The sequence below is a fragment of the Dermacentor variabilis genome, chromosome 3, assembly GCF_050947875.1.
Source record: "Dermacentor variabilis isolate Ectoservices chromosome 3, ASM5094787v1, whole genome shotgun sequence".
Lineage (NCBI taxonomy): Eukaryota > Metazoa > Arthropoda > Arachnida > Ixodida > Ixodidae > Dermacentor > Dermacentor variabilis.
This window is the reverse complement of record NC_134570.1, coordinates 50032745-50167693: the sequence shown is the minus strand read 5'-3', so window position 1 is coordinate 50167693 and position 134949 is coordinate 50032745. Positions and strand designations below refer to the sequence as shown.

The 134949-nt window shown below is 49.4% G+C and overlaps 54 non-coding genes across 54 annotated transcripts; all 54 read left to right on the top strand.

The window, feature by feature from the left end:
- Positions 1-26228: 26228 nt before the first annotated feature.
- TRNAK-CUU (transfer RNA lysine (anticodon CUU)) lies at positions 26229-26301 on the top strand. Its single transcript has one exon. It is a non-coding gene; the product is annotated as a tRNA-Lys (tRNA).
- Positions 26302-35580: 9279 nt separating this feature from the next.
- TRNAK-CUU (transfer RNA lysine (anticodon CUU)) lies at positions 35581-35653 on the top strand. The gene has a single exon. It is a non-coding gene; the product is annotated as a tRNA-Lys (tRNA).
- A 143-nt stretch (positions 35654-35796) lies between these two features.
- Positions 35797-35869, top strand: TRNAK-CUU (transfer RNA lysine (anticodon CUU)). The gene has a single exon. It is a non-coding gene; the product is annotated as a tRNA-Lys (tRNA).
- Positions 35870-36011: 142 nt separating this feature from the next.
- On the top strand, positions 36012-36084 carry TRNAK-CUU (transfer RNA lysine (anticodon CUU)). The gene has a single exon. It is a non-coding gene; the product is annotated as a tRNA-Lys (tRNA).
- A 143-nt stretch (positions 36085-36227) lies between these two features.
- Positions 36228-36300, top strand: TRNAK-CUU (transfer RNA lysine (anticodon CUU)). Its single transcript has one exon. It is a non-coding gene; the product is annotated as a tRNA-Lys (tRNA).
- A 142-nt stretch (positions 36301-36442) lies between these two features.
- Positions 36443-36515, top strand: TRNAK-CUU (transfer RNA lysine (anticodon CUU)). The gene has a single exon. It is a non-coding gene; the product is annotated as a tRNA-Lys (tRNA).
- Positions 36516-36657: 142 nt separating this feature from the next.
- TRNAK-CUU (transfer RNA lysine (anticodon CUU)) lies at positions 36658-36730 on the top strand. Its single transcript has one exon. It is a non-coding gene; the product is annotated as a tRNA-Lys (tRNA).
- Positions 36731-36872: 142 nt separating this feature from the next.
- TRNAK-CUU (transfer RNA lysine (anticodon CUU)) lies at positions 36873-36945 on the top strand. The gene has a single exon. It is a non-coding gene; the product is annotated as a tRNA-Lys (tRNA).
- A 142-nt stretch (positions 36946-37087) lies between these two features.
- Positions 37088-37160, top strand: TRNAK-CUU (transfer RNA lysine (anticodon CUU)). Its single transcript has one exon. It is a non-coding gene; the product is annotated as a tRNA-Lys (tRNA).
- A 139-nt stretch (positions 37161-37299) lies between these two features.
- Positions 37300-37372, top strand: TRNAK-CUU (transfer RNA lysine (anticodon CUU)). Its single transcript has one exon. It is a non-coding gene; the product is annotated as a tRNA-Lys (tRNA).
- Positions 37373-37511: 139 nt separating this feature from the next.
- On the top strand, positions 37512-37584 carry TRNAK-CUU (transfer RNA lysine (anticodon CUU)). The gene has a single exon. It is a non-coding gene; the product is annotated as a tRNA-Lys (tRNA).
- A 139-nt stretch (positions 37585-37723) lies between these two features.
- Positions 37724-37796, top strand: TRNAK-CUU (transfer RNA lysine (anticodon CUU)). The gene has a single exon. It is a non-coding gene; the product is annotated as a tRNA-Lys (tRNA).
- A 139-nt stretch (positions 37797-37935) lies between these two features.
- On the top strand, positions 37936-38008 carry TRNAK-CUU (transfer RNA lysine (anticodon CUU)). The gene has a single exon. It is a non-coding gene; the product is annotated as a tRNA-Lys (tRNA).
- Positions 38009-38147: 139 nt separating this feature from the next.
- On the top strand, positions 38148-38220 carry TRNAK-CUU (transfer RNA lysine (anticodon CUU)). The gene has a single exon. It is a non-coding gene; the product is annotated as a tRNA-Lys (tRNA).
- A 139-nt stretch (positions 38221-38359) lies between these two features.
- TRNAK-CUU (transfer RNA lysine (anticodon CUU)) lies at positions 38360-38432 on the top strand. Its single transcript has one exon. It is a non-coding gene; the product is annotated as a tRNA-Lys (tRNA).
- Positions 38433-38571: 139 nt separating this feature from the next.
- TRNAK-CUU (transfer RNA lysine (anticodon CUU)) lies at positions 38572-38644 on the top strand. Its single transcript has one exon. It is a non-coding gene; the product is annotated as a tRNA-Lys (tRNA).
- A 139-nt stretch (positions 38645-38783) lies between these two features.
- Positions 38784-38856, top strand: TRNAK-CUU (transfer RNA lysine (anticodon CUU)). Its single transcript has one exon. It is a non-coding gene; the product is annotated as a tRNA-Lys (tRNA).
- Positions 38857-38995: 139 nt separating this feature from the next.
- On the top strand, positions 38996-39068 carry TRNAK-CUU (transfer RNA lysine (anticodon CUU)). The gene has a single exon. It is a non-coding gene; the product is annotated as a tRNA-Lys (tRNA).
- Positions 39069-39207: 139 nt separating this feature from the next.
- Positions 39208-39280, top strand: TRNAK-CUU (transfer RNA lysine (anticodon CUU)). Its single transcript has one exon. It is a non-coding gene; the product is annotated as a tRNA-Lys (tRNA).
- A 139-nt stretch (positions 39281-39419) lies between these two features.
- TRNAK-CUU (transfer RNA lysine (anticodon CUU)) lies at positions 39420-39492 on the top strand. The gene has a single exon. It is a non-coding gene; the product is annotated as a tRNA-Lys (tRNA).
- A 139-nt stretch (positions 39493-39631) lies between these two features.
- Positions 39632-39704, top strand: TRNAK-CUU (transfer RNA lysine (anticodon CUU)). The gene has a single exon. It is a non-coding gene; the product is annotated as a tRNA-Lys (tRNA).
- A 139-nt stretch (positions 39705-39843) lies between these two features.
- On the top strand, positions 39844-39916 carry TRNAK-CUU (transfer RNA lysine (anticodon CUU)). Its single transcript has one exon. It is a non-coding gene; the product is annotated as a tRNA-Lys (tRNA).
- Positions 39917-40059: 143 nt separating this feature from the next.
- Positions 40060-40132, top strand: TRNAK-CUU (transfer RNA lysine (anticodon CUU)). The gene has a single exon. It is a non-coding gene; the product is annotated as a tRNA-Lys (tRNA).
- Positions 40133-40271: 139 nt separating this feature from the next.
- Positions 40272-40344, top strand: TRNAK-CUU (transfer RNA lysine (anticodon CUU)). Its single transcript has one exon. It is a non-coding gene; the product is annotated as a tRNA-Lys (tRNA).
- Positions 40345-40483: 139 nt separating this feature from the next.
- Positions 40484-40556, top strand: TRNAK-CUU (transfer RNA lysine (anticodon CUU)). Its single transcript has one exon. It is a non-coding gene; the product is annotated as a tRNA-Lys (tRNA).
- Positions 40557-40695: 139 nt separating this feature from the next.
- On the top strand, positions 40696-40768 carry TRNAK-CUU (transfer RNA lysine (anticodon CUU)). Its single transcript has one exon. It is a non-coding gene; the product is annotated as a tRNA-Lys (tRNA).
- Positions 40769-40911: 143 nt separating this feature from the next.
- Positions 40912-40984, top strand: TRNAK-CUU (transfer RNA lysine (anticodon CUU)). The gene has a single exon. It is a non-coding gene; the product is annotated as a tRNA-Lys (tRNA).
- Positions 40985-41123: 139 nt separating this feature from the next.
- On the top strand, positions 41124-41196 carry TRNAK-CUU (transfer RNA lysine (anticodon CUU)). The gene has a single exon. It is a non-coding gene; the product is annotated as a tRNA-Lys (tRNA).
- Positions 41197-41338: 142 nt separating this feature from the next.
- Positions 41339-41411, top strand: TRNAK-CUU (transfer RNA lysine (anticodon CUU)). Its single transcript has one exon. It is a non-coding gene; the product is annotated as a tRNA-Lys (tRNA).
- Positions 41412-41550: 139 nt separating this feature from the next.
- On the top strand, positions 41551-41623 carry TRNAK-CUU (transfer RNA lysine (anticodon CUU)). Its single transcript has one exon. It is a non-coding gene; the product is annotated as a tRNA-Lys (tRNA).
- Positions 41624-48531: 6908 nt separating this feature from the next.
- On the top strand, positions 48532-48604 carry TRNAK-CUU (transfer RNA lysine (anticodon CUU)). The gene has a single exon. It is a non-coding gene; the product is annotated as a tRNA-Lys (tRNA).
- A 5116-nt stretch (positions 48605-53720) lies between these two features.
- On the top strand, positions 53721-53793 carry TRNAK-CUU (transfer RNA lysine (anticodon CUU)). Its single transcript has one exon. It is a non-coding gene; the product is annotated as a tRNA-Lys (tRNA).
- Positions 53794-53936: 143 nt separating this feature from the next.
- TRNAK-CUU (transfer RNA lysine (anticodon CUU)) lies at positions 53937-54009 on the top strand. Its single transcript has one exon. It is a non-coding gene; the product is annotated as a tRNA-Lys (tRNA).
- A 142-nt stretch (positions 54010-54151) lies between these two features.
- On the top strand, positions 54152-54224 carry TRNAK-CUU (transfer RNA lysine (anticodon CUU)). The gene has a single exon. It is a non-coding gene; the product is annotated as a tRNA-Lys (tRNA).
- A 143-nt stretch (positions 54225-54367) lies between these two features.
- On the top strand, positions 54368-54440 carry TRNAK-CUU (transfer RNA lysine (anticodon CUU)). Its single transcript has one exon. It is a non-coding gene; the product is annotated as a tRNA-Lys (tRNA).
- Positions 54441-54583: 143 nt separating this feature from the next.
- On the top strand, positions 54584-54656 carry TRNAK-CUU (transfer RNA lysine (anticodon CUU)). The gene has a single exon. It is a non-coding gene; the product is annotated as a tRNA-Lys (tRNA).
- Positions 54657-60940: 6284 nt separating this feature from the next.
- Positions 60941-61013, top strand: TRNAK-CUU (transfer RNA lysine (anticodon CUU)). The gene has a single exon. It is a non-coding gene; the product is annotated as a tRNA-Lys (tRNA).
- A 143-nt stretch (positions 61014-61156) lies between these two features.
- Positions 61157-61229, top strand: TRNAK-CUU (transfer RNA lysine (anticodon CUU)). The gene has a single exon. It is a non-coding gene; the product is annotated as a tRNA-Lys (tRNA).
- Positions 61230-69702: 8473 nt separating this feature from the next.
- On the top strand, positions 69703-69775 carry TRNAK-CUU (transfer RNA lysine (anticodon CUU)). The gene has a single exon. It is a non-coding gene; the product is annotated as a tRNA-Lys (tRNA).
- A 147-nt stretch (positions 69776-69922) lies between these two features.
- On the top strand, positions 69923-69995 carry TRNAK-CUU (transfer RNA lysine (anticodon CUU)). Its single transcript has one exon. It is a non-coding gene; the product is annotated as a tRNA-Lys (tRNA).
- Positions 69996-70142: 147 nt separating this feature from the next.
- Positions 70143-70215, top strand: TRNAK-CUU (transfer RNA lysine (anticodon CUU)). Its single transcript has one exon. It is a non-coding gene; the product is annotated as a tRNA-Lys (tRNA).
- A 143-nt stretch (positions 70216-70358) lies between these two features.
- TRNAK-CUU (transfer RNA lysine (anticodon CUU)) lies at positions 70359-70431 on the top strand. Its single transcript has one exon. It is a non-coding gene; the product is annotated as a tRNA-Lys (tRNA).
- A 140-nt stretch (positions 70432-70571) lies between these two features.
- TRNAK-CUU (transfer RNA lysine (anticodon CUU)) lies at positions 70572-70644 on the top strand. Its single transcript has one exon. It is a non-coding gene; the product is annotated as a tRNA-Lys (tRNA).
- A 147-nt stretch (positions 70645-70791) lies between these two features.
- On the top strand, positions 70792-70864 carry TRNAK-CUU (transfer RNA lysine (anticodon CUU)). The gene has a single exon. It is a non-coding gene; the product is annotated as a tRNA-Lys (tRNA).
- A 147-nt stretch (positions 70865-71011) lies between these two features.
- On the top strand, positions 71012-71084 carry TRNAK-CUU (transfer RNA lysine (anticodon CUU)). The gene has a single exon. It is a non-coding gene; the product is annotated as a tRNA-Lys (tRNA).
- Positions 71085-76199: 5115 nt separating this feature from the next.
- Positions 76200-76272, top strand: TRNAK-CUU (transfer RNA lysine (anticodon CUU)). Its single transcript has one exon. It is a non-coding gene; the product is annotated as a tRNA-Lys (tRNA).
- Positions 76273-76419: 147 nt separating this feature from the next.
- Positions 76420-76492, top strand: TRNAK-CUU (transfer RNA lysine (anticodon CUU)). Its single transcript has one exon. It is a non-coding gene; the product is annotated as a tRNA-Lys (tRNA).
- A 147-nt stretch (positions 76493-76639) lies between these two features.
- On the top strand, positions 76640-76712 carry TRNAK-CUU (transfer RNA lysine (anticodon CUU)). Its single transcript has one exon. It is a non-coding gene; the product is annotated as a tRNA-Lys (tRNA).
- Positions 76713-76859: 147 nt separating this feature from the next.
- TRNAK-CUU (transfer RNA lysine (anticodon CUU)) lies at positions 76860-76932 on the top strand. Its single transcript has one exon. It is a non-coding gene; the product is annotated as a tRNA-Lys (tRNA).
- A 6207-nt stretch (positions 76933-83139) lies between these two features.
- TRNAK-CUU (transfer RNA lysine (anticodon CUU)) lies at positions 83140-83212 on the top strand. The gene has a single exon. It is a non-coding gene; the product is annotated as a tRNA-Lys (tRNA).
- A 144-nt stretch (positions 83213-83356) lies between these two features.
- On the top strand, positions 83357-83429 carry TRNAK-CUU (transfer RNA lysine (anticodon CUU)). Its single transcript has one exon. It is a non-coding gene; the product is annotated as a tRNA-Lys (tRNA).
- A 144-nt stretch (positions 83430-83573) lies between these two features.
- Positions 83574-83646, top strand: TRNAK-CUU (transfer RNA lysine (anticodon CUU)). The gene has a single exon. It is a non-coding gene; the product is annotated as a tRNA-Lys (tRNA).
- Positions 83647-87562: 3916 nt separating this feature from the next.
- On the top strand, positions 87563-87635 carry TRNAK-CUU (transfer RNA lysine (anticodon CUU)). The gene has a single exon. It is a non-coding gene; the product is annotated as a tRNA-Lys (tRNA).
- A 145-nt stretch (positions 87636-87780) lies between these two features.
- TRNAK-CUU (transfer RNA lysine (anticodon CUU)) lies at positions 87781-87854 on the top strand. The gene has a single exon. It is a non-coding gene; the product is annotated as a tRNA-Lys (tRNA).
- Positions 87855-134949: the final 47095 nt, after the last annotated feature.

The following is a 134949-nucleotide window of genomic DNA, read 5'->3' as shown; positions in this document are numbered from 1 at the left end:
GTTATAAGATAACCGAAGGTGACCGTAGGGAGCTGGCTGAGCGAGGTGAAGAGGTCTTTAGCGCCCGCGCTGCGATCGGTCAAGTCCCCACAAAGATGGCGGCGAGCGCCCATCTCCTCTTAGTCGTCAGCTAGCCAGAGAACTTCCAGAGAGCAGCCAGACCAAAATCGTCCTGGCAGGTTCTGGCAGCCCGCGGGTAGCGAGAACCGTCCAGCCCGAGCAAAACGAACGCCCGGCGGAAGTGCGTCGCGCGGTGGGCGGAGCAATCAGAGACGCTCCGGCAGCCCGCGGGTAGCCAGAAGTGCAAAATCGAAGAGGCCCAGTGTGAGAGTACACATACGCAGCGATGACGCAAGGACGAAGGCGATGCATGATCAATGTTGAAGGAAGAATGGTGACGACTGGTGTGTGCACCGAAAACTACGACAGGTATCAAGCAACATTTGGGGGATTTTGCAACTGTTACGCCACAGTGGGATGCCCATTCTGGAGGAACGCCCAGGACGGGCGCACCCGGAGTGGCTCATACCGAATGGCTAAAGAAAAATAATAGAGCAAATCAAAGAATTTGTGAAATGTAATTCACCATTGTTTCGCCGTGCTTTAGAGATATATGTGAGCCGACATTAAATGTTCGGGTTTTATGTAGGAATCGTAGAGGGACGGTGCCATTTCTGAAGGACTGGCCATGAACGGGTATACATCCAGAGAATACTGAAAGAAAATGAAGTTTGACGTGCGTTTTTCTGAACGTTGCAGTCGGTGGAAGGTGGAAAAAGAGGCCTGAAGCTGGTAAAAGACGGCAGGAATGGAGGGGCTGTTAGTGGGGTCTGGTTGCTGGAGAAGATCACTTGCTCGGTGGTCCGCGAAAAAACGCGCGGTTTTCTTTCGCAGAATCGATTTCTCCGCTGGGTCTGCAGTTCTTACGGCGACTTATTGCCTACAACGCCACTGTCGGCTTCGTGGTGTCTGCGAACCCGTAGTATAGCTGGCTATTGGATATGTGTTACGGATTTCGGGCTTGCCCGAGCCAGATGTGGCGTATAATCTGACACACTCCGCTTGCCGTCCGAGAAACGGAACACATTAATGTCGTCTCTCCTGGAGTGTGCGTCGTTCGAGGGCTGCACCTATTGTTTCTTGCTCGATGTGACTAACGATTTTTCTCTTTTCCATGACGACGCAGATGTCGCGCTGCGCGAAAAACAAAAAACAAAACACACCTTTCGCACCGTTTATCGGGCGACGTTGTCTTCGTGAGAATGAAAGGAAGACGGAGGGAAAGAAATAATGAAAAAGACTGACAGAAGGAAGGTAAAAACAAATAAGAAAAATATTAAGCAAATAAATAAATAAGGAAAGAAAGAAAAAAGAAAGAGTGAGCGAAAGAAAAAGGAAATAAATAGATATTGATAACAGATGAAATAAGAAAAGCGAATTATTGAGACAAGGAATGAAATTAAGAATTAGTAAATGAAATCAAAAACTAAATTATGAATGAATGAACGAAAGAAGGAAAATATAGAAGATATAGGGAAAGAAAGAAACAATGAAAGAAACTAGGAAAGAAACAAAGATGAACCACCAGACTAATCAGGGCACATTTACGGCGATAGTTGAGCCCTTAGTGACGCGAAAATTTGTATGTTCGCGACATTTGTTTGTTGTGCGTTCTCTTAATCACATGTGCTTGCCTTATGCACGAACACAACGACGACACGGAGACGACGACAGCGCCGAAAACGGCATGAGGGTGAGGTGACACTCACACGTGAGCGACTCGGAATCGAATGCTGGGACTGTGGTATAATCTGCATCTGGTGGACTTCCCGTTCTTCGGCTCTACTGATATGCTGATCCTACTACTGATTTAATGATGCTAATGCTTGATACAGGCGCCGAACACCGTTTTGAGTCGGGAGGAAGTCCATGAAGCTATTCCTGAAAAAAAAAAAAAAAAATCCGGGGACACCCGAGCACTTCGTATGAGTTGTGAATGCGAAAGCATTAACGTCCAACTGAACGCCGCTGAGCGGTACCTCGAGTTTTGCACTCTGAGTAATGTACCATATCCAGGTAGAGCCCGCAACAGCGAGCGATTTCGCCTTCGCGCTGCCTCTCGCTTCAACGCGAGCTACACGGCGAGAACACAGAGCACAGGAAGCTGTCAGCACTCGCCGCACTGAGCCGCCATCGCAGCGGCAGTACGGACGACGACAATTCTGATAAGCAGGAGGAGGCTTGGAGTCGACATCGGAACGAGAGGAAACGAATGGCCCGGAAAACAGACGAACAGCGCGCCGAACGACTGGCTAAACGCCGCAACATAGCTAGACAACCAGACTAGCCTGGACTAGCAATCAAGATTAACCAAGGCTAACCATGCTATGCCTTAGCTTTCGCTACGTATATCCGGGCATAGCCGAGCCACTGCCAATTTTTTTTTAACACGTAGCACATGAGGCTGTCAGCAATCGGCGCTCTCTGTCGCCATCGCAGATCGCTTTCAAGATACGACCCTCGCGGCCGCGCCCGACGCAGCCGCCGTCAGAGTGCGGTTGATGACGGTTCACAATGGTTCGACGCTTATGAATAAGTTGCTAAAGAGCAGTAACGGCTGGTGATGATCGGAAATACAAAACGTCATCAGCGCACCTGGCGCCGCCACCTGCAGTAGTTTGCTTGCGTCATCAATTCGCCTCGTGCCACCGTTGTTGTGGTCGCACCGATGGCGCGAGTTGTTGGGAACTCGGCGCTGACGCCCGTTGTTGCACCTGGGTCGCAAGCCCCAAGGGTAGCGTTGGCCTGGCGGCCTGGGGTACAACTGGAAGCATCCGAAGGTCCCGGCAAAGCATGAGTCGACTGGTAACAACACAACAACTTGTTTATTCTAACATCGCAAAGAGTTGGCGGTCAGGTTGACCGAAGTAGAGAGACGGGAGTGCACTTTACTCAACAGAAGAAATCGGAGCCCTCTCTTTGGCGTCCGGCGGCAGCTGTTTTTATACTCTCGCAGTTGAGGGCAAGAAGGAACCCCTCTATAGACGAGCACGTGACTGTACAATGGGATAAGGTGACGCATACTGTCGTGTCGCCGCCGGTCGGGCACAATGGGGAGGAGAAGGTGACTCACACTGTCGTATCGCCGCCGGTCGGGCACAATGGGGAGGAGAAGGTGACTCCTACTGTCGTATCGCCGCCGGTCGGGCACAATGGGGAGGAGAAGATGACTCCTACTGTCGTGTCGCCGCCGGTCGGGCACCATATGCACATACACTCACACACGCACATGAAGACACGTGGCATCGGAACATGCCTGGACGCGCTTGGCGGGGAGGCGTAGCGGCGACGCCGAACGGGCCAAAATGTCTGCCGCTTTGTTGCAGTCGCGCCGGCTAAACCGCGCGTCGTAGGCGAAACGTAACAGACCGCCCCGCCGGGGGAAGGAGATCCCGATGGACAGGGGACTGCATCCGCTGTCCGGAGGGATGTCGCTCGATGATGCTCATAACCGAAGTCGGGCGTCCCTCGACGTTTCTTGAGCGCAGCGCACAGAGAAGGCCTCGTTCTCTCGTTCAGGTTCGCACGGGACACTGCAAAGTGACTTCGGGAGAGTTCACATTTTTGTTCTCGTTCCCGGCAAGCGTTAGAACTACGCTGAAACTCAACCGCTCAGTCAGCAAGCACGGCACAACCCTCACTAAGCCCTGCCAGGCTCTTTCCCCTTTTATACCACTGCCTAGTTCCTTACAGTAGTCTAGCACCACTCAGAACGCGTCCACAAATTGGAAAATTGCACTAGAAAGCATATCATCACTTTGAAACACTAAACAAAAGCAATATGTTAAAAAAATCCTGCCTCAGGAAGAAAAACATCAGTAACAAACAATTTTGAGGCTGATTCCTACGTTAGGGGCTTCGACTTAAGCCATCGGCGTTACCGTTGAGACTCCCCTTTTTGTAACGCACCTCAAAGGAATATTGTTGCAAAGCGAGGCTCCAGCGCAGGAGGCGGCCATTTTTGGGAGAGATGGTCTGCAGCCATTGGAGAGGGCAGTGATCCGTCTCAATGATAAACCTCGAGCCGGCTAGATAGCATGACAATTTCTGAACAGCCCACACGAGACATGCACGCTCTTTCTCGGTGGCGCTATACGCCTGCTCACGACTGGTCAGCTTACGACTAGCATACAGGACGGGGTGTTCTACTTCTCCATTTTCCCGTTGGCACAGTACAACGCCCATGCCTCGCTCACTAGCATCGCACTGAACAACGAACCCTTTTGTATAGTCTGGCGATCGTAGCACAGGCTGGCTTGTTAGGGCACTCTTTAGGGCGCTAAAAGCTCTTTCCTTTGTCTCGTCCCAGACGACTGTTTGAGGCTCTGTTTTTCTTAGAGCATCCGTCAGGGGAGCCGCGATATCAGAGTACCTGGGGATGTACCTCTGATAGTAGCCGGCGACACCTAAGAACGACCGAATATCGGTCTTCGTGCGCGGTTGCGGGAAGTCTCGCACAGCGGCCACCTTTATTTCAGAGGGGCGGCGACGACCCTGACCAATCACGTGACCGAGGTAGACAACCTCGGCCTGTGCTAACTGGCACTTAGGAGCCTTGACTGTCAAGCCCGCTTCGCGCAGGCGGGTTAGCACTGCCCGCAAGTGTGCCATATGCTCAGACCAGGATGCGGAGAATATCGCTACGTCGTCTAGATACGGTAAAGCGAATTCTTGCTGTCCCCGCAACACTTTATCCATGAGGCTTGAAAAACAGTATGGCGCGTTCTTCAAACCAAAACTCAACACTTTAGGACGGAATGTTCCCATTGGTGAAATGAACGCCGCATACCTACTAGCCTCTTCTGTAAGTGGAACCTGCCAATAACCCCTGACAAGATCTAGGGTGGAAATAAACTGAGCGCTACTAACTTTCCCAAGGCGCTCCTCGATGTTAGGGATCGGATAAATTTGATCCTTAGTGATGGAATTAAGCCTGCGGTAGTCGACGCAAGGACGAGGTTCCTTGCCCGGTACCTCAACTAAAATCAAAGGGGAGGTATAATCACTCTCACCTGCCTCAATAACACCGAGCTGTAGCATTTTCTTTACCTCAGCCTCCATAATATCGTTCTGGCGGGGTGACACCCGATACGCCTTGGATCGTACTGGCTCTGGGGAGGTAAGTTCTATATCATGAGTAAGTACAGAAGTCCTACCAGGCCTCTCAGAGAACAGACCTTGAAACTCTTGTAAGAGCTGGTGTAGTTCGGTTTTCTGCTCAGGCGACAGCGGTGCTTTACTGATAAGGTCACTAATGACTTGACCGGTGTCTTCCCTGTTCGTCACTGAGCCTAGTCCCGGAAGCTCGACCGGAAGCTCTTCAGGAACGTTTACCATCATGCACACCACTGCTTCCCGTTGTTTATAGGGTTTGAGCAGATTACAGTGGTAAACTTGCTGTGCTTTCCGCTTTCCTGGCAGACTCACCACGTAGTTAACGTCCGACAGTTTCTGAACAATTCGTGCTGGGCCCTCCCACTGCACGTCTAGTTTGTTGTTTAGCGATGTGCGCAATATCATGACCTCATCGCCCACCTCAAAACGACGGGCCCTGGCTGTCCGATCATAATAAACCTTGGCCCTCTGCTGGGCCTTTGCCATTGCTTCACCTGACAACTCCTGTGCCCTTCTTAAGCGTTCGAGGAGCTTAAGCACGTACTCCACCACGACTGGGTCGTCGCCCCTACCTTCCCACGATTCTCGAAGCATGCGAAGCGGAGACCGAAGCGAGCGACCGTACACCAGCTCAGCTGGCGAAAACCCCGTAGCCGCATGCGGCGGGGTCCTTAATGCAAACATCACCCCAGGCAGACACAGCTCCCAGTCAGTTTGATGTTCAAAACACAATGCTCTCAACACGCGCTTCATGACGGAGTGGAGCTTCTCAACGGAATTCGACTGTGGGTGGTACACTGAGCTGTGTAACAGCTTTACCCCACACCTTTCGAGAAAAGTTGTCGTCAAAGCGCTAGTAAACACTGTGCCCTGATCTGATTGGATTTCCGCAGGGAAACCAACTCGCGCAAATATGGACAGCAGTGCATTGGCTATCTCAACTGAGCTGAGTTCTTTAAGCGGCACTGCTTCAGGGAACTTTGTCGCTGGGCAGATCACAGTCAAAATGTGTCTGTACCCCGTGGCTGTTACCGGCAGAGGTCCCACTGTATCAATAACGAGCCGTCTAAAAGGCTCCGTAATGATAGGTACCAACTTCAACGGCGCCCTCGATTTGTCCCCTGGTTTGCCCACCCGCTGACAGGTGTCACATGTCCTCACGAAATGGTCTGCGTCCCGAAAACACCCTGGCCAATAGTACTCTTGCAAGAGACGGTCCTTAGTTTTCTTAACTCCAAGGTGTCCGGACCACGAACCCCCATGCGTCAAGCGCAACAGATCCTGACGATAGCATTTAGGAACGATCAGCTGATCGAACTCCACTCCTCTGCGGTCTAGATACTTCCGGTACAGGACTCCACCTCTTTCCACAAAACGCGCATTTTTCCTGGCGATACCTTCCTTGACATTGCAGCGTATGTTTTCTAGGCTACCATCCTTCTTTTGCTCGGCTATCAAAGCCGACCGGCTGACTTGTAGCAACCTATCAAGTCCGTCTGACGTAGGCGCGATGAGCAAATCTGCAGATAGCTCTTCTAACTTTCCCGCATCGGGATTTTCCTCTCCAGTATCTGGCGCCTTCAACGCTACAGACTCAATTTTATTCAGTTCGGGCGTGCTCTGAATATCAGCTTGCTGCGCCTCTGACCCCTTTTCATTGTTGGACAACGTCGGCCCCGCAACTATCGCCTTTGCAGCGAGCTCCCGAACCTTCGATCTGGTTAAGGCCTGAACGCTAGCCTCACCAAACAAAAGCCCCTTCTCGCGCAGGAGGTGATCGGACCTGTTCGAAAATAGGTACGGGTACTGGGGGGGCAGCATAGATGACACTGCCGCCTCCGTCTCAAGCGCTCCGAAAGGTCCTTCAATAAGCACTTTTGCTACCGGCAGACACACGCTATGAGCTTCCACGGCTTGCTTGATCCATGCGCACTCGCCCGTGAACATATGGGGTTCTACGTAAGACAGGTGAACTACATCCATTGTAGCTGCGGAATCGCGAAGCACTCGGCACTCTTTCCCGTTCACGAGGAGGTCTCGCATGTAAGGCTCGAGAAGCTTCATGTTCTCGTCAGTGCTGCATAATGAAAAAAACACAACTTTTGGTGTTGTTTCCGGACACTGCGCCGAAAAGTGACCCGGCTTCTGGCACGTATAACACACGCGCGCTTGCCTCATCTCGAACCGCTTTCTGCGTTCGGCTTCGGCTGCCGCCGTCTCTTTACGTTTGGTCGGACTGCTTTCACTCGCATCCTCACTACGCGTGTTCCCCTTTGCTCTCATGGGTGTGAACTTCGGCCTCTCAAACTTCGAGCCAAATTCACCCTTTTGACCGTCCTTAGCTCCGCGAGCCCGACGCGTCACAAACTCCTCGGCTAGCTCAGCGGCTTTAGCCACCGTACAAACGTCTGGCGTATCCAAGACCCAGTACCTCACGTTCTCAGGTAACCGACTATAAAACTGTTCCAGCCCGAAGCACTGCAGAACTTTATCGTGGTCACCAAACGCTTTCTCTTCTTTGAGCCACTCCTGCATGTTTGACATTAGCCTGTACGCAAACTCTGTGTATGACTCACTTTTGCCTTTCTCATTTTCCCGAAACTTCCGACGGAACGCCTCCGCTGACAGCCTGTACTTTTTTAGCAGACTCGATTTCACTTTGTCGAAATCCTCTGCCTCCTCTCTATCCAAGCGAGCGACTACGTCGGCCGCCTCGCCGGGTAACAAAGTGAGCAAGCGCTGTGGCCACGTTTCCCGAGAGAACCCCTGCTTCTCGCACGTTCGCTCAAAGTTAACCAGGAACAAACCAATGTCCTCTCCAAGCTTAAACGGCCGCATCAGGTCAGTCATTTTGAACAATACGCGTTCTCCTGCACCGTGTGCCTGACTTCCATTACGAGCGCGTTCCATCTCTACCTCAAGACGCTTCATTTCCAAAGCGTGTTCACGGTCGCGCTCTTGTTGCTCTCGCTCTTTCTGTTCTTTGCGTTCACGCTCTTCTTTTTCTTTCTGTTCTTTAAGTACGCGCTCTTCTTTTTCTTTCTGTTCTTTAAGTTCGCGCTCCTGTCTTTTTGCAGTCTCCCTCTCCTCAATGGTCTCAAGGCATTCCGACAGCTCGTCATCCTCAGCCTCTAACTCAAGAATAGCCTTTAGCAGTTCAGGTTTTCTGAGTTTGTCTGAGACATCCAGACCCAACTCTCTTGCAAGCTCCAGCAATTTCGGTTTGCGCAACGACTTCAAATCCATGGCTGCTCTGAATGCTGCTTTCTCTACTGCTTACTATTGTCTTGCCGCAAACTAACCCGGCAGCAACGACAACCACAATTACCAGCTCTGTTTCTGACACTAACAAAAGCCTGGCAAAGCTCAGAAGAAGAAAGTCCCGCACTCACCAAACCTCGCAGCCAAGAGTTCAGCGCAGTCGTTCCGCTGCAGGCAACCAGTCATCACACAGGGCTCGTTGCACTGCTCCCGGATCGTCGTTGAGCTGCTCAGCATACAGTCAACTGCATATCTTCGCTGCTGGCCTCCGTTGTCGCGATCTCACCGCTGGCACCAGTTGTTGTGGTCGCACCGATGGCGCGAGTTGTTGGGAACTCGGCGCTGACGCCCGTTGTTGCACCTGGGTCGCAAGCCCCAAGGGTAGCGTTGGCCTGGCGGCCTGGGGTACAACTGGAAGCATCCGAAGGTCCCGGCAAAGCATGAGTCGACTGGTAACAACACAACAACTTGTTTATTCTAACATCGCAAAGAGTTGGCGGTCAGGTTGACCGAAGTAGAGAGACGGGAGTGCACTTTACTCAACAGAAGAAATCGGAGCCCTCTCTTTGGCGTCCGGGGGCAGCTGTTTTTATACTCTCGCAGTTGAGGGCAAGAAGGAACCCCTCTATAGACGAGCACGTGACTGTACAATGGGATAAGGTGACGCATACTGTCGTGTCGCCGCCGGTCGGGCACAATGGGGAGGAGAAGGTGACTCACACTGTCGTATCGCCGCCGGTCGGGCAAATGGGGAGGAGAAGGTGACTCCTACTGTCGTATCGCCGCCGGTCGGGCACAATGGGGAGGAGAAGGTGACTCCTACTGTCGTGTCGCCGCCGGTCGGGCACCATATGCACATACACTCACACACGCACATGAAGACACGTGGCATCGGAACATGCCTGGACGCGCTTGGCGGGGAGGCGTAGCGGCGACGCCGAACGGGCCAAAATGTCTGCCGCTTTGTTGCAGTCGCGCCGGCTAAACCGCGCGTCGTAGGCGAAACGTAACACCGTCCGCACCAGTTCGTGACGCTGTAGCGCTGTCTTCTGTACTGGTCGGATCAAGTTTCATAACATTGATAATGAAACCAGGCTGTGTGGAGATGAACAAGTGGCACAATACTTACACATACGTAGACAGCTCCCAGAGGAATATCTGCGTAAAAGTTTTCATGTACTTTCCTATAAATATAAACCAAGACTACCAAATGTGAAGAATGCAAGCAAGACAAAAGTGGATTTCCATTTGAGTGTCGTTGCGAGAGAGAGAGAGAGAAAGAGAGAGAAGAGAAAACAACGATAGGAAAGGCAGGGAGGTCAACCAGAAGAGCATCCGGTTTGCTACACAAAGGGGAATAAAAAAGGGAAGAACGGAGAGTGTAAGCACTGAGTTTTTGGAAGACTAGCGTAGGGCGAGTGGGAAGGCATTTCTGGAACAAGATAAAGTGTGGGTGAAAACGTTTCATGAACTGGTTTTATGAATATGTGGTGTGCGGAGAGAGTGACGTAATGCCAGTCGTGTTGGTTGGGTTTTTTTGCATTGCCTACATCTGGAGGTGGTCGCGTGCATGACCCGATAGAACGGAGCTGACCTTGTATTTACAGATCGTGCCACGCTGGAGCAGTGCTCGAGCCGTATGAGGAAGCAACGCGAAGTTCGCAGATTCTCGTTTCCACTTACGTAAAACCATTGCTCCATGACGCTTTATCGCAAAGCACGCGCAGACATGATTTCAAAGACGCGTGGAGCGATCAAAGCATTTAACGCAACTCGTTCTTGGGCTAGTTGGTCGATACGTAAATGAATAAGCCTCCATAGCGTTAACGCGACGTGCGTATATAGCTGTCGCCTTTGTCGTGTCAGTGGTGTCAACGCTACGGTTTGCGATGCAAACATGAATGTACCCAAACACACAATAGTGCAGTCACGTCAGCGTATTTCACTGGTACGTTAATAAACTGCGCACAACAAACTGAAGCGTGCGATACTTTGTGGCAGCCCGTGGGAGCGCGCAAGAAGACAGCTTCTACTTTCCTGTTTGCACATATTTCGAGGAAACGCTTCTGCGGACCTGTCGAGGGATACGGTGATCGATGGCTTGCCATTCGCACGCGAGAATCTTGAATAAATGATGCTGGCTTCTCTCCCTCCCTCTGGCAACACTGGGGTCGCAACACGACCGCTGGGCCGCCCTGCGGTTATCGTGCTTCTTTCGTTACACTGCGCGCCGAAAGAGGGTTCTGTGCACGTGATCTCGCGTGCTATCTCATTTTTGCATCTGGTATTACAGCTAGTGGCGCTTACGTTATGCCCGTTCCAAAATAATTGTCGAGGGCTTCGTTCAGCTGTATACTTGGTTCGTAATAAGTAAACCACAGTTTCGAGTTGCTGTTATTTCGCACTTTTGGGCAAACAAACAATAAAGAGGCGAAACCGTTCGTGTAAATTACGGCCAAGAGGGAATTTCCACGCAATCGTCGCTCTTGTTATTACCGATGCCGCTGAGTTCCGGACACGCTCCTCACTCGAACACGCTTGGGAAATCACCGCAAGCGGCGAACCGCCCGTGGGTCCGTGTATAAATTATGGAAGGATCGCGTTTCGGGCCCGAAAGCTGACTATGATGTATACGTGTTGTTGGCATTAGAGAAGTGGAACTTCTTATATATTATGGGTAGAAATAGGAGCAACCGCAACAGTGCACGATATCATAAAGAATAGACGGACGGACGGACGGACGCAGACAGACAGACAGACAGACAGACAGACAGACAGACAGACAGACAGACAGACAGACAGACAGACAGGCAGGCAGGCAGGCAGGCAGGCAGGCAGGCAGGCATGTGTAGCAGGTTCACGCTCTAAAAGCGAAGCTGTTCTTTGCGAACGTCGTCGGGTTTCGTGATCGTGGGCGCTGAGGCCTCCTGGCTGTTCCCTTGTCGAACGGACCAAACAATCCCAGCGGAGCACGCGTGCCGCGCGCGCCGCTCGATTTCGTGCAGCGCCACCAGATGGCGCTCCCGCGCATCTGTGGCAGCGGCGGCGCCGGACCGGGGAGTAAAAGAAAAACAACCAGAAAGCTCGCTTTCGCGCATCGGCGGCTGCACTGTAATGAGGAAGCAAACGCTTCTCGCGGACAGAATGGATTCGAATTCCGCTACGCACGTATGCTGTTACGGTTGGCGTCTAGCACCCCGTGAAAAAAAAGAAGGATTCTCGCCCACCATACCTCATCGAAACGAAGTGTGACTTCCTAATTCGCCATGGTTGTCTCGGGTGTATGCCGGTTTGGCGAAAGCCCCGCAGTGTTTACAGGTCCCTTTTGTGTGTGTGTGACTTTAGAGGAACCCTTTGCTCAAACTGTCAAGCTCTACGGAGGAACTTCAGCGAACCAGCAGCGCGCGTAAGAGGAGGTTTCAGCTGTCTACTATTCCCAGGACCGCTGACTGCCGCCTGCAGAGGCGCGCTCGCGAATACGTCAACTGGGAGAATCGATCAGTCGCCCTTCCGCAACTAGACGCCCTTTCCGCGAACCAACGTCGCCTAGAAGAAAGGAAGAGCATCTACATTTCCGGACCTGCGGCTTGGTATATCCGGAGGCGGGACGCTCTTTCCTTGTGCAGGCTTGGTATCATCTACGGAGGCGGGTCGCCCTTCCGCAACTAGACGCCCTTTCCGCGAACCAACGTCGCCTAGAAGAAAGGAAGAGCATCTACATTTCCGGACCTGCGGCTTGGTATATCCGGAGGCGGGACGCTCTTTTCTTGTGCAGGCTTGGTATCATCTACGGAGGCGGGTCGCCCTTCCGCAACTAGACGCCCTTTCCGCGAACCAACGTCGCCTAGAAGAAAGGAAGAGCATCTACATTTCCGGACCTGCGGCTTGGTATATTCGGAGGCGGGACGCTCTTTCCTTGTGCAGGCTTGGTATCATCTACGGAGGCGGGTCACCCTTCCGCAACTAGACGTTCTATCCGCGAACCAACGTCGCTTAAAAGAAAGGAAAAACGTCTACTTTCCTTGCTGCAGGCTTGGTATCTACGGAGGCGGGACGCCCATCCACAAACCAGACTCTGTGCTTGTCACGTGACGTCGACGGGAGCAAGATCCCTCTCACGATTTTAGAGAGCCTATTTAAGGGGCTCCAAAATGTACTTTTTTGAACACTTCATTCGCTTCTTATCAACTTTCCCCAACTTTTGAATAAACCGTGCAAGTGTCGCACTAGAAATCGTCTCGTCCTTGCCTGGTCGCCATGCTCTACCGGATGCGTGCAGCCCGCCGACAACGCCACGCTGCCCAATAGTAACGTCGGTCGAGCTTCGATAAACAGGCGTCGCTACAACTCGGCAGCAGTACGATACGCTACCCTGGAGTACGCAACAATGCGCATGCTGCCCCTGAAACCACGATGCCTTCAAAGCGTCCGTCGTACTCGCTAGTAGTCGGCAACTAAGAGGAAGCTTTAGCTCAGGCCCAACTCCGATGCGGCCTATTCAAATACATGGAAAATGCAAAAACGTTTTTCTGAGATAACCCCTGGACCGATTTCAATGAAATTTGTTGTACTTGAGAGAGAATGTTAAATTCTAGTGACTGTTGGAAGCGGAATTTCGATTTAGGGCTTGAATTTCGTTAAAAAAATTCTCAAATATTTGACCGCTTGAAAAAAATAGAAGCACGAAGTTTACAAATTCATAGCTTTGCATCAAGAACAGATATCGCGGTTCTGTAAACGGCATCCATTAGATCACTGAAAGTGGACGAATTCGATATGTCAACTTATATCTTACGTGAATTTGTTGCGTGATGGACTAGGCTTCTGCAAAAGCTGCATTTCCATATTACTGAATATTTTTTTAGATGCATGTGCAACATCAATTTTGTCCGCTTTAGATGTACTATCATATGCAATATACAGAATTGTGATATCATTTTTTTCTTGCGGAGTTGGAGAGCTGTAAACTTGATAGTTTCGTTTTCCGAAAATTTTCGATTTCTCACAATTTTAATAAATAAGTTGACCATCTAAATAAGAAATTCGAAACCAACAGCCACTAGATTTTAAGTTTTTCTTTTAAATGCAACAAACCTCGCCAAATTTGGTGCTGTGGCTGCCGAGAAAAACGAATTCTCCTTTTACATGTATTTAGATAGGAGCACCCGAGCTCAGAGGAAGCTTTAGCTCGTTGTTGCGTTTTACATGTATTTGAACAGGCCGCGTTGGAGTTGGGCCCGAGCTAAAGCTTCCTCTTAACAAAAAGCTCCACATAATTTGAGTACATCCGCACTTATGTGTTTGTGCGTGTGTGTGTGTGTGTTCTTGTTTCGACTCCTTATGTACTGGCTCAAAGGTTCGCTGCACATAGATTACAACTCGTTGGATCGCTCTGCTGCATTTTAGAAAAGGTGTTAGGCGCAAAATATCAGACGCGGACGACAGAATAAAAGACACGGATTACTTTCCTGGTTGATATGACATGATTAGGTTTGGTATGTATCTCATGTAATCTCACCCGTGTATGTTCCTGTTCGCATGCCTGAGGGTATATGAGTGAAGCATCGGGAAAATACAAATAATTTGCGAGTGTGCGCCTGTCCGTGTCTTTGATTCTGTTGTCCGTGTCTTAGTTTCTGCGTCTAAAACATTTTCGAAAATCCCTGTACCAACTATCCCGGCAGCAGACGTTACTAAACTGTTTGCTGCATCCTTTAATTGTTTTTCACAATGTTTTGCATCTAGCATATGTTTCAAGTGGCTAGATTGGTGCTTTCCACGTATATATTTGACATAAAATAGTTAAATGTTCTTACATCTGACTTTCCTTTAGAGAGTTCTCGCATGGAGTTCACATTCTGTAAACCTGAGCAAAATCACGGAAGAATCGAAAATTCTTATTCCATTTTACGCCTGTACGCTTTGCATGATTCTGAGCACTAAAGAAATGTGGTGAAACAAAACTTTCAATTGACGGAATTAATTGGCGCCTGATCGGTGTACAAGTCGAGGTGTCTGGCGTGCGCGTGTTTTAGTGCGTTCGCTCCTCGAGTTTGTAAGGTGATACTAGAACGTTAAATACGACCCGATAAGAGCGGTGTATTCGAGGCATGCTTCAGGCATCCGTCTGGCTGAAGGCTTGACTCCTAAAACCTAGCGCGTGATTTAATGAGCTATGCAGCGACAGAGCGGGTGCTCTCATTCAAACAAAACAGTTACCATGGCCTGTCGTACTTCCTGTTCTTTATCGCGCGTTAAAGAAGGAGCCAGATTGACGGCGCCTAATTTTTAATTGCTCCGTTTGTATTACGCGTCTGTCTAGCAGACGACGACGCCGCGTCGCGGATTGTCTTCTGTTCTCGTGACAGCGAACAGACGCTCGCCCCGGAAAAACTATACACTGGCGTTTATGTATGCGTGTTGTGATTATGCCTTTTCTAAGCCACGTCGGTGATGTGCCGCATTCAGTGCACAAGGCTTGGCTCTGTGTGTACCATATCTCTTTAACGCCCCACTGGCGCCGCGTCTAGGAAATTTTCCTATGCGCGCCTGCGTCGAAGGACGGGAATATTAAACGTCATGAGTGCCTGCCTCTCGTCAGCGCGCGGAAAGAGACAGGCATGCATGGAATGGCACGCGTACGCGGGAGTATTCTACTGGGGCGACAGCACCGCAACCAAATGCAGATGGACAGAGATTAACAGGGAGCCGCCTGTTTACTGGGTCACCTAGAAGAAGAGTGTTGGGCTCTATTCGCAAATTACGCTCCCGCAATAGCGAAACGGCCACTCTCGCCGTAAAAGGAGGCTTTGGAAACCAGAAAAGGCACAAGCGAATGCTTGGCAACAGCTTGCCGTGACGTGATAGATTTTTACGGGGTCTACTCGGATCGAAGCTGTTCATCTAAAATGAAGGACTACATTGCATTTCGAAAGAAGTAAGGACCCGACAGGACAAGTTTCCAGAACATTCACTGCGACGGAGTGGTCCAAGCATTAGAAAAGGTTATGAAATACGTGACCTCACACAAGTTTACCTGCGCTGAGATTTTGGCACGAATAAAAAAGAAATACGTGAATAACGAAGGGCAATGTAGCAATAATGAACATCCTCTTACCAAATGAATGGAAATAGTGTTTTGAATAAAAATTCTATGCACGACTAAGCTGATGCAGTGTTGATCTTTAGACTACCTATAACATGCCATTGATAAACATCGTCGTTATCAATTAGAGTCGCTAGAAGTTTTCCTGTGAGTCCAGGGGAGATATTTCGCTTTCTGCTTCTGGCCGGAGTCACTGTTTAGTCGTGACGTTTAACAATATCTGGCCAACGATCGTCGTGTTTACAGCCGCATAATAATAATATACACGAGAAGTAACGGGGATTTGACTCTATGTCTCTCTTTTAAAGGAAGAAGTAGTAGTATTTTAAACGAGCCGTGGCATGCAGAGGAATAAGATTTGCCTCAGGTGTTTATCACATTCTTGTATAGCCACAAAACAGGCGTGTTAGCTACCTAAAGAAAATGTTGCAGAAAGAAAGAAAGAAGAAATGTCGAACAAGCCACCTTCCCCGACCTCGCCATCCTTGTTCAACGCCTTAGTTTCTCCCTCTGTTTCTAGATTTTTCTATCGACACAATGTTGTCTCTTCGTTGCTCGCCTACGTGTACGTGTAACACACGGCCTCTGTGCGTGTCCAAAGTAAAGAAAATGAAGCTCAAAACCATCACAGTCGTTAATCACGCCTGAACTCGTTCACGCATTCCTCCACGATCGACGACACCACATACCCGTGTTGGCCCGCGTTGCAGACACGCTGACAACGTATATACGACGCCTCTGGGTCAGTGTTTACACGAAGCTAATGAGAAAACGGCAAAAGCACGAGCGGAACAACCGTGTCGGGCAAATCACTTATCTGCCGGAAGACAGGAAACGGCGTCTTAGGATTTCTCGGTGGAAAGTTAATTTGGCGCCAGTTGTGCCCTTTCGCCGCGTACCCGCCGCATGACGCATGCGGGCGCGACAACTCGGGGGCCGCCGCGTGCAGTGTCCCCGGCGAGATTTACTGCTCCGAAAGTAGTTATTTCCGCTGTAGCTGTTATAATGGGCAGCCACGTGAAAGCATTGCGTTAGCCTATGGTGCCGCCTGAGAACTACGTGCTTCTGTGTTCTGCGTGTCTCGAAAAGGACGAATTAACAGACAGACAGACAGACAGACAGACAGACAGACAGACAGACAGACAGACAGACAGACAGACAGACAGACAGACAGACAGACAGACAGACAGACAGACAGACAGACAGACAGACAGACAGACAGACAGACAGACAGACAGACAGACAGACAGACAGACAGACAGACAGACAGACAGACAGACAGACAGACAGACAGACAGACAGACAGACAGACAGACAGACAGACAGACAGACAGACAGACAGACAGACAGACAGACAGACAGACAGACAGACAGACAGAGACAGACAGACACAGACAAACGGACGGACGGACAGACATACTTTGTGTCGACATTTCTGCCTCCAGCAGGCAAAACTCACCGCGGGCCGCCAGCAAACGCGTCGCGTCGGTATTTGTACGCCGAGATAATACACGGGACACACGTAAATCGAGGTGGTTTGCGTTCGTGTCGTCAGTTCGGCACAGGAAGTCATTTAGAGCAAGCGCGAGCAGGAAGCCGCGATTCGAAAAGAAGAAAGAAGAAAAACAAACAAAACGGGGCCAGGTCTCAGTCCACGGGCTGTGAAGGCATAGAAGGTGACAGCCGCAGCCATCTGTAAATCGCTTTTTGATCGGGAACAACTTTTCCTCGCGGCACTTTGGCTACGCGTGGCGGTGGAGTTCCTGTCTCCACGCGGCTTTCTGCTCAAACCGAGAGTCGCCCGCGCGATCGCTCTGAATTAGTTATCGCGACGTCGTCGATATCGAAGGCGACGCGCGCGCTGGGCCCTCAGCTGCGCATGGCTGGCGCGCGCAGAGCGAATTGCTTCTGCGTAGTACGTACGCACTGAAAGCCCGCGATGAAGCCATTACGCTCTGGCCGGGCGAACCGTCGGTCGGTCCACTCTAGTACGCTCTCATTGATGGAGGTCGCAGATAAGAAGGAGAAGACAGGAAAAACACGAAAGAAAGAAATGTTCCGTGGTGAGATACACTGGCGATAAAGCCTTCATATACGTGCGACCTTCGTTGAAAGGCGCGCGTGCTCGTCGACATGCAAGCACGTATGCTCGTTTAACCGGTAATCGCGTTTATTAACGCCGCCCGAGTTCTATGTGCGTTCGATCGCGCGCGTTGCACGATTATGAAGGCGCTCCGCTGCCAATGTAGAAATGCGTACAGCCACGCTGCCGACGCTTTCTGCCACGAGATTGTATTTAGACGAGAAATCGAAGGTGCACAAATGTAGCCACGATAAGGAAATGGCTAAGGATACCGTGGAATAAACAGCAGCAATTAAAATTCCCGGAACGACGAAAAAGAGTAGGCGATACGGAAAAAAAAAAAAGGATATACCTGACGTAGTGAAGCAGCAGTTAGGTAAAGTCCCATCTTTCTTTCGTTTTGGTTCCATCACTCTGTTTACTCGAATACAGCTGACTGACGTTGTAGGCCCGTACCTCGAAACCGGAAAGTGGAAAAACATACACATGCGACACACACGAAAATATTTCTCGAATGCTATAGCCAATCCAGAAAAGGGCAGGGAATAACAAAAAATTGGCAGTGGCTTAGCTCGGCTATGTCAGGATATACGTAGCGAAAGTTAAGGCATAGCATGGTTAGCCTTGGTTAATCTTGATTGAAAGTCCAGGTTAGTCTGGTTGTCTGGCTATGCTGCGGCGTTTAGCTAGTCGTTCGGTGCGCTGTGTTCGTCTGTTTCCTGGGCGATTCGTTTCCTCTTCATCTCGTTCCGATGTCGATTCCAGGCCTCCTCCTGCTTATCAGAATTGTCGCCGTCCATACTGCCGCCTCAAGTGTGGTTGCGGCGCACGCGAGCTCTCCTTTTCAATCCTCCGACATGTTATCAGGCATGCGACGCAGCTGGCGAAGCGAGCGGAGGCGAACGCAACGACGAGGAACGCGGTGTGACGTCATGTGCCTCGTTGGAGCACGGGCACGGCGAAATCGCAAGTTCGCGGCCAGTGAAGCTTTCGCTTTAACAACAATAAAATTTGAGCATAGGATTTCATTTTATTTCCCTATGCTGTAGTCCGTAATAAGTTACGCATTCAGTACAAGCTCCGCACAAAAAAAAAAAAAAAACGCAGCTGCCCCTGCCCTTGTGGGCGCACTCTGCGTCTCCCCGCACGGCGTCGCCAAGTGGCCCTTGAGAAGTGGAGCTTCACGACGCACCACGACGGCGTACGGCGATGAACCCACCGCAGTTTCGAGCACCGAGCCGAAAAGCCTGGCCGGCTCTGGCCGTACGTTGTTAAGAACGGCCCGCTGACGTGCAACTTTTGGCAGCCAGTTGCGACAGCGGGGGTCAACTTTTCCTGGAACGCCACCGCAAACTCTAGCCACGGCGTCACTAAGAGAACAATACGCGCGTCCTCGACTCTCCGTCGCTGGAGCCAAGATGAGTTCGACGAAGCAGGCTTTGTGCCTCAACCCGCCACCACCGACCTGGTCTGCTGTGAATAAGGGAGACCCCGAGGGAACGTAGTTCGAGGCCCCTTCCCACGCGCCGTTCAAGACGCAAGACAAGGAGCAACCGGCGGGCGCGCTGCGCGGGTCAGCTCCGAGTTCTGCGAAGGCCCTCTTCCCTCGTGTGGGGACCGTGAACCTGTGCGTGTGTGTGTGTAATCCCTCTCGCAAAAAATCGGCTCGTCTCCTGGTCGAAACGTTATATATATATATATATATATATATATATATATATATATATATATATATATATATAAGCGCTGAGTTAGTAAAACTAACTCCAGCGAAAATGTTGGGCGAAGAAGTGACAACCGCAAAGGCCCCGCCATGTCAAATCTTCTCATTTTGATTATTTGATTAGCAAACACGAGTTGAAACACTAGTCGCCCGCTACAGCATGCGCTATAATAAGTTCGTGGTTTTGGCACGTAAAACGCTTGAGTTTCATATTTTAAGTGCAGCCGTTTATTTGGCAGCGATAAATAAAGATTGAGGAATTGGAACTCTTCTGTGTTAGTGCAGACAGAAATTCTGCCAACCTGTTTGTACTTAACTCTAAGCGTTCACTGATTGAACTAAGCTCATTGAGCGCGAATGCGCACTCCTTTGCGTTCTACATCGCGGCCGATATCACAGCTACGGCAACGCTGACCTTCTAAAATTTGGCTGCGCATTAACGCAGAAAAACACGGGGTGGTATGCATGTTGATAATTCGAGCAATACCTCCGAAGAGCTCGTGTGCTTTCCTTAGCACTCGCCGGTATCTTAGCGCTGGCTTACCTTTCTGCATGCGATCAAAGGGCGGCCATGCCAGAAATGGAACCAGCCTGATCTTGAGATCATCAGCGGCAAGTAGGGCGCTTTCAGACGGCCGAATGTGAACAGCATATACAAATTTGATGTAAACTCGGGCCGACTCGTACAAGCGCGTTCTAAACGAGGACGTGTTTTACATAGCTCTCGAAGCGCGTTTTGTTCTTACCACTCCTTGGGCGCCGAGAGCTAAATGAATGCGCAGTATCGGGTTCCCAATCTTGCCCTTTCAAGGATGCACCCGTTAACACCCGCCGCCCCGTAGTCGCGAAACAGAGGTGCATCCTTCAACCTAAAACGCCGTTGCTATGGGGAACGTGGAAGAAATGTGATACGCGTGTGCGGCTTAAGTGGCGTCCGTATGCATTCCGGCATCTATGGCTCGTGGTCTGGTACGCGCAGGCTATACACGGATGCCAGTGCACTGCAGAATATGGACGGCGCGCACGTGAAGAACGATTATCCGTTGAGACCACTTCTTTCACCGCGGTATCCGTAATGCACGCCCATTTAGCGGAACTGAACGCGGCATTGTTGCTATCACGTCGGTAACGACTGCAGGCAAAGCGCGAGCGAGCGCCCCCTCGCAGGGCGGTAGTTCGTGCGCGTATATGCAGTGCAAGAGAGAGAGAGAGAGAGAGAGAGAGAAGCGTGATTGCATCTAGCCGAACAATTGAGTCATCCGCTTGAGCGATATTTTCAGAGATGACGTCTGAAGAAGAGGGAGGCAACGCGTCGGGAGAAGAGGGCGTGGGAATTCAACATGTAAGGGTGATGCGAGTTTGGAACGATCCCTCTTGCGAAGGCGGTTATTAGAGCGCCGAGGCGGAGCGGGATGGTTCGTCGTATACTTCGCTGTCTTTAACCTTCGGCGTGAACGGACTCATTTGTGTATTTTTATTCAGGGAGTCGAGTAGCCGAGGTATGTTCTGCAGTCTCTCCTCGGCAAGAAATTTATAGCACACCCACTGACTTAAATCTCAGCTGAAACTGAATCCATATCGGGACCGCGTAAATCCATGTTCGTTCCTTAGAACGACCGAAAGTTGCGCAAGTTGGTAAATATTCATGTTACTGAAGAGCAGGCTTGCAGACGTGGTCAGGGTGGTTTTGTTTGATAGATTGGGACGGGGGGGGGGGGGGGGGGTGTTGGACTCCCGAAGCATCATTGAGGGTAGGAAAGACGCAGGAGTGAAAAACGGCTCAGAAATAATTTTGACCACTCGGGTTTCCATTTAACGCGCAGTCAATATAAGTAAACGAGGTGTTTTTGTAATCCAGTCCTATATTAGAATGCGGGAGCCACGATAACGGAACCCAGGATCATGCGCTTAGCAACAGAACGCCATGGCCACTGGGCCACCGGGGCTGGTGCAGTTCGGTTTTCCGAAGTCAGGCACTTGGAGTGACGTCACAAGTCGGTACTGCCACATCTGTTGTTCATTACGCGACATTAGCGGGAACACCCGTCACTGTCCATTTCCCACTGCTCCTTCAGCTACCGTGTGGCCACATTCACGGATAATTTCATTTGAGTCATTTGAATACTTTTGTGTTGCGATGAGTGATCATGCGTTTCTTCTAACACCTAACGCAGTCAAAATATTGTCGCTTGTACCCAAGGTAGACAAATTTAACCAGCGGACGGACGAACGGACAGACGAATGGATTGATCACAAGCGCCAGACAAGACACGCCGCATACGTGTGTAGTTATCCAGCAAGTTGGATCGTGGTTTTAGAGAAGGGACCTGTCAATCGTAGAGAACGCCGCGATGAAAGGTGGACTGGATCTCATCATGACGTCTGAGAATTCGTGTATTATACACCTAGGTAATAAAGTTAACTTCCAGATCGCGCTTTCTGCAGTCGAAGAGGTCGAGTTAGTTATGACAGATTAGTTACACTGCTAAATACTAAAATGTTCCCACGGTTTCATTTCATCAAAAAAAGCTAGGGGTGATATATCTTTCAATTAAGAGGCAGGTGTTTATGAGGGGACACGTAAGCATCTACTCCTCGCACGAGACGAACGTTTCTTTGTCAGAGTTTTAGTAGCAATATGAATTAGCGAGGAAATTGTTTTTCTTGTCGCATCGTCCGTATCGAGTACGTTCTTAATGTAGCGATTTGTTCTCTTCTGCACTGTCTGCCATAAAGCAGTCGCAGTCAATCAAACAACCAAACAAAGAAGCAAGAAATACAGTTTAGAAGAGTTATCCTATTACGTTTTTATTCGTTCTCTTGAGGTGGAGGGGGGAGGGTGTGATACGTGGTCGTACTGTACTTAAACTACTACTACATTCAACTACAAAAGTTGTTGCTCTTGCGTCGAATGTATCACCTACCTCGTCTTTGCTTTGAATGAAACATATTTCTTAGTGATAAACAATTTTTTTTCTCTCTTTTTTTGAGGAGGACCTGCTTTACCACAGAGGTGGCACAACATTGAAAAAAATACAAATATGAAGACAACCATGCATCGTGCATCGTTCACTAAGGCTCTGTAATTACAGCCATCTTTAATCCACTTGCTGAAGTCAGCACACCAGTCAAGGCGGATCAGTTCGCTCTACCAAGACTCGTTTAAAAGTCTATTTGGGAAGCATAGTATATATAACTAAAGCCATTTGTAATATATTGCGCCTAGACTTAGAACATGCTACGGCATTCAAGCACTTGCTTGCATATGTGACAGCAGCATTTCCTAATAGATTTCTTATTTTCGTATACTTCATCGCTAGATACAAAACCAAGTACATTTCTTTAAAAGACATTCAAGTCACACTTACTAGCATGCGTGTTAGCACTCACACCGACTCAGTTTGATTGTCCTTCACTCTCACGCTCAGTCGCATTTTCTCCCCACTCTGTTCCCGTCTTCTAACGAATATTTTTGATCTTGTACACACCAGTCACTCTTCCCACGGGCTGTGGTTGTCCGCGCGGTTAGCTCATCGGAATTAGTCCCAACATTACGCGACGTGTACGATGACATTTTGAAACGAGGATTGCTGCCGCCATCTATGCGACGAGGTGTTACTGTCTTACTGCAAAGAAGCAATCAAGTGCCGACAGTGAGTGATTTTCGCCCCATTAGTCTTTTAACGGCCGATTACAAAATTCTTGCTAAAGTTAAAGCTAGACGGCTGGACTTTGCCATCGGAACACTTAACAAGGAACCATCAATCTTATGGCATCAAAGGACGTCGCATCAGTGATAACTTGCATGCCATGCGGATACTGTGCGAAGCCACCTCCGTTGATGGATCCAGGGCATCGGTTTTGCAAGTGGATCTGAGCAAGGCTTTTGACAGAGTAACACATGACTTTCTCTTCAACTTGCTTAAGGACTGCAACATTGGGGACCGGCTTCTAAAATATACAAGTGTCTGCTTCAGAGAAGTGACGACGCGACTGGTAATCATCGGGCAAACAACTCCGACAATAGAGCTCAACAGGTCCGTTAGGCAAGGATGCCCAATGTCAACAGTTCTTTTTGCTCTGTACTTGGAACCACTGTGCCGAACAATTCCGAATTACGCCAATATAACAGGCTTCAGCTTCGCAGATACTTCTTCGAGAGTCCTCGCCTATGCCGAGGACCTTACGCTTGTTCGTGCCTCTAAAGAAGTCCGCCAAGGTTTGTATTGACTGTAGCTGAAGAGAAATATGTAGTCACCACGTGGGAAGATTTTAAAAATGAATTGAAGATGAGTGCTATAGAAAGAGCAACTAAACTGAGACTAGAAGAAAAACGGAAAGAAAAAGCCCTGAGGAGTAAACTTGACTTTCTACTTAATGTAGAAAGCACAGAACCTGTCCACGTCATTAAGGAAATTAAGAAAGTTAAAAGCCAGTTAGAAATCATCGACACAGGGAAGTATCGCGGTGCCATGATAAGATCCCGTGCAGGAAGATTGTGGCAAGGGGAAACACCGAATAAACGCGCGCTTATTGACGGGAAAGCTTACGTTCTCCGCAGTGATATAAAGCAGATAAGCTACAGCGACGAAGTGACGACTGACTGCAGGATCATTGAACACACTTTTGTTGAACACTGTGGAGACCTGTTCAGCAAGAGGAAAACTGATCTGGGTGGTTTCATAAGACACTTCCTACACTTAATGCCACGATTGGAAGAAAACGTTAAAAAAGGCCTCGAAGCGTCTATAACTGTGCGTGAAGTTGAAGCTGCTATAGAAGAACTAGGCTCAGGAAAGGCACCTGGGCCGGATGGTTTAAGCGCAGCTTTCTACAAAACTTTTAAAGCAGAAATAGCAATAATTATGAGGAAATTTTTGCTGCAGTCCTACAAAAACAATCGAATACTCGCGTCTTTCCGTACAGCTCAGATGGTCCTGATACCGAAATCTGACGATACAGTAAAGCGCTTGTCTGTTGCATCGTACCGCCCCATTATCCTTGCGAACACTGACTATAAAGTTCTTATGAAAATACTGGCAAAGAGGCTACAAAGCGTAATTAAACTTTTAGTTGGAGCCCACCAAACGTGTGGGATTAAAGGGCGCACGATAACCGTCAATGTACACAGGAGCGTTCTAGAATACGTAGATGCTTTCGAGGGTAAAGTTGCAATGTTGGAGCTAGACCTGGAGAAGGCATTTGACCGTGTGTCTCATGATATTCTCTTCGATATTTAAGAATACACGAACACAGGATCAGTGATTATAGATGGTTTAAAAATGGTCTACGCAGACTGCAGCACACGGTTGATTATCAACAAGAGTCTCACGAGAAGTGTCAATGTTTGATCATCTTTGAAACAAGGGTGCCCCAATTTCGTCATTGCTTTTCCCATTATACCTGGAGCCCTTTTGCCTAGCCATTAGGGAGAACGAGAAAGTAAGAGGTTTCAAATCACAGCAGAGTGAGGTGAAAGTGCTTTCCTACGCAGACGATCTAGCGGTGTTTTGCGATGACTATGACAGTGTCAGCGAAGGAGTAACTGTGGCGAAAAGCTATTGTGAAAAAACAGGTAGTGCCATAAACTGGGACAAGTGCATCGGGTTTTGGCATGGCGCGTGGCAAAGCACACCCCGCACTTTCGCAAACATACAGTGGGTAACCATGTCTGTGAAATATCTTGGCGTGCCGCTTGAGCATTACAAAGACAGTACTCAGTTCTGGGAACAGGAAACACAGACGGCGAAGGAAAAAGCGCTGGCATGGCAAGGGCGCAATCTGTCAATGTTCGCGCGCTCTACTGTGTGCAACATTTTTCTGGTTGCTAAAATATGGTACATACTACAAGCGCTATTCATGTCGAGAGTGAATGTACACAAGCTGCATCGAGTGTTCGCTGTGTCCATTTGGAACTCAACTTGGGAACGCTGCAGCCGCTCTAATCTGTTCAGATCAGTTCCCAGCGGTGGTCTTGGACTGTCACACCTATTTGTACGCCAGATTGTATCGCGGTTTATGTTCTTGCGGAACCAGAGTGATCCATTTTTGCACACCATGACACAAGTGCGATTAAGTAATATTTTACCTGACTTCCTTGTTTCGTGTTCGAATGTTGAATCCCCTCCAGTGAAAGGTTTCCTTCGGGAAGTAGTGTCATCTTTCCGTATGCTTAGTGTTCGTTTCTCGCTAGAATATTTAAGTTCCGTCAAAAGAAAGAAATTGTATCATGATATGATAGACTCATTAATGCCAGTTCCAATGTATAGGATAGCATACTATGGAGGTTCAGGCGATGATGTGCTCAAAAGGGTCAAAAGAATGCCCGTGAAACCATCGGCAAAATCATTCTTCTTTAAACTCCACACAAATACCCTGCCCGTAAAGACTAGGCTGGCCGACAAGGGAATATTTGTGCCGTGGACCACCAATTGTAAAATGTGTAAAAAAACAGAGACTGTTGATCACGTCTTCATCGATGGTTGCGATTCCTTTTTCATTGGGACATCTTACAACGAACATTAAAGAAAGCATTACCGATAACCCCACGAGGTATCAGATACTTAGATACCGGCAATAAAGATGTTCCATATGACCTTATTATGCTGCTGAGCCTCCAAAGTATATGGTCCACAAGAATGTCGGTATGTCATGCTGATTTGAATGTCTGTTCTGTCCGAGAACACTTTATTGAAAGTATCGTCTACATGCATGAAGTGTACAAAGCGCAGAAAGAACCGCCCGAGTGGTGGCCGCTGTTCGTTGAGTTGGCGAAATTCAAGCGATTTTAATGTCAGAGAGTCAGCATAAGCTGAGCTGATTCTCTTTTTAGCAATGTATTCGCATGGCATTTCAGTTACGAGGAAATAAAGAAAAAAAAAGCCCGGCTAGCTCAGTCGGTAGAGCATGAGACTCTTAATCTCAGGGTCGTGGGTTCGAGCCCCACGTTGGGCGCTGCTTCTTTTTTTTCTTTCCTTGCCATGGATCACTCTTTGCGCACCCACGCTTACTCTCCTTTATTCCCCTTTCTCCTCCTATCTTCTAACGAATATTTCTCACCTTGTACACACCAGTAGTGCTTCGCAAGGGCCATGTTTGTCCGCCCGGCTAGCTCAAGGCACGTTCACACCGAAGGCGGAGCGGGCAAGCGGCCAAGCGGATGCGGCCAAGCGGCCGCGGATTTTCCGCTTTGCGGAAAATACGCGGCCGCTTGGCCGGATCGCGCCTGGACCGATTTTTTCCGCGCGGACAAGTTGGCCGCTTTGGCCGCAGCCAATCAGAGCCCGGCACTGAGGAAGCGCTGGTGAACGAATGTAAACGAATGTCTTTCTCTGGGCTTTTCGCTTATGTTCTTGAAAGGCGTAAACACGGCAAGTTGGGCCAGTTGGTTGGGATTCATAGTAAGGTTTGTGACAGCGCAACACAAGACAAGGACAAAAGAAGGTATAAAACGACGACACGGCGCCGTGTCGTCGCTTTATACTTCTTTTTTTTTTGGCCCTTGTCTTGTGTTGTCGCTTTTCAATATTTGTAACAGCGCTACACAAGGGGCGAGTAAAATGCCAACGATCTCGCCTTCGTCTGAGCTCATCATTTTGCAGAAGTAGATAGCGGACGGGAGCGCGCCAACCCACGACGAAAAAAATATCGAAAGTGCGCGTACAAACCCAAAGTGCCGCGAGATGGCGGCACGTCCCTGACATTGCTAAAGAAATTGCGAGATGCCCCGCCTTCCGTAGGACGCGGGACGCCAGGCAAGCTTGTCCGGTCTGAACAGGCGTACGCGCTCACCGCCTCACCGCGTTGAAAATCCGCTTGGCCGCTTAGACGCGCCGCTTTCGGTGTGAACGTGCCTTCAGTCGGGATTCCACTTCCGGCCACTGAGCGTGACGGACGCGTAAATCATGGGCTCCGTAGGAGCGGCTTCAGCGACTCAGACGGGCCGCGGTAACAGGCTTTCTGCCTCGGAGGACGAGTATCAAGTTGTTTTGCCTAGTCTGCCGACAGGGTGTTTTGTTTTGAATACGGTTTTTCTACACTGTGATATCAGGGCCCGCCCATACCGGGGGGAAATTTTCGGGATGCGCTCGCTCAGTTATCGCTCCTGCCGGAAGTGGCTGCTCTCGGGGCCTACCGTATGAGCCATGTGTGGGCCGTGACCTTCAAGGACAGCGACGCGGTGAAAAAGATCGTCAGCGTTGGAGAGCTGCAGGTCAAAAAGGGCCGGTGTCTCGTCATCGACCCCGCCAACCAGGACGTACGCCTGAAAGTGCATTGGCTGCTGCCCAGCGTACCTGACGAAGACGTACATCTTGCCTTCGCGCCGTTTGGAAATGTCACCGACGTCGTCCGCGAGCGCTGGCGGGTTCACGGCGTGGCTGATAAGAACTCAACAACAAGGCTGGTTACGCTGAAGTTGAAGCCGGGCGTAAAGCTCGACGGCCTTCCGCATCAGGTGAGCGTGGCCGGGGAACTGGCTCTCGTGGTTGTGCCGGGCAGGGCTCCTCTCTGCCTACGCTGCCGCAGCACGGGCCACATTCGTCGCGAGTGCCGTATTCCACGGTGTGGTGCCTGCCGACGCTTCGGTCATGAAGACAGTCAGTGCGAGCGCACGTACCTAGCGTGACCGGACCTGTGGGCAACGAGGACCCCTCTGCCCTATTCATGGACGAGGCGGACATGGAAGACACGTCGTCCGCGGCGGGTGAAGCAGCTGACGTCGTGGCAAAGCCGGCGGTACGGCTTGAACAGGAGGAGAAACAAGTCGCTCAGGCTGTTGCCACAGGACAGCAACAAGCGACTGCAGAGGACACCGCGGCCATGCCGAATGCTGAAGAGAAAACCCCACCTGAGACGGAGGTTACCTCCTGCCTCGTTGAACCTGAAGGCATGGACACCCTCACCGGCCCAACTACCCAACCGACGGGGAAACTGCCCCACAACCAGACCGTTAGCCGGACGGCGAAACAGGACGGCAGCGGCGGAGGCGAGCCACCGCCCAAAGCTCCAGGTATAAGGAGGTCGACCTTGAAGCTTCGGCCGAACATTACGGTCGATCCACGGCAGGCGGGTAAACCGCCTCCGTAATTCCGTGCTGTCTAGTTCGAGTGGGGTTGGGGGGTTGGTGAGTGCAATGGCCGTCATCCTGAGCGCTAGTTTTTCAGAACCTTGCCAGGAAGGGGGCCAAAGTTGCACTTGAGTGCCCTTTCCGGAAGGTCGAGCTGCGTCTCCTTTAGAGGCATTCGACGTGGTTATCGGCGCACCTTTATGAGCGCTCATACCTGTGTAACTGTGATGGGCACCACTCTGGTTGGCGGTTAATGTCGAAGGAAGGCTACGTGTAGCTAGTTAAATGTACGAGGGCTCAGTGCAAGAAGACGGCAATGTCAGCTAAGTCGTCTCCTCTTGGATAATGACTTACATACAGTAGGAATCCAAGATACGAAAATTGAGAGCCAAGAGCTAACCGACAGAATGGTGTCCAATTTTAGAGCTCACTTTGACGTGTGCGTTTGTCACGCGGTTGGTGGATCAGGCGGCTGCGCTATATTCCTAAGAAATAATTTTGGCATTTATGTGCAGTCAGTGTTTTCGTGTGAAACTGGGCGCCTTTTAGTGGCTGAATTTTTGTTTTGTGGATGTGGATTACCGTGCTATTTGTATCTATGCGCCGAGTATTGAAACGGGCCGTCGATCCTTCTTTGAGCGTCTTGAAGCGTACGTAAACTGTTCCAAGGTCGTAATACTGCTGGGTGATTTTAACTGTGTTTGCTATGCTGAAGACCGAGCAAAATGTTCACGCGTTCGTGATAAGAGTGCCGAATTTCTAAACGCAGTGGTGCATGATTATGACCTGGAAGATGTGGGTACTGTTTTTTTGCCAGCGGTACTCGCCCGCGATTTACCCACTTCCAGCGTGATAGCCACGCTCGATTAGATAGATTATACGTGTCAGCCGAACTAGTGCCCTTATGTTGTGAATATGATGTGCAAGCTGTAGCATGCAGTGATCACTGCTTGGTGACTGCCACGTTCGGGAAAGGACAGAGCAAACGGCCCTTTAACTGGGATCTCTGGAAAATGAATGCGCAGTTGTTGAATGACGATCCTTTTGTCGATGCTGTAGCGAAGGAACAAGAAAACCTGACTTCAACCAAGCCATTAAGCTTTGCCATTCAATGGGAAGAATTTAAACAGAAAGTAAAAACAATGGCTATTGAAAGAAGCAGTGTCATTCGACACAACCTGAAACAAGCAGAAACAAAGCTTCGCCAGCAACTGCAATTTTTTATTAGCATGGAAAGTGTCGAGCCTGGTGTGTATGTTAACGAATTAAAGGAAGTGAGAACTGAACTAGAAAGGATAGATACAAAAAAATACAAAGCAGCACTTATGAGATCAAGGTCTGAGAAGTTGTGGGCGGGAGAAATTCCAACGAAACGAGCCTTATCAGACGAGAAGAGGTACGCATGTCGGAAGGAAATCCGCCAGCTAGCTAAAAGCAATCACGTAACGTGCGACAAAAATGACATCAAGCAAGGGATCGCCGATCACTTTCAAGCCATTTTAGGTCATCCGCGGGACCTTAAAGATAGCTACAAAAAAGAATTTCTCTCACTGATGCCAAAGCTCGATGAAGAAGTCAGGACACGCCTGGAACTGCCAATTAGCCTGAGTGAGATAGAGTGCGCAATAGATGAGTTGTCCATTGGTAAAGCACCTGGGCCAGATGGCTTGGGGGCCACTTTCTATAAAACCTTCAAGTCTGCATTGGCCCGTGTTCTTCACGAAGTTATCAGCGAAGCGTATGAGCGAAAAAGATTGCCCTTGTCATTCACAACCTCGCATATCATGCTGATTCCGAAGAGTGATGACGGGGAAAAACTTTTGTTGCCAGGGTCATATCGTCCGATAACTCTAGCCAATGTCGACTATAAAATATTCACGAAAGGTTTGGCCAAACGACTGCAAAGTGTAATTAAAACATTGGTAGGGCCGCACCAGACTTGTGGCATTAAAGGCCGCAGCATTGCAACGAATGTACACACGGCTCGAAGTGTGCTTGAGTGCTGCGATGTGATTGGCGATCACGTCGCGATGATGCAGATCGATTCGGCAAAGGCTTTCGATCTCGTCTCGCACAAGGCTTTGTTCTCCATACTGGAACATGCGAACGTTGGCAAAGTCATAACGGAAGGCGTCATGATGGCGTACAGAGAATGCTTAACGCGCATCATTGTCAATGGGGAGCTCACCAATAGCTTTCCCGTGCTCTCGTCGGTGCGGCAAGGATGCCCGCTGTCGCCCCTTCTATTTGCTGCTTACCTCGAACCACTCTGTTTGGCGATCAGAAATAACGAGCGCATAGCAGGCTATCGGCTGCAGGCAGCACACGTTAAAATTTTGGCATATGCCGACGATATCGCGATTTTCTGCACAACCAAAGCGAGCATTAAGGAGGCAACGACTGTCGTTGAAAATTTTTGTGATTCAACTGCAGCCCAGATAAACTGGGATAAGAGTTACGGTGCAGCGGTGGCGTAGAGGTAGAACACCCGCCTCGCGTGCAAGAGGTCCGTGGTTCGAATCCCGGTGCCGGCAATTTTCCACCGGATTAAAAAAAAAAAAATCCGCGTGTTGATAAAATTGCACAAACAGGCCTGGAGTGTGGCCTGATCCCGGTGACCAGAACCGGTAACGCACTCCCTCACCAGAGCAGGATTGGCCACCCTGGTGCAGTACTTGGCCACAACCTCCTATGAACACAACAATCAAACCCCGGCCCTCAGTCCCCAGCAGCTGCGAAGCAACTGACCACGGCGGCGGTCAGACCTGCGACGCAGCAGAGGGTGCTAAGAATCACTGGCTCCGGACAGGCCGCCATTGGAAGATGAACCTGGCAACGTTTAACGCTAGAACGTTATCTAGTGAGGCGAGTCTAGCAGTGCTATTGGAGGAATTAGAGGGCAGTAAATGGGATATAATAGGGCTCAGTGAAGTTAGGAGGCCGAAAGAAGCATATACAGTGCTAAATAGTGGACACGTCCTGTGCTACCGGGGCTTAGCGGATAGAAGAGAACTAGGCGTCGGATTCCTGATTAATAAGAATATAGCTGGTAACATACAGGAATTCTATAGCATTAACGAGAGGGTGGCAGGTCTTGTTGTGAAACTTAATAAGAGGTACAAAATGAAGATTGTACAGGTCTACGCCCCTACATCCAGTCATGATGACCAGGAAGTCGAAAGCTTCTATGAAGACGTGGAATCGGCGGTGGGTAGAGTGAAAACTAAATACACTATACTAATGGGCGACTTTAATGCCAAGGTAGGCAAGAAGCAGGCTGGAGACAAGGCAGTGGGGGAATATGGCATAGGCACTAGGAATAGCAGGGGAGAGTTATTAGTAGAGTTTGCGGAACAGAATAATATGAGGATAATGAATACCTTCTTCCGCAAGCGGGATAGCCGAAAGTGGACGTGGAGGAGCTCGAACGGCGAGACTAGAAATGAAATAGACTTCATACTCTGCGCTAACCCTGGCATCATACAAGATGTGGACGTGCTCGGCAAGGTGCGCTGCAGTGACCACAGGATGGTAAGAACTCGAATTAGCCTAGACCTGAGGAGGGAACGGAAGAAACTGGTACATAAGAAGCCGATTAATGAGTTAGCGGTAAGAGGGAAAATAGAGGAATTCCAGATCAAGCTACAGAACAGGTATTCAGCTTTAACTCAGGAAGAGGACCTTAGTGTTGAAGCAATGAACGACAATCTTGTGGGCATCATTAAGGAGTGTGCAATGGAAGTCGGTGGTAACTCCGTTAGGCAGGATACCAGCAAACTATCGCAGGAGACGAAAGATCTTATCAAGAAACGCCAATGTATGAAAGATCTAACCCTACAGCTAGAATAGAACTGGCAGAACTTTCGAAGTTAATCAACAAGCGTAAGACAGCTGACATAAGGAAGTATAATATGGATAGAATTGAACATGCTCTCAGGAGCGGAGGAAGCCTAAAAACAGTGAAGAAGAAACTAGGAATTGGCAAGAATCAGATGTATGCGCTAAGAGACAAAGCCGGCAATATCATTACTAATATGGATGAGATAGTTCAAGTGGCTGAGGAGTTCTATAGAGATTTATACAGTACCAGTGACACCCACGACGATAATGGAAGAGAAAATAGTCTAGAGGAATTCGAAATCCCGAAGGTAACGCCGGAAGAAGTAAAGAAAGCCTTAGGAGATATGCAATGGGGGAAGGCAGCAGGGGAGGATCAGGTAACAGCAGATTTGTTGAAGGATGGTGGACAGATTGTTCTAGAGAAACTGGCCACCCTGTATACGCAATGCCTCATGACCTCGAGCGTACCGGAATCTTGGAAGAACGCTAACATAATCCTAATCCATAAGAAAGGGGACGCCAAAGACTTGAAAAATTATAGACCGATCAGCTTACTGTCCGTTGCCTACAAAGTATTTACTAAGGTAATTGCAAATAGAATCAGGAACACCTTAGACTTCTGTCAGCCAAAGGACCAGGCAGGATTCCGTAAAGGCTACTCAACAATAGACCATATTCACACTATCAATCAAGTGATAGAGAAATGTGCAGAATATAACCAACCCTTATATATAGCTTTCATTGATTACGAGAAAGCGTTTGATTCAGTCGAAACCTCAGCAGTCATGGATGCATTACGGAATCAGGGTGTAGATGAGCCATATGTAAAAATACTGGAAGATATCTATAGCGGCTCCACAGCCACCGTAGTCCTCCATAAAGCAAGCAACAAAATCTCAATAAAGAAAGGCGTCAGGCAGGGAGATACGATATCTCCAATGCTATTCACAGCGTGTTTACAGGAGGTATTCAGAGACCTGGATTGGGAAGAATTGGGGATAAAAGTTAATGGAGAATACCTTAGTAACTTGCGATTCGCTGATGATATTGCCTTGCTTAGTAACTCAGGGGACCAATTGCAATGCATGCTCACTGACCTGGAGAGGCAAAGCAGAAGAGTGGGTCTAAAAATTAATATGCAGAAAACTAAAGTAATGCTTAACAGTCTCGGCAGAGAACAGCAATTTACAATAGGCAGCGAGGCACTGGAAGTCGTGGGGGAATACATCTACTTAGGGCAGGTAATGACGGCGGATCCGGATCATGAGACGGAAATAATCAGAAGAATAAGAATGGGCTGGAGTGCGTTTGGCAGGCATTCCGAAATCATGAACAGCAGGTTGCCGTTATCCCTCAAGAGAAAAGTATATAATAGCTGTGTCTTACCAGTACTCACCTACGGGGCAGAAACCTGGAGGCTTACGAAAAGGGTTCTACTCAAATTGAGGACGACACAACGAGCTATGGAAAGGAGAATGATAGGTGTAACGTTAAGGGATAAGAAAAGAGCAGATTGGGTGAGGGAACAAACGCGAGTTAAAGACATCTTAGTTGAAATCAAGAAAAAGAAATGGGCATGGGCAGGACATGTAATGAGGAGGGAAGATAACCGATGGTCGTTAAGGGTTACGGACTGGATCCCAAGGGAAGGGAAGCGTAGCAGGGGGCGGCAGAATGTTAGGTGGGCGGATGAGATTAAGAAGTTTGCAGGAACGGCATGGCCACAATTAGTACATGACCGGGGTTGTTGGAGAAGTATGGGAGAGGCCTTTGCCCTGCAGTGGGCGTAACCAGGCTGATGATGATGATGAAGAGTTACGGCTTCTGGCATGGTAGTTGGAAAGACACGCCGGAGACCTTTTATCGACTGAAGTGGTCGACGTTACCAACGCAATACTTGGGTGTGCCTGTCGGAAATTACCGTGAACCTGAATCGTACTGGCTAGATCAAGTGTCGAAAGCAAAGAAAAAGGCTGACGGGTGGAGAGAAAAACAATTGTCAATGTTTTTTAGAGCCACTGTTTGCAACCTTTTTTTAGTTTCCAAGATATGGTACCTTATGAATGTGTTGTGTGCTGCGAGGGTAAGCGTACAAAAAGTTCACCGTGTTTTCGCTATCTTCATTTGGGCCTCCACCTGGGAGAGGATGAGTCGAACGAACTTGTTCCTCCCGGTCAAGAAAGGTGGGCTTGGTTTAGCTCATTTGTTTCTGCGACAAGTCGTCTCACGCTTTGTGTTTTTACGGGATCAAAACGATCTTTTTCTCCGGACAGTGATACAGGTACGGCTGGGTAGACAACTTCCAGAATGCATTGTTTCGACTGTTCACAATATGCCAGGAGCAGTGACTGGTTACCTACGCGAAGTGGTATGTTCATATAAGATGTTGAACGTACGTTTTTCACAGCAATACCTGTCCACCGTTACCAAGAAAAAATTATACAGAGATCTCGTGGACACGATGTTCCCTCCACCTTTGTACCGTTTTCCGCAACGTGGAGGCCCAGGACAAGACGTTCTAAAGAGAGTGAAAAAAATGCCAATACGCCCGTCAGCTAAATCTTTTTTCTTCAACATGCACACAAACACACTTCCCGTTAAGACCTGGCTTCATGAGAAGGGTATTTTCATACCCTGGAGCGCCGACTGCTTATTATGTAAAAAACCGGAAACAATAGAACATGCATTCTTAGATTGCTGGGACGCCATCTTTCACTGGGATGTTCTGCAGAGAACATTGAAAAAACAGTTACCCCTGGACCCATATGAAATACGCTTCTTACCGATTGATAACGCCGAGGATGTCCCGTATGACCTTACGATCCTGAGCCTCCACGCTATGTGGAAAACTAGATTGCAATTTCAAAACGGAGACATTGTTGTTCGACCGGCTCGGGAAAACTTCATTGAGAGTGTTGTGTGTGTAAGAGATGCTTTCAAAGCGCTGCCTGATCCACCACAATGGATCTCCTTATTTGATGAATTAGCGTTGCTAAAAAGATTTTAGTACCGTGTTGGCCAAAGTGTGGTCCACACGTTTTATCTTTGTAAACCTTGATTGAGTACGTCGAAGTCGGCAATGAAGAAGAAAAAAAAAAAAAACCGGCTGGCTCAGTCGGTAGAGCATGAGACTATTAATCTCAGGGTCGCGGGTTCGAGCCCCCCCCCCCCCCCCCGTTGGGCGCTGTTTTTTTCATTCCTTGCCATGGATCACTCGTTGCGCACCCACGCTTACTCTCATTTATTCCCCTTTCTCCTCCTATCCTCTAACGAATATTTCTCGCCTTGTACACACCAGTAGTGCTTGCCAAGGGCCATGTTTGTCCGCCCGGCTAGCTCAGTCGGTAGAGCATGAGACTCTTAATCTCAGGGTCGTGGGTTCGAGCCCCACGTTGGGCGCTGTTTTTTTTCTTTCCTTGCCATGGATCACTCGTTGCGCACCCACGCTTACTCTCATTTATTCCCCTTTCTCCTCCTATCCTCTAACGAATATTTCTCGCCTTGTACACACCAGTAGTGCTTGCCAAGGGCCTTGTTTGTCCGCCCGGCTAGCTCAGTCGGTAGAGCATGAGACTCTTAATCTCAGGGTCGTGGGTTCGAGCCCCACGTTGGGCGCTGTTTTTTTCCTTCCTTGCCATGGATCACTCGTTGCGCACCCACGCTTACTCTCATTTATTCCCCTTTCTCCTCCTATCCTCTAACGAATATTTCTCGCCTTGTACACACCAGTAGTGCTGGCCAAGGGCCATGTTTGTCCGCCCGGCTAGCTCAGTCGGTAGAGCATGAGACTCTTAATCTCAGGGTCGTGGGTTCGAGCCCCACGTTGGGCGCTGTTTTTTTTCCTTCCTTGCCATGGATCACTCGTTGCGCACCCACGCTTACTCTCATTTATTCCCCTTTCTCCTCCTATCCTCTAACGAATATTTCTCGCCTTGTACACACCAGTAGTGCTTGCCAAGGGCCTTGTTTGTCCGCCCGGCTAGCTCAGTCGGTAGAGCATGAGACTCTTAATCTCAGGGTCGTGGGTTCGAGCCCCACGTTGGGCGCTGTTTTTTTCCTTCCTTGCCATGGATCACTCGTTGCGCACCCACGCTTACTCTCATTTATTCCCCTTTCTCCTCCTATCCTCTAACGAATATTTCTCGCCTTGTACACACCAGTAGTGCTTGCCAAGGGCCTTGTTTGTCCGCCCGGCTAGCTCAGTCGGTAGAGCATGAGACTCTTAATCTCAGGGTCGTGGGTTCGAGCCCCACGTTGGGCGCTGTTTTTTTCCTTCCTTGCCATGGATCACTCGTTGCGCACCCACGCTTACTCTCATTTATTCCCCTTTCTCCTCCTATCCTCTAACGAATATTTCTCGCCTTGTACACACCAGTAGTGCTTGCCAAGGGCCATATTTGTCCGCCCGGCTAGCTCAGTCGGTAGAGCATGAGACTCTTAATCTCAGGGTCGTGGGTTCGAGCCCCACGTTGGGCGCTGTTTTTTTCCTTCCTTGCCATGGATCACTCGTTGCGCACCCACGCTTACTCTCATTTATTCCCCTTTCTCCTCCTATCCTCTAACGAATATTTCTCGCCTTGTACACACCAGTAGTGCTTGCCAAGGGCCTTGTTTGTCCGCCCGGCTAGCTCAGTCGGTAGAGCATGAGACTCTTAATCTCAGGGTCGTGGGTTCGAGCCCCACGTTGGGCGCTGTTTTTTTCCTTCCTTGCCATGGATCACTCGTTGCGCACCCACGCTTACTCTCATTTATTCCCCTTTCTCCTCCTATCCTCTAACGAATATTTCTCGCCTTGTACACACCAGTAGTGCTTGCCAAGGGCCATGTTTGTCCGCCCGGCTAGCTCAGTCGGTAGAGCATGAGACTCTTAATCTCAGGGTCGTGGGTTCGAGCCCCACGTTGGGCGCTGGTTTTTTTCCTTGCCATGGATCACTCGTTGCGCACCCACGCTTACTCTCATTTATTCCCCTTTCTCCTCCTATCCTCTAACGAATATTTCTCGCCTTGTACACACCAGTAGTGCTTGCCAAGGGCCATGTTTGTCCGCCCGGCTTGCTCAGTCGGTAGAGCATGAGACTCTTAATCTCAGGGTCGTGTGTTCGAGCCCCACGTTGGGCGCTGGTTTTTTTCCTTGCCATGGATCACTCGTTGCGCACCCACGCTTACTCTCATTTATTCCCCTTTCTCCTCCTATCCTCTAACGAATATTTCTCGCCTTGTACACACCAGTAGTGCTTGCCAAGGGCCATGTTTGTCCGCCCGGCTTGCTCAGTCGGTAGAGCATGAGACTCTTAATCTCAGGGTCGTGTGTTCGAGCCCCACGTTGGGCGCTGTTTTTTTTCCTTGCCGTGGATCACTCGTTGCGCACCAACGCTTACTCTCATTTATTCCCCTTTCTCCTCCTATCTTCTAACGAATATTTCTCACCTAGTACACACCAGTAGTGCTTGCCAAGGGCCATGTTTGTCCGCCCGGCTAGCTCAGTCGGTAGAGCATGAGACTCTTAATCTCAGGGTCGTGTGTTCGAGCCCCACGTTGGGCGCTGGTTTTTTTCCTTGCCATGGATCACTCGTTGCGCACCCACGCTTACTCTCATTTATTCCCCTTTCTCCTCCTATCCTCTAACGAATATTTCTCGCCTTGTACACACCAGTAGTGCTTGCCAAGGGCCATGTTTGTCCGCCCGGCTTGCTCAGTCGGTAGAGCATGAGACTCTTAATCTCAGGGTCGTGTGTTCGAGCCCCACGTTGGGCGCTGTTTTTTTTCCTTGCCGTGGATCACTCGTTGCGCACCAACGCTTACTCTCATTTATTCCCCTTTCTCCTCCTATCTTCTAACGAATATTTCTCACCTAGTACACACCAGTAGTGCTTGCCAAGGGCCATGTTTGTCCGCCCGGCTAGCTCAGTCGGTAGAGCATGAGACTCTTAATCTCAGGGTCGTGTGTTCGAGCCCCACGTTGGGCGCTGGTTTTTTTCCTTGCCATGGATCACTCGTTGCGCACCCACGCTTACTCTCATTTATTCCCCTTTCTCCTCCTATCCTCTAACGAATATTTCTCGCCTTGTACACACCAGTAGTGCTTGCCAAGGGCCATGTTTGTCCGCCCGGCTAGCTCAGTCGGTAGAGCATGAGACTCTTAATCTCAGGGTCGTGGGTTCGAGCCCCACGTTGGGCGCTGGTTTTTTTCCTTGCCATGGATCACTCGTTGCGCACCCACGCTTACTCTCATTTATTCCCCTTTCTCCTCCTATCCTCTAACGAATATTTCTCGCCTTGTACACACCAGTAGTGCTTGCCAAGGGCCATGTTTGTCCGCCCGGCTAGCTCAGTCGGTAGAGCATGAGACTCTTAATCTCAGGGTCGTGTGTTCGAGCCCCACGTTGGGCGCTGGTTTTTTTCCTTGCCATGGATCACTCGTTGCGCACCCACGCTTACTCTCATTTATTCCCCTTTCTCCTCCTATCCTCTAACGAATATTTCTCGCCTTGTACACACCAGTAGTGCTTGCCAAGGGCCATGTTTGTCCGCCCGGCTTGCTCAGTCGGTAGAGCATGAGACTCTTAATCTCAGGGTCGTGTGTTCGAGCCCCACGTTGGGCGCTGTTTTTTTTCCTTGCCGTGGATCACTCGTTGCGCACCAACGCTTACTCTCATTTATTCCCCTTTCTCCTCCTATCTTCTAACGAATATTTCTCACCTAGTACACACCAGTAGTGCTTGCCAAGGGCCATGTTTGTCCGCCCGGCTAGCTCAGTCGGTAGAGCATGAGACTCTTAATCTCAGGGTCGTGTGTTCGAGCCCCACGTTGGGCGCTGGTTTTTTTCCTTGCCATGGATCACTCGTTGCGCACCCACGCTTACTCTCATTTATTCCCCTTTCTCCTCCTATCCTCTAACGAATATTTCTCGCCTTGTACACACCAGTAGTGCTTGCCAAGGGCCATGTTTGTCCGCCCGGCTAGCTCAGTCGGTAGAGCATGAGACTCTTAATCTCAGGGTCGTGGGTTCGAGCCCCACGTTGGGCGCTGGTTTTTTTCCTTGCCATGGATCACTCGTTGCGCACCAACGCTTACTCTCATTTATTCCCCTTTCTCCTCCTATCCTCTAACGAATATTTCTCGCCTTGTACACACCAGTAGTGCTTGCCAATGGCCATGTTTGTCCGCCCGGCTAGCTCAGTCGGTAGAGCATGAGACTCTTAATCTCAGGGTCGTGGGTTCGAGCCCCACGTTGGGCGCTGTTTTTTTTCCTTGCCATGGATCACTCGTTGCGCACCAACGCTTACTCTCATTTATTCCCCTTTCTCCTCCTATCTTCTAACGAATATTTCTCACCTAGTACACACCAGTAGTGCTTGCCAAGGGCCATGTTTGTCCGCCCGGCTAGCTCAGTCGGTAGAGCATGAGACTCTTAATCTCAGGGTCGTGTGTTCGAGCCCCACGTTGGGCGCTGGTTTTTTTCCTTGCCATGGATCACTCGTTGCGCACCCACGCTTACTCTCATTTATTCCCCTTTCTCCTCCTATCCTCTAACGAATATTTCTCGCCTTGTACACACCAGTAGTGCTTGCCAAGGGCCATGTTTGTCCGCCCGGCTAGCTCAGTCGGTAGAGCATGAGACTCTTAATCTCAGGGTCGTGGGTTCGAGCCCCACGTTGGGCGCTGTTTTTTTTCTTTCCTTGCCAAGGATAACTCGTTGCACACCCACGCTTACTCTCATTTATTCCCCTTTCTCCTCCTATCTTCTAACGAATATTTCTCGCCTTGTACACACCAGTAGTGCTTGCCAATGGCCATGTTTGTCCGCCCGGCTAGCTCAGTCGGTAGAGCATGAGACTCTTAATCTCAGGGTCGTGGGTTCGAGCCCCACGTTGGGCGCTGTTTTTTTTCCTTGCCATGGATCACTCGTTGCGCACCAACGCTTACTCTCATTTATTCCCCTTTCTCCTCCTATCTTCTAACGAATATTTCTCACCTAGTACACACCAGTAGTGCTTGCCAAGGGCCATGTTTGTCCGCCCGGCTAGCTCAGTCGGTAGAGCATGAGACTCTTAATCTCAGGGTCGTGTGTTCGAGCCCCACGTTGGGCGCTGTTTTTTTTCCTTGCCGTGGATCACTCGTTGCGCACCAACGCTTACTCTCATTTATTCCCCTTTCTCCTCCTATCTTCTAACGAATATTTCTCGCCTTGTACACACCAGTAGTGCTTGCCAAGGGCCATGTTTGTCCGCCCGGCTAGCTCAGTCGGTAGAGCATGAGACTCTTAATCTCAGGGTCGTGTGTTCGAGCCCCACGTTGGGCGCTGTTTTTTTTCCTTGCCATGGATCACTCGTTGCGCACCAACGCTTACTCTCATTTATTCCCCTTACTCCTCCTGTCTTCTAACGAATATTTCTCACCTAGTACACACCAGTAGTGCTTGCCAAGGGCCATGTTTGTCCGCCCGGCTAGCTCAGTCGGTAGAGCATGAGACTCTTAATCTCAGGGTCGTGGGTTCGAGCCCCACGTTGGGCGCTGTTTTTTTTCTTTCCTTGCCAAGGATAACTCGTTGCGCACCCACGCTTACTCTCATTTATTCCCCTTTCTCCTCCTATCTTCTAACGAATATTTCTCGCCTTGTACACACCAGTAGTGCTTGCCAATGGCCATGTTTGTCCGCCCGGCTATCTCAGTCAGTAGAGCATGAGACTCTTAATCTCAGGGTCGTGGGTTCGAGCCCCACGTTGGGCGCTGTTTTTTTTCCTTGCCATGGATCACTCGTTGCGCACCAACGCTTACTCTCATTTATTCCCCTTTCTCCTGCTATCTTCTAACGAATATTTCTCACCTAGTACACACCAGCAGTGCTTGCCAAGGGCCATGTTTGTCCGCCCGGCTAGCTCAGTCGGTAGAGCATGAGACTCTTAATCTCAGGGTCGTGGGTTCGAGCCCCACGTTGGGCGCTGTTGTTTTCTTTCCTTGCCAAGGATCACTCGTTGCGCATCCACGCTTACTCTCATTTATTCCCCTTTCTCCTCCTATCCTCTAACGAATATTTCTCGCCTTGTACACACCAGTAGTGCTTGCCAACGCCCATGTTTGTCCGCCCGTCTAGCTCAGTCGGTAGAGCATGAGACTCTTAATCTCAGGGTCGTGGGTTCGAGCCCCACGATGGGCGCTGTTTTTTTTCCTTGCCATGGATCACTCGTTGCGCACCAACGCTTACTCTCATTTATTCCCCTTTCTCCTGCTATCTTCTAACGAATATTTCTCACCTAGTACACACCAGTAGTGCTTGCCAAGGGCCATGTTTGTCCGCCCGGCTAGCTCAGTCGGTAGAGCATGAGACTCTTAATCTCAGGGTCGTGGGTTCGAGCCCCACGTTGGGCGCTGTTTTTTTTCTTTCCTTGCTATTTGAATCCCACCGATGGCAACGGTTGTTTGGATCGCACCGCTGGCGCGAGTTGTTGTGGTCGCACCGCTGGTGCGATCGGTTGGGAACTCGGCGCTGACGCCCGTGGTTGTACCTGGGTCGCAAGCCCCAAGGGTAGCTTTGGCCTGGCGGCCTGGGGTACAACTGGAAGCATCCGAAGGTCCCGGCAAAGCATGAGTCGACTGGTAACAACAAAACAACTTGTTTATTTTAACATCGCAAAGAGTTGGCGGTCAGGTTGACCGAAGTAGAGAGACGGGAGAGCACTTTACTCAACAGAAGAAATCGGAGCCCTCCTTTGGCGTCCGGGGGCAGCTGTTTTTATACTCTCGCAGTTGAGGGCAAGAAGGAATCCCTCAATAGACGAGCACGTGATTGTACAATGGGCTAAGGTGACGCACACTGTCGTAGCGCCGCCGGTCGGGCACAAAGACTGGGAGGAGAAGGTAACTTCGGCTCTCGTTGCGCCTCTGGTCGGGCACAATGACTGGAAGGAGAAGGTAACCTCGTGCTGTCGCATCGCCGCCGGTCGGGCACAATGGCACATACACTCACACACGCACATGAAGACACGTGGCATCGGAACATGCCTGGAAACGCCTGGAAACGCCTGGAAACGCCTGGCGGGGAGCGTAGCGGCGACGCCGAACGGGCCAAAATGTCTGCCGCTTTGTTGCAATCGCGCCGGCTAAACCGCGCGTCGTAGGCGAAACGTAACAGACCGCCCCGCCGGGGGAAGGAGATCCCGATGGACAGGGGACTGCATCCGCTGTCCGGAGGGATGTCGCTCGATGATGCTCATAACAGAAGTCGGGCGTCCCTCGACGATTCTTGAGCGCAGCGCACAGAGAAGGCCTCGTTCTCTCGTTCAGGTTCGCACAGGACACTGCAAAGTGACTTCGGGAGAGTTCACATTCTTGTTCTCGTTCCCGGCAAGCGTTAGAACTACGCTGAAACTCAACCGCTCAGTCAGCAAGCACGGCACAACCCTCACTAAGCCCTGCCAGGCTCTTTCCCCTTTTTATACCACTGCCTAGTTCCTTACAGTAGTCTAGCATCACTCAGAACGCGTCCACAAATTGGAAAATTGCACTAGAAAGCATATCATCACTTTGAAACACTAAACAAAAGCAATATGTTAAACAATCCTGCCTCAGGAAGAAAAACATCAGTAACAAACAATTTTGAGGCTGATTCCTACGTTAAGGGCTTCGACTTAAGCCATCGGCGTTACCGTTGAGACTCCCCTTTTTGTAACGCACCTCAAAGGAATATTGTTGCAAAGCGAGGCTCCAGCGCAGGAGGCGGCCATTTTTGGGAGAGATGGTCTGCAGCCATTGGAGAGGGCAGTGATCCGTCTCAATGATAAACCTCGAGCCGGCTAGACAGCATGACAATTTCTGAACGGCCCACACGAGACATGCACACTCTTTCTCGGTGGCGCTATACGCCTGCTCACGACTGGTCAGCTTACGACTAGCATACAGGACGGGGTGTTCTACTTCTCCATTTTCCCGTTGGCACAGTACAACGCCCATGCCTCGCTCACTAGCATCGCATTGAACAACGAACCCTTTTGTATAGTCTGGCGATCGTAGCACCGGCTGGCTTGTTAGGGCACTCTTTAGGGCGCTAAACGCTCTTTCCTTTGTCTCGTCCCAGACGACTGTTTGGGGCTCTGTTTTTCTTAGAGCATCCGTCAGGGGAGCCGCGATATCAGAGTACCTGGCGATGTACCTCTGATAGTAGCCGGCGACACCTAAGAACGACCGAATATCGGTCTTCGTGCGCGGTTGCGGGAAGTCTCGCACAGCGGCCACCTTTATTTCAGAGGGGCGGCGACGACCCTGACCAATCACGTGACCGAGGTAGACAACCGCGGCCTGTGCTAACTGGCACTTAGGAGCCTTGACTGTCAAGCCCGCTTCGCGCAGGCGGGTTAGCACTGCCCGCAAGTGTGCCATATGCTCAGACCAGGATGCGGAGAATATCGCTACGTCGTCTAGATACGGTAAAGCGAATTCTTGCTGTCCCCGCAACACTTTATCCATGAGGCTTGAAAAACAGTATGGCGCGTTCTTCAAACCAAAACTCAATACTTTAGGACGGAATGTTCCCATTGTTGAAATGAACGCCGCATACCTACTAGCCTCTTCTGTAAGTGGAACCTGCCAATAACCCCTGACAAGATCTAGGGTGGAAATAAACTGAGTGCTACTAACTTTTTCAAGGCGCTCCTCGATGTTAGGGATCGGATAAATTTGATCCTTAGTGATGGAATTAAGCCTGCGGTAGTCGACGCAAGGACGAGGTTCCTTGCCCGGTACCTCAACTAAAATCAAAGGGGAGGTATAATCACTCTCACCTGCCTCAATAACACCGAGCTGTAGCATTTTCGTTACCTCAGCCTCCATAATATCGCTCTGGCGGTGTGACACCCGATACGCCTTGGATCGTACTGGCTCTGGGGAGGTAAGTTCTATATCATGAGTAAGTACAGAAGTCCTACCAGGCCTCTCAGAGAACAGACCTTGAAACTCTTGTAAAAGCTGGTGTAGTTCGGTTTTCTGCTCAGGCGACAGCGGTGCTTTACTGATAAGGTCACTAATGACTTGACCGGTGTCTTCCCTGTTCGTCACTGAGCCTAGTCCCGGAAGCTCGACCGGAAACTCTTCAGGAACGTTTACCATCATGCACACCACTGCTTCCCTTTGTCTATAAGGTTTGAGTAGATTACAGTGGTAAACTTGCTGTGCTTTCCGCTTTCCTGGCAGACTCACCACGTAGTTAACGTCCGACAGTTTCTGAAAAATTCGTGCTGGGCCCTCCCACTGCACGTCTAGTTTGTTGTTTAGCGATGTGCGCAATATCATGACCTCATCGCCCACCTCAAAACGACGGGCCCTGGCTGTCCGATCATAATAAACCTTGGCCCTCTGCTGGGCCTTTGCCATTGCTTCACCTGACAACTCCTGTGCCCTTCTTAAGCGTTCGAGGAGCTTAAGCACGTACTCCACCACGACTGGGTCGTCGCCCCTGCCTTCCCACGATTCTCGAAGCATGCGAAGCGGAGACCGAAGCGAGCGACCGTACACCAGTTCAGCTGGCGAAAACCCCGTAGCCGCATGCGGCGCGGTCCTTAATGCAAACATCACCCCAGGCAGACACAGCTCCCAGTCAGTTCGATGTTCAAAACACAATGCTCTCAACACGCGCTTCATGACGGAGTGGAGCTTCTCAACGGAATTCGACTGTGGGTGGTACACTGAGCTGTGTAGCAGCTTTACCCCACACCTTTCGAGAAAAGTTGTCGTCAAAGCGCTAGTAAACACTGTGCCCTGATCTGATTGGATTTCCGCAGGAAAACCAACTCGCGCAAATATGGACAGTAGTGCATTGACTATCTCAACTGAGCTGAGTTCTTTAAGCGGCACTGCTTCAGGGAACTTTGTCGCTGGGCAGATCACAGTCAAAATGTGTCTGTACCCCGTGGCTGTTACCGGCAGAGGTCCCACTCTATCAATAACGAGCCGTTTAAAAGGCTCCGTAATGATAGGTACCAATTTCAACGGCGCCCTTGATTTGTCCCCTGGTTTGCCCACCCGCTGACAGGTGTCACATGTCCTCACGAAATGGTCTGCGTCCCGAAAACACCCTGGCCAATAGTACTCTTGCAAGAGACGGTCCTTAGTTTTCTTAACTCCTAGGTGTCCGGACCACGAACCCCCGTGCGTCAAGCGCAACAGATCCTGACGATAGCATTGAGGCACGATCAGCTGATCGAACTCCACTCCTCTGTGGTCTAGATACTTCCGGTACAGGACTCCACCTCTTTCCACAAAACGCGCAGTTTTCCTGGCGATACCTTCCTTGACATTGCAGCGTATGTTTTCTAGGCTACCATCCTTCTTTTGCTCGGCTATCAAAGCCGACCGGCTGACTTTTAGCAACCTATCAAGTCCGTCTGACGTAGGCGCGATGAGCAAATCTGCAGATAGCTGTTCTAACTTTCCCTTATCGGGCATTTCCTCTCCAGTATCTGGCGCCTTCAACGCTACAGGCTCAATTTTATTCAGTTCGTCAGCTTGCTGCACCTCTGACCCTTTTTCATTGTTCGATAACGTCGGCCCCGCAACTACCGCCTTTGCAGCGAGCTCCCGAACCTTCGATCTGGTTAAGGCCTGAACACTAGCTTCACCAAACAAAAGCCCCTTCTCGCGCAGGAGGTGATCGGACCTGTTCGAAAATAGGTACGGGTACTGGGGGGGCAGCATAGATGACACGGCCGCCTCCGTCTCAAGCGCTCCGAAAGGTCCTTCAATAAGCACCTTTGCTACTGGCACACACACGCTATGAGCTTCCACGGCTTGCTTGATCCATGCGCACTCGCCCGTGAACATATCGGGTTCTACGTAGGAGGGGTGAACTACATCCATCGTAGCTGCGGAATCGCGAAGCACTCGGCACTCTTTCCCGTTCACGAGGAGGTCTCGCATGTAAGGCTCGAGAAGCTTCATGTTCTCGTCAGTGCTGCCTAATGAAAAAAACACAACTTTTGGTGTTGTTTCCGGACACTGCGCCGAAAAGTGACCCGGCTTCTGGCACGTATAACAAACGCGCGCTCGCCTCATCTCGAACCGCTTTCCGCGTTTGGCTGCCGCCGTCTCCTTACGTTTTGTCGGACTGCTTTCACTCGCATCCGCACTACGCGTGTCCCCGTTTAATCGCATGGGCGTGAACTTCGGCCTCTCAAACTTGGGGCCAAATTCACCCTTTTGACCGTCCTTAGCTCCGCGAGCCCGACGCGTCACAAACTCCTCGGCTAGCTCAGCGGCTTTAGCCACCTTACAAACGTCTGGCCTATCCAAGACCCAGTACCGCACGTTCTCAGGTAACCGACTATAAAACTGTTCTAGCCCAAAACACTGCAGAACTTTATCGTGGTCAGCAAACGCTTTCTCTTCTTTGAGCCACTCCTGCATGTTTGACATAAGCCTGTACGCAAACTCTGTATATGCCTCACTTTTGCCTTTCTCATTTTCCCGAAACTTCCGACGGAACGCCTCCGCAGACAGCCGGTACTTTTTTAGAAGACTCGATTTCACTGTGTCGAAATCCTCTGCCTCCTCTCTATCCAAGCGAGCGACTACGTCGGCCGCCTCGCCGGGTAACAAAGTGAGCAAGCGCTGTGGCCACATTTCCCGAGAGAACCCCTGCTTCTCGCACGTTCGCTCAAAGTTAACCAGGCACAAACCAATGTCCTCTCCAAGCTTAAACGGCCGCATCAGGTCAGTCATTTTGAACAATACGCGTTCTCCTGCACCGTGTGCCTGACTTTCATTACGAGCGCGTTCCATCTCAACCTCAAGACGCTTCATTTCCAAAGCGTGTTGAAGGTCACGCTCTTGTTGCTCTCGCTCTTTCTGTTCTTTACGTTCACGCTCTTCTTTTTCTTTCTGTTCTTTACGTTCACGCTCTTCTTTTTCTTTTTGCTCTTTAAGTTCGCGCTCCTGTCTTTTTGCAGTCTCCCTCTCTTCAATGGTCTCAAGGCATTCCGACAGCTCGTCATCCTCAGCCTCTAACTCAAGAATAGCCTTTAGCAGTTCAGGTTTTCTTAGTTTGTCTGAGACATCCAGACCCAACTCTCTTGCAAGCTCCAACAATTTCGGTTTGCGCAACGACTTCAAATCCATGGCTGCTCTGAATGCTGCTTTCTCTACTGCTTACTATTGTCTTGCCGCAAACTAACCCGGCAGCAACGACAACCACAATTACCAGCTCCGTTTCTGACACTAACAAAAGCCTGGCAAAGCTCAGAAGAAGAAAGTCCCGCACTCACCAAACCTTGCAGCCAAGAGTTCAGCGCAGTCGTTCAGCTGCAGGCAACCAGTCATCACACAGGGCTCGTTGCACTGCTCCCGGATCGTTGTTGAGCTGCTCAGCATACAGTCAACTGCATCTCTTCGCTGCTGGCCTCCGTTGTCGCGATCTCACCGCTGGCAGACAGTTATTTGAATCCCACCGATGGCAACGGTTGTTTGGATCGCACCGCTGGCGCGAGTTGTTGTGGTCGCACCGCTGGTGCGATCGGTTGGGAACTCGGCGCTGACGCCCGTGGTTGTACCTGGGTCGCAAGCCCCAAGGGTAGCGTTGGCCTGGCGGCCTGGGGTACAACTGGAAGCATCCGAAGGTCCCGGCAAAGCATGAGTCGACTGGTAACAACAAAACAACTTGTTTATTTTAACATCGCAAAGAGTTGGCGGTCAGGTTGACCGAAGTAGAGAGACGGGAGAGCACTTTACTCAACAGAAGAAATCGGAGCCCTCCTTTGGCGTCCGGGGGCAGCTGTTTTTATACTCTCGCAGTTGAGGGCAAGAAGGAACCCCTCAATAGACGAGCACGTGATTGTACAATGGGCTAAGGTGACGCACACTGTCGTAGCGCCGCCGGTCGGGCACAAAGACTGGGAGGAGAAGGTAACTTCGGCTCTCGTAGCGCCTCTGGTCGGGCACAATGACTGGAAGGAGAAGGTAACCTCGTGCTGTCGCATCGCCGCCGGTCGGGCACAATGGCACATACACTCACACACGCACATGAAGACACGTGGCATCGGAACATGCCTGGAAACGCCTGGAAACGCCTGGCGGGGAGCGTAGCGGCGACGCCGAACGGGCCAAAATGTCTGCCGCTTTGTTGCAATCGCGCCGGCTAAACCGCGCGTCGTAGGCGAAACGTAACATTGCCAAGGATAACTCGTTGCGCACCCACGCTTACTCTCATTTATTCCCCTTTCTCCTCCTATCTTCTAACGAATATTTCTCGCCTTGTACACACCAGTAGTGCTTGCCAATGGCCATGTTTGTCCGCCCGGCTATCTCAGTCGGTAGAGCATGAGACTCTTAATCTCAGGGTCGTGGGTTCGAGCCCCACGTTGGGCGCTGTTTTTTTTCCTTGCCATGGATCACTCGTTGCGCACCCACGCTTACTCTCATTTATTCCCCTTTCTCCTCCTATCCTCTAACGAATATTTCTCGCCTTGTACACACCAGTAGTGCTTGCCAAGGGCCATGTTTGTCCGCCCGGCTAGCTCAGTGGATTCGGCTTTCTGCCGCGCTAGCGAGCGGACGTGCCGATCATGAGCTCCGTAGGAGCGGCTTCAGCGGCCCAGCAGGGCCGCGGTACCAGGAGTTTTGCCTCAGAAGACCCGGAATACCAAGTTTTGCTGCCTCAATTGCCGACAGGTCGGATAGTTTTAAATACAGTTTTTCTGCATGCGGATGTGCGTGCCAGGCCGTATCGTGTGGAACATTTCCGAGATGCGTTGGCTAGCTTAGGCCTACTTGCCGATGTCATCGCCCTAGGGGCGTATCAGATGAGCCACGTTTGGGCGGTTACTTTCAAGAGCGACGAAGGCGTGAAAAAGCTTTCAAGCGCCAAGAACCTCAAGGTGAATGAACATCGGTGCATTGTCGTTGATCCTGCCAATCAGGCCGTGCGGCTGAAGTTGCATTGGATGCTTCATAACGTGTCGGACGAGGATATACGGACAGCCCTGTTACCGTTCGGAAAGGTCACGGACGTTTTCCATGAAAAGTGGCGTGTTCAAGGAGTTCAAGATAAAGCATCGTCGACACGGGCGGTGTCCCTGGTTCTGAAGACGGGTATGACCGTAGAAGACCTGCCCCATCAACTTCGTGTAGCTGGTGAGCAGACCCTAGTTGTGGTACCGGGCAGAGCACCCCTTTGCCTGAAGTGCCGAAACACCGGACATGTCCGACGTGACTGCCGCGTCCCGAAATGTGCAGTATGCCGTCGCTACGGCCACCAGGATACGGAATGTGTTAAGACTTACGCATCCGTCGCAGGACCTGCGCTTCGAGAGGACGTGGCTGACCTGTTAATGGATGAGGCTGACGTTGATGAGGCTTCCCGCGTGCTAGTACCACCGGCGGACATAGTTGCAACACCTTATGTGCCGGCTGCTAAAGCCACGAAGGTGGTAAATGTGCTGCCTACGAGCCCGAAAGATGCAGTGCAAAGGCCATGCGACGAAGGAGCCAAAGAAGAATCGGCCGCAAAATCCGCCACTGCCGAGGAGGCCGCCACGGAGCACGGACCGGCAACTCCCTTGATGGACGTCGAAGAATCGAGTGCAAGCAATGTGGCTATGAAAAGAGCGAGGGACTCGACCGGCAACCTGGACGGCAGCCTGGACGGCAACCTTGACAACGGGGCCAAAGACGAGCCGCCGCCAAAAGCGCAGGCGGGTCGTCGTGTGCCCGTGCGCCCGAAGCCAAACATCCCGCCGGACAGACGGCCGGCGGCAAAACCGCCTAAGTAGGACTCGGCGCCTACTGGGGCGCCCGGACTAACGTCGTGAAGAGATGGCGTCCTTTTTGGAATCGGGCTTCGCGTACGCTCTAAAGGTACGCGTGTGGATCGAGCGGTTTTCAGTGCAAAAGTTATGCATGCAAATTTTTCTACAGTGTGTCTGGATCGCTTGTTCTTCAGCGACACCGTGCGATCGGCTTGCTTTTGCAGATAAATGGCGGTGAAACTAGAGAGAGCACTGAGAGTTGCCACGTTAAATGTCCGTGGCCTTGGAGCGCGAAGGAGGCAGTATCAACTTAGCCGCTTGTGTATGGAGAAGGAACTCGATGTAGTTGCCTTACAAGAAACTAAGGTCGAAACCCAAGAGCAGACCGATCGCATGGTGACGCCTTTCACGGCGCATTACAATGTGTGCGTGTGCCATGCGAATGGCACATCAGGCGGATGTGCGTTGTTAATACGGAAGAGTGCTGGTATTATTGAAGAAAGTGTAACTGTTTCTGAAACTGGCCGCTTGCTTATTGTAGATTTTTCTTTTTCCCACGATTTGTGGCGGCTCGTATGCGTTTATGCGCCAAACAATGTGAATGATCGATTTTTGTTTTTTGAATGTATCGAGCAATATCTAAAATGTGATCGCTTTGTCATATTACTTGGTGATTTTAACTGTGTGTGTTCTCCGGAAGACCGACTAAAAAGGGAAAGGGTTCGCGATAAAAGTGCTCTCCTTTTGAGCAGACTAATTGAAGACCACAACTTAGAAGATGTGGGCCTAGTCCTCACTGATGGTATGATTCCGCAGTACACGCACATTCAGCGAAATAGCCGAGCAAGGCTGGACAGAGTGTATGTTTCTGACGACTTGATCACCCTTTGTAATAGTTATAACGTCGCACCGCAATCGTTCACGGACCATAGCCTGGTAAGCTTCTCGATTGGGGAAAAAGTTAAAAGAACACGATTCAACTGGAACATGTGGAAATTCAACGAAAAGCTGCTTGATGATGAACACTTTGTGCGCAGAGTTAAGGAAAATATAACAGAGTTGATGACAAATGAGGGGGAATATTTTACTGCCACATGGGAGGAATTTAAGATTCAAGTTAAGTTCATTGCAATAGAAAGAGGAAGCAGCCTTCAGCACGATAAATTACAGAAACAAAGAGAGCTGCAAAGACAGCTAGAATATCTGTCAAGCGCACAAAATGCGGGTCACGATCTATTAGCTGAAAACGTAAAGAAAGTAAGACACGAGCTTGAAGTTATCGACGCCGAGCGATACAAAGCAGCAGTTATACGCGCTAGAAGCGAACGCCTATGGATGGGTGAGATACCAAACAAACGGGCAATGAGCGATGAAAAGCGTCACGCGTCAAGAAATGAGATCCAACAGATACGTCTTCAAAACGAGGTGACGTCAGACGCTTCGTCGATTGAGAAAGCTTTTGTGGAACACTATCGCGAATTGTTCGGCAATGTGACTCCTTCTGGACTGGCCTTCGAGAGTGAATTCATGAGCGAGATGCCAAGGTTGGATGACGACGTTAGAGAAAGTCTTGAGAGACCAATAGCTGTGTCCGAGATTGAAAGGGCGATAGAAGAACTGCCATCAGGCAAATCGCCAGGGCCGGACGGCCTAGGCGCCGCTTTTTACAAGGCATTCAGTCAGGAGTTTGCGTGTATATTGCACCGACTACTCTCAGAGGCGTATGAATTTAAAAAAGTACCACCCTCATTCCAGACTTCGCACATAGTATTAATTCCGAAAACCGATGAACGGGAAAAGCTCCTTTCAGTAAGTTCATACAGACCGATAAGTCTGACCAACACAGATTACAAAATATTTATGAAAGTACTGGCTCGACGATTTCAAAGCGTGATTCAGCAGCTTGTAGGGCCACACCAGACGTGTGGCATTAAAGGCCGCACCATTTTCACGAACACCCACATTGCAAGGAATGTGCTTGAATGTTGCGATGCCATTGGGGGTCGGGTGGCCATGTTGCAGCTAGACCTTGCGAAGGCGTTCGACCGGGTGTCACATGAGGTGCTTTTCGCTATACTGCAGTACTGTAATGTTGGGAGCGTCATTGTAGATGGCGTTAAAATGGCTTATGAAGACTGTTACATGCAGCTTATAGTTAATAAGTGTCTTAGTTCGCGGGTGCCACTCCGCTCGTCTGTACGGCAAGGCTGTCCCTTGTCTCCCTTGCTTTTTGCCCTGTACCTCGAACCCTTTTGTATGGCAGTCATACGGAATGAAAACATTCGTGGTTTTAGGCTGCACGCAGCAGAAGTTAAAATGCTAGCTTATGCAGATGACGTCGCCGTCTTTTGTGAAGACAGGGAAAGCGTGGTCGAGGCTGTCCGCCTTGCAAGATCCTTTTGTAGGTACACTGGTGCCCAGATAAACTTCGAAAAAAGTGTTGGGATATGGCATGGAAGCTGGGACGCGACACCCACAAAATTCGCCGGTATGCAGTGGACTACAGTGCCTCCACTGTATCTAGGAGTGCCCCTTGAGCACTATCGGGACTCGACACAGTTGTGGACCGGCCAAATAGAATCAATGAAAGAAAAGATAAAAGGATGGCAGGGCCGGGGATTGTCAGTGTTTGCACGTGCTTCAGCTTGCAATATATTTTTAATTGCCAAAGTTTGGTACATACTGCATGTAATGTTCATGTCCCGTGTAAACGTTCAAAAAATGCATCGAGTGTTTGCTACCTTCATCTGGAACTCCACTTGGGAGCGATCCAGTCGAACAAATCTTTTTCGCACAGTTCGAAATGGGGGCCTTGGGCTCTCACACTTGTTCATTAGACAGATCGTATCGCGGTTCATCTTCCTGCGAGATGAAAGAAATGTTTTCCTCCGTACGGTCATTCAGGCGAAAATGGCAACAGAACTGCCTGAATTTGTTGTGTCCACATCTAGGGCTATCACTAGAGCGACTGGGTACTATCGTGAAGTCGTTGCATCTTTTAGAATACTCTGCGCACGTTTTTCGCTGGAGTACTTGTGCTCAGTGAGAAGAAAGAAACTGTACGGAGATTTAGTTGACAGTATGTTACCTATCCCACTGTATAGGAGTGTTTATTGTGGAGGCCCAGGAAAAGATGTGCTGAAACGAGTCAAAAGGATGCCTGTAAGACCTGCTGCGAAAACTTTCTTTTTCCACCTACACACGAACACCCTCCCCGTTAAAGTATGGCTAGAACAGAAAGGAATATTCGTACCCTGGACTACCGATTGCCGGCTGTGTAAAAAGCCTGAAACAATTGAACACGCCTTCATTGAGTGTTGGGACGCTGTCTTTCACTGGGACATCTTGCAGCGCACTCTTAAAAAAGAACTCCCCATAAACCCCTATGGAATTCGGTTCCTTCCAGTTGAAAGCGATGACGGGCCACCGTTCGACATGTTCATGTTGCTGGGTCTCCACAGTTTGTGGAAAACAAGAATGGCTGTACGTCATGCTGATGTGAATGTGTGCTCTGCGCGAGAGAACTTCATTGAAAGTATGTCACTATTACGAGAAGTGTATCGTGCACAAAGCGAAACCCCAGACTGGGTTAGCATCCTTGATGAGCTGGTGTGCCTCAAGAAATTTTAGCGACCATCCCACCTGATGTGATGTGGGTGCACTGTGTATATGGATTTGTTTTTTTAGTGTGTTAATGTCTAAGCAGGCAATAAAGAAAAAAAAAAAAAAAAAAAAAAGCCCGGCTAGCTCAGTCGGTAGAGCATGAGACTCTTAATCTCAGGGTCGTGGGTTCGAGCCCCACGTTGGGCGCTGTTTTTTTTCTTTCCTTGCCATGGATCACTCGTTGCGCACCCACGCTTACTCTCATTTATTCCCCTTTCTCCTCCTATCTTCTAACGAATATTTCTCGCCTAGTACACACCAGTAGTGCTTGCCAAGGGCCATGTTTGTCCGCCCGGCTAGCTCAGTCGGTAGAGCATGAGACTCTTAATCTCAGGGTCGTGGGTTCGAGCCCCACGTTGGGCGCTGTTTTTTTTCTTTCCTTGCCATGGATCACTCGTTGCGCACCCACGCTTACTCTCATTTATTCCCCTTTCTCCTCCATCTTCTAACGAATATTTCTCGCCTAGTACACACCAGTAGTGCTTGCCAAGGGCCATGTTTGTCCGCCCGGCTAGCTCAGTCGGTAGAGCATGAGACTCTTAATCTCAGGGTCGTGGGTTCGAGCCCCACGTTGGGCGCTGTTTTTTTTCTTTCCTTGCCATGGATCACTCGTTGCGCACCCACGCTTACTCTCGTTTATTCCCCTTTCTCCTCCTATCTTCTAACGAATATTTCTCACCTAGTACACACCAGTAGTGCTTGCCAAGGGCCATGTTTGTCCGCCCGGCTAGCTCAGTCGGTAGAGCATGAGACTCTTAATCTCAGGGTCGTGGGTTCGAGCCCCACGTTGGGCGCTGTTTTTTTTCTTTCCTTGCCATGGATCACTCGTTGCGCACCCACGCTTACTCTCATTTATTCCCCTTTCTCCTCCTATCTTCTAACGAATATTTCTCACCTAGTACACACCAGTAGTGCTTGCCAAGGGCCATGTTTGTCCGCCCGGCTAGCTCAGTCGGTAGAGCATGAGACTCTTAATCTCAGGGTCGTGGGTTCGAGCCCCACGTTGGGCGCTGTTTTCTTTCTTTCCTTGCCATGGATCACTCGTTGCGCACCCACGCTTACTCTCATTTATTCCCCTTTCTCCTCCTATCTTCTAACGAATAGTTCTCGCCTTGTATTTCTGCTTCCGGCAGCCGAGCTGAGCGGTCAGCAGAATCATGGGCTCCAGTGGAGCAGCGACAGCGGCCACTTTTGGCCGCGGAAACAGGCTGACTGACGATAAGGAATATGCATTTATCTTGCCCCAACTGCCTAAAGGACAAGTGGTGATTAACACCGTATTTTTGCACGGTGATGTTCGCGCCAGACCTTACAAGGTCGAGGATTTTAGAGACGCCCTGCTGCCGACGGGACTCTTGCCTGACGTGGTATGCATAGGGGCGTACCAGATCAACCACGTCTGGGCAGTGACCCTCAGCGACGCGACTGCCACAAGAAGGATGCTGGACCTTAAGGAACTACAAGTTAAGGGACGACGGTGCGTCATCGTTGACCCGCAGGACCAGCAAGTGAAGATTAGGCTTCAGTGGTTGCTGTACGGCGTTGCCGACGAGGACGTCCGGACGGCGTTCGCGGCTTTCGGCAAGGTGGAGGAGGTGAGCCGTGAGCGGTGGCGAGTGGAAGGCATGGGGACCAAGACCTCAACGACCAGGACCGCCCTCCTCAAACTGAAGGGCAGCGTGAAGGTTGAGGACCTTCCTCATCAGATCCGCGTCGGCGGTGAGTTGGCCTTGGTCGTCGTTGCCGGTCGACCGATGCAGTGCCTGCGCTGTCACGGCACGGGACACGTCCGCCGAGAGTGCAGAGTCCCCCGCTGTTCCCGGTGCAGACGTTTCGGCCACGTTGACGCGGACTGCGTGAAGTCTTATGCCGCTGTGACAGGCTCACCAGCTATTGACGTGGCTGCAGAGCACGTGATGGACGTGGCCGAGGCGGAGGATGCGGCTAAAGGAACCGGTGACACGGTCTCGACAGCTACAACTAGTGGGTCGACGACTCTGGAGGTGGACGGAAAGGCGGCTGAGGCTACCCAGAAACCGAGTAGGGCGGAACAGGTCGCTACGACTGAGGGGCAGGCGACGGGAAGCGTCAGTGAAGACGCACCTGACGACGCGACCGCAATGCAGCAGGACGAGGGCCTCACCGACGACGACCGTACTGGGGCTCTTGCTGCCTCCGTCAAGCGCACCCACGACCAGACGAAGGACCGCGAGGATCGGGCACCCAGCACCAGTGAAGGACCGCCGACGAAGACGCCTCATTGGAGGCGGGTGGGCTACAAGCCAAAGCCCAATGTACCGCCTGAAGGAAGCCTGCCGACAAAGCGGCCACGTCTAAGGACACCAACAAACCGGGAGGTCCCGGAGTCGGCTAGCCGATGGCTAGTCGTGAGCGGTAAGCACCATGCTCCGGGCCTACTTTACTTTTCTTTTAGGTCAAGATGGCTCAAATACCGTCCCTTAGGATTGCCACATTAAACGTGAGAGGGCTGGCGGCTAGTCGTAGGCAAAGTCAGGTCCTACGGTTGGCCACTGACCACGACATAGACGTACTAGCCGTCCAGGAAACTAAGGTTGAAGGAGAGGAGGAGACCGGGAGCATGGTGCGACGTTTCACGACTAGGTATTTTGTGGTGGTTAGCCATGCGGTAGGCACGGCTGGAGGGTGCGTTCTTCTTGTGAAAAAGCTGCCTGGACTGCAAATTCAAAGTACTTTTTCGTGTCAGTCAGGAAGGATTGTTCTCTGTGATATTGTTATGTGTGATGCTGAATTCCGCGTCATATGCGTATATGCGCCGAATTCAGTAGATGAGCGCGTCAGTCTTTTTCGAACCTTACACAATATGTATGTTGTAATATGCGCGTGATGCTGTTAGGCGACTTTAATTGTGTGTTGAGTGCTGGAGACAGAGTCAATAATGCAGGTGTGCGTGACCGAAGCAGTGAAGTGTTATCAAATTTAATTAATGAATATGAACTCGATGATGTTTATGAATGTCTGGAAGGGGGGCGTCAAGTGACTTTTACACGTTTTCAGGGCAGCAGCCATGCGCGTTTGGACCGAATGTACATTTCATTGGATACAATTCCAAGATGCCACGGTTACTGTGTAGTACCAGTGTCGTTTTCAGATCACTGCCTAGTGAAATGTAACGTAGGTATAATGAAAAGGAGACATGTATTTAAATGGGACATGTGGAAAATGAATGCCTTGTTACTAAATGACCAGCCCTTTTTACAGGTGGTACGGGATGCGGTTAATGAAGTTCAATGTGATGCTGCGGGAACAATCGTCGAGAAGTGGGAATGTTTTAAACAAAAGGTTACAATGAAAGCGATAGAAAGATCCAGTTGTAAAAAATTCGAGAAGGAAATGAAAGAAAAGGGTTTAAGAACACTGCTTGGGCAGCTGCTAACGCTTGAGTGCAGAGCGCCTGGTGCGTACAAAGACGATGTGCGAAACGTCAAAGAAAAACTTGAACTTTTTGACAAGGAACGATATCAAGGTGCAATAGTGCGCGCACGAGCAGACGCACTAGCGGCAGGGGAGACGCCCACAAGAAGGGCGCTCGGCTTGGAGAAGGCGTATGGACGAAGAAACCATGTCGACCAGATTTTAGTGAACGGGAATGTCGTTGAAGACAGTGATAGCATTCAGCGCGCCTTCTTTGAGTACTATCACTCGCTCTTCGCATTTCAGGAAGCGAATGTTGAGGGTTTTAAAGCAGGTTTTCTGCATCGCATGCCACGTTTGAGCGATGACGTAAAAAAGCGATTAGAGGAAAAAATAAGGGAGAGAGAAGTCGAAAAGGCAATCGACGATTTGAACTTGGGTAAATCACCGGGACCTGATGGACTCAGCGCGGGTCTATATAAAGCTTTTAAAAGAGAGCTGGCGCCTTTGCTTGCACATGTATTCAATGACGCATACGAAAAGAAATCATTACCACGTTCCTTTGAAAAAACGCACACCATTCTAATACCGAAGAGCGATCAAATAGACAAACTCAGATTCGTGTCATCCTACAGACCGATTTCACTAACAAACGTCGATTATAAAATATTTATGAAGGTTTTAGCTAGCAGGCTTCAAGGCGTCATCAAGGAAATAGTCGCAGACCATCAAACTTGTGGCATCAAAGGGCGATCTATTTTTTCAAACATCCATAAGATGCGATGTGTGCTCGAGTGCTGTGACGTCACCGGTGGCGGTGTTGCAGTTCTTCAGCTCGACCTAGAGAAAGCGTTCGATTGTGTCGCTCACGTTATTTTGTTTGTCATCTTAGATCATATTAATGTCGGTTCGATCATCACTGAGGGCGTGGCCTTGGCGTACCAGAATTGCACTACAAGATTAATTGTTAATAAGTCTCTGGGGGCCCCCATTAACATCATGCGTTCAGTGCGCCAAGGCTGCCGCCTCAGCCCGCTGTTATTTGCTATCTACGTAGAAGCAATGTGTGTAGCAATTAATGAAAATGACGGAATACGGGGTTTCAGATTGGCAGCGACAGAAGTGAAGTTGCTTGCATATGCAGATGACATTGCAGTGTGTTGCACTGACAAACCGAGTGTAATGGAAACAATATCTGTAGTAAAGCATTTCTGTGCCGTAACGGGTAGCAGCGTAAACTGGGGCAAACCGCTAGGGCTGTGGCACGGGGACTGGTTTTCTGCACCCGACGATTTCGCGAACGTGAACTGGGTGAAAACTCCTACAAGGTATCTGGGTGTTCCCCTAGACAGGTACAATAGCAGCGACGAATACTGGAGGAACCAAACCAAAGAACTGAAAGAAAAAGTAGATAAATGGAGTAAAGTTTCTTTCGTTCTCTGTCCTCGCTTCACCGCTGGAACTTGAAGCTTCTCGGACGATGATCGGCAGTTGTTGATCAAACGCAGGCAGGAAGCGATGAGATCAGATGTACAAGAAATATTTATAGGTAAACTTTTCTATATACATAGTAGGTAAAACAAATACATTACAAACTTGAACAATTGAGAAACAAAGTCTCACTCTTCGACTGTCTTAATGACTGTTAGAGCCCAGACTCGTTTTAACGTACATAGTACGGAGGCTCACTGATCTATCAGCAATCCTGATTTCAGCCAAGTCTGAGGGACAGCATGTCGTCCCGATTTTTATAGCCCAAATATACAAAGAAAAAAAAAGGCGGTAGGGCTGTTGGCCCGTCCCACAGGTTCAGTTGCCAATCGGAGTCAACCGTTTGTTAAGCCACAACCCACAGGGATGGGCTTACTCTGAAAAATAAGCATATTGGAAAACAAAGCTCTTTTCCTTCTTCCCTAAAACTCCGATGCCCTCTCATCTCTTCGTAGTTAGTGACGGGCTCAGCAAAACACGCCAGGCCCGAACAAGTTATCGCTGGACCGCCTCAAATCCCAAGGGCGTCTCTGGGCCGCAACTGTCTCGGAAGCAGGGGCATCGATACCACGTAGTGCGGCCGTACTCAAAGTTTGTCCGCGTGGGAGACTGATGGCCCTCCTTGTCCTTCAAACTTACTGTCTACAAGACAAAGTTCTCCGAGTGCGTGTTTCCAAGACGCCGTCGTCCGAATGCACTCTTTACGTGTGCACCGCATTCCTACAGCGTGCACTGTAAGCTGGCCTTCGACACCACACAGGCAGTCGCACCCAACAACAAGGCTGGCGATTGCGTTCCGGACGCGTAGAAGATTAGGTCCATGCTCACTGCATGCGGAACGGGGTCAGAGTTGCTAAGCCCTTCTTAACCTCGGCGGCGCCTCCAATTAGTCAGGCACTCGGGAGCCACACCCACAATACCTTGTACAGCGGTCCCTTTCAAGGCTGGTCTGTGTGGACTCGTGCGACCGTCGGCGGACTGCCGACACCGTGCGCACAATGCCGACTTCCCGGAATCGGCACTCGCCCTCCTGGCACCTGCCGCGACGCGTCACCCAACACCGCGCGGTGCCTGTGACCCCACATAACACAGCAACTGTCGCCCGGCTGACATGGGGGGAAGTGAACCCCCTCTCTATACACAAAGCACGTGGCCGATTCGTGACACTTAAGAACACGAACAATCAGAGCGACCTTACAAATGGAAAGGTAATAACCTATCCATGTTTGCAAGAGCGACAGTTTGTAACATGTTTTTTATTACTAAGTTATATTACGTCTTGCAAACACTGTATTGTTCTAGAGTAAATGTGCAAAGGCTGCACAAAGTGTTTGCGGTTTTCATCTGGGGATCAACATGGGAACGGTGCAGCCGAACAAATTTGTTCAAAAGAGTTAAGGATGGGGGTGTGGGCCTGGCGCATCTTTTTGTTCGTCAAGTTGTAAACCGATTTTTGTTTTTTCGCGATGTGCGCGATCCTTTTCTGCGCACCGTATGCCAGCTAAGGTTGAGTAACGCTTTGCCGGCACATGTTGTTAGTACGGCAAGCATGACGGGAACGCTGCGTGGATATTTCAAGGAAGTGGTCGACAGTGTACACTTCCTTTCTGTTCGTTTTACAAATGATTACCTTTGTGAAGTGAAAAGGAAAACATTGTATAGAGATGTATGCGACATTGTTTTCCCAGTGCCCTTATACAGAGCCATATACAGTGGAGGGCCAGGACAGGATGTACTTAAAAGAGTAAAACACATGCTGGTGCCACCAGGGGTAAAGACCTTCTTCTTTCAGCTACACACCGGAACGCTCTCCGTGAAGACGTTTCTGGAGGAAACGGGTTGTCTCGTACCTTGGGGGTCGCACTGCTTGATATGCAAGAAGCCCAAAAATATAGATCACGTTTTCCTACATTGCTGGGCGGCAGTTTTCTTCTGGGACGTCTTAAAGCGAACCCTGAAGAAAGAGCTACCGGTGGACCCCCAAGGTATCAGGTATCTGGCCATTAAAGATGACGACGGGGTTCCCTATGACTTTGTTATGTTGAATGCTCTACACTGTATATGGCGGGCTCGCATGGCAGGGTACCATTGCGATCCTGACGCTAGGCAAGCTCGCGTTTACTTCAAAGAATGTATGTCGCCATTTATTGAAATGCAGAAAATAGAAGAATGTGTACCGGATTGGCTGTCGAGGCTAGAATCCCTGACAGCCATGAAGGAATTTTAGTTAGACAACGTCGGTCCAATATGGATAGACGGCTCTATTGTACGGTTTCTTTCTTTACGTACCTTCCATTGTTTTCTTTTTCTTTCTCCTCCAGTGGTTGGAATTTTTGATACATAAGTGTCTGCTAACTGTATGGTCTTAGTAACGTCGAAGACCGGCAATAAATGAAAAAAAAAGAAAAAAGCCCGGCTAGCTCAGTCGGTAGAGCATGAGACTCTTAATCTCAGGGTCATGGGTTCGAGCCCCACGTTGGGCGCTGTTCTTTTTCTTTCCTTGCCATGGATCACTCGTTGCGCACCCACGCTTATTCTCATTTATTCCCCTTTCTCCTCTTCTCTTCTAACGAATATTTCTCACCTTGTACACTACAGTAGTGCTTCGCAAGGCCTATGTTTGTCCTCCCGGCTAGCTCGGTCGGTAGAGCATGAGACTCTTAATCTCACGGTCGTGAGTTCGAGCCCCACGTTGGGCGCTGTTTCTTTTCTTTCCTTGCCATGGATCACTCGTTGCGCACCCACGCTTATTCTCATTTATTTTCCTTTCTCCTCTTATCTTCTAACGAATATTTCTCACCTTGTACACAACAGCAGTGCTTCCCAAGGCCTATGTTTGTCCGCCCGGCTAGCTCAGTCGAGTCGACTTCCGGCCACCGTAGTGTACGGACGTGGCTGATATGAGCTCCGTCGGAGCGGATGTAGCGGCCCTCCATAGCCGCGGTACCAGTAATGAAATGTCGCAGGATTATGCAATCATTTTGCCCCACTGCCAGCTGGATACGTTGTTCAAAATACCGTTTTTCTACATGCTGATGTAAAAGGTAGACCATATCGCGCGGAAGATTTTCGTGAGCCACTGTTTCAACGTGTTCCGCCCACCGAGGTTCTTGCGCTCGGCGTCTATCAAATCAATCATGTGTGGGCGGTTACCTGTAAGACTGCTGAAGGCGCGAAGAAGTTTTTGGCCGAACCGGAATTGACGGTCAAGGGTCGGAGATGTATCGTATTTGATCCAAGTCAGCGCGACATCCGTTTGAAGCTTCACTGGCTGCTGTACCATGTATGCGAAGAAGACGTGTGAAACGCCCTGAACCCCTACGGAACCGTCTTGGAAATGGGACTGGATAAATGCCGCCTTGACGGCTACAGTCAACAGAACACCATGACACGCACAGTTGTTGTGCGACCGAAGGCTGACGTTACGTTGGATGATATACCACATCAGCTGCGCGTCGGAGGTGAGCTAGCCCTTGTCGTAGCGCCCGGAAGAGCGCCAAGGTTCTTGCGCTGCCAAAAGATTGGCCACATAAGAAAGAACTGCCGCGTGCCGCGGTGTAACGTCTGCAAACGCTTTGGACACGCCGTAGAAAACTGTTCGAGGACGTATGCGGCAGCTGCCATGGCCACGTTGAGCACGGAGAAATCCGAGCTCACCATGAACGAAGCGGAAGCAGAAGAATGTCTGCATTCGGCAACAACATCAGGAGTACAAGGCACCAGCACCAAAGGAAGTAAGCAATCGGAAAATACTACCGCGGAAAACTTGACAGCCACTGCACAGGTAGAAATTGCAGCAGACGCAAAAGCCAAGATACAGGGCTCCGAATTCATCGAGGGTGGTGCCAACAACACAAGTGGAAATAAAGAGACAGCGGGAGTTCACTACAAGAGTGCCGAAATGGACGCCATGGATTGCCGTGAAGCAGAAGACAGCAGTGCGCTGGGAAAGAGACCACGAGACGACGCCGGTGCAGAGACAAAGGACGCCAACAGCAGTGAACCGTCGACGAAAGCGTTCACCAGCCGCCGGCTACGGCCCACCCCAAAGCCAAAGGTTCCGGAAGGTGAGAAGAGGGCGGCTAAGCGGCCCACTTGACAACACGGCTAACGCACCGAGGGTGTACCCCAATATCGGGGCACAGACTGTTTGGTGAGCGCATCCTTTTCAAAGATAAAGATGGCTGTTAGACTTGAGAGAGGAGTTCGTTTCGCCACTCTAAATGTGCGCGGGCTTTCGTCTAGAAGACGCCAATACCAATTAAGTAGGCTATTTGCGGAACATGATTTAGACGTGATCGCCGTGCAAGAAACAAAAGTACACAGGGAGGACGAAACTGATCGAATGGTTGCACCTTTCAGCACAACGTATAATGTTTGTGTGTCACATGCCGATGGCTTATAGGGAGGGTGTGCAATTTTTATAAAAAAGATCGATGGGCGCAGTTGAGACAAGTATAAGAAGCAGTGAGAGCGGACGCTTCGTGGTTCGTGATTTTTCGTTAATGAATTTTTAATGGCGCGTGATTTGCTTGTACGCCCCAAATCGTGACAACGAAAGAAAAGCATTCTTTGAAGACATTGGTGGTTTCCTTGATTGTAGTAGATATGTGATATTAATTGGTGACTTCAACTGTGTGTGCGCGATTGAGGACCGCTCCAAACGTCTAAATTTGCGCGGTCAAAGCGCACTGTTTTTGACGGAATTGATTGCAGAAAATGGACTACAAGATGTGGCCCTCTGCATGTCTAATGGCGGGGCTGAGTTCACGCATTTTCAGGGCCAAAGTCACGCGCGTTTGGATAGAGCCTACTTCCCACTTGACCTTGTGATGTGTTGTGACGAATACGTTGTTATACCAGTGCCTTTAGCGACCACTGTTTGGTAAAATTCACGCTTGGGACAAAGGAAAGAAAGCCGAAGTTCAGCTGGCACCTCTGGAAATTAAATAATAGCATCATGAAAGATAAAATTTTTTCTAGAAAAGTAAGTGAAGCGTTAACGATGGTGTATGAAGTTGGAAAAGACGACTGGGAAAAGAGGTGGGAAGCTTTTAAACAAGAAGTTAAATTGAGTGCTATAGAACGTACGACTATCCTTTATTTTGAGAAGAAACAAGACGAGAAGAAATTGATGTCGCAACTGCAAGCACTATTAAAGGAAGAGAGTGTGAAACCGAGCTTTTTCACTGAAGAAATCAAAGATACCAAAAACAAGCTGGAACTTTTTAGATAAAGAAAAGTAAAGAGGTGCTATTATTAGGTCAAGAACAGAAAAGCTTTGGATGGGTGAAAAGCAATATGCACAACGAAAAGAAGTTAAGGAAATAATGTACAATGGCACATTGACGAAAGAAAAACGTCTGATAATAAACGCCTTTGTTGATCATTATCGCGATTTGCTTGGAAAACGTATTCCGATGGCCAGTGGATTTAGTGAAGATTTCCTTTCTTTAGTGCCCAAGTTTGACGACGAAACTAAAGAAAATTCGGAGGCCCCTATCAGTATACAGGAGATTAAAAAAGCTATTGACTTAAGCGCTGGAAAGACACCTGGCCCAGATGGAATCGGAGCAGAATTCTATAAAATGTTTAAAGAAGAGATTGCCAGCGCGCTGTTCGAAGTTATCGAAGAGGGGTATAAAAAGAAGCTACCACGGTCTTTCACTGAAGCGCACACTGTTTTAATCCCCAAATCGGACGATGACATCAAACTTCAGTCTGTGACGTCATACCGCCCCATTAGCCTCTTGAATACGGATTACAAAATTTTCATGAAGGTGTTGGCCCAAAGAATGCAGAATGTCATTCAAAACGCTGTAGGACCGCACCAGACATGTGGCATAAGAGGTCGTAGCATTACGACAAATATACACGTAGTAAGAAGTGTCTTAGAGATTTGCGATGACTTTGGAGACCGAATAGCAATGATGCAATTAGACTTACAAAAAGCTTTTGACCGTGTCTCCCATGAAGTGTTGTTCAACGTGTTAGAACATGTGCAAGTTGGAACTGTGTTTCTTGATGGATTAAAGATGGCGTACTCGCAGTGTGTAACACGCCTGATAGTTAATAGCACGCTGAGTGAAGAAATTGACATACGCAGTTCTATCGCCAATGTATGAAAGCATCTAACCCTACAGCTAGAATAGAACTGGCAGAACTTTCGAAGTTAATCAACAAGCGTAAGACAGCTGACATAAGGAAGTATAATATGGATAGAATTGAACATGCTCTCAGGAGCGGAGGAAGCCTACACCTGTAGTGCTTCCCAAGCCCTGTGTTTGTCCGCCCGGCTAGCTCAGTCATTCTGCTTCCGGCAGCCGAGCTGATCGGATCGTTGAATCATGGCCTCAAGCGGGGCGGCGACAGCGGTCACTTTGGGCCGCGGAAACAGGTTCAGCAACGACGACGAAAAGGACTACCAGTTTATTTTGCCCCAACTGCCAAAAGGACGAATTGTTCTCAACACCGTCTTTTTACACGGTGATGTAAAAGCGAGGCCGTACAAGGTCGAGGAATTTAGGGATGCGCTTACGCCCACAAGCCTGCTGCCGGAAGTTGTGTGCCTCGGGGCCTACCAGGTCAATCACGTCTGGGCCGTGACCCTCAGTGACGCAGCTGCAACAAAACGCCTGCTGGCCCTGAAAGAGCTTCAGGTGAAAGGGCGTCGATGTGTCATCGTCGACCCGCAGGACCAGCAGGTGAAACTCCGGCTTCACTGGCTGCTGTACGGCGTTTCCGACGAGGACGTCCGGGCGGCATTCACAACCTTCGGCAAGGTAGAAGAGGTGAGCAGGGAGCGTTGGCGCGTCCAAGGCATGGGAGACAATACCTCGACCACCCGGACCGTGCTACTGAAGCTGAGAAGCGGCATTAAAGTGGAAGACCTGCCTCACCAGATCCGCGTCGGCGGAGAGCTGGCATTGGTGGTCGTACCTGGGCGGCCCATGCAGTGCCTGCGCTGCCAAGGGACAGGACACGTACGCCGTGATTGCAAAGTCCCCCGCTGTTCGAGATGCAGACGGTTCGGCCACGTCGACGCTGACTGCGTTAAATCTTACGCGGCCGTGACAGGACCAGCAGCGAGTGATGTTGCTGCAGAGCACGTCATGGATGCAGTCGAGACAGAAGAAGCTGCTAAGGGAGCCGGTGTGCAAGTGCCTTCATTGACGACAAATGCCACGACGGTACCGGAGGTCGCTCAAGCCAAGGTAGTCGAGGGTGTTGAGCAGTTGACTGGGCCTGCACGTGTGGAGAGGGACGAAGACCCTGTGAAGGCAGGTGCTAATGAAGGCGAACGCGAGGAGACTGAGTCAGCGATGCAACAGGGCGAGGATGCAAACGACGGGGACCGGGCGGCTAGTCTCGGTGCCACCTCCAAGCGCCCCCGTGACGAGGGCGGAGACAAGGACAGCGCGGCATCCAGCACAAGTGACGGGCCACCAGCGAAGACGCCTCTTGGGAGGCGGTCGGTCTTCAAGCCGAAGCCAAATGTTCCGCCCGAGAGAAAGCCTGGTGACAAAGCACAGCAAAAGAATAATGCCGGGAAGACGGGTGGTCCTGGAGGCGGCTAGCCGAGGGCTGGTCGTGAAAGGTAAGCACCATGCTCCTGGTCTATCTCATACTTTAGTTCATAATGGCTCCTAATCCGCCGCTCACTATTGCCACACTAAACGTGAGAGGGTTGGCGGCCAAGCGTAGGCAAAGCCAAGTCCTACGGTTGGCCGCTGACCAAGACCTAGACGTTCTAGCTGTCCAGGAGACAAAGGTTGACGGAGAGGAGGAGACCGGGAGCATGGTGCGGCGTTTCATGACTAGATATTATGCGGTCCTGAGCCATGCGGTAGGGATGTCCGCCGGTTGTGTCCTGTTTGTTAAGAAGTTGCCTGGCCTTGTTGTTAAAAATGTATTTTCATGTCAAACCGGAAGGATCGTTTTTTGTGATTTTGTTTTTCGTGAATTGGAATTCAGAGTCATGTGCATATACGCACCGAATGCTGTGGAAGAACGCGCTTCATTTTTTGCGAACCTTTTTCAGTATATTAGCACTGATAAGTGCATGGTTTTGTTGGGGGATTTCAATTGTGTTTTGAGGGCTCGGGATAGAGTCAATAATGCTGGTATTCGCGATAAAAGCAGTTGTGTGTTGACTAAGCTAATTAGTGATAATGAACTGGACGATGTCTGTGAGTGCCTGGAGGGGGAGCGGGAAGTCATGTACACACGATTCCAAGGTAGTAGTCATGCGCGGTTAGACCGCATATACGTATCGCAAGACATAATTCCAAAGTGCCATGGTTATTCGGTGGCACCAGTATCGTTTTCAGATCACTGCATTGTGAAATGTCATATAGGCACGGAGAGGAAGAAACAAGATTTTAATTGGGAACTATGGAAAATGAATGCCTTACTACTAAAAGACGAGCCATTTGTAGAGGCAGTACGTGAGGCCGCCAGGAAAGTAAGTGAAGAAAACAGTGAAACAATAGCAGAGAAATGGGAATACTTCAAACAAAACGTAAAAATGAAAGCTTTAGAAAGATCGAGCTGCTTACGATTTGAGAAGGAAATGAAAGAAAGGGGCTTACGAAAGACACTTAAGCAGCTGATAGCGCTGGAGTGCGAAGAGCCTGGGACGTATAAGCAAGATGTAGGAGCCATTAAAGAAAAAATCGAGCAGCTTGACGAGGAACGGTATCAAGGTGCGATTGTGCGAGCAAGAGCAAATGCATTAGTAGCTGGAGAGACGCCCACTAAACGGGCGCTGGGACTCGAAAAAGCGCAAGCTCGACGGAATCATGTCGACCGAATTTTATGGCACGGCACAGTTGCCGACGATAGTAAGAGCATAGGCCGAGCGTTTCTAGAGTATTATCAGTCACTCTTTGCGTTTCAAAAAGTGAATGTAGACGCGTTCAGAAGGGCCTTTCTATCTCGGATGCCGCGAGTGAGTGACGATACAAAACAACGATTGGAATGGAAAATAACAGAACGTGAAGTTGAAAAAGCGATTGATGGTTTGAACCAAGGCAAATCACCTGGACCGGACGGTCTGGGCGCGTGTTTATATAAAGCTTTTAAGAAAGAACTGTCGCCGTTACTAACAGAGCTGTTTAATGATGCGTATGATAACAAAACTTTGCCGCCTTCTTTTGGAAAAGCTCATACCATACTCATCCCTAAGAGTGACCAAGTGGAGAAACTTAGGCTAGTAACATCTTACAGGCCAATATCTTTAACCAATGTTGATTATAAGGTTTTTATGAAAGTTTTGGCTGCCAGACTTCAAAGCGTCATAAATGACATAGTGGCAGATCACCAAACGTGTGGTATCAAAAGAAGGTCCATTTTTTTCGAATATTCACACGATGCGGTGCGTGCTGGAGTGCTGTGACGCCACCTCGGGTGGAGTCGAGGTGCTCCAGCTGGACCTCGAGAAAGCGTTTGATTGTGTCTCTCATGATATTTTGTTTGCCATTTTGGATTACGTTAATGTTGGTTCCATCATCACTGAGGGAGTGGCGTTGGCGTACCAGAACTGCACAACACGCTTAATTGTGAATAAATCATTGGGGGCCCCCATTAACGTCATGCGTTCTGTGCGTCAGGGCTGCCCTCTCAGTCCTCTTTTGTTTGACATTTACATATAAACTATGTGTTTGGCAATAACTGAGAATGAGCAAATACGCGGGTATAGCTTGGCAGCCACACAAATCAAGCTCTTGGCATATGCAGATGACATCGCGGTGTGTTGTACAAGCAAAGAAAGTGTGACGGAAACAATAAGGGTAGTGAAAAATTTTTGTGATGTGACGGGCAGTAGAGTGAACTGGGGAAAGTCCCTCGGTTGTGGCACGGAGAGTGGTCTTCGGCCCCGGACCATTTTGCAAATGTGAGCTGGATAAAGACCCCGACCAAGTACTTAGGTGTCCCCATGGGCAGTTACAAAAATAGCGACGAATACAGGACGAACCAAGCAAAAGAAACAAGAGAAAAAGCAGACAGGTGGAAAGGCATCAACCTGTCGATTTTCGCAAAAGCAACTGTGTGTAACATGTTTTTTATTACGAAGTTTTGGTACGTCATGCAAACGTTGTACTGTTCAAGGGTAAACGTGCAAAGGTTGCACAGAGTGTTCGCGGTTTTTATCTGGGGCTCTAGCTGGGAAAGGCGTAGCCGAACCAATCTGTTCCGGCACGTGAAGAAAGGGGGGCTGGGCTTGGCGCATCTTTTTGTACGCCAGCTTGTGAACAGGTTTTTGTTTTTTCGGGATGTGCGTGATCCGTTTCTGCGCACTGTATGCCAACTCAGGTTGAGAGGTGCTTTGCCGGCACTTATTGTTAGTACAGATAGTATGCCCGGAACGCTTCGTGGCTATCTTAAAGAAGTTGCAGATAGTGTGCGCTTTCTTTCTGTGCGTTTTTCTTTTGAGTATTTATGTAACGTTAAAAGGAAAACATTGTATAAAGATATTTGCAATATTGTATTTCCAGTGCCATTGTACAGAGCGCTATACAGTGGAAGATCAGGACTGGATGTCCTTAAGCGAGTGAAAAATATGGAGGTGCCTACTGGGGTAAAGACATTCTTTTTTAATTTACACACAGGAACACTCTCAGGGAAGACATTCATGGAAGAACGTGGCTTTCTTGTACCCTGGGGCTCGCACTGCTTGATTTGCAAGAAACCAGAAACAATAGACCATGTCTTTTTGCATTGCTGGGCCGGAGTGTTCTTCTGGGATGTCCTACAAAGAACAATGAAGAAGGAGTTACCGTTAAATCCGCATGGCATCAGGTACTTAGCGGTAACGAATGACGACGGGGTTCCCTTCGACCTAATAATGCTCAAGGGCCTCCATAGTTTATGGCGTGCAAGGATGTCTGGGTACTACTGCGACCCGGACGCTAGGCCTGCGCGTACGTATTTCCGCGAAAGCATGTCTCGTTTCATTAAATAAAGAAAATACAAGAATGTGTACCCGAATGGCTGTCGAGCATAGAACCTCTGACAGCCCTGAAAGAATTTTAGTTAGACAACGCCAGTCCTTATAGGACTGATGGCATGTATGTTCTTTCAAAATGTTTTGTATTTGTTACTTGTGCATTGTAATTTTGTTCTGTATTATGTGCTCTGTACAATGTCGAAGACCGGCAATAAAAAAAAAAAGCCCGGCTAGCTCAGTCGGTAGAGCATGAGACTCTTAATCTCAGGGTCGTGGGTTCGAGCCCCACGTTGGGCGCTCTTTCCTTTTTTTCTTTCCTTGCCATGGATCACTTGTTGTGCACCCACGTTTACTCTCATTGATTCCCCTTTCTCCTCCTATCTTCTAACGAATATTTCTCGCCTTGTGCACACCAGTAGGGCTTCCCAAGGGCTATGTTTGTTCGCCCGGCTAGCTCAGTCGGTAGAGCATGAGACTCTTAATCTCAGGGTCGTGGGTTCGAGCCCCACGTTGGGCGCTCCTTCTTTTTTTTCTTTCCTTGCCATGGATCACTCGTTGTGCACCCATGTTTACTCTCATTGATTCCCCTTTCTCCTCCTGTCTTCTAACGAATATTTCTCGCCTTGTGCACACCAGTAGGGCTTCCCAAGGGCTATGTTTGTTCGCCCGGCTGGCTCAGTCGGTAGAGCATAAGACTCTTAATCTCAGGGTCGTGGGTTCGAGCCCCACGTTGGGCGCTCTTTTTTTTCTTTCCTTGCCATGGATCACTTGTTGTGCACCTACGTTTACTCTCATTGATTCCCCTTTCTCCTCCTGTCTTCTAACGAATATTTCTCGCCTTGTGCACACCAGTTGGGCTTCCCAAGGGCTATGTTTGTTCGCCCGGCTAGCTCAGTCGGTAGAGCATGAGACTCTTAATTTCAGGGTCGTGGGTTCGAGCCCCACGTTGGGCGCTCCTTCTTTTTTTTCTTTCCTTGCCATGGATCACTTGTTGTGCACCCACGTTTACTCTCATTGATTCTCCTCCTGTCTTCTAACGAATATTTCTCGCCTTGTGCACACCAGTAGGGCTTCCCAAGGGCTATGTTTGTTCGCCCGGCTAGCTCAGTCGGTAGAGCATGAGACTCTTAATCTCAGGGTCGTGGGTTCGAGCCCCACGTTGGGCGCTCCTTCTTTTTTTTCTTTCCTTGCCATGGATCACTGGTTGTGCACCCATGTTTACTCTCATTGATTCCCCTTTCTCCTCCTGTCTTCTAGCGAATATTTCTCGCCTCGTGCACACCAGTAGGGCTTCCCAAGGGCTTTGTTTGTTCGCCCGGCTAGCTCAGTCGGTAGAGCATGAGACTCTTAATCTCAGGGTCGTGGGTTCGAGCCCCACGTTGGGCGCTCCTTCTTTTTTTTCTTTCCTTGCCATGGATCTCTTGTTGTGCACCCACGTTTACTCTCATTGATTCCCCTTTCTCCTCCTGTCTTCTAACGAATATTTCTCGCCTTGTGCACACCAGTAGGGCTTCCCAAGGGCTATGTTTGTTCGCCCGGCTAGCTCAGTCGGTAGAGCATGAGACTCTTAATCTCAGGGTCGTGGGTTCGAGCCCCACGTTGGGCGCTCCTTCTTTTTTTTCTTTCCTTGCCATGGATCACTGGTTGTGCACCCATGTTTACTCTCATTGATTCCCCTTTCTCCTCCTGTCTTCTAGCGAATATTTCTCGCCTTGTGCACACCAGTAGGGCTTCCCAAGGGCTATGTTTGTTCGCCCGGCTAGCTCAGTCATTCGGCTTTCTGCTGCGCTAGCGAGCGGACGTGCCGATCATGAGCTCCGTAGGAGCGGCTTCAGCGGCCCAGCAGGGCCGCGGTACCAGGAGTTTTGCCTCAGAAGACCCGGAATACCAAGTTTTGCTGCCTCAATTGCCGACAGGTCGGATAGCTTTAAATACAGTTTTTCTGCATGCGGATGTGTGTGCCAGGCCGTATCGTGTGGAACATTTCCGAGATGCGTTGGCTAGCTTAGGCCTACTTGCTGATGTCATCGCCCTAGGGGCGTATCAGATGAGCCACGTTTGGGCGGTTACTTTCAAGAGCGACGAAGGCGTGAAAAAGCTTTCAAGCGCCAAGAACCTCAAGGTGAATGAACATCGGTGCATTGTCGTTGATCCTGCCAATGAGGCCGTGCGGCTGAAGTTGCATTGGATGCTTCATAACGTGTCGGACGAGGATATACGGACAGCCCTGTTACCGTTCGGAAAGGTCACGGACGTTTTCCATGAAAAGTGGCGTGTTCAAGGAGTTCAAGATAAAGCATCGTCGACACGGGCGGTGTCCCTGGTTCTGAAGACGGGTATGACCGTAGAAGACCTGCCCCATCAACTTCGTGTAGCTGGTGAGCAGACCCTAGTTGTGGTACCGGGCAGAGCACCCCTTTGCCTGAAGTGCCGAAACACCGGACATGTCCGACGTGACTGCCGCGTCCCGAAATGTGCAGTATGCCGTCGCTACGGCCACCAGGATACGGAATGTGTTAAGACTTACGCATCCGTCGCAGGACCTGCGCTTCGAGAGGACGTGGCTGACCTGTTAATGGATGAGGCTGACGTTGATGAGGCTTCCCGCGTGCTAGTACCACCGGCGGACATAGTTGCAACACCTTATGTGCCGGCTGCTAAAGCCACGAAGGTGGTAAATGTGCTGCCTACGAGCCCGAAAGATGCAGTGCAAAGGGCATGCGACGAAGGAGCCAAAGAAGAATCGGCCGCAAAATCCGCCACTGCCGAGGAGGCCGCCACGGAGCACGGACCGGCAACTCCCTTGATGGACGTCGAAGAATCGAGTGCAAGCAATGTGGCTATGAAAAGAGCGAGGGACTCGACCGGCAACCTGGACGGCAGCCTGGACGGCAACCTTGACAACGGGGCCAAAGACGAGCCGCCGCCAAAAGCGCAGGCGGGTCGTCGTGTGCCCGTGCGCCCGAAGCCAAACATCCCGCCGGACAGACGGCCGGCGGCAAAACCGCCTAAGTAGGACTCGGCGCCTACTGGGGCGCCCGGACTAACGTCGTGAAGAGATGGCGTCCTTTTTGGAATCGGGCTTCGCGTACGCTCTAAAGGTACGCGTGTGGATCGAGCGGTTTTCAGTGCAAAAGTTATGCATGCAAATTTTTCTACAGTGTGTCTGGATCGCTTGTTCTTCAGCGACACCGTGCGATCGGCTTGCTTTTGCAGATAAATGGCGGTGAAACTAGAGAGAGCACTGAGAGTTGCCACGTTAAATGTCCATGGCCTTGGAGCGCGAAGGAGGCAGTATCAACTTAGCCGCTTGTGTATGGAGAAGGAACTCGATGTAGTTGCCTTACAAGAAACTAAGGTCGAAACCCAAGAGCAGACCGATCGCATGGTGACGCCTTTCACGGCGCATTACAATGTGTGCGTGTGCCATGCGAATGGCACATCAGGCGGATGTGCGTTGTTAATACGGAAGAGTGCTGGTATTATTGAAGAAAGTGTAACTGTTTCTGAAACTGGCCGCTTGCTTATTGTAGATTTTTCTTTTTCCCACGATTTGTGGCGGCTCGTATGCGTTTATGCGCCAAACAATGTGAATGATCGATTTTTGTTTTTTGAATGTATCGAGCAATATCTAAAATGTGATCGCTTTGTCATATTACTTGGTGATTTTAACTGTGTGTGTTCTCCGGAAGACCGACTAAAAAGGGAAAGGGTTCGCGATAAAAGTGCTCTCCTTTTGAGCAGACTAATTGAAGACCACAACTTAGAAGATGTGGGCCTAGTCCTCACTGATGGTATGATTCCGCAGTACACGCACATTCAGCGAAATAGCCGAGCAAGGCTGGACAGAGTGTATGTTTCTGACGACTTGATCACCCTATGTAATAGTTATAACGTCGCACCGCAATCGTTCACGGACCATAGCCTGGTAAGCTTCTCGATTGGGGAAAAAGTTAAAAGAACACGATTCAACTGGAACATGTGGAAATTTAACGAAAAGCTGCTTGATGATGAACCATTTGTGCGCAGAGTTAAGGAAAAGATAACAGAGTTGATGACAAATGAGGGTGAATATTTTACTGCCACATGGGAGGAATTTAAGATTCAAGTTAAGTTCATTGCAATAGAAAGAGGAAGCAGCCTTCAGCACGATAAATTACAGAAACAAAGAGAGCTGCAAAGACAGCTAGAATATCTGTCAAGCGCACAAAATGCGGGTCACGATCTATTAGCTGAAAACGTAAAGAAAGTAAGACACGAGCTTGAAGTTATCGACGCCGAGCGATACAAAGCAGCAGTTATACGCGCTAGAAGCGAACGCCTATGGATGGGTGAGATACCAAACAAACGGGCAATGAGCGATGAAAAGCGTCACGCGTCAAGAAATGAGATCCAACAGATACGTCTTCAAAACGAGGTGACGTCAGACGCTTCGTCGATTGAGAAAGCTTTTGTGGAACACTATCGCGAATTGTTCGGCAATGTGACTCCTTCTGGACTGGCCTTCGAGAGTGAATTCATGAGCGAGATGCCAAGGTTGGATGACGACGTTAGAGAAAGTCTTGAGAGACCAATAGCTGTGTCCGAGATTGAAAGGGCGATAGAAGAACTGCCATCAGGCAAATCGCCAGGGCCGGACGGCCTAGGCGCCGCTTTTTACAAGGCATTCAGTCAGGAGTTTGCGTGTATATTGCACCGACTACTCTCAGAGGCGTATGAATTTAAAAAAGTACCACCCTCATTCCAGACTTCGCACATAGTATTAATTCCGAAAACCGATGAACGGGAAAAGCTCCTTTCAGTAAGTTCATACAGACCGATAAGTCTGACCAACACAGATTACAAAATATTTATGAAAGTACTGGCTCGACGATTTCAAAGCGTGATTCAGCAGCTTGTAGGGCCACACCAGACGTGTGGCATTAAAGGCCGCACCATTTTCACGAACACCCACATTGCAAGGAATGTGCTTGAATGTTGCGATGCCATTGGGGGTCGGGTGGCCATGTTGCAGCTAGACCTTGCGAAGGCGTTCGACCGGGTGTCACATGAGGTGCTTTTCGCTATACTGCAGTACTGTAATGTTGGGAGCGTCATTGTAGATGGCGTTAAAATGGCTTATGAAGACTGTTACATGCAGCTTATAGTTAATAAGTGTCTTAGTTCGCGGGTGCCACTCCGCTCGTCTGTACGGCAAGGCTGTCCCTTGTCTCCCTTGCTTTTTGCCCTGTACCTCGAACCCTTTTGTATGGCAGTCATACGGAATGAAAACATTCGTGGTTTTAGGCTGCACGCCGCAGAAGTTAAAATGCTAGCTTATGCAGATGACGTCGCCGTCTTTTGTGAAGACAGGGAAAGCGTGGTCGAGGCTGTCCGCCTTGCAAGATCCTTTTGTAGGTACACTGGTGCCCAGATAAACTTCGAAAAAAGTGTTGGGATATGGCATGGAAGCTGGGACGCGACACCCACAAAATTCGCCGGTATGCAGTGGACTACAGTGCCTCCACTGTATCTAGGAGTGCCCCTTGAGCACTATCGGGACTCGACACAGTTGTGGACCGGCCAAATAGAATCAATGAAAGAAAAGATAAAAGGATGGCAGGGCCGGGGATTGTCAGTGTTTGCACGTGCTTCAGCTTGCAATATATTTTTAATTGCCAAAGTTTGGTACATACTGCAAGTAATGTTCATGTCCCGTGTAAACGTTCAAAAAATGCATCGAGTGTTTGCTACCTTCATCTGGAACTCCACTTGGGAGCGATCCAGTCGAACAAATCTTTTTCGCACAGTTCGAAATGGGGGCCTTGGGCTCTCACACTTGTTCATTAGACAGATCGTATCGCGGTTCATCTTCCTGCGAGATGAAAGAAATGTTTTCCTCCGTACGGTCATTCAGGCGAAAATGGCAACAGAACTGCCTGAATTTGTTGTGTCCACATCTAGTGCTATCACTAGAGCGACTGGGTACTATCGTGAAGTCGTTGCATCTTTTAGAATACTCTGCGCACGTTTTTCGCTGGAGTACTTGTGCTCAGTGAGAAGAAAGAAACTGTACGCAGATTTAGTTGACAGTATGTTACCTATCCCACTGTATAGGAGTGTTTACTGTGGAGGCCCAGGAAAAGATGTGCTGAAACGAGTCAAAAGGATGCCTGTAAGACCTGCTGCGAAAACTTTCTTTTTCCACCTACACACGAACACCCTCCCCGTTAAAGTATGGCTAGAACAGAAAGGAATATTCGTACCCTGGTCTACCGATTGCCGGCTGTGTAAAAAGCCTGAAACAATTGAACACGCCTTCATTGAGTGTTGGGACGCTGTCTTTCACTGGGACATCTTGCAGCGCACTCTTAAAAAAGAACTCCCCATAAACCCCTATGGAATTCGGTTCCTTCCAGTTGAAAGCGATGACGGGCCACCGTTCGACATGTTCATGTTGCTGGGTCTCCACAGTTTGTGGAAAACAAGAATGGCTGTACGTCATGCTGATGTGAATGTGTGCTCTGCGCGAGAGAACTTCATTGAAAGTATGTCACTATTACGAGAAGTGTATCGTGCACAAAGCGAAACCCCAGACTGGGTTAGCATCCTTGATGAGCTGGTGTGCCTCAAGAAATTTTAGCGACCATCCCACCTGATGTGATGTGGGTGCACTGTGTATATGGATTTGTTTTTTTTTGTGTGTGTTAATGTCTAAGCAGGCAATAAAGAAAAAAAAAAAGCCCGGCTAGCTCAGTCGGTAGAGCATGAGACTCTTAATCTCAGGGTCGTGGGTTCGAGCCCCACGTTGGGCGCTCCTTCTTTTTTTTCTTTCCTTGCCATGGATCACTGGTTGTGCACCCATGTTTACTCTCATTGATTCCCCTTTCTCCTCCTGTCTTCTAGCGAATATTTCTCGCCTTGTGCACACCAGTAGGGCTTCCCAAATGCTATGTTTGTTCGCCCGGCTAGCTCAGTCGGTAGAGCATGAGACTCTTAATCTCAGGGTCGTGGGTTCGAGCCCCACGTTGGGCGCTCCTTCTTTTTTTTCTTTCCTTGCCATGGATCTCTTGTTGTGCACCCACGTTTACTCTCATTGATTCCCCTTTCTCCTCCTGTCTTCTAACGAATATTTCTCGCCTTGTGCACACCAGTAGGGCTTCCCAAGGGCTATGTTTGTTCGCCCGGCTAGCTCAGTCGGTAGAGCATGAGACTCTTAATCTCAGGGTCGTGCGTTTGAGCCCCACGTTGGGCGCTCCTTCTTTTTTTTCTTTCCTTGCCATGGATCACTGGTTGTGCACCCATGTTTACTCTCATTGATTCCCCTTTCTCCTCCTGTCTTCTAGCGAATATTTCTCGCCTTGTGCACACCAGTAGGGCTTCCCAAGGGCTATGTTTGTTCGCCCGGCTAGCTCAGTCGGTAGAGCATGAGACTCTTAATCTCAGGGTCGTGGGTTCGAGCCCCACGTTGGGCGCTGTTTTTTTTCTTTCCTTGCCGTGGATCACTCGTTGCGCACGCATGCTTACTATCATTGATTCCCCTTTCTCGTCCTATCTTCTAACGAATATTTCACACCCTGTACACACCTGTATTACTTCCCAAGGCCTGTGTTTGTCCGCCCGGCTAGCTCAGTCGGTAGAGCATGAGACTCTTAATTTATTTATTTATTTCAAGATTACTGCCAGCCTCTTGTTAGAGGCCCTAAGCAGGAGTGGTTGAATACATGACGAACAATACATTGAGTAAAAGTTGTGAAGTGTAAGCAAAATGAAATAGCACTGAATTTGAAAATATAAGCAGCGTGTCATTTGCGAAAACGCAGCATTTAGCGCTAACAATGTGAAATTATTCCAGAAGGAGGAAATGTAAACTGCTCTTAGCACCAAACTGACGAACACTTAAGAGACAGAAAAACAAAACTACAAGAATATATGTATACCACGCGTGGCAAACGATTTGAGAACATACATCCTATCAGACAAACATAATGTAGTAGTGTGTAAAAATGTGTAGCAGTGGCAGAAGCATCAGAAAGCACTTGCGTTCAATTATGTGGAAGGACAGGCCGAAAAGAAAAGAAAATAAAGGGAAGGGGGGCAGGGATGTACCCCGATCATTTATACAATTTCTTTAAGCAGCTTTAAGAATGATTCAATGGTGTCGCAGGCAACCACCGCAGCAGGAAGTACATTCCGTTCCCTAATGGTTCGGGGAAAATATGAATTTCTAAAGGCTTCTGTTTTGCAGCAGCAATCTTTAAGCTGCTTAGCGCGGCTTGACCGAGTTGATCGACGAGCGAGAGGCTCGGTATACGTGTCCTTGTCGATGCCTAGTCTTCCATGATAGAGCAGATACATGTACTTTAATCGCTCTTTATATCGCCGTTTTTGCAGGGTAACTAGTTCTGCTGTTTCGAGCACAGCACTTGGTGATGCATACCGGCTGAAGGAATCGAATGCAAATCTTATCCCTTTTCTCTGAATTTTTCCCACCTTTTTTATGTTAATATCGCTATGTGGATCCCAGACGACGGACCCATACTCAAGAATCGGGCGGACGAAAGTTTTGTAAGCTAGTAGCTTAATGTCATGGGGTGAATTTCTTAAGCAACGCCTCAAGTAACCAAGCTTCTGCATGGCTTTCTTTTCTATGTATGGCACGTGCTCATTCCACTTTAAGTCCGTGCTGATAACTACGCCCAAGTATTTATAGCTTGTCACGCGGTCTAAAATTTGCCCATCGATAGAATACTGATTGTTTAAAGGGTGTCGTGTCCGCGTCACGGTCATCGCTACAGTTTTTTTTTTTTTCGCATTGATTTTCATTTGCCATGTGCTGCACCATGATTGCACTGTAGTCAGCGGGACTACGGATTTCTTTATATAAAACGCAATCGTCAGCAAACAATTTTATTTTAACTGGCAGTTCCTGTGCAATATCATTGATGAAAATTAAGAAAAATAAGGGCCCAAGCACTGATCCCTGTGGTATTCTGGATAGTACAGGCCTTGAACGTGAATGTGTTCCGTCTATGTTTACAGTTTGCCGTCTCGAAGTAAAGTATGCTTGAATCCAAGAAAGAAGGGGCTCATATTTAAGTATAGGTTTCATTTTTATCATGAATTTGGTGTGTGATACCCGGTCAAATGCTTTCTCGAAATCTAAAAGAATAATATCAATTTGCCCTTGCTCATCCAGAATAGCTGCGAAATCATGAATGGTTTCTAAAAGCTGAGTAGTGGTTGAAGGCCCTTTACGAAATCCATGCTGCCTGGGGTCGAGAAAACCATGAAACTCAAGGAAAGCTGTTACATGTTTAAAGATAATGTACTCAAAAAGTTTGGAACATGTGCAGAGTATGCTTTCAAGCTCGGAGGACTTGCCCACTATGCTGCGAGCGTTCACGTTCAAGCACAGGAAACCGCTTGTGGTGTTTTTATCGATTCATTGGTTTGCTGCCGCTGCATTTTCGGGTCGATAGGAAGAAAGCAGCGATGAGTCTCCTCCTTTTGGCACTGGAACAATCTTTCCAAACTTCCAGTCATGAGGCAACTCGGACAGCTGTAACGACTTATTAAAGATCACACATAAGCATTTAGAGCACCACTCGGCATACCGGAACAGGAATGTGTTGGGTATCGCATCGACGCCAGAAGATTTTTTTTTATCAATGTTAAGTAAAAGCTTTAGAACACCTTCTTCCGTTATTATAATATCACTAAAGGCTAAACCCCATTAGCGCGATTTTGTGCGCGACAGCGACGAGCGACGGGTTCGCGCGACGGATCAGGCCGTCGCTTGAACAGATCGCTCGGTCTTGTCGCGCGATCGCTCGGTTTTGCAAATCTAGAATTCGTCGCTCGTCGCCCGGAAGTGCTATGAGCGACTAGCCAATAGCGCAAAGCCGGAACTGGATGTACATAACTCCAGCACTTCCGATTGTCGCACGGAACGAGCAAACGATTGAATATTTATAGGTGCAAGGATAAGAACCTACTGCAAGACTTTCAGAAATATTTTATGCTGCTTTTTACAGTAAAATACATCAACTTAAGTTAATAAAGCACGCGTCACGCTAGTTTCGGCGCCATATTGCTGCCCTCATACCGGCAACACTGGGGAGACGTCGCTCGAAGTCATCGCTCGCATGGGGTGCAACTTGTAGGCGACGAGCGAACGCGACAGCCATCTCCATAGCGTCGCCTGTCGCTGTCGCGTGCAAGATCGCTTGCATGGGGTTTATACTTAATAGGTAGAACGCTTTGCAATGTCGAAAATATGGGTTTTTCACCGTTATCAACTGTAAATACGAAACAGAAAAAGTTGTTGAGGGATTCTGCAACTTGTAATTTCTCCGACACTGTTTCACCATTAATGCAGAGGGTGGGCACGGTTTTTGATTTTGAAGAAAAATGCAGCCAGAATTTTGCAGGGGACGAAAGGCGAAATTGCTTCATAGTGACATTATGGTAGTAGTCTTTTGCTTTTTTAATGCTTTGGCTTAAATGAGTACGCAGCGCTGAAAATTTGCGCATGTTACTTTCAGAGGGGTGCTGCCGAAGTTGTTTTCCTGTCTTCTTCGCCTTTCGTTCCAAGCGTACAATTTCTTTTGTGATCCATGGGCGGGTTTTGCGGACAGTGATTACTTTAGTTGGTGCAAAGTTATTCACGTATCGCAACGCAAGATTTTTAAAGTATTGCCAAACATCCTCTACTGAGCATAAAGCAGACTGGGAGAGGGAAAAAACTTGGAAAAAGATAAGTCCTTAGCATCTAATATGCGTACATCATCTGCTCGTGAGAAAACAAGCACTGAGCGCTTTTCATGGTCAACCCCAGCGACATGGCCCAAACACATCGTAAGACATACCATTCTGTGACCTGATATGCCGTTGACGACGCCAAGTCCCGTAACTTGAGGAAGCATACTTCTGCTAACTAAAAAAAGGATCCAAGATAGATTCTGAGTCATTATGTATGCGTGTAGGTTGTTTCACTAATTGCGTTAGGTCATGATACATTATAAGATCAACAAATGGTTCAGCGATTTGTGCACCTGGTTGGGGAAATTCACCGTCCCATACCACTGATGGAAAATTAAAATCACCGCCCAGTAGTATATTGCAGGCTGAAGCTCTGCATGAGCAGAGAAATTCATTAAGTTGGTCGCTGAAACTGCTGTCTGTGTTAGGAGGGCGGTAAAATCCCCCCGATAATGAAAGTCTTGTTAACTGTATGCACCTTTGCGAGGACACATTCAACTCCAGGAATGTCTGCCAACCTTTCCATTTGCAAAGCTTCCTGGAAAATGATGGCGATCCCGCCCCTTCTCGAAATTCTATCTTTACGGAAGATTTTATAGCCCTTAGGCGCTATTTCCTTGTCACTGACATCAGGTTTCAGCCATGATTCTGTAATAATTACAATATGCGGCCTGTACGCAAGGATTATGCTTTCAAGCTCGGAGGACTTGCCCACTATGCTGCGAGCGTTCAAGTTCAAGCACAGGAAACCGCTTGTGTGTTTTTTATCGATTCATTGGTTTGCTGCCGCTGCATTTTCGGGTCTGCCTGAGAGGACCATCTTTCTCTGTTCACTTTCCCAGTTGAACCATTCGCCGTCGACCTTAACTTTGCCGTAAACAAGTTTCACCTTCTTGACCGCCCTTCTAGCGTCAGAAGTACTCTGCCATAGCATTTAACTTTTGTACCTAGTGGCTGCCGAGAAGTCTTCCGAGATTGAAATAGCTTTACCCTTCAATTTGTAAAAATTCTTTAACACACTTATTTTTTCTCTGTGGTCGAAAAATTTTACAATTACAGGACGCGTTTTACCGTGCTGTTTTTGTCCAATTCTGTGCATTCTTTCAACTGAACGGGCTTTAACACCTAAATATCATTAAATATTGTCACCACACGTGCTGAACGACCGTTTGTTTCATCATTATCAGTAACACCGAAAATAAGCAGGTTGTTTCGGCGACTCCGGTCCTCCAAGTCTATGAGCTTACGCTCCAAGCATATCACAGTTTTTTTCAAGGCCAGTGATCCGGCTGGTAAGTTGTTTAATTAAAGAAGCCGATTCTTCAACAGTTTTTAGTTTTGACTCGATTCCGTCAAGTCTCTTCTGAATGTTATTCTGACCATCCCGTAACAGAGCCAAGAGTTCCGCAGTGGTAGGACCGGCATTCGACTCCACATCGCCGCAGAGAATTAACAGGGACAAATGAAAATCTTTCGCAACAGAAAGAAACACATAACAGCTACGAGGGCACGTCAGCTGGATGAAGCACGGATCACTAGTTTTAACTATAGAAAATTTGTTACTGACCTGCACGTAAAAAATAAATGGGTTGGCCATATTACGGATCCGATTCCAGCTGACGTGCCCACTGACTGAAAGCGGGTGCAACGGGGTTCTTATACGCGCATCCGCCGAGGGAGAGTCCAGGCTTCCTTGTAGAAATCCGGTGCGCATGCGTTGTCTCGAGCGCCATGTGCGAAGTTCTCGAAGCTTGTCAATCCTTGCGATATGCTGGCCTTCGTTGCCGCACCGAACAGAAGTATCTGCGCGTAAAAAAAAAAAAAAAGAAATGGGTTGGCCATATTGCGGATCCGATTCCAGCTGACGTGCCCACAGGGTCGTGGGTTCGAGCCCCACGTTGGGCGCTGTTTTTCTTTTCTTTCCTTGCCTGGATCATTCGTTGCGCACCCACGCTTGCTCTCATTTATTCCCCTTTCTCCTCCTATCTTCTAATGAATATTTCACACTTTGTACACACCTGTAGTGCTTCCCAAGGCCTGTGTTTCGTCGTGCGGGACCAAACTGATGTGTTTTTGAGAACTGTGATCCAAGCACGATTGCATGATTATCTATCTGACTTTGTCGTGTCAACTGTTTCTTTCGGAGCTGGACCGCTCAGTCCTTATTTGCGTGAAGTGGTTACTTCTGTACGCCTGCTCAAGGCAAGGTTCTCATATGAATACTTGTGTGATGTCACGAAAAAGCGTTTGTATTGTGATATTCTCGATGTATTTTTACCATTACCGGTTTACCGAGCTGCCTACAGGCTAGGTCCTGAGCGCGATGTGCTAAAGCGCGTTAAAAAAATGCCAGTGAGACCCTCTGCTAAAACGTTCTTTTTTCAATTACATACCGACACTCTCCCTGTAAAGCCATGGTTACAAAGCAAAGGTCTTTTTGTACCTTGGTCGGTAAACTGCTTAATCTGTAATAAGCCAGAATCAATATTTTTATTGACTGCCATGACGCCGTATTTCTGTGGGGCGTCCTACAAAGAACACTTAAAAAAGAATTGCCGATAAGCCCTTTTGGAATCCGGTTTCCTCCACGTGCAGAAACAGGGGAAGCGCCGAGTGATATGATAATGCTGCTTTGCATGCACAGCGTATGGAAAACGAGAATGGACATCAGGCATTGTCATATACAGGCTCACTCAGCAAGACACTATTTTGTTGGGAGCATTATATACACACGCGACTTGTTCAGAGCACTATGTGAACCCCCGGAATGGCTTCCTGTACTAGACCAATTGGCTTCTGTGAAGCCCTTTTAAACACCTTACACTGGCCGAGCTGTGGCTGGTGTTTTTGGAATATGTACATGTCGTGTATTTGATCTTTTTGTTTGCGTTTGTGAAAAGGCAATAAAGAAAAAAAAAGCCCGGCTAGCTCAGTCGGTAGAGCATGAGACTCTTAATCTCAGGGTCGTGGGTTCGAGCCCCACGTTGGGCGCTGTTTCTTTTTTCTTTCCTTGCCTGGATCACTCGTTGCGCACCCACGCTTGCTCTCGTTTATTCCCCTTTCTCCTCCTATCTTCTAATGAATATTTCACACTTTGTACACACCTGTAGTGCTTCCCAAGGCCTGTGTTTCGTCGCCCGGCTAGCTCAGTCGGTGTAGCATGAGACTCTTAATCTCAGGGTCGTGGGTTCGAGCCCCACGTTGGGCGCTGTTTCTTTTTTCTTTCCTTGCCTGGATCACTCGTTGCGCACCCACGCTTGCTCTCGTTTATTCCCCTTTCTCCTCCTATCTTCTAATGAATATTTCACACTTTGTACACACCTGTAGTGCTTCCCAAGGCCTGTGTTTCGTCGCCCGGCTAGCTCAGTCGGTGTAGCATGAGACTCTTAATCTCAGGGTCGTGGGTTCGAGCCCCACGTTGGGCGCTGTTTCTTTTTTCTTTCCTTGCCTGGATCACTCGTTGCGCACCCACGCTTGCTCTCGTTTATTCCCCTTTCTCCTCCTATCTTCTAGTGAATATTTCACACTTTGTACACACCTGTAGTGCTTCCCAAGGCCTGTGTTTCGTCGCCCGGCTAGCTCAGTCGGTAGAGCATGAGACTCTTAATCTCAGGGTTCTTTTATGGGCGCAGGTTGGCGCGTGATATGTGTCTACGCCCCCAACATTGAAAATGAGCGTGTGCCTTTCTTTGAGAGAGTAAATCAGCATTTACAGTGTGACAGGAAAGTCGTATTGCTAGGAGATTTTAATTGTGTATGTTTCGCGGCCGATCGAGTGAAAAACCTTCCAGTGCGTGACAAAAGTGCTTTACTTTTAAACACACTAGTGCAAGAATCTAATCTGGACGACGTCGGCCATTTCCTGTGTACTACCGGCACGCCTGCATTCACGCATTTTCAAGGGCAAAGTCACGCAAGGCTAGATAGAGGGTATGTCGCACTGGAGCTTGTTCCGATGTGCGGCAGCTATAGTGTGAAACACGTCTAGTTCAGCGATCACAGCCTTGTAACCTTTAGTGTAGGTACCAAAGAAAGAAAATCGAAATTTAACTGGAAGTTGTGGAAGTTTAACGATGGGCTGTTAATGAACGAATACTTTTGTGAAAGCGTGAAAGAAAAGTTAGATCATTTGACCGAGGCCGAAGATGGCAACGTGCTAGAATTATGGGAGAACTTTAAACAAGGTACAAGATCAGTGCTATAGAAGAAGCCACTAAAGAGAAATTTAATAAAAGGAAAAAAGAAATTGAAATGCAACGTGAGCTTGATTTTTTGTACACCGTGGAAAGCGAGAGACCTGGGAGCCGAACAAAAGAAATAAAAGAACTGAAAAGCCAGCTCGAGCTTATCGAAGAAGAGAAGTACAAAGGAGCGGTTATAAGAGCACGAGCTGAAAGGGTTTGGCTAGGTGAGACACCGACCAAACGAGCCTTATCTGACGAAAAGGCATACGCGAGGCGAAATGAAATCAGGATGATTCAATACGAGAACGAGATCACGAGCCAACCTCAAAAAATTGAAGAGGCGTTTCTTGATCACTATAGCAAATTATTCGGGATTGTTAAAGACGTCACAGAAGAATTCAAGACGGACTTTTTGTCAAACATGCCGCAATTAGAGGAAGACATTCAAAAGCGTCTGGAGTGGCCTCTGAGCATCACCGAAGTGGAAGGAGCCATAGATGATTTAGTTGTAGGCAAGTCTCCGGGACCCGATGGACTCGGAGCGGCCTTTTATAAAGCCTTCAAAAGTGATGTCAGTGAGATCCTGTTACGGTTGTTTAAGGAGGCCTATGTGCAAAAACAGGTTCCTCCATCTTTTCGGACATCGCACGTAGTTCTGATACCTAAATCAGAGGACCCAGAAAAATTGTTAGCTGTCAGCGGTTACCGGCCGATATCACTAATGAATGTAGACTATAAGATATTTACAAGAGTGCTCGGAAAGCGATTACAGGGAGTGGTGACCAGCATAGTTGGGTCGCATCAAACATGCGGCATTAAAGGAAGGTCCATCTACACAAACATTCATATTGCCAGAAGCATTTTAGAATACTGTAACGACCTAGGTGTACACTGTGCCATGTTACAGTTAGATTTGCAGAAGGCTTTCGACCGCGTGGTCGATAAAATTCTTTTCAGTATTCTAGAACACATAAAGGTAGGGGATTTGATCTTAGATGGGGTAAAGATGTGCTATCAAGACTGTACCGCCAGCCTCATTATAAACAAGGAGGTTACCAAAAGCTTTAGCGTCCGGTCATCTGTGCGCCAGGGGTGTGGTTTGTCGCCTCTTTTATTCGCAATTTACCTAGAGCCGCTTTGTAGGAAAATCAAGAATGACAATAGAATATCGGGTTTCAGAGTGCAGTCCGCGGAAGTGAAAGTCCTGGCATACGCGGATGACATCGCGTTGTTTTGTCGGGATAAAGAAAGCGTCGAAATCGCGGTCGCAGATACTCTATCATACTGCAGAATGACAGGCAGTGCTATCAACTTTGATAAATCCCTAGGGGTATGGATCGGCAACTGGGAAGACCATCCGAGTAGGTTTGCAAATATCCGCTGGACAGTCACGCCGGCAAAGTACCTAGGGGTGCCGCTTGAGCACTACCGTGACGCCGTTGATTACTGGAATGCCGAAACTGAAAGGGTTCGTGAATGTACACTTAAATGGGGAGGCCACAATTTCTCTAAGTTTGCGCGTGCGACAGTGTGCAACCTGTTTGCCGTTGCCAAAATTTTTTACGTGCTCCAAGCGTTGTGCATGTCAAGGGCTAACATACAACGTTTACAAAGTGTACTCGCGGTGTTCGTATGGGGTTCAAACTGGCAGCGAACCAGTCGCACTAATCTCTTTCGTTCGGTTAAAAATGGAGGATTAGGTCTGGCACATTTGTTCATTAGGCAGATTGTGTCGAGGTTTGTTTACTTACGGGACCAAAATGACCCATTTTTATTAACTATGTTTCAAACAAGGCTGAGCGAAGCTATACCTGAGTTTATTGTATCGTCACATCGGTGCAGTCAAGGCAGAGCGCGTGGTTTCTTAAAAGAGCTAGTCTTGGCTTTTCAGCTCTTAAAGGTTCGGTTTTCCATGGAATACTTAAGTAGGGTACCACGAAAGCGCTTAGATAAGGACCTGGTAGACACCATGTTACCGGTGCCATTGTATCGCTCGATGTTCTGCATTGGACCTGAAAAGGACGTACTAAAAAGAGTAAAACGAATGCCAGTACGCCCGTCGGTAAAGTCCTTCTTTTTCCAGCTCCACACCAATACTTTACCTGTGAAACCGTGGCTAGATGAAAAAGGACTTTCCGTGCCTTGGAGCGTCAACTGTTTACTATGCCGGAAACCCGAAACAGTAGAACACATTTTTCTTGACTGCTGGGATGCTGTGTTCCATTGGGACATCTTACAGAGAACGCTAAAGAAGGACTTGCCGATTACACCATATGGGATTCGTTTCCTGCCTACTCTAAATGAAGACAAAGTACCCTATGACATGTTCATGCTGGTGTCCTTGCATAGTTTATGGAAAACTAGAATGGCCGTGAGACATGCCGAAATAAACGCCCGGCCTGTTAGAGAATACTTCATTGAAAGCATTTGTCATATTAAGGAATTGTACAATATTCAAAAAGAAAAACCAACATGGCTCAGTGTGATGACTGAGCTAGCGAACTTCAAGCGTTTTTAGTCCTGTGACCGCCAACCAACGGCAGAGATTTTGTCGTGACTGTTGTGTACTGTTAAAATGTCTTGTTTTGTATGTTGCCATGTCAGTAATAAAGAAAAACAAAAGCCCGGCTAGCTCAAGAGCATAATTAGGTCAAAAGGCACCCCGTCCTCGTTATCTATGCTTAAGTAACGAATGCCATACGCGTCTAGTGGAAATTCTTTCTTTATTGTCCTCTGCAATACATCCCAGAAGAACACGCCTCCCCAACAGTTTAAAAAAACATGATCTATTGTCTCTGGCTGCTTGCAAATTAAACAGTGTGTTCCCCACGGTAAATACACTCCCTTTGCCTCCAAAAACTTCTTAACTGGTAATGTTCCCGTGTGTAATTTAAAGAAGAAGGTCTTTGTTCCTGGCGGGACCTGCATTTTCTTTACTCTTTTTAAAACATCGCTGCTTGGGCCTCCACCGTACAAGGACCTGTACAGTGGCACTGGGAAAAGGACGTCGCACAAAGCACAATACAGTTTCTTTTTGTTCAGTTGAATACGTGCCCAACAGCAAATGTATGTTGTATTTTGGTTTTTGTTACGGTTATTGTTTCCTCTTGTAAATAGTTATGTACTGAAAATCAGGCAATAAAGAAAAAAAAAAAAAGCCCGGCTAGCTCAGTCGGTAGAGCATGAGACTCTTAATCTCAGGATCGTGGGTTCGAGCCCCACGTTGGGCGATGTTCTTTTTTTTCTTTCCTTGCCTGGATCACTCGCTGCGCACCCACGCTTGCTCTCATTTATTCCCCTTTCTCCTCCTATCTTCTAATGAATATTTAACACTTTGTACACACCTGTAGTGCTTCCCAAGGCCTGTGTTTCGTCGCCCCGGCTAGCTCAGTCGGTAGAGCATGAGACTCTTAATCTCAGGGTCGTGGGTTCGAGCCCCACGTTGGGCGCTGTTTCTTCTTTCTTTCCTTGCCTGGCTCACTCATTAGAGAATTAGAGAAAAATCACTGGTGTGTAAAAATCAGAAGCTTATCGGAACTTTTCTTTTATAACTCGCTATCATTGTTCTTTTCGGAACTTTGCATCGTTGTGTCGTAGTTTCACATAGTGTTCAACTGCCCGTTCTCCTCCTTTTTCTTTCTTATTCTCATTCCTCCTTGTACGTACTCTCTGTACGATTGTTCTTCTTTTTATTGTATTTTTACTCATATTTCCCGGCTGTTCTTTTTTTTTCTTGTATTGTATGCGCGCGCCACAGCACTTGGACCTCATAGTGGTTCCGGGGTATGATAAATGAATAAATAAATGAATTATTATTATTATTATTATTATTATTATTATTATTATTATTATTATTATTATTATTATTATTATTATTATTATTATTATTATTATTATTATATGAAAACGCCCACATACAAGGGACGAAGGGAAATAGGGAGGGAGCAAGCTGGCAAGTATACCACCGAGAGGGGTACAACGCCTGCCGACTCTTTAGGTATGCCACTGGCGCTGGCTCTCGTCTGGTCCATGCGGCCCTGTGGCCTGTCGGTGCTGTCTCGCTCGATGAATAACGCTTCCAGCTGCAGAAGCTATTGTGTCTTCAGGGTACCCGTCGCTACGCAGTCAACCGACCTGGTGGCGGACACTACAGACTAGGTCGTGCCTATAGGATTGCTGCAAAGCGGCTCGACGGCAGTTCAGAGCTATTTCTCCTTTCTTTGTCCACGCGCTCCGAACTATAGTTGAGAATAATTTTTTTGCGTCGGCGGAAATAAGTCCATTAACATCTTGCAGTCATCGTCCGCGCCAACCAATCAGGCGAACTTCTGTCTTCTACTTCGCGTCTGCTCGTCCTTATTTCTTTCCTCTCCTCCTCCCCACTCGTGACATCTTCCCCGGTGTTGCCGTTGCCACTTTATCGTGCCTGAACCCCGTCTGCCCACCCTTTTGGAGCACGCGATGTTGGCAAAGAAATCTGTCGGTTTAAAACGAACCCGCGGATTCTCATGCTATGCAATCGAGGGACCTGCAATACCTTAGCACTGGCGTCTACCTATCCTTGGACGTATCGACTCGCCAACCTCTGCATGAAATTCCTCCAGCTCCATACCCAAGACTCTCTGAACTTATCAATCTCCTCCTCCTCTGATATTTCCTTTCTTGAGTAGCTCTCGGATCGGAACACCCCCGCCATGGTTTGGACTGGAACCCGGGACATCATGCTCAGATGAGTGGCGCCATATGTATAAGATCTTAGTCACAGCGCCCGCTTTTTTGGTTCACCCGAGCCGGTCAACGGAAGCGATATCTCCGCCTACATCGCGGCTGCCGGACAATCTCGAACACATATTCGATTGTCGGAGCAAGCTTCCACTTCGGTGCCACGTAACTTCAAGCAGAGCACTCGACCTCACCCGCACGTAGCGCGGAGGTCGTGTCACAGTGCGTCGATCGGTTATTCTGCCGCGGCAGCGGTATTTGATAAATTTTGTCACAAATCGCCGTTCACCGCCTGTTTCGCTTCTTCGTGTTGGAGTAGTTTCGATAAACGGCATACGCTTTGAGCAATGTTTCTTACGTCAATTTTTGTGGCACTTGTTTATGTGTTTGCAAATACCAATAAAAGTAAAAAAAAAAAGCTGCCCTTTGATTGGAAGTGGACGGCGGTTTTTATAAAGCGCATGCTGGCTATTCGGCGTTAGCATGTAGCATCACTTGGAGCTTGGAATTTGGAAGGGGGCCCACAGAGCACCTATGTAAACTTAGAGAAGGCAAACTATACCTTCTACAGTGCAATAGAAAGAAGAGTAGTGTTGTCGTTATGAACTAAAGTATACAACCGAGAGATGGCGCGTGCAGAATCAAAACTAATATCATCATCATTACGTAGTGAGCAATATGGCCGCTGCTGTCGCGGCTGGTGTAGCTCGTCGTGCTGCTCACTCGTTCGCTCGTTTTGGGCGTTTTCTTACCGCTTTCTGGGCACTATTTGTGTGTGCGGCACTCTAGCATGACTACAGATATGTTTATTACGTCGCCAGTTGACCGAGAGGGCTTAAATGGCAAGAAAAAAATACAAACAAGTAAGCTTACGTTGTTTATTGTCAATGGCGAATGAAACAGTATATGCTCATAATTTTCGTACAGGTCCGGTGGACTCAATGCTGTCAGTCACCGAGTTTACAACATACCGAAACGCAGATAGCCATCTATTTGATGGAATTGAAATGTGAAATCGAACGAAGTCCTCTCATCATGTTCGTTGTGCCGCTAAAGCAGGGATAACGAAGCTTCAGACAAGGGTATTTATGCTGGGCTAGTGTTGGACTGCTCTCGTACATGTAGCTGCGTTCAGTGCTGCTTGATGTGTTTCATAGTATATGTACATTGTTTGCTTTCGGCTATTTCAGCGACATTAAAAAAGAAGAAACATGACAAGTGCTCGGCAAAGATGTGCTAAAAGTTCTCGGCAAAGATGTGCTGTTAGCATACATTAGCTCGAGCTGCAATGTCCCGTTGTTTTCATAACACCTTGGCGAAAGGCACGTAGTGTAGGGGGGAAAACATTATGCTAACTTTTGCAGCACATATTGTCTGCTCTTGGCTCTTCGGCTGCACATTTAGTGTTCAGTTGCGGCAGTAGAGGCTTTGACACAAGTGGATTACTCGTAGGAAAGCAAGGAATACTTTGGAGACAATATTCCTTACCAGAACTGCTGCAGATAGTGTGAATAAACAAGGACACGAAATCAAGGTATAAACAAGCCGAATGAATGCTCATGGATCCTTGGATAATGCAATTTACAGCTTCCATATGAATTAAAAATTCGCTGTTTGTGTAGTCAAACAAGTCAATAAGGTTGCAAGCATGTGCACACTTCAGTCGAGTAACAGAGGAGAGCAAGAGGAGCCTCAGCCTGGAGCCAACGTTTCAACAAGCAAGCATATTTGTTTGAGGAGAAGAAAGTTCGCCTACTCATACGTGGTGTGAAGCAATAACTTTTCGCCGGAATGTTACGAAACACACTGAAGGCCATCGAAGAGTTTCTTCGCGAGGCCACTGACATCGAGAAAGCACTGGAAATGTGGAACCGACAATTTAACCCCCACACGATCTCAGCAAACTGCGCCGAAGGTCAATCACTGAGCACTGAAGACCTGCGCGAGACCATCAGAGTGGTCGTGCTGGAGGAGCTTCAATAGTACCTTCAAAAGTGCCTTCATCGCAGCCACAAGTGGTTTGATTGCCGACGCCTTACGCGAGGAGATCCAAAAGCCACTCGGGGTCGCTCAATCGCCGCAGCCTCAGTCGGAAGCGATGACGTAGGCCGCCGAAGGCAGCCGTCACGCTCCCCCTCCGCGCCAGGGCCCGGTAACGCCGCTGTTCCGTCGTCCACCCCTACCGCCGCCAGTACGCCAACCCATCGGCCCGCGCAGCATCCCAAGGAAGATTGACGTTTGGCGCATCCCAGACCACCGACCACTCTTTATGACTGTGGAGAAGCGGGCCACGTCTACCGCCGATACCCATACCGCGACATTGGCCAACGAGGGTTCGTTGTCAATGCGCAAAGTTCACAGATTGGCGAGCGGCCACGTGGCATCGCCGACTACCTCGCCGCCACTCAGTGGAGCCCTCGACGACCGTACCGTTTGCCGACCTGTCGCCGCAACGCCGACCATACACTGGCCCAGCCCGGGACCGGTCTGCAGGCCCTTATCCGGAAAACTAAAAACAGTAACCAATGGAGGTGCGGTTGCTGTTTGTCGAACTGGTGAAGATCCTCCGCAGCCGACGAAGATGCCGAAAAGACTATGCCAACGACCTATCAACGAGAAGCCGCCATCCCGACGAAGCCTAGAAACAAAGAACACGCCGACAAAAGAAGACCTGACGACCCGACGTTCCAGCCACAAGTCAACATGACACAATCGTGATCCGACGTCAAGACCAAACTGCAACGCAAAAAAAAAAAGAACCACCGCCCTCGACGTGCTTCTCGACGGCGGAGTCACCGCTTTAGTGGACACATGAGCCGACTACTACGTCATGAGGGGACCCATCGCCACCCACTTGAAGAAAGTCAAGACTGCATGGAAAGGCCCTCTAATCCGGACAGCTGGAGAACACCTAATAACACCGACCGGAATCTGCACGGCAAGATTTGCCGTTCAAGACTGAACCTACCGTGGCACCTTCGTTATCCTCCAACCGTGTCCACGAGACGTTATTATCGGCATGGGCTTCCTGAACCAATATGATGGCGCGATACCGAGCTCTCGTAGTCACCACGCCTTGAGTGTGCTCAAAGGTCAGTTGACCATCCCACCTCGCTCCAGCATTGTCATTTCCGTCGGCGCCGAAACACCCTCAGACGTAGAAGGCGTCATCGAGGGCGATTAACGTCTGCTGTTTGATGGTGAAATTTGCATCGCAAGAGGGATCGCGCGACTGCACGCAGGAAAAGCGAAAATGATGCTGACCAACTTTGGCCAGGAGTTGAAGCGTGTCAACAAGGGCACGAAAATCGCATACCTCGAGGAAATTGTGGAAATCAGCCATGCGTTTCTCCTCTCGGATTCTGCCGCACCCAGCCCGATGACCATAGTTCCCCTAACCAGACTTTGACATAAATCCAAGTCTTCGCCATGAGTAAGCAACAACAGCTCAAAAGTCTTCGCCGACGATACAAAGACTGATTTTCGACGTCATCGATGATTAAGCAAACACTAGTTGCGAAGCATCCCATAATAACCGAAGAATCCGTTCGAATACTCCGCCAGAGCCCTTAACAAGCGTTGACGCGAGAACGAGAAGCTACAAGGCAACAAGTCTACGAAATGCTGCGTGACGACATCATCCAGCCGTCGAATAGCCCGTGGGCGTCTCCTGTGGTCTTAGGGAAGAAGAAGGATGGAATTGTGCGCCTTTGCGTCGATCATCGCAGCTTGAATAAGATAACGAAGGACGTATACCTACCTCCCCCCCCCTCCCCACGGGTAGACGGTGCGTTAGACCGACTTTGCAATACTAAGTACTTCTCGTCGATGGATCTCAACACTGGTTATTGGCAAACTGAAGTTGGCAAAAGCGTTTGAAAGAAGACCGCGTTCACCACGCCAGACGGCCTCTTCGTGCTGTTAGGTATGGCCGGACGCCAAGGGCGATACGTCATCCCCCTACCTTCTACTTGGCCGGACCCCACGGCGCCGAAGAGGTCATTCACCCGACCTTCTCCCCGGATTCTTCGAAAAGAGGATCGACTTCTCCGTCCCGTGCTCGGTAATGCAGGAGGAGGGGCCCTCTCTCTGTGCCTGTCACGTGTCATCGACGGAAGCAAGATCCCACCCACACTTGTAGAGAGCCTATTTAAGGGGCTCTGAAATGTACTTGTGAGATACTTCATACTTGAGACTTCATGCTTTTCTTATTTTCTTTCAACTACCTTTGAATAAACCGTGCCAGTTTCGCACTACCAAATCGTCTCGCCCTTGCTCGGTCGCCATGATCTACCGGATGCCTGCAGCCCGCCGACAACGCCACGCTACCCAATAAGTAATGTCGGTCGAGCTTCGATAGGCAGGCGCCGCTACTTCTCGGCAGCAGTACGGTACGCTACGCTGGAGTAGGCAACAAACTGGTGGCAGCGGTGGGATACGGAATCCTGGAGACCCCAACTTGGACGACAACTACGAGATCGTAGCCTCTTCGTCCTAGCAACAACGTTCGGAAGGAAGGTGTCTGGATCATGACTGCATATGGGTGAGTGCACGGCTTTTCTTCACTGAGATATCACTTGGCTTTTTTTTGGAAAGTACATAGCAGTGATTTTTCTTTTAAACCGTTGATGGAAGTTTGAGTAAGTCAAGGTTGTATAGAGTGAAGTTTTAGCAGCACTAAGGGCAGCCATGAACTTGAAGGCACTAAAGAAGCCGGAATTGTTGAGCTTGGCCAAAGAGTTGGGCCTCCAAATTGCCGAATCAAAGAGAAAGCCGGAGATCATTGAGGCGATCGAAGCGACCGGGGCAGACGACGAGGAACTCACGGAATGCCTCGAGAGCATTAAAGAGAAAGAACAGCGTAAGCGCCTAAAGGAAAAAGAGGAGCGCGAGCGGGCAGCACGTGAGGCCAAAGAAGAGCGCGACCTCGAAATGAAGCCCCTAGAGATTGAGCTTCTGGAAGCACAAAATAGCGAAAGACCTAGCACAGAGGCACGTGAAAGCGAGCGCAGAATGACAGACTTGATGGCACCCTACGCAGTAGGAGGGGACATAGGTCTTTTTCTGGTACAGTTTGAGCGCACGTGTGAGAAGGCAAAATTCGCGAGAAACACGTGGCCGCAACGCTTGCTTACGTTACTGCCACGTGAGGTAGCTGATATTATCGCCCGCATGGGGAAAGAAGAAGCAGAGGACTTCGATGAAGTCAAAGCAAATTTGCTTAAAAAGTATAGATTATCAGCTGAAGCATTCAGGCGAAAGTTCAGGGAAGTCGAGAAGACCAAAAGTGAGTCGTATTCAGATTTTGCATACACCTTGGAGGTAAACCTGAAGGAATGGCTCAGAGAAGAGGGTGCACTCGGCGATGTCGAAAAGACAATGCAGTGCGTTGCCTAAGAACAGTTCTACCGCCGGCTGCCAGTAAACATCAAGCATTGGGTTCAGGATAGGCCAGGCGTAGACACTATCACGAGAGCGGCCAATCTCGCTGAGGAGTACGTAACCCGCCGTGCGTTCGAAGGCAACGAAGCTCCTAAGAAGGAGGTGACTAAATACAGAGCCGACAAGCCAGAGCGTTGGTCGAAGTCGAATCAGTATAAATCAAAGGAAAGGTCAGATTCAGTGAAAATTAGTGACGAGAACAGCAAGGGAAGGGAGGATTCACTCGAACAGAGGGCAGAAAGGCAAAAGAAAAGGGCTTTCGAGGCCAAGAAACCAATAGTTTGCTACAACTGCCAGCAAACGGGGCATATCTCCGTGGGATGCAAAAATCCCAAACTAGTGTTGATGTCACTAACTAGTAACGAGGAAAACCTGAAATTGCTAGAACCGTACATTCGAGACCTCGTGGTAAACGACAAACCATGTAGGGTTCTTCGCGACTCAGCAGCCACAATGGACGTAGTGCACCCGTCGTACGTAGAGGAAGGCCAGTTCACGGGAGAATGTGCTTGGATAAGGCAAGCCGTGGAAACCTCCAGTGCTCCAGTGTTTGTTTCCCGGTGGACAAGATTCGTATCGAAGGACCTTTTGGAGTAGTAGACACTGAAGCTGCCGTCTCGGCACATCTCCCGCTTCAGTATCCATATTTGTTTTCTAACAAATCTGAGGATTTGCTACGACGCAGGGGAATCGGGTTTGGTGAAGGGATAGTGCAAGCCTTAACTCGTTCCAAGGCACGGGAGCTCGCGGCCAAGGCAGTGTATGAGTGTCCAGTAGTGGATGAAACAGGTTTGAAGGAGGATTCGTCCACCAGTACCGAACAGGACAGTCCTATAGGGGACGATGCGGAAGTTACACCAGCTAATGAAGAAGTCAGGCAAGCAGCAGAGCCTGAAATGTCTCGCGAGGCAGAATGCAGGCAAAGGTTATTGAATGTAAGCCCTGCCACATTGATTGCTGAGCAGGAAAAAGATTCCACCCTGCGTAACCTAAGGCGTGACGCTAAAGAAGGTGTAGCCAAACAGAACGTGAAGTTCCTAAAGAGGGCAGGCGTCCTCTATAGAAAGTACACCAGTCGAAAGGGTGTGCAATTCGACCAACTCGTGGTGTCGCGTCCCTATCGTGAGCAGCTCCTGCACCTGGTTCACGGGGGCTTTTGGACAGGGCACCTGGGCATTCGTAAAACAAAGGACCGCTTATTGCAGGAATTTTACTGGCCCGGCTGCTTTCGAGAAATAGAAGCATTTGTAAGGAGCTGCGACACATGTCAACGCATAGGCAAGCCCGGAGATAAGGCTAAAGCGCCAATGAAACTTGTTCCCATTATCACGGAGCCATTTCGCAGGCTCATAATAGACACAGTGGGACCACTTCCTGCGACGCAGTCTGGCTATCGACATACTCTTACGGCACTATGCCCCGCAACGAAATTTCCCGAGGCAGTGCCTCTCAAAGAACTAAGCTCGGCGGAGATCGTCAACGCGCTTTTATCTATCTTCGCTCAAGTAGGGTTTCCCGCAGAAATCCAGTCAGATTAAGGATCCGTCTTTACGAGCGCACTGACCTCGACGTTTCTGGAAAGGTGCGGTATTAAAATTATCCATAGCTCAGTGTACCACCCGCAGTCAAACGCGGTAGAGAAAGTCCACTCAGCCATGAAACGGCTTTTGCGAGCCCTTTGTTATGAGCACAAAGCCGATTGGGAGAGTTGCTTGCCTGCAGCAATGTTCGCGCTTCGAACTGCACCGCACGAATCAACAGGTTTTTCACCTTCAGAGCTCGTTTACGGACGCTGCCTTCGCTCCCCTCTCCGCATTGTTCGAGAAGCCTGGGAACGCAGGGCAGACGAACCTTCGGTTGTGGCATACGTGCTAGAGCTGTTGGACCGTCTGCACGCTTCTCAGGAATTAGCAGGGCAGGAAATGCGTAAGGCACAAAGCAAGGCTAAGCATTACTATGACAGGACGGCTCGCACGCGACGCTTTGAAGTGGGGGAAAAGATAATGATCCTGAAACCCTCGTTGAAAAACAAACTAGAGGTTCAATGGGAAGGACCGCGGTTGACATAATTCAGAAATTATCTGAAACAAACTACGTACGGGAAAACGAAGGACACCACAAGTGTACCATAGCAATCTACTTAAACCCTACAGGCAGAGGGAAGCCATTGTGAACATGTCCCTTAACCAACCTGAGGAAATGCCTGTCGACTTTCCAGAGCTAACAGCAGTGACGGAGACAAAAGACATTGACGAGACCACTGATAAGTTAGTAGAACAGGCGGAGTTGAATCCCAATCAAAGGGCCGAACTGAGGGAACTCGTGTTTGAATTTAAAGACGTATCTTCAGATACACCGGCAGGACAACTGCGATCGTTCACGATATCGAGTTAACCTCGTCGGACCCAGTTCGTTCGAAAGCTTATCGCGTTTCGCCTCGTCAACGTGAAGTCATGGCCGCTGAAATAAACAAGATGTTAGAGCTAGGTGTAATCGAGCCAGGAGAGAGTGATTATACCTCGCCTCTTATCTTGGTTGAGGTCCCAGGAAAAGAGCCGCGGCCATGTATCGACTACCGCAGGCTAAATTTAATCAAGTAGGACCAGACTTATCCAATACCGCATATCGAGGAAAGGCTTGAAAAGGTGAGCAGTGCTAATTTCATCTCTACGCTCGATTTAGTCAGAGGGTATTGGCAGGTTCCATTGACCGAGAGGGCAAGCAGGCTTGCAGCGTTTATTTCCCCGATGGAAACCTTTCGTCCGAAAGTCCTGAGTTTTGGATTGAAGAATGCGCCATATTGCTTCTCTAGCCTTATGGACCGGGTGCTACGAGGAATGGAGGACTTTGCAATTCCCTATCTCGATGACATAGCTATCTTTTCTTCATCATGGGCGGACCATATGCAACACCTGCGAACCGTGTTGTGTCGGCTACGAGAGGCCAACTTAACTGTTAAGGCTCCCAAATGCCAATTAGGGCGCGCGGAGGCAGCTTATCAAGATCATGTAATAGGGCAAGGCCATCGTCGGCCTTCCGAGGTTAAACTGATCGCGATAGACAACTTTCCGCAACCACGCACCAAGCGGGAAATCAGATCATTCCTTGGCTTGGCGGGTTATTACCACAGATATATTCCGCGGTATTCCGAGATTGCAAATCCTTTAACGGATGCTCTCACAAAAAAACAGAACCACAAACGGTAAAGTGCGATGACACAAAACAAAAGGCTTTTAGTATGCTAAAGAACGCACTAACGAGTCAGGCAGTGTTGAACGCGCCCGACTACTCTAAGCCATTCATTCTTCAGTGTGATGCGAGTGACAAGGGTATGGGGGTGGTGCTCTGTCAAAAGAAACATGACGAGAACGAACATCCTGTACTGTACGCCATTAGAAAGCTTTCAGTTCGTGAGGAAGCATACAGTGCATCAGAAAAGGAATGCGCCTGTGTAGTTTGGGCGGTACGGAAGCTAGCTTGCTATATCGCTGGCTCAAGATTCACCATAGAGACTGATCACTGTCCCCTCACATGGCTGCAGTCCATGTCTACGAAAAACGGTCGTCTTTTGCGCTGGAGCTTGGCTCTTCAACAGTACACCTTCGATATTCGCTACAAGAAGGGTAGGCTTAACGGCAATGCCGACGGTTTAAGTCGTTGCCCCTAGAGTATCGAAAGCCCCATGCTCATCCGGGTTTCCGTGGCAATTTTTTCGTGCATTCATATGTTTTTCCGAAGTGAAGCCGATTTTTAGCTGATTTTAATAACCAAGTCCTAACGCCTTCAAGAAATGGCTGGTTTTAGTGTTGAGGGGGGAAGGACGCGCGTAGGAAATGAGAAAGGTGTAGCAGGTTTTCTTTTTTTTAAAAAAGCCAGGTGTGTTGGGGGAGTGTGGCCTTGTGCTCGCCGCTTTGTGGTTGTGGGTCCGGCACTGTTCTGGAGTGATTGCTTGCCCTCGCAGGAGACGAAAAGTTGCGAGACCGACTTGCAAAGACCAATTTCACCGGAACGGACCAAGGAGAAAAGTCACAAGAGCGCCACGAGGACGGATGACCACTCCCCGGAATCTACCTGCTACGAACGAAGGGTTCGTGACCTCTACGGGAAATCCTGATACCGAAACGCCGATCCCTCGTACAGCGGCTGCTGGCCCCTACACGTCGGGATCTTCCTCCCCGCCGGAGATGCTGTTAGGTATGGCCGGACGCCAAGGGCGATACGTCATCCCCCTACCTTCTACTTGGCCGGACCCCACGGCGCCGAAGAGGTCATTCACCCGACCTTCTCCCCGGATTCGTGGAAAAGAGGATCGAGTTCTCCTTCCCGTGCTCGGTAATGCAGGGGGAGGGGCCCTCTCTCTGTGCCTGTCACGTGTCATCGACGGAAGCAAGATCCCGCCCACACTTGTAGAGAGCCTATTTAAGGGGCTTTGAAATGTACTTGTGAGATACTTCATACTTGAGACTTCATGCTTTTGTTATTTTCTTTCAACTACCTTTGAATAAACCGTGCCAGTTTCGCACTAGCAAATCGTCTCGCCCTTGCTCGGTCGCCATGATCTACCGGATGCCTGCAGCCCGCCGACAACGCCACGCTACCCAATAAGTAATGTCGGTCGAGCTTCGATAGGCAGGCGCCGCTACTTCTCGGCAGCAGTACGGTACGCTACCCTGGAGTACGCAACAGAGTTCGAGGTGATGCCATTCGGACTTTCGCCTGCAACGTTCCAGCGCGTGATGGACACAGTCTTGGCACGACTGAAGCATAGAGAAAGACATTCAACAACGGAGGACACCCCCATAAAGCCTAGCGGACGAATTGACTGTAGCGCACCAAGGTGCCGGCATTAATGCCTGCCTCGCACTTCCTGCTTTCGGTTATGGGCGTGCGCGCTTTGAACCCTAGCTGGTACGCGTCACGCCGGCTGTGCTGATCGGCGTGTCACTCTCTCTCTCTCTCTCTCTCTCTCTCTCCCTCTCTCTCTCTCTCTCTCTCTCTATTATTTTTTTTTTTGCTTCTACTGCTCAATCACGCGTTCTCTTTTCGGAATCATATTATTATTTTGTAAAAATGACGGTGAACGATCTGTACAAGCCTCCATCGAATCTCTGCAGCGTGGAATTTCATAAAGCAGACGCAGGACGCCTTGGGAATTGAGCAAATGCTTGTTTTGCTCTCTATAAACTCGTTCCGGGCTTTTTGTGCATTCGTCCAACGTTGTGACACCGGTTAAGCAGCAGTAGTCCCCGTACGAAGCCCCGCCGTACGACGTCAGCTGAAAAAAGTAAATTACAAGCACGCGTCATTTTGGTATTTACACTTTATAGGAATACTATGTGTAGAGACGAAACGTGCGAAAGTGGTGAACTGGCGACATTACAAACAAAAGCAATTCGCTTTTACATACGTGGCGTATTAAATACCAGGCTCATACCAAATCACACTATAACATAAGAAGTAAACATGATTTCCAAGTGTTGCCCATTCCCGGCACTATTTAATGCACATTAAGGGCTCAAGTACACGGGTGACTGCGCGTTTCCAAAACAACTTGGCTTCAATCGACGTGATGGTATGCTACGTACACAGACGTAGCCACAACACAGGCTCTCAACCAGACCATGCTAGACTCTCGCATAATGCCTTCTACTGCCACTAAAGACGAATGCGTGGGTGCAAAGCCTGTTTGGAGTCGCTCAGAAGATGGAATGTTCGAGTTACAAGTTCCTGGTTTTTGAGCTCCTTGGCCTTTTGCGCGTTCTGCCAGCGCAAGCAACACACTCCCATGTTATCACTTTTGGCAGTCGCTTGTCGCGTTTTCGAAAAGCGTATCGATACCGAAAGAAGGTATATTTCGTTGGGGGGGGGGAGGGGGGCGCATATAAAATGCGTCACATACTTCGTCCCGAAAGATTCAGTACGCGCGATACTAACTGCGTCTCAGCGGCGGAGCTGCTTTTAGCTAACTGCGTCACAAAGCCATTTGCGGCGAGCGTTCCCAAAAACTACCGAAATAAGTTACAATAAAGTTGGAGTCTAAAGAAATCGTCACAAATATGCCCCCCCCCCCCCCAATGCAATTCATTAACTCAAATAAACTTCGACAGAACGGCCTAGATGTCTTTCGCTGAATGCGTCACAAGTCTGAAATCCGTACCGTAACCTCCATATTCATAAATGCAACTTAAGTTAAAGCTCATGCTTGACTTGATGTAACGACGCCTGGTGCGAACGCGCCGAAGACGCTCGTTGTGTTTCATTTAGTGCCTTCCTTGACGACAGGCGCCGTTTAAATCAAGTCAAGCATGGACTTCAAATTAAGATGCATTTCTGAATACGGGGTTACGCGGACTGTCAAACAATATTTCTCACCTTGCCGTAGTGCAATAGTGCAGTAGTGCCGTGTCGAAGTGCAGAAGGAACGCAAAAATACGCCGGGCACCCAACAAACCAGGCTACATAAAAAAGACAGACGGTTCGCCCAACATGCGGACGCTCACATGCGCTTGCAGCCAGCCGGCTTCGCTCGCTTCGGTGGCGTGTCTAGCGCACGACGCATGCATCTGGCGCCTCTGGCATGTCATTGACTTGTCGCTGAGTAACTCAAGAAAATAAGTCGTGAGGTATAACTTCATTTATAAACAAACCTGTTTAGTTTTAACGCGATAGAATAAAAGAAAACAAAGCGATGTCTGTTAACGTCATTTCACATAATTTTTTTTTCCCGACGCTCGCGGCAGCTAACGGACGGCATTAATACTCGCGTGACGTCTTTCCTGTAGCCAGCTTTCGCCGAGTGTACCCTCTTGTTGAATTTCTTTCTCTATGCCTGAAGTGGCAGACTTGTCTCGTCTATTTGGATGGCGCCGTAGTCATTGCGACGAATTTCGAAGATCACCTGAGGCGTCTTTAAACAGTACCAGAAGCGATCAAGTCATCCGGACTCACCCTGAAGCCGGAAAAGTGCCGTTTCACTTATGAAGAACTTCTGTTCCCTAGGCCACGTCATTAGCAAGTCTGGAGTCCATCCCAACCTGCAGAAGACAGCTGTCATCGCTAAGTTCCCTCGGCCAGTCGACAAAAAGGCAGTGCACAAATTCATTGGTCCCTGTGCCTACTACACGCGCCTTGTAAGAGACTTTTCAAGCATTGCGGAACTTTTAACTCATCTCACGAAAGTCGACGTCGACTTTAAATGAGAAACACGGCAAGATGATATATTTGAGAAGCTGAAACAACGGCTGCAGTGACCGGCGGTGCTTTCACACTTGGACGAATACACTGAGGCGGTAATCCACACCGATGCAAGTAGCCTAGGCCTCGGTGCCGTGCTAGTTCGAAGGAAGGACGCAGCTGAAAGCATACTAGCTTACGCTATAGCCAGTCACTGCCAAAAGCGGTAGCGAATTATTCTATAACTGAGAAAGAGTGCCTTGCGATCATTTGGGCTACGGCGAAATTTCGGCCTTACACCGCAGGCACTTCAAAGTGGTAGGCGACCACCTCGCCTTGTGTGAGCTCGCAAACTCCCCAGTTCCCGCAAACTGTATACCTTCTCGTTGTGCCAGCAGCACTCCGGCCCGAAGTCTTGCACGCCCTGTACGACGATTACACAGCCGGACACTTTGGGTTTTCCATTTCAGCAGATCGGGATGGACTTCTTGGGACCCTTTCCGACGCCAACATCCAGAAACAAGTGGATCGTCGTGGCCACCGTCTACCTTACCCGCTACTCCGAAACGAAAGCTCGGCCCAAAGGTAGCGCAGCGGAAGCAGCCAATTTTTTCGTCGAAAAGATCCTGCTGCGACATGGCGCGCCAGAGGTCCTCATCGTTGACAGAGGAGCGGCTTTTATAGCTGAGCTTACTCGAGCCATCCTGCAGTATAGCCAGACAAGTCACCGGAGGACCACTGCATAGCACCCGTAGACGAATGGCTTAACGGAACGTCTGAACACCGGGCTCGCCCGACATGTTAGCGACCGCAGATCATGCCGTTCAAACTGGTTTGCGGAAGGGACCCGACGACTCTGGACGCAATGCTTGCCGCACGTCACCGACGAAGAAAATGTTGACGTCACCGCCTATCTCCAGCGCGCCGAAGAAGCTCGACAGCTGGCCCGCCTGCGCATCAAGAACCAGTAAAGGATCTACAGTCGCCATTACAATCTTCGCCGACGCTACGTCGAGTACAAGCCTGGCGACTGTGTTTGGGTTTGGACCCCAATACGCCGACGAGGACTCAGCGAAAAAACTTCCGCGACGCTATTTCGGACCCTGCCAGGTCATCCGACGTATTGGCGCGCTGGACTGAGGTCGTGCTAGACGGCATTTCGCAATCACAGCGGCGCCGCGCACGGCCTGAAATAGTCCATGTTGTGCGCCTAAGGTCGTTCTACTAGCGCTAACGAACTTTGGGACTGCTTCTTTGTTGCTTTGGTATGCTTTTTTCTTTACTAAGTGTGCATTTACACTCTCCTGTTATATTTTTAGCATCGGGACGATGCTTTTTAAGAGGGAGGCATTGACACGAGTACTTGGTTATTGTGACACGTGTACTTGGACTGCTATTCACCTCCTATAGCAAATGTTAAACGTCGGCGCTCAGCGCAAGATGCGCCTCCATGATTTGGAACTTACGGGAACGTTATTGTTCATTCGATCTGTTGTGTAGATTCTTTCCAAACCATGTATTATGACATCGCATGCGTGACATGAATTGTGTAGCGGCTTCTGGAAACCACGCAGGCATCAGCGATTGCACTAGAACGTTCGACCAGTGATGTATAAAAGCCGACGCGCTTGGCCCGCTGATCAGATTCCGACGATCGCCAACTATGTTCACAGCTATCGCTGTGCTTTGAGTGTAACTTGCTTGTGTGGGCACAAGTTCGCCCAATAAAAGTCAATTTTTTTACACAGTTTTGCTACTGTGTTCTTGATGGTTACTACCACGTTACAATATCTACAAATTTTGCAGAATTCGAAGAACACTTATTAATCTTATTATTTTTACACGTTCCTTGAGTATTTAACGAGAGAAAAATTGTATAATGGTATGTCATATTAAAATTGACTATACCAACATTTTGATTAGACATGACGTTACTAAGTGCGCGGTCAATAAGCGTATTCCGACCGGAACGAGCACATCGTGTCGGAGAATCTTGTAGAGAATCCAAACCATCTCTAATAAAGCATTTGGAGTAGTGGACACGAGAACTATCGTTAATATTTGTAATGTTAATGTTAATCTCGCCTACAATGATTACATTATAATTTTTGATAATGAATGAAGTTCACCACAAAAAACATCGTAATATAATGATGGGGAACGGTAAATGGAACCAATGATAGTTATTTTGTTAGATGGCAGAAAGTCATGGTCGAATTCAAGCCAAACTGATTCACTTTTAGCCATGGAAAATGCGATATCAGCACGCTGTTCATATGATAGCGGGTTAGGAATAAATATTGCCGATCCACAGTGGCAGTCAACCAGACGACGAAAATATTCTAAATGATTGCCCGGTATGGAAAATAGGGTTTCGTCAGCTGCAGATAGCCACGTTTCCGATAGGCATATGAGAGAAGAGTGGTGATTGGGTAAAGTAAGAAAATTAACAATATCATCAAAGTTTTTGGGTAAGCTTCGGACGTTAAAATGCATGATGGAAATGTGAGAAGTGGACGAAGAACTAAGAAGTTGATTCAGCTCGTGAACAGTGTGTGATGCCCTGGTGGTTCACAGTCATCAAGGCAAACGATAGTGCTTTTCAGGTAAAACTGGCCACATCACCGGCTCCAGAGGTGCCGTACACTAGACTATCTGTAGACTTTCTTGCTTTGATGCGGCAGTTGTCGATACAAAGGAACTTCCACTGCTTTTCTTAAGAGCCAATGTTTGATCAAACATCCGCTTGATCTCCGGAATCAGGTGATCGTTGACGAATATGCGCTTATCCTGATTCATTATGTCAGTGGACCTGGTTTACAGACGCGCCTACCTATAGCCTTTGTAGTAAATTCGGCCTTCTTTTGACGAGAACAAGAGGGCGCAATGTTCGGGCCAGCTTTACCAGAGACTCTGTGCACAACAATCTCTGCAGGGCTCACAGGACAATCAATTTTTTCTGCGATCTGTTGCACAGCTTTAGCCCTTTGTTGCCGGTGTGCCTTCGATTTCCACATTGTTCATGCGGCAGCATTGCTGCTATTCAGCAACCTGTTTTGTTAGTTGCTCGCTCGTTCGCAAGAACTCTTTATTTTCCTTGACCAGACCTTCCTGCTCAGTCTTTCTTGTATCAAACATTTCGTGAAATAGGGCGACGCTGTTACTCAACTCCTCAACTTCCTTTCCCAATACACCTAGTCTCTATATAGCTCAGCACAATTTGGCACTTTGATTTGGCAGCACTGGGTACGGCAAGAAAATATGAAACGAAGTTCCTGTGCGCTGACGCAAATGCAACCCACCTGCGTAGGTAATGGAAACAATCAGTGGAATGTTGCGTTGCAGCCACCTCAGGACCTTCATTGTATTGCACCAGCCTAACTCAGTGGGCATCATATATATATATATATATATATATATATATATATAGGCAACAAACAAAAACGCCAAGGACAATACAGGGAAAATTACTCGTGCCTACTAACTGAATTAAGGAAATGATAAATTAATGGCAATGAAAGTGTATGAAAAAACAACTTGCCGCAGTGGGGAACGGCACATGACTTCGCATTACGCGTGCGATGATTTGCGAACGTAAACTGTAGGCTTCTACGCAGATGTGTAAGTTGGCTTTCCTCCAGGGCGTTTTCGGTGCTCACGGACGAATCAGAGAGACATAGAATGCTTCACTTTAGCAATGCAGCACCTTAAGACTGCAGCAGCGCCTCTACCTTTTCTGATAATCTAACGCCACGCTCTTGAGTGTTTCAGTTTATGTACAAATCAGCAACAAGATTAAACAACCTTAGCACAGCTATAGCAGTAAGATGTGAAATGCTTTTAGACCACACAATAAATGCTGTGTTCTTATCGGTAGCAGATTGCTCCACTTGCACCGGCGAATGCTTATTTCAAGCGATATTGCATGAAATATTGCAAGACTTACTGTGCACAATATTGCGTTGGCCCCGATGCTACGCTAGAAAGAACATGCGCCTGAAGAACTATGATTGGCTGACTCCTTATGATTTGCCGACGATTGGCAGCTGATCTATAAAACGACACCGAGCTGAAACAACTTAACCGAAGCCAGTGGTAAAATTTGAAAGGCATGGTAGGAAATCAAAGAAAACGCTGTGTATTTCCACTTCACCACCGGGCATGCCATGTGAATGAAGTAGCAAGTTCACATTCACAGCCTGCTGTGACCATATGACGTGCTCGAACAATAACTTGGAGCAAACCACCGGAAAATAGGCACCCATGGCTTTTTTACTTGCTTGAAATGTTGAATTGTGCCCGAGGCCCCTTAAATTCTGCAAGATGTGTGTTTCGCACAAAACACCCTTTTAACACCTTCAGCCTAATGAAAAGGGTACACTAAGGGTGCTCTGCTAACGATTTCACCCATTTCGAAATATTCAAGGTAAGTAAGAGCGCCACAAGGGTGCTTCGAGATCCAATCGACCCACGAGGGTGTTATTTTCCCGAGTGTGCCACACGGCAGTCCTTCCGAAGGGTGGAGAACTTGCTTACACAGCTTCGTATGGTGCATCAATTGCTCACATTGGCATAAAAACTTCGGCTGCTCACCTCACCGACGCTGTTGCAGAAGTTGTCGTCGGTGTCGACGGGCCGGAGTACTTGCGACCTCTCCCGGAAGCATCAAGTCCCTGGCGGTCGCTTGCTAAGCGGCGGAGATGTCGGCCAAAGGATGTCCCCTTCTTGCCGGCAAGGAAGTACCTCTCGCGAGCAGATGGGTTCTCACGTGGTCTGTGTGCAAATATTTACGTATCGTTTACCACCGTGCCCGAGCGACGGGTCTGCTTGCCACAGTGATCGCGCCCTACGGCAAATATCGTTCTGTATCGGACGTGGTGTTCGAGTCCCGATTCGGCATTGAGAACGAAACCAGACTGTTCAAATTTGATAAATTTCAAGAGGCGTTGCGGAGGGCCGTATCCAAAACTGGGCTGCGTCGATCCGGCCTCATTCTTATGCGGCAACTCTTTCTTCTCCAAAGCGAGCTTCGCAGCGTACGCGCCGATCTCTCCCAGTGCCTTTACAACGCTTCGAAAAGCTTGTTCTATCAATACCTCTCTATTGCAATTACAGTTTCATTCCATTCGTGCTCGAATATTTACCGCATTCTCTTAAATCCTACATATTCACATTGCCGTATGGCATTTTGCCCTTGGTATATATATATATATATATATATATACTTGACAGAAGTACGCGGAATGTTGGCAAAATAAAAAGCAGGAACGTTGAGCCTTAAATACCCGGCGCCGTCTTGCATTTCGCAAACTGCGCATAAGCAAGGCTCGAAGGCATGCTCGGTCACGTGCCAGTCGAGACTCCAGGCGCCTCTAGAACGTGCTCGCTTAAGCATCTGCTTAGCACAGTAGTTCTGTCGATCTGTCTTTGAGCGTGTTACCTACAGCTCTCGGGTACAAGCTCCGCCCCGGGAGTGTGTGCGCGCCGGAGTTCAGGTCACGGCGCAACCAAAGCGACAAGCTCTCCCTTACCCCTCTGCCGCCCCACCCCCTCCCCACTCGCGATCAACGCAACCTCCTCCTTTTCACTCCTGTTTCTCGCTTTATTACTTCTATCGCTTTCTTTCTTTTTTAGCCTTTCCCCATCTTCCTACAACGCAGCACAGGCACCCTTCTTATTAAATGGGATTTGTTAATTATTTCATTTCTTACGCTATACATCTACTTTCTTGAAGCCTCCAGGATTGAATTCTCTATACACGCGGAAGTTCCAGAGAAGAGTGTTCCAGAGAAGAAAAGAATAAAAAAAAAGTTATATGGTTTCGGTGCGAAGGGGCCTTTCTTTCTTCGAGTATTCGCGTCAGCACCCTAATGCAAGGCTTTAGAAAAAGGAAGAGAGAGAAAAAGCAAGCTAACAAATTGTAGACGAAGACAGAGTGAGTGAAACGTTGGCAGTCGGCCTCTCGCCATCTCCCGAGGTGTGCGACTCGAGCTCAAGCTCGCATCGTGACGCATGCTGCCCCCCCCCCCTGCCCCATGAATGTCGCGCTAATTTTTGCATTCGAGAGAACGAGGAGGATGAGGGAGCAAAAAAAAAAAAAGAAAAATTGAGCACTGAAAGGTGGGCCACACATTTAGACCACCGGCCTTGCGAGTCGCGGCTCGTGAAAGCGTGGACCGTGTATATAGTTACGAAGTCCAAAACCAGAGGGAGCTCGCCTCGCCCACTCGCTTGCATGCAGAGCGGGGCCGCACATAGCGACAACGCGCATTCCTGGTCACGGTCCCGGAAGCCCGTTGACATCACCTGGTCGCAATAATTCTGGGAGCTCGGCCCGGCCCTTCCGGGCCCTGCCCCTCGGCGTTCGCACCCCCTCCTCCTCCTCTCTCTCTCTCTCTCTCTCTCTCTCTTCGCCCGTCACGGTTTGTGGAGGACGGTTAGGTATAGTGTACTTTGCTGCAGAGCCGGGAGGCCCCGGTTGTCTTTCCTTGGGACTCCTTTGTCCGCATTTCGCGCTCGCATTTTTGCACTGCGCTTGTCACAGAAGAAGCAGGGTGAAACGGAAGGCGCTGCGAAACGAGGAGGAAGGTGGTGTGGCCTACTCTGAACTGGCCGAGACCTCCGTCTTGCGCGGCAAGAACTGTACGCGTTTAGTACGCGCAAGGAACGGCTAAAGATCTGAAGGGAACCAGATAAACATCAACTGTCCAGCATTTTCCATCGTCGTTCTACTAATTCTTCCTCCTCTCCCCTGTGTATTGTTGCCAGCTCAATGCTTCTGTAGTTAACCTCCCTGATTTAATGTCTTCTTATTACATCTCATATATTTATATAATACGCATAATCAGGGACTGTGGACAATAGAGCGGAGCTTTGCCGCTCTGCTGGCTCTACCACCACGCGTAGCTCCGTGAGCCTTATTAATAGAAAATTCGTGCGAAAGAAAGCAGGGACCTAGAGTGTCACGTCAAGCCGGTAACTCAACTGTCGAGTTTTGGAAGAAAAAAACCATGCAGGCGCGCCGGAAACGAACCAGTGAACTTACATTCATCTTTCAGTCAGTTGGATTTCTATTCGACGAAAGTGCTCGGCCACGTACAGACCAAGCTTGCCATTCTGGTTCATTCATTCATTTATTCATTCATTCATTTAGCGTTAGATTTTTTGTGACACAGTTACGAATACACCAAATTTGGAAAAAAAAAACTTTTGCGTCATTTCGAAAGGTACTGTTACGCTGAGCTGAAAGCACAAGCGGAGTTTGTAAAAGCCCCTTCCATACTAAAATTCGCGCCGGAGATTTTCGAAAATCGTGTCTTACTGCGCGGAAACGCTTCCAAATTCTGACGGTTTCCATAGACTACGATAATTTATTTTCAGCATCCACTTTAGACGGCTGTTCCCTTTTTGTTGTTCTTTTTTTCACTCACGAAAGGTTATGCCACTCACGCAGGATGGGCAGCTAACTTAACTTCATAACAGCATTCACATTCATTCAGTGATTTATGCTTGCAGAAATAAACTGTGTACTTGGTATCCCTGCACTAACGTTAAATATTAAAAAAAAACGTTTGTTTCTTTGGAGCGTGCAGCGACATTGGGTCAAAAAATTTTTTTGAGTTAAAGAGGAGAAAAAGAATATAAGAAGAATGAAGAAGTTCGGAGGGTAGTGTTGCGTTTCGCCTGCGACACGTGGTTTTGCCGGCGCGACTGCGGAGGGGCGGCAGACATTTTGGCCCGATCGTCGTCACCGCAACGCTCATCGGCAGGTGTTTCCAGGCGCGACTGCGGCGATGCGACCGCAACGGATCACCCTCGCATTCCAGTCATTGTGCCAGAACCAGGCGATGCGAAAGCAGGGATCATCCCCTCATTACCGTCATTGTGCCCGACCGGCAGCGCTACAACAGGGTGCTACGAGATCGTGCTCGACATGGTGCTACGGCAGCGCTACAACAGGGTGCTACGAGATCGTGCTCGACATGGTGCTACGGCAGCGCTATGACAGGGTGCTACGAGATCGTGCTCGACATGGTGCTACGGCATCGCTACGACAGTGTGCGTCACCATTAGCCCATTGTACATTCACGTGCTCGTCTTTTGAGGGGTTCCTTCTTGCCCTCAACTGCGAGAGTATAAAAACGGCTGCCCCCGGACGCCAAAAAGAGGGCTCCGATTTCTTCTGTTGAGTGAAGTGCTCTCCCGTCTCTCTACTTCGGTCAAACCTGACCACCAACTCTTTGCGATGTTAAAATAAACAAGTTGTTTCGTTGTTACCAGTCGACTCATGCTTTGCCGGGACCTTCGGATGCTTCCAGTTGTACCCCAGGCCGCCAGGCCAACGCTACCCTTGGGGCTTGCGACCCAGGTACAACCACGGGCGTCAGCGCCGAGTTCCTAACAGATCGTACCAGCGGGGCGATCCAAACATCTGGTTGGCACCGGTGAGATCGCCTCCGACTTCAAACAACTGTCTGCCAGCGGTGAGATCGCGACAACGGAGGCCAGCAGCAAAGAGATGCAGTTGACTGTATGCTGAGCAGCTCAACGACGATCCGGGAGCAGTGCAACGAGCCCTGTGTGACGACTGGTTGCCTGCAGCGGAACGACTGCGCGGAATTCCTGCCTGCGAGGTTTGGTGAGTGCGGGACTTTCTTCTTCTGAGCTTTGCCAGGCTTTTTGTTAGTGTCAGAAACAGAGCTGGTAATTGTGGTTGTCGTTGCTGCCGGGTTAGTTTGCGGCAAGACAATAGTAAGCAGTAGAGAAAGCAGCATTCAGAGCAGCCATGGATTTGAAGTCGTTGCGCAAACCGAAATTGTTGGAGCTTGCAAGAGAGTTGGGTCTGGATGTCTCAGACAAACTCAGAAAACCAGAACTGATAAAGGCTATTCTTGAGTTAGAGGCTGAGGATGACGAGCTGTCGGAATGCCTTGAGACCATTGAAGAGAGGGAGACTGCAAAAAGACAGGAGCGCGAACTTAAAGAGCAAAAAGAAAAAGAAGAGCGCGAACTTAAAGAACAGAAAGAAAAAGAAGAGCGTGAACGTAAAGAACAGAAAGAAAAAGAAGAGCGTGAACGTAAAGAACAGAAAGAGCGAGAGCAACAAGAGCGTGACCGTCAACACGCTTTGGAAATGAAGCGTCTTGAGGTAGAGATGGAACGCGCTCGTAATGGAAGTCAGGCACACGGTGCAGGAGAACGCGTATTGTTCAAAATGACTGACCTGATGCGGCCGTTTAAGCTTGGAGAGGACATTGGTTTGTTCCTGGTTAACTTTGAGCGAACGTGCGAGAAGCAGGGGTTCTCTCGGGAAACGTGGCCACAGCGCTTGCTCACTTTGTTACCCGGCGAGGCGGCCGACGTAGTCGCTCGCTTGGATAGAGAGGAGGCAGAGGATTTCGACACAGTGAAATCGAGTCTTCTAAAAAAGTACCGGCTGTCTGCGGAGGCGTTCCGTCGGAAGTTTCGGGAAAATGAGAAAGGCAGAAGTGAGTCATATACAGAGTTTGCGTATAGGCTTATGTCGAACATGCAGGAGTGGCTCAAAGAAGAGAAAGCGTTTGGTGACCACGATAAAGTTCTGCAGTGCTTCGGGCTAGAACAGTTTTATAGTCGGTTACCGGAGAACGTGCGATACTGGGTCTTGGATAGGCCAGACGTTTGTACGGTGGCTAAAGCCGCTGAGCTAGCCGAGGAGTTTGTGACGCGTCGGGCTCGCGGAGCTAAGGACGGTCAAAAGGGTGAATTTGGCTTGAAGTTTGAGAGGCCGAAGTTCACACCCATGAGAGCAAAGGGGAACACGCGTAGTGCGGATGCGAGTGGAAGCAGTGCGACCGAACCTAAGGAGACGGCAGCAGCCGAAGCCGAATGCAGAAAGCGGTTCGAGATGAGGCAAGCGCGCGTTTGTTATACGTGCCAGAAGCCGGGTCACTTTTCGGCGCAGTGTCCGGAAACAACACCAAAAGTTGTGTTTTTTTCAATAGGCAGCACTGACGAGAACATGAAGCTTCTCGAGCCTTACATGCGAGACCTCCTCGTGAACGGGAAAGAGTGCCGAGTGCTTCGCGATTCCGCAGCTACGATGGATGTAGTTCACCCATCTTACGTAGAACCCCATATGTTCACGGGCGAGTGCGCATGGATCAAGCAAGCCGTGGAAGCTCATAGCGTGTGTCTGCCAGTAGCAAAGGTGCTTATTGAAGGACCTTTCGGAGCGCTTGAGACGGAGGCGGCAGTGTCATCTATGCTGCCACCCCAGTACCCGTACCTATTTTCAAACAGGTCCGATCACCTCCTGCGCGAGAAGGGGCTTTTGTTTGGTGAAGCTAGTGTTCAGGCCTTAACCAGATCGAAGGTTCGGGAGCTCGCTGCAAAGGCGGTAGTTGCGGGGCCGACGTTATCAAACAACGAAAAAGGGTCAGAGGCGCAGCAAGCTGATATTCAGAGCACGCCCGAACTGAATAAACTTGAGTCTGTAACGTTAAAGGCGCCAGATACTGGAGAGGAAATGCCCGACACGGGAAAGTTAGAAGAGCTATCTACTGATTTGCTCATCGCGCCTACGTCAGACGGACTTGATAGGTTGCTAAAAGTCAGCCGGTCGGCTTTGATAGCCGAGCAAAAAAAGGATGGCAGCCTGGAAAACGTGCGCTGCAATGTCAAAGAAGGTATCGCCAGGAAAACAGCGCGTTTTGTGGAAAGAGGTGGAGTCCTGTACCGGAAGTATCTAGACCGCCGAGGAGTGGAGTTCGATCAGCTGATCGTGCCTCAATGCTATCGTCAGGATCTGTTGCGCTTGTCACACGGGGGTTCGTGGTCCGGACACCTAGGAGTTAAGAAAACTAAGGACCGTCTCTTGCAAGAGTACCATTGGCCAGGGTGTTTTCGGGACGCAGACCATTTCGTGAGGACATGTGACACTTGTCAGCGGGTGGGCAAACCAGGGGACAAATCAAGGGCGCCGTTGAAATTGGTACCTATCATAACGGAGCCTTTTAGACGGCTCGTTATTGATACTGTGGGACCTCTGCCGGTAACAGCCACGGGGTACAGACACATTTTGACTGTGATCTGCCCAGCGACAAAGTTCCCTGAAGCAGTGCCGCTTAAAGAACTCAGCTCAGTTGAGATAGTTAATGCACTACTGTCCATATTTGCGCGAGTTGGTTTCCCTGCGGAAATCCAATCAGATCAGGGCACAGTGTTTACTAGCGCTTTGACGACAACTTTTCTCGAAAGGTGTGGGGTAAAGCTGTTACACAGCTCAGTGTACCACCCACAGTCGAATTCCGTTGAGAAGCTCCACTCCGTCATGAAGCGCGTGTTGAGAGCCTTGTGTTTTGAACATCAAACTGACTGGGAGCTGTGTCTGCCTGGGGTGATGTTTGCTTTAAGGACCGCGCCGCATGCAGCTACGGGGTTTTCGCCAGCTGAACTGGTGTACGGTCGCTCGCTTCGATCTCCGCTTCGCATGCTTCGAGAATCATGGGAAGGCAGGGGCGACGACCCAGTCGTGGTGGAGTACGTGCTTAAGCTCCTCGAACGCTTAAGAAGGGCACAGGAGTTGTCAGGTGAAGCAATGACAAAGGCCCAGCAGAGGGCCAAGGTTTATTATGATCGGACAGCCAGGGCCCGTCGTTTTGAGGTTGGCGATGAGGTCATGATATTGCGCACATCGCTAAACAACAAACTAGACGTGCAGTGGGAGGGCCCAGCACGAATTGTTCAGAAACTGTCGGACGTTAACTACGTGGTAAGTCTGCCAGGAAAGCGGAAAGCACAGCAAGTTTACCACTGTAATCTGCTCAAACCTTATAGACAAAGGGAAGCAGTGGTGTGCATGAGGGTAAACGTTCCTGAAGAGCTTCCGGTCGAGCTTCCAGGACTAGGCTCAGTGACGAACAGGGAAGACACCGGTCAAGTCATTAGTGACCTTATCAGTAAAGCACCGCTGTCGCCCGAGCAGAAAACCGAACTACACCAGCTATTACAAGAGTTTCAAGGTCTGTTCTCTGAGAGGCCTGGTAGGACTTCTGTACTTACTCATGATATAGAACTTACCTCCCCAGAGCCAGTACGATCCAAGGCGTATCGGGTGTCACCCCGCCAGAGCGATATTATGGAGGCTGAGGTAAAGAAAATGCTACAGCTCGGTGTTATTGAGGCAGGTGAGAGTGATTATACCTCCCCTTGGATTTTAGTTGAGGTACCGGGCAAGGAACCTCGTCCTTGCGTCGACTACCGCAGGCTTAATTCCATCACTAAGGATCAAATTTATCCGATCCCTAACATCGAGGAGCGCCTTGAGAAAGTTAGTAGCGCTCAGTTTATTTCCACCCTAGATCTTGTCAGGGGTTATTGGCAGGTTCCACTTACAGAAGAGGCTAGTAGGTATGCGGCGTTCATTTCACCAATGGGAACATTCCGTCCTAAAGTGTTGAGTTTTGGTTTGAAGAACGCGCCATACTGTTTTTCAAGTCTCATGGATAAAGTGTTGCGGGGACAGCAAGAATTCGCTTTACCGTATCTAGACGACGTAGCGATATTCTCCGCATCCTGGTCTGAGCATATGGCACACTTGCGGGCAGTGCTAACCCGCCTGCGCGAAGCGGGCTTGACAGTAAAGGCTCCTAAGTGCCAGTTAGCACAGGCCGAGGTTGTCTACCTCGGTCACGTGATTGGTCAGGGTCGTCGCCGCCCCTCTGAAATAAAAGTGGCCGCTGTGCGAGACTTTCCGCAACCGCGCACCAAGACCGATATTCGGTCGTTCTTGGGTGTCGCCGGCTACTATCAGAGGTACATCCCTAGGTACTCTGATATCGCGGCTCCCCTGACGGATGCTCTAAGAAAAACAGAGCCTCAAACAGTCGTCTGGGACGAGACAAAGGAAAGAGCTTTTAGCGCCCTAAAGAGTGCCCTAACAAGCCAGCCTGTGCTACGATCGCCAGACTATACAACAGGGTTCATTGTTCAGTGCGATGCTAGTGAGCGAGGCATGGGCGTTGTACTGTGCCAACGGGAAAATGGAGAAGTAGAACACCCCGTCCTGTATGCTAGTCGTAAGCTGACCAGTCGTGAGCAGGCGTATAGCGCCACCGAGAAAGAGTGTGCGTGTCTCGTGTGGGCCGTTCAGAAATTGTCATGCTATCTAGCCGGCTCGAGGTTTATCATTGAGACGGATCACTGCCCTCTCCAATGGCTGCAGACCATCTCTCCCAAAAATGGCCGCCTCCTGCGCTGGAGCCTCGCTTTACAACAATATTCCTTTGAGGTGCGTTACAAAAAGGGGAGTCTCAACGGTAACGCCGATGGCTTAAGTCGAAGCCCCTAACGTAGGAATCAGCCTCAAAATTGTTTGTTACTGATGTTTTTCTTCCTGAGGCAGGATTTTTTTTAACATATTGCTTTTGTTTAGTGTTTCAAAGTGATGATATGCTTTCTAGTGCAATTTTTCAATTTGTGGACGCGTTCTGAGTGATGCTAGACTACTGTAAGGAACTAGGCAGTGGTATAAAAAGGGGAAAGAGCCTGGCAGGGCTTAGTGAGGGTTGTGCCGTGCTTGCTGACTGAGCGGTTGAGTTTCAGCGTAGTTCTAACGCTTGCCGGGAACGAGAACAAAAATGTGAACTCTCCCGAAGTCACTTTGCAGTGTCCCGTGCGAACCTGAACGCTGCGCTCAAGAAACCTGTGCGCTGCGCTCAAGAAACGTCGAGGGACGCCCGACTTCGGTTATGAGCATCATCGAGCGACATCCCTCCGGACAGCGGATGCAGTCCCCTGTCCATCGGGATCTCCTTCCCCCGGCGGGGCGGTCTGTTGCGTTTCGCCTGCGACACGTGGTTTTGCCGGCGCGACTGCGGAGGGGCGGCAGACATTTTGGCCCGATCGTCGTCACCGCAACGCTCATCGGCAGGTGTTTCCAGGCGCGACTGCGGCGATGCGACCGCAACGGATCACCCTCGCATTCCAGTCATTGTGCCAGAACCAGGCGATGCGAAAGCAGGGATCATCCCCTCATTACCGTCATTGTGCCCGACCGGCAGCGCTACAACAGGGTGCTACGAGATCGTGCTCGACATGGTGCTACGGCAGCGCTACAACAGGGTGCTACGAGATCGTGCTCGACATGGTGCTACGGCAGCGCTATGACAGGGTGCTACGAGATCGTGCTCGACATGGTGCTACGGCATCGCTACGACAGTGTGCGTCACCATTAGCCCATTGTACATTCACGTGCTCGTCTTTTGAGGGGTTCCTTCTTGCCCTCAACTGCGAGAGTATAAAAACAGCTGCCCCCGGACGCCAAAAAGAGGGCTCCGATTTCTTCTGTTGAGTGAAGTGCTCTCCCGTCTCTCTACTTCGGTCAAACCTGACCACCAACTCTTTGCGATGTTAAAATAAACAAGTTGTTTCGTTGTTACCAGTCGACTCATGCTTTGCCGGGACCTTCGGATGCTTCCAGTTGTACCCCAGGCCGCCAGGCCAACGCTACCCTTGGGGCTTGCGACCCAGGTACAACCACGGGCGTCAGCGCCGAGTTCCCAACAGATCGTACCAGCGGGGCGATCCAAACATCTGGTTGGCACCGGTGAGATCGCCTTCGACTTCAAACAGTAGAAAACAAGGAAGTGCAATAATGATGGTTATAGCAAAGCAAACCCGTGCTTCTACGGGCGCGAGGCACTGATATAAAGCACGGCACATTTCGAGCTTCGGGAAGCGGAAATGAGCTGGTGCAGCGGACGTTTCCGGTTCGGTGTAGAGACACTCAGGGCGGCCCCGAATGCCGAGCACATCCGAGCTGACTTAATCGACCTCCGGCGCGACCAGGGTGCCGCAATGCTTTTGCGACTTGCAGTACGTGTCACAGTTCGTGTCGCCATAGAAAGGCCCACCATTACGCTGGTCGTCTCGGTGTCATTTCCTGTACACCAAGAGCGGCGGGAGATAACGGGAGGCGATAAATGCTTGCGTGGCGCGCTTCGCCGCAGCTCCTTAGAGTTGGCCGAGGAGTGTTCTCTGGAAGGACACACTGGCCCGAAGAATTTTGGGCCACGCAACGTACTTGACGGATGCCTGCGTGCGCTTCGTTTCAGCGCTTCGCCTCTTTGACATGGCACGGGGCTGCATGGCACAGTGTAGCGTGACATGGCACGACATCGCGCCGTGTGACACGGCATGACAGGATATTGCCGGACACGATACAGTGTCGGAATCAGTTTTGTTTTGTGTCAAAAACGGGAATAATTACGTGACATATACAGGGTGGTTACAGCGAACACTTTCGAAAAATTTGTAACGGTTGCCTGTGGCAGATATAGCTCAATTCTAGATTATGAGCTGGTCTACTCGAAGCGGCGGATACTACTTGCACAAAAAATTTTAATGCAAGTGTGACTAATTAACAAGAATTCACTAAACAACTTTCTAGTTGATTATCTTATGTCCCATATTGCAGTTTACAAGTTCTAGCAGTGGAAGTCGCAAGGCGGACCCACTTGGAATGAATTCTCAGGACCACATCAATTTCTAGATATAAATTCCCGAACTTTCCGGAGAAATGCATTAATGTAATGGGCCATAATGTAATTAGTTAAATACTTAATTAGTGAATGTTTATTAAGTAGTCGATTTTGAATCTCAAATGTCTGTGCAAGTGTTGTCCGGCGCTTCGATAGACCAGCTAATGAACCAGAATTGTGAAATCTGCCACAGGCAACTCTTAAAGATTGTTGAAAGTGTTCGCTGAAGCACCCTGTATGTAAAGAAGGAGGCCCCGCAGATAGAAAAGTTTATTTATATATTTATTTTTTATGGAATGATAATGCGCTGAATTAAACGACGCGAGCCAGTATATATTTAGCTACAGGACAGGAAACTGTACGACATGGTAGGGCAGCGCACGGCACGGAACGAAATTACGCAACACAGCCTGAAAATGCACGCGATTGCACGACGTGACAGGATACGGAACGACATTGCACAACCTGATAGATGAGAGCGTGCGATATTGCGTGGTATGGTACGACACGAGACTGCATGACATGGCACATTGTGGCACGGCATGACCCTATACATTGCATGGCGTGGCACGGCGTAGCGTCGCATAACGTGGTACATCGGCGAAGAGGAACTTGGGTGCCTCCGTTTCCCACCGACGTGGCCTCAGTGGCGTCTTGCTGACGAGCACTGAATTGCAGTTAAAGTGTAGATCGCGGCGTGAGACCACTGAATAGAGTGCTTCTTCACTCACTGATAATAAGATGGATAAGCTATTGGGCCCTCAGTGATAAGCAGAAAGGGTGTCATACGAAAACCCCAAAACGTAGCGATGCCAGGGGAGAGAGAGAGAGAGAGAGAGAGAGAGAGAGAGAGAGAGAGAGAGAGAGAGAGAGGAGCTTAATGATAAGAAAGATGGCGAGGTTTTCCGGTGAAGCTATATATACTCCACAACTGGCTATGTCAAGAAAATAAGGTTGGAGATAGACTCATAAAACGTCCCAGTGAGAAACGTCCCATGAAGACATACCCGAGAGAGGAGCTCTTGATCGTTAATCCGAGAACAAGGAGGACAATGCTCACAGTGTCGACAAACTCCGCGGTTGGCACGGCGATGCTGGTTCTCGCGAAATTTATAGAACGGGAATCGATTACTCCCGCGGCTAAACGGTCGGGCGATAGATACCTCGCGCATGTGCGCGAGGTATACGCCCATTTACTCGTGCGCTGGCTGCAGCGGCCGCGGTCAGCTGTGTACATACATCTCTCACTCGCGACAAGATCTCCGCGACGTATCGCTGCGGCATTCGGGTTTCGACCCAGCGGGGTCAAATCGCTTGCCATCCTCACCGACCTACATCAACAGCGCGCGAGCGCAGCTTATAGTAGAACACGAGGGCACGCGACGTGGCACCAGATCGGCGCTCCGAATCTTTCGGGTCGACCAAATTTATAGCCGACCATTAATACACTACACGTCGCCTCCGATGCTTCATTTTCTCACTCCCCGGAGCAATACTCACTAACACAACCCCCCCTCCCCCCTCATCCACCCCCTTTAGTTCCTCAGAGCTTATTCTTTCCTCGCTTGTCGATTGGCCGCCCCTTGCCCTATCTTAAGGCTCGATTATAAATCTATTCTCCACTTGCCTTCGCCGGTTCATCTTCAACGGGTTCGCGGTCCTGAGGTGGCGGACGTGATTCGTACCCGTCTAGCCGCCTCCGGTCACGATAACCTGGCTCGTTTGATCACCCTCTTCAGAAGCGTTCGCTATAACCCCCTCCTCGGCCAGGCGTCTGCGCAGTAGTCTGTACAGCGAAGCGGTTCTTTCTCCCGCGGCTACTCTTAGTGCTAGCAAGGCGCCCGCAGCGGTCGGTGCTCTTTTTTTTTTTTGCGTTCAAGTTTGTTGTTGTTTCTGAAGTGAGCCAAACACTGGGGGAAATAAAAAAAAAGAAAGAGATGCTTCGACGATTAAATTGTCTGACGTCAGGAGACATGGAACTACATAAAGTCTACACGAAAAGCAACACGAGAAAATAAGAAGAGGATAAGAGAGAAAAGAGAGGTAAATAACAGCCGACCGCATGCAGGATAATGCGAGTGAACTGGGCACCCGTTAAGCGTAAACCTACTTTCAGGTCCTTCATTGCCAAAACACCCACACGCGCAGGCGTGCGCGCCCACACACGTGCACGCAGACACACACACGTCACCCCACGTACATACACATGTACATGAGCGTGTACAAGCGCACGAGCACATACACACAGATAGGAACAGGCAACAAACTGCTCTCGCACGTGCATTAAGTGCACGCAGAGCACTTACGAAGGTCGAAGAAACCTGCCGATAAGAAAGAGAGTTCCTAATTTCTTACATGTTCAGAGAAAAACAGAACTCGTGATCCATGTAAAATTTTCATCTTAATACACACAGACACGCACGCTTATTGGCCCCCGGCAATTGGAAAGCGGTGTCGATCGTCCCCTCTGTAATCGCGCTGCCCGCTGGGTCTCCTACAGTGTAATGAGCTAAGCTGGCACTCTCAACGACCTCCGTGGATCTCGATAAGGAACCCCTACTGCGTGATCGGTGACCTCTGTTGCGGGGTTCCCTTGACGTCTTCGTTTCCTTTCGCTTATCAAAAGCGAAGATCTCACGAAGTTTTACTCAACATACTATCCGTAACCGTCCTGCGCTATCCTCCGTCGCGAGTGACTGGGACCGGCGTGTAATTATACGAGACTCCCGTGATGTCACAATTCGTACCCTACTTCGACACTGTTGCAGGCTTCCGGGAGGCGCCATCTTCAGTTGGTTGACTTTACTCACCCTTGCGGTGCCAACAATGCTGGTTTGCTTTTTTTTTCTTTTTTATCGTCAGAGCCCTATCGACAAGCAGAACAACAAATAGTTGATCTAATGGGGGTTTGGCATTGTGGTAATATATATATATATATATATATATATATATATATATGGTGTCCCAGCTAACTTGGACCAATACTTCTTTAAAACCCAAGAGTTCTAGAGAAATCGTACCGACTGCATAGTATCGGCAGTCGTATGTACTTAAAGCCAGTATTTCTTTCATCACGAAGTATTAATTAGTTAATTGCCTTTCATTAGTGATTTCTTAAATTATTGCTTGTATCCCAAACATATTAATTATAATGTTGTATGTCACCTTAGATAACCTCCGAATCAAGCATTTATTTCGTGCTGAAGTGTTCCTGGTTGTTGTTTTTCTTTTTCAAGAAAAAAAAAACAAAAACCCGCGAAATACACGCAATGCGAAATAGATGCGAACTCGCACGCCGCTACTCAAGTGCTGTTGCGTTTCGCCGGCGACGCGCGGTTTTGCCGGCGCGACTGCGGCGGGGCGGCAGACATTTTGGCCCGTTCGGCGTCGCCGCAACGCTCCCCGCCAGGCGTTTCCAGGCGTTTCCAGGCATGTTCCGATGCCACGTGTCTTCATGTGCGTGTGTGAGTGTATGTGCCATTGTGCCCGAACGGCGGCGATGCGACAGCAGGGGGTCACCCTCTCCTTCCAGTCATTGTGCCCGACCAGAGGCGCTACGAGAGCCGAAGTTACCTTCTCCTCCCAGTCTTTATGCCCGACCGGCGGCGCTACGACAGTGTGCGTCACCATTAGCCCATTGTACAATCACGTGCTCGTCTATTGAGGGGTTCCTTCTTGCCCTCAACTGCGAGAGTATAAAAACAGCTGCCCCCGGACGCCAAAAGGAGGGCTCCGATTTCTTCTGTTGAGAAAAGTGCTCTCCCGTCTCTCTACTTCGGTCAACCTGACCGCCAACTCTTTGCGATGTTAAAATAAACAAGTTGTTTTGTTGTTACCAGTCGACTCATGCTTTGCCGGGACCTTCGGATGCTTCCAGTTGTACCCCAGGCCGCCAGGCCAACGCTACCCTTGGGGCTTGCGACCCAGGTACAACCACGGGCGTCAGCGCCGAGTTCCCAACAACCGATGCCATCGGTGGGATCCAAACAACTGTCTGCCAGCGGTGAGATCGCGACAACGGAGGCCAGCAGCGAAGATATGCAGTTGACTGTATGCTGAGCAGCTCAACGACGATCCGGGAGCAGTGCAACGAGCCCTGTGTGATGACTGGTTGCCTGCAGCGGAACGACTGCGCTGGACTCTTGGCTGCGAGGTTTGGTGAGTGCGGGACTTTCTTCTTCTGAGCTTTGCCAGGCTTTTGTTAGTGTCACAAACAGAGCTGGTAATTGTGGTTGTCGTTGCTGCCGGGTTAGTTTGCGGCAAGACAATAGTAAGCAGTAGAGAAAGCAGCATTCAGAGCAGCCATGGATTTGAAGTCGTTGCGCAAACCGAAATTGTTGGAGCTTGCAAGAGAGTTGGGTCTGGATGTCTCAGACAAACTAAGAAAACCTGAACTGCTAAAGGCTATTCTTGAGTTAGAGGCTGAGGATGACGAGCTGTCGGAATGCCTTGAGACCATTGAGGAGAGGGAGACTGCGAAAAGACAGGAGCGCGAACTTAAAGAGCAAAAAGAAAAAGAAGAGCGTGAACGTAAAGAACAGAAAGAAAAAGAAGAGCGTGAACGTAAAGAACAGAAAGAGCGAGAGCAACAAGAGAAAAAAGAAGAGCGCGACCGTCAACACGCGTTGGAAATGAAGCGTCTCGAGATAGAGATGGAACGCGCTCGTAATGGAAGTCAGGCACACGGTGTAGGAGAACGCGTATTGTTCAAAATGACTGACCTGATGCGGCCGTTTAAGCTTGGAGAGGACATTGGTTTGTTCCTGGTTAACTTTGAGCGAACGTGCGAGAAGCAGGGGTTCTCTCGGGAAACGTGGCCACATCGCTTGCTCACTTTGTTACCCGGCGAGGCGGCCGACGTAGTCGCTCGCTTGGATAGAGAGGAGGCAGAGGATTTCGACAAAGTAAAATCGAGTCTGCTAAAAAAGTACCGGCTGTCTGCGGAGGCGTTCCGTCGGAAGTTTCGGGAAAATGAGAAAGGCAAAAGTGAGTCATATACAGAGTTTGCGTACAGGCTTATGTCAAACATGCAGGAGTGGCTCAAAGAAGAGAAAGCGTTTGGTGACCACGATAAAGTTCTGCAGTGTTTCGGGCTGGAACAGTTTTATAGTCGGTTACCTGAGAACGTGAGGTACTGGGTCTTGGATAGGCCAGACGTTTGTACGGTGGCTAAAGCCGCTGAGCTAGCCGAGGAGTTTGTGACGCGTCGGGCTCGCGGAGCTAAGGACGGTCAAAAGGGTGAATTTGGCTCGAAGTTTGAGAGGCCGAAGTTCACACCCATGAGAGCAAAGGGGAACACGCGTAGTGCGGATGCGAGTGGAAGCAGTGCGACAGAACGTAAGGAGACGGCGGCAGCCAAACGCAGAAAGCGGTTCGAGATGAGGAAAGCGCGCGTTTGTTATACGTGCCAGAAGCCGGGTCACTTTTCGGCGCAGTGTCCGGAAACAACACCAAAAGTTGTGTTTTTTTCAATAGGCAGCACTGACGAGAACATGAAGCTTCTCGAGCCTTACATGCGAGACCTCCTCGTGAACGGGAAAGAGTGCCGAGTGCTTCGCGATTCCGCAGCTACGATGGATGTAGTTCACCCGTCTTACGTAGAACCCCATATGTTCACGGGCGAGTGCGCATGGATCAAGCAAGCCGTGGAAGCTCATAGCGTGTGTCTGCCGGTAGCAAAAGTGCTTATTGAAGGACCTTTCGGAGCATTTGAAACGGAGGCGGCAGTGTCATCTATGCTGCCCCCCCAGTACCCGTACCTATTTTCAAACAGGTCCGATCACCTCCTGCGCGAGAAGGGGCTTTTGTTTGGTGAAGCTAGTGTTCAGGCCTTAACCAGATCGAAGGTTCGGGAGCTCGCTGCAAAGGCGGTAGTTGCGGGGCCGACGTTATCAAACAACGAAAAAGGGTCAGAGGCGCAGCAAGCTGATATTCAGAGCACGCCCGAACTGAATAAACTTGAGTCTGTAACGTTAAAGGCACCAGATACCGGAGAGAAAAATCCCGATGCGGGAAAGTTAGAAGAGCTATCTACTGATTTGCTCATCGCGCCTACGTCAGACGGACTTAATAGGTTGCTAAAAGTCAGCCGGTCGGCTTTGATAGCCGAGCAAAAAAAGGATGGCAGCCTGGAAAACGTGCGCTGCAATGTCAAAGAAGGTATCGCCAGGAAAACTGCGCGTTTTGTGGAAAGAGGTGGAGTCCTGTACCGGAAGTATCTAGACCGCCGAGGAGTGGAGTTCGATCAGCTGATCGTGCCTCAATGCTATCGTCAGGATCTGTTGCGCTTGTCACACGGGGGTTCGTGGACCGGACACCTAGGAGTTAAGAAAACTAAGGACCGTCTCTTGCAAGAGTACTATTGGCCAGGGTGTTTTCGGGACGCAGACCACTTCGTGAGGTCATGTGACACCTGTCAGCGGGTGGGCAAACCAGGGGACAAATCGAGGGCGCCGTTGAAATTGGTACCTATCATTACGGAGCCTTTTAGACGGCTCGTTATTGATACAGTGGGACCTCTGCCGGTAACAGCCACGGGGTACAGACACATTTTGACTGTGATCTGCCCAGCGACAAAGTTCCCTGAAGCAGTGCCGCTTAAAGAACTCAGCTCAGTTGAGATAGTCAATGCACTACTGTCCATATTTGCGCGAGTTGGTTTTCCTGCGGAAATCCAATCAGATCAGGGCACAGTGTTTACTAGCGCTTTGACGACAACTTTTCTCGAAAGGTGTGGGGTAAAGCTGCTACACAGCTCAGTGTACCACCCACAGTCGAATTCCGTTGAGAAGCTCCACTCCGTCATGAAGCGCGTGTTGAGAGCGTTGTGTTTTGAACATCGAACTGACTGGGAGCTGTGTCTGCCTGTGGTGATGTTTGCTTTAAGGACCGCGCCGCATGCGGCTACGGGGTTTTCGCCAGCTGAACTGGTGTACGGTCGCTCGCTTCGATCTCCGCTTCGCATGCTTCGAGAATCGTGGGAAGGTAGGGGCGACGACCCAGTCGTGGTGGAGTACGTGCTTAAGCTCCTCGAACGCTTAAGAAGGGCACAGGAGTTGTCAGGTGAAGCAATGGCAAAGGCCCAGCAGAGGGCCAAGGTTTATTATGATCGGACAGCCAGGGCCCGTCGTTTTGAGGTGGGCGATGAGGTCATGATATTGCGCACATCGCTAAACAACAAACTAGACGTGCAGTGGGAGGACCCAGCACGAATTGTTCAGAAACTGTCGGACGTTAACTACGTGGTAAGTCTGCCAGGAAAGCGGAAAGCACAGCAAGTTTACCACTGTAATCTGCTCAAACCTTATAGACAAAGGGAAGCAGTGGTGTGCATGATGGTAAACGTTCCTGAAGAGCTTCCGGTCGAGCTTCCGGGAATAGGCTCAGTGACGAACAGGCAAGACACCGGTCAAGTCATTAGTGACCTTATCAGTAAAGCACCGCTGTCGCCCGAGCAGAAAACCGAACTACACCAGTTATTACAAGAGTTTCAAGGTCTGTTCTCTGAGAGGCCTGGTAGGACTTCTGTACTGTTTTGGAATCGCACCGCTGGTATGATCTGTTGGGAACTCGGCGCTGACGCCCGTGGTTGTACCTGGGTCGCAAGCCCCAAGGGTAGCGTTGGCCTGGCGGCCTGGGGTACAACTGGAAGCATCCGAAGGTCCCGGCAAAGCATGAGTCGACTGGTAACAACGAAACAACTTGTTTATTTTAACATCGCAAAGAGTTGGCGGTCAGGTTTGACCGAAGTAGAGAGACGGGAGAGCACTTCACTCAACAGAAGAAATCGGAGCCCTTTTTTTGGCGTCCGGGGCAGCTGTTTTTATACTCTCGCAGTTGAGGGCAAGAAGGAACCCCTCAAAAGACGAGCACGTGAATGTACAATGGGCTAATGGTGACGCACGCTGTCGTAGCGCTGCCGTAGCACCATGTCGAGCACGATCACGTAGCACCCTGTTGTAGCGCTGCCGGTCGGGCACAATGACTGTAATGAGGGGATGATCCCTGCTTTGGCATCGCCTGTTTCGGGCACAATGACTGGAATGAGAGGATGATCCCTGCTTTGGCATCGCCTGTTTCGGGCACAATGACTGGAATGAGAGGATGATCCCTGCTTTGGCATCGCCTGTTTCGGGCACAATGACTGGAATGAGAGGATGATCCCTGCTTTGGCATCGCCTGTTTCGGGCACAATGACTGGAATGAGAGGGTGATCCTTTGCGGTCGCATCGCCGCAGTCGCGCCTGGAAACACCTGCCGATGAGTGTTGCGGCGACGACGATCGGGCCAAAATGTCTGCCGCCCCGCCGCAGTCGCGCCGGCAAAACCACGTGTCGCAGGCGAAACGCAACAGTACTTACTCATGATATAGAACTTACCTCCCCAGAGCCAGTACGATCCAAGGCGTATCGGGTGTCACCCCGCCAGAGCGATATTATGGAGGCTGAGGTAAAGAAAATGCTACAGCTCGGTGTTATTGAGGCAGGTGAGAGTGATTATACCTCCCCTTTGATTTTAGTTGAGGTACCGGGCAAGGAACCTCGTCCTTGCGTCGACTACCGCAGGCTTAATTCCATCACTAAGGATCAAATTTATCCGATCCCTAACATCGAGGAGCGCCTTGAGAAAGTTAGTAGCGCTCAGTTTATTTCCACCCTAGATCTTGTCAGGGGTTATTGGCAGGTTCCACTTACAGAAGAGGCTAGTAGGTATGCGGCGTTCATTTCACCAATGGGAACATTCCGTCCTAAAGTGTTGAGTTTTGGTTTGAAGAACGCGCCATACTGTTTTTCAAGCCTCATGGATAAAGTGTTGCGGGGACAGCAAGAATTCGCTTTACCGTATCTAGACGACGTAGCGATATTCTCCGCATCCTGGTCTGAGCATATGGCACACTTGCGGGCAGTGCTAACCCGCCTGCGCGAAGCGGGCTTGACAGTAAAGGCTCCTAAGTGCCAGTTAGCACAGGCCGAGGTTGTCTACCTCGGTCACGTGATTGGTCAGGGTCGTCGCCGCCCCTCTGAAATAAAAGTGGCCGCTGTGCGAGACTTTCCGCAACCGCGCACAAAGACCGATATTCGGTCGTTCTTAGTTGTCGCCGGCTACTATCAGAGGTACATCCCCAGGTACTCTGATATCGCGGCTCCCCTGACGGATGCTCTAAGAAAGTCAGAGCCTCAAACAGTCGTCTGGGACGAGACAAAGGAAAGAGCTTTTAGCGCCCTAAAGAGTGCCCTAACAAACCAGCCTGTGCTACGATCGCCAGACTATACAAAAGGGTTCATTGTTCAGTGCGATGCTAGTGAGCGAGGCATGGGCGTTGTACTGTGCCAACGGGAAAAGGGAGAAGTAGAACACCCCGTCCTGTATGCTAGTCGTAAGCTGACCAGTCGTGAGCAGGCGTATAGCGCCACCGAGAAAGAGTGTGCATGTCTCGTGTGGGCCGTTCAGAAATTGTCATGCTATCTAGCCGGCTAGAGGTTTATCATTGAGACGGATCACTGCCCTCTCCAATGGCTGCAGACCAACTCTCCCAAAAATGGCCGCCTCCTGCGCTGGAGCCTCGCTTTACAACAATATTCCTTTGAGGTGCGTTACAAAAAGGGGAGTCTCAACGGTAACGCCGATGGCTTAAGTCGAAGCCCCTAACGTAGGAATCAGCCTCAAAATTGTTTGTTACTGATGTTTTTCTTCCTGAGGCAGGATTTTTTTTAACATATTGCTTTTGTTTAGTGTTTCAAAGTGATGATATGCTTTCTAGTGCAATTTTCCAATTTGTGGACGCGTTCTGAGTGATGCTAGACTACTGTAAGGAACTAGGCAGTGGTATAAAAAGGGGAAAGAGCCTGGCAGGGCTTAGTGAGGGTTGTGCCGTGCTTGCTGACTGAGCGGTTGAGTTTCAGCGTAGTTCTAACGTTTGCCGGGAACGAGAACAAAAATGTGAACTCTCCCGAAGTCACTTTGCAGTGTCCCGTGCGAACCTGAACGAGAGAACGAGGCCTTCTCTGTGCGCTGCGCTCAAGAAACGTCGAGGGACGCCCGACTTCGGTTATGAGCATCATCGAGCGACAGCCCTCCGGACAGCGGATGCAGTCCCCTGTCCATCGGGATCTCCTTCCCCCGGCGGGGCGGTCTGTTGCGTTTCGCCTGCGACGCGCGGTTTTGCCGGCGCGACTGCGGCGGGGCGGCAGACATTTTGGCCCGTTCGGCGTCGCCGCAACGCTCCCCGCCAGGCGTTTCCAGGCGTTTCCAGGCATGTTCCGATGCCACGTGTCTTCATGTGCGTGTGTGAGTGTATGTGCCATTGTGCCCGAACGGCGGCGATGCGACAGCAGGGGGTCACCCTCTCCTTCCAGTCATTGTGCCCGACCAGAGGCGCTACGAGAGCCGAAGTTACCTTCTCCTCCCAGTCTTTATGCCCGACCGGCGGCGCTACGACAGTGTGCGTCACCATTAGCCCATTGTACAATCACGTGCTCGTCTATTGAGGGGTTCCTTCTTGCCCTCAACTGCGAGAGTATAAAAACAGCTGCCCCCGGACGCCAAAAGGAGGGCTCCGATTTCTTCTGTTGAGAAAAGTGCTCTCCCGTCTCTCTACTTCGGTCAACCTGACCGCCAACTCTATGCGATGTTAAAATAAACAAGTTGTTTCGTTGTTACCAGTCGACTCATGCTTTGCCGGGACCTTCGGATGCTTCCAGTTGTACCCCAGGCCGCCAGGCCAACACTACCCTTGGGGCTTGCGACCCAGGTACAACCACGGGCGTCAGCGCCGAGTTCCCAACAACCGATGCCATCGGTGGGATCCAAACAGTGCCTACAGGCAACCATTCAAAGATATACAGCTGCATTCTCTTATCTCCGCATTGTACAAGGCTCCGCTACGCTTATCAATGCGTCAACGGCGTGTTCTCTTGATGCCGCGACCATCACATAGCGTGAAGCCCTGTGTCGAGCTGCCGTACAACTTTGTAACTGATATGTTTGCGATTCAAGCAATAATGAAACATTCACTAATTAAAAGTAATTAATTAGGTAACACTTCGTGATAAAAAAAATACTGGCCGTAGGTAGATACGACTACGTCTACTATGCAGTCGGTACGATTTCTCTAGAGCTCTTGGGTATTCTTGAAATCTTGGTCCAAGTTACTGGGACACCCTATGTATATATATAGTATGTGTACTATCGGCATGAATAGAAAGTGAATTCATATGTCGCAGCAATCATCGTCTTCATCAGCAGCACCAGCAACACTAGCCGCCGCCGACGTCCATTTTTGTCTAGTGCAGGACGAAGGCCTCCCCCTGCGGATCTCCAATTGCCCCTGTATTGCGTTAGCTGACATATATTCCCGTACACGGATAAATATATTTCCATAGAAGATTCACTATTCACTCGTTGACAGTTTTCATCGACCTTATCACAGACATATATACCAATAATTAACGAATGGGGCTTTCTTTTGTCCCAGCTGACGCAACGGTATCTCGTACACGATTAAACTAATGAAGTAATGGTGTAGACTTATGTGTCCACGCTAAATGTCATTGTGATTTGATCCGCTTCTTGCTCCTCCTCCTCTCTCCCTACTTTTTCCTACTTTATCATTCGTCAGCCGTAGTAACCCGGCGGCTGTGGCGCATGGGCTGCTGACCTTGAGGTCGCGGGATCCATCCCGGCCTCGCCGGTCGCATTTCAATGGGTACGGAAACGCCAAAAACGCTTGTTGTGCGCCGCTTGTTGAATGTCAAAGGCCTTGTGTTAGGTGCGCGTTAAAGAACCCAAGGTGGACTAACTCTACTATTTTGCGGTGTTAAAGTGCAAAATAATTTCCTTACTTCTCGCACCCAGTGATGTTTGCTCACTCAAGTGTCTCGACCAACGTTGCTATAGATTCTAGTATCGTTTTAGAGCTGAGCTCTTAGGCGCCCGCTCCTGCATTGTCCCTCGGTACAACAGAACGAACGAGCACAGCGAAAGGTGAAAGGACGAATACGCAACGCAGCGGGGGATGAACGACGGCGATAGCGAAGAGAGCGCGAGGAGGAAGGCGGAAAAGGAAAGTATGGCGAAAGCATCAGAATCTTGGTAGCGCGCAACAACGCCTGCGTGCTGCAACACCCAGCGACCTCCTGTTCCAGGTGCCTCCCCACCTTCGAGCTCTCCACGACTTCTTAAAGTTTGTGGAGGCGAACGGGATCACCGCCTACCAAGATAGGCGCCTGCACCCCGCCGGCCACTGCCTTCATCATCGGCTTTCTCCGTAAACGGACGAGACCCGTGCTGCTTCTTCTTATCTTCCCTTCCTCTCATTTTAATTTCCTGGGTCCCTTTCCCCTGACGCTGCGCCGTGTTCGCTGACGGGCTGCAGAAATAAGCGTCATTTCGCACATTAAAACACTACTACTAATTCCGCGCAAGGCGGGCTCAGCGGCGACAACCGCTACGAGATGGCGCCGGAGTAGCGCGCCGTCGTCCGTTCCCCGATGACGCCATCGATAAGGCATGCGGTGAGCGCGCCCACCTACACCATATATGGAAACAAAGCGCTGCATAAGCGGAGGTCTGTCTGCGGCGGCTGCTGTGAACCGTGCCGACGCCTCGCCGCCGCGCTGCCTCTCGAGACCGCCTGATTAGCTAGGCGGTCGCGTCACACTCCGCTCCGTTCGCAACGGGCCGCACGAAACAGATTGTCCGTGCCAGCCAATACATCGCGAAATGAAAACAGGTATGGAGCTGCGCTCAAATTTCGCATTAGGGAGTGTCGTAATCGTCGGTGAATTTTTAGCGAGCAACAAACTGCTTCAGAAAATGCAGACCTTCCTTTAATGTATGGTCAATTCCTTTGTGAGAGGGTTGGCCTTAGATTTTTTGTCTTTTATATATGAGTGTGCGTCTGGTTCAAACCTAATTTCTGATTCAAGCGCGCAGGCAGCTTTATATATGCCACGGACGTGTATATGCACCGAACTGGACTGTCCTTTAAGAATTGCATGCAAGCCTCTAGCTGTCCGTAACCAAACAGCCTTGGTCGACAGGAGCACCTCGCGCACACGGATAGCTGTATTTCCATAGAAGTTTCATTATTCATTCCTTGCCATTTTCATCGAGCGTAAGAAGGTCACGTAATCGAGTACAAAGTGTAACTGTTGCTCAACTAAATCAGCAAGGCCCTGTTTATTTTTGCTTCGGTTGGGCTCGTAGCTGTAGTATATCGCCGTCTCCGCATGCCCGAGTCAGGCTTATACCACCATTTCTCGAGGGAGACCGTAGACTATACGCACACCTTGTGGGACTGCGTTAAGTATCCAGAAGAAGCAAAATCAAGAACGCTCCCACCGCGACTCGAGGCAGCCGCGAAGATCTACGACCGAGACGATCAGCTCTGGGCCGTCCAGCAGGTCCTCGAGGCGCTCGAAAGGCGCGGATCCAGCGAGCCGGCAACGGCGAGCGGAGACCCGCGCCGAGTAACGGCGACTTCGAGGATGACGTAGGCCCTCGTCGGGGCGCGCGAGCGCCCAACTGCAGGCACAAATAAAGTTGGCTCCAATCCAATCCAATCGAGCATCGAGCCTTAAGCACACATTGCGAGAGCGTGTATTCGGACTAATTTTATTACTTCGGTGTGACAACGACACCGAAAACGCGCCGCCTTTACGGACCGTGTGGGCCACTCCCTTGCCATGTGTAACAGCACATCTTGCAGGCATTGTGAATAAAAACGTGACAGACACGGGACGGAGGGAGACGATAACACCGCCCTGTGCTGTCGTCTCCCTCCGTCCCGTGCTTGTAGCACTTTTATTCACAAGCTCTCACCAACTGGCCTACAACTTTACCCTGCCACATTTTGCAGAATGATCACGAGTGATTTGTGTTTGAAACACTTCGCAATCCAACTAACAACACCGTGTATCAAAAACAGGTTGACACGGAATCCAGTACGTTCCCCGTTTCCCTAATTAACCACGACGACCTACACTATAGTCACCATTGAATTAGCAACCCGGTTTCATGGAAGAACTTCATTAGGAGCCGAAGCACCTCCCTCCTAAATATCCAGTGTTCTCGTGGGAACAAAATATCCCTTGAGTGTGAGTGTGCCGTCTCACGATTCAAATAATCTATTAATACGTGTGCCTTACGTTGTGCTTCAAATTCAGGACACTTTAGTATGTAATGTTCAATGTCGCCAAGGGCTTGACAATGCACACACGACGATGATGGGCCAAGTCCTGTCTTGCACCGCCAAGCTGGAGTTTTCGCTGACCCTGTACGTATTCATTATATAGGATAGCGTCAACAATTATTCTATAAGTCCTTTAATCACACAAGGTTGATATGATTATAGACATGGGTATGTATTGCCATTACAGCAGCCTCGCGGAAACTGAATTCCCGTCAGCCTCAGCCTGTAGTTCGACTTTCAGAGATCAAGGATGCGCTGCAACTATTACTGCGCGGGTTTCCCCTTGACAAGTACATTCAGCGTGCGTTACATGCTGTTAATATGTTGAATAGAGTTTATTGACAGGAAAGACAGAGAGGTCGACCTGATGTAGTGCGCTCTAGTCTGCTATTCTGCACTGGAGAAGAGGGAAGGGGAAAGAAAGTACTGGGATGGGTGATGATGATAAGCGAAGGGGTGAGTGCTTATGTATATGAGGCAGTTGCTTTGCTAGAGCCGCTCGTCGAGCTTGGTGTCCTGCAGAACCTTCAACAACACGTTAGTTGCACGCATTGAAGTTGCAGTGTCAGGCTATGGGCTGAGGATCGCTGCCTCCGACAGGGGTTGCATGCCAACGCTGGCTAGGAAACTTTCAAACTTCCTTCGCTCCAGCACATATGCTGGGCAATCGCACGATATCTGCTCCAGCGTTTCAGGCATCCAGGGGCTTTTAAAGTTTACGCAGTGCACTATGAACCTTTGTGATCGGCCCAGGTCGATTGCAAAAAAAATTAAAATAAAATAAAGGACGCTCTCGGTGTGCTGGTGTTCTGTCACACAACTATACACGACAAAAGCGAGGCACACATTCGCGACGAAGTTCACGCACAGCCTCGCATCTTTCCGTCATGCCTGCGCGGGACTGCGAGGTGCAGCCGCACGACAGCAGCCGCAGAAAACGACGACGCGTTAATTAGACAAGGAAAGAAAAGTACGCAGATTGTGTGGTACAAAGCGGTATAGGCGTTTCTCCTTACTTATTTGACAATAATCTTAGATGCATTTCCGCGCGATTTTCATTTACTTCCCGACGCGTCGCTCAAGCGCTTGAGACAGAAGTACGGACTCGTGCACGTCGTCTGCTCGCGCCAGAAGGCAAATACGTGCTCAAGGCGCGTGTCCCCTCTCAACTCACGCGCTCGCGCAGTCTATAGCTTGCTGCGGGCGTTTGGCCAAGGACAACTCCGCGCAAGCGCCGGAAGAGAGTCGAGTGCGCCAACGCGGGTGCACGCGGAAGACGGGAAGAAGGAGCGAGAGAGCGTTGCCTCCTGGGAAGCTCGATTGAGAATCGCCATTAGTCAAGTCCACTTAAAGGCGGGACTCAGCGTTTTTTTTTTTTTTTCCCAGGCCGCCCGGCTACTGTGGCTCCCTCTGTACGTACGGTCGCCGCGACCGAGCGCGCGTATACAGGAAGACACGAACATGCAGAAGCCAAACTCATTTGCAAATAGCGTTTGCCATTCTTGTCCCACCACTCCGGCCGTGATCACGTGCAGAGGCTGCGAAAAAAAAACGACGGCTGCGGAGTATGCAGGGAAGATAACGTGCCGATGCAAGGGCGACCGCGTGCGGCTGGCTCCTTTGCGAATGATAAATGAGTGTTCGTTACGAATGCATTCGTTCGAGTGTATCGTTTGACGCTGCGGCCAAGAACGTGGACGTGGGCGGGTACAGCTGAGGGATACCGGCGCGTTAACGTCAGTGGCTTAACGCGGAGCTGTTCTCATCAGCCGATTGAACGTTCTTCTGTCGATTCGTGGAGTTCGTAGTCACGACTTGGTACATTTGCACTTACGCTACAGACCTGCACGACGACGATGTCCTAAATAACTCTGCGTTATAGTCGAAGAACCTTGAGAAGGCTGCCTTCTATTCGTGGTTGGTTACATGTAGTTAAGAGGGCGTTTCAGTCACTCACACGCATAACATCCACAAGTTACTGGCGGTTAGGATAGTTCCTACGCGCTGTCTTGCGCGTCCTTGGGTATATTTAAATGGCCATGCGTTGAGGCAGCGGCTCTAATATGCTTTGCGATTAGACATTGTGCCATAAACGCATACCTGTTAAATAATTGTTTGGCGTACGTATACCTCTGCTAATTTTCTAATTTCTCGCTTGTTCGTAAAATTGTAATGGAGTACGCCCTCTTGTCTATAAATTTAGCGTAAACGACTATATTTCGTAGCCATACTTCCCCTTCCTTTCTCAGCTTGTAAGAGAGAATGTCTACAACAGTTCTTGTAGCAATTAATGAGTGTCACGGACTTTCGGATGTCCACCATCGGTCAAAACATGTCAACGGTAAATTATCTTTTCCTGTATATCGCAATGTCTTTCAGAAAATTTTCATTTTTGACGAAGCGTAATTCGTTCTATTGGGTGGCTTTATTGTGAGGTAAGGATGATCATAAATGTAACCCCTTCTTTGAATCAAGGTGTCGACATGTAGTCATTCAGCCTGCGTGAACTAATTATGCGCCACTGAGTGCACTGTAATGTAGCATTCTACCTGTGTTTGCGTTTTATATCCTAAACATTTGCCCGTGCCTGTGACGATCCCGTCCCCATCTCTTCGCTACTTTCTTTCCCGACCAATACCCTAATCGTCTCCTGCTAATCTCGATCGATGGCTGCGGTTTACGATCCCATCAGCTTTGAACCTCGGTGCTTGCGGAAGGTGGACGTTCTCTCGATTCTACCTGTGCGAATATCTTCGCATCTCGCTAGAAAGGGCTGAGTCGCCTGTAGATTTTTTTTCTGCAGCAGGCTCAAGTCTCTTCCTGGAGCACATATTTGCTCATTTATGTTCTCGTCCAGAGACAGTTGAATCGGGCCTAAAAAGTGAAGGCACTGTTCTAGGTTTAAGGCGTTTTTTTTTTCATTTGTACTTTCGCTAAAGAAGACGCAAGACGAACACGAGAAGCACGTAAGGACACGAATCTTCTCGTTCTGGTCTTGTTTGTCGTCGTTTTCTATTGTCGATGATTAAGAATGTATGAATAACGGAACACGCAACAGCCGGCCCAGTTAACTTCCCCTACTAACACGCTACCCTTTGTGTTGCCGAACAAATTTCTTTCTCTGATATTTCTTTTTATTTGTTTATTTGCCATCTTACTAAGGCAATTTGTATTCCCCACTTCGCAGACCTTTTTGTTTGTTTGTTTGTTTGTTTGTTTGTTTGTTTGTTTGTTTGTTTGATTGTTTGCTTGTTTGTTTGTTTGTTTGTTTGTTTGTTTGTTTGTTTGTTTGTTTGTTTGTTTGTTTGCCCTCTTACTGAGGCATTTTTGTATTCCCCACTTCACAGAACTTTTGGCTTTCTCGTGCTTCGCATCCAATTTACCGTGTCTGTTTTCCTCAATTTCTTTACGATGGTTCCGGATCGCCTACACTTGTACTTCCAGTCACCGTTTGCTGGGTCGTGCACATTCTTCACCTCTTCCTCCATTCCGTGC